This window comes from Arabidopsis lyrata (genome assembly GCF_000004255.2).
Source record: "Arabidopsis lyrata subsp. lyrata unplaced genomic scaffold ARALYscaffold_3, whole genome shotgun sequence".
NCBI lineage: Eukaryota > Viridiplantae > Streptophyta > Magnoliopsida > Brassicales > Brassicaceae > Arabidopsis > Arabidopsis lyrata.
The window spans coordinates 22,710,373-22,849,258 of NW_003302553.1; the positions used below are offsets into that span (position 1 = coordinate 22,710,373).

At 34.1% G+C, this 138,886-nt stretch overlaps 22 protein-coding genes, 3 long non-coding RNA genes, 1 other non-coding gene and 2 pseudogenes across 28 annotated transcripts; 16 read left to right on the forward strand and 12 right to left on the reverse strand.

Moving 5' to 3' along the window:
• Nucleotides 1–934: 934 nt before the first annotated feature.
• Nucleotides 935–1,008, reverse strand: TRNAN-GUU. The gene has a single exon. It is a non-coding gene; the product is annotated as a tRNA-Asn (tRNA).
• A 971-nt stretch (nt 1,009–1,979) lies between these two features.
• On the forward strand, nt 1,980–3,422 carry LOC9322231 (annotated as a pseudogene).
• A 9,534-nt stretch (nt 3,423–12,956) lies between these two features.
• LOC9320193 (protein RADIALIS-like 4) lies at nt 12,957–13,540 on the forward strand. The gene has a single exon (XM_002884081.2). The coding sequence runs from the start codon at nt 13,100–13,102 to the stop codon at nt 13,331–13,333; it is 234 nt and encodes a 77-aa protein (XP_002884127.1). The 5' UTR covers nt 12,957–13,099; the 3' UTR covers nt 13,334–13,540.
• An 822-nt stretch (nt 13,541–14,362) lies between these two features.
• LOC9320194 (ATPase family AAA domain-containing protein 3C) lies at nt 14,363–17,586 on the forward strand. Its single transcript, XM_021031739.1, has 8 exons — nt 14,363–14,842; nt 14,939–15,034; nt 15,156–15,266; nt 15,371–15,680; nt 15,871–15,961; nt 16,055–16,388; nt 16,500–16,648; nt 16,912–17,586. Exons 1-8 carry the CDS (start codon nt 14,567–14,569, stop codon nt 17,444–17,446), a joined length of 1,902 nt encoding a protein of 633 aa, XP_020887398.1. The 5' UTR covers nt 14,363–14,566; the 3' UTR covers nt 17,447–17,586.
• A 224-nt stretch (nt 17,587–17,810) lies between these two features.
• LOC9320195 (embryonic protein DC-8) lies at nt 17,811–19,798 on the forward strand. Its single transcript, XM_021031740.1, has 2 exons — nt 17,811–18,063; nt 18,316–19,798. Exons 1-2 carry the CDS (start codon nt 17,915–17,917, stop codon nt 19,667–19,669), a joined length of 1,503 nt encoding a protein of 500 aa, XP_020887399.1. The 5' UTR covers nt 17,811–17,914; the 3' UTR covers nt 19,670–19,798.
• Nucleotides 19,694–21,222, reverse strand: LOC9320196 (zinc-finger homeodomain protein 6). Its single transcript, XM_002886119.2, has one exon. It carries the CDS (start codon nt 20,573–20,575, stop codon nt 19,790–19,792), a length of 786 nt encoding a protein of 261 aa, XP_002886165.1. The 5' UTR covers nt 20,576–21,222; the 3' UTR covers nt 19,694–19,789.
• A 14,004-nt stretch (nt 21,223–35,226) lies between these two features.
• Nucleotides 35,227–37,925, reverse strand: LOC9322232 (epoxide hydrolase 4). The gene is made up of 5 exons (XM_021030697.1): nt 37,297–37,925; nt 36,794–36,969; nt 35,871–35,960; nt 35,586–35,653; nt 35,227–35,515 (listed from the first exon to the last, which is right to left on the reverse strand). Exons 1-5 carry the CDS (start codon nt 37,775–37,777, stop codon nt 35,389–35,391), a joined length of 942 nt encoding a protein of 313 aa, XP_020886356.1. The 5' UTR covers nt 37,778–37,925; the 3' UTR covers nt 35,227–35,388.
• A 1,339-nt stretch (nt 37,926–39,264) lies between these two features.
• On the forward strand, nt 39,265–40,744 carry LOC9322233 (non-specific lipid-transfer protein 8). The gene is made up of 2 exons (XM_021030673.1): nt 39,265–39,763; nt 40,468–40,744. Exons 1-2 carry the CDS (start codon nt 39,423–39,425, stop codon nt 40,475–40,477), a joined length of 351 nt encoding a protein of 116 aa, XP_020886332.1. The 5' UTR covers nt 39,265–39,422; the 3' UTR covers nt 40,478–40,744.
• Nucleotides 40,745–44,404: 3,660 nt separating this feature from the next.
• On the reverse strand, nt 44,405–45,285 carry LOC9320197 (heat stress transcription factor A-4a). Its single transcript, XM_002886121.2, has 3 exons — nt 45,116–45,285; nt 44,780–45,013; nt 44,405–44,694 (listed from the first exon to the last, which is right to left on the reverse strand). Exons 2-3 carry the CDS (start codon nt 45,005–45,007, stop codon nt 44,539–44,541), a joined length of 384 nt encoding a protein of 127 aa, XP_002886167.1. The 5' UTR covers nt 45,008–45,013; nt 45,116–45,285; the 3' UTR covers nt 44,405–44,538.
• A 2,721-nt stretch (nt 45,286–48,006) lies between these two features.
• On the reverse strand, nt 48,007–49,661 carry LOC9322234 (GATA transcription factor 20). The gene is made up of 2 exons (XM_002886122.2): nt 49,113–49,661; nt 48,007–48,617 (listed from the first exon to the last, which is right to left on the reverse strand). The coding sequence occupies exons 1-2, from the start codon at nt 49,449–49,451 to the stop codon at nt 48,336–48,338; spliced, it is 621 nt and encodes a 206-aa protein (XP_002886168.1). The 5' UTR covers nt 49,452–49,661; the 3' UTR covers nt 48,007–48,335.
• Nucleotides 49,662–54,184: 4,523 nt separating this feature from the next.
• LOC9322235 (ADP-ribosylation factor-like protein 2) lies at nt 54,185–55,582 on the forward strand. The gene is made up of 5 exons (XM_002884085.2): nt 54,185–54,452; nt 54,544–54,654; nt 54,776–54,938; nt 55,031–55,111; nt 55,291–55,582. The coding sequence occupies exons 1-5, from the start codon at nt 54,388–54,390 to the stop codon at nt 55,426–55,428; spliced, it is 558 nt and encodes a 185-aa protein (XP_002884131.1). The 5' UTR covers nt 54,185–54,387; the 3' UTR covers nt 55,429–55,582.
• Nucleotides 55,583–55,594: 12 nt separating this feature from the next.
• LOC9320198 (60S ribosomal protein L6, mitochondrial) lies at nt 55,595–56,622 on the reverse strand. The gene is made up of 2 exons (XM_021033410.1): nt 56,501–56,622; nt 55,595–56,065 (listed from the first exon to the last, which is right to left on the reverse strand). The coding sequence occupies exon 2, from the start codon at nt 56,052–56,054 to the stop codon at nt 55,746–55,748; it is 309 nt and encodes a 102-aa protein (XP_020889069.1). The 5' UTR covers nt 56,055–56,065; nt 56,501–56,622; the 3' UTR covers nt 55,595–55,745.
• Nucleotides 56,623–56,783: 161 nt separating this feature from the next.
• Nucleotides 56,784–58,964, forward strand: LOC9322236 (elongator complex protein 5). Its single transcript, XM_021033800.1, has 9 exons — nt 56,784–57,105; nt 57,197–57,289; nt 57,371–57,519; nt 57,604–57,650; nt 57,734–57,803; nt 57,892–58,118; nt 58,196–58,291; nt 58,401–58,476; nt 58,569–58,964. The coding sequence occupies exons 1-9, from the start codon at nt 56,939–56,941 to the stop codon at nt 58,766–58,768; spliced, it is 1,125 nt and encodes a 374-aa protein (XP_020889459.1). The 5' UTR covers nt 56,784–56,938; the 3' UTR covers nt 58,769–58,964.
• Nucleotides 58,965–60,885: 1,921 nt separating this feature from the next.
• Nucleotides 60,886–61,641, forward strand: LOC9320199 (gibberellin-regulated protein 11). Of its 2 annotated transcripts, none has more exons than XM_021031982.1 (3): nt 60,886–61,060; nt 61,156–61,180; nt 61,275–61,641. In XM_021031982.1, the coding sequence occupies exons 1-3, from the start codon at nt 60,986–60,988 to the stop codon at nt 61,454–61,456; spliced, it is 282 nt and encodes a 93-aa protein (XP_020887641.1). In that variant the 5' UTR covers nt 60,886–60,985; the 3' UTR covers nt 61,457–61,641. The 2 variants fall into 2 exon arrangements, with proteins under 2 accessions (XP_020887641.1, XP_002884133.1); XM_002884087.2 differs by having other exon boundaries at nt 60,900–61,063.
• Nucleotides 61,642–62,613: 972 nt separating this feature from the next.
• LOC9320201 (succinate dehydrogenase [ubiquinone] flavoprotein subunit 2, mitochondrial) lies at nt 62,614–68,925 on the reverse strand. The gene is made up of 15 exons (XM_021031983.1): nt 68,813–68,925; nt 68,430–68,597; nt 68,259–68,346; nt 67,872–68,018; nt 67,617–67,757; nt 67,389–67,474; nt 66,911–67,301; nt 66,649–66,836; nt 66,388–66,562; nt 66,135–66,305; nt 65,982–66,051; nt 65,786–65,906; nt 65,661–65,698; nt 63,787–65,488; nt 62,614–63,696 (listed from the first exon to the last, which is right to left on the reverse strand). Exons 1-14 carry the CDS (start codon nt 68,906–68,908, stop codon nt 65,386–65,388), a joined length of 1,983 nt encoding a protein of 660 aa, XP_020887642.1. The 5' UTR covers nt 68,909–68,925; the 3' UTR covers nt 62,614–63,696; nt 63,787–65,385.
• A 197-nt stretch (nt 68,926–69,122) lies between these two features.
• LOC9322238 (protein LIKE COV 3) lies at nt 69,123–71,062 on the forward strand. Its single transcript, XM_021032740.1, has 6 exons — nt 69,123–69,513; nt 69,717–69,769; nt 69,869–69,978; nt 70,063–70,230; nt 70,306–70,530; nt 70,631–71,062. Exons 1-6 carry the CDS (start codon nt 69,385–69,387, stop codon nt 70,735–70,737), a joined length of 792 nt encoding a protein of 263 aa, XP_020888399.1. The 5' UTR covers nt 69,123–69,384; the 3' UTR covers nt 70,738–71,062.
• LOC9320202 lies at nt 70,946–72,901 on the reverse strand. Its single transcript, XM_021032739.1, has 7 exons — nt 72,639–72,901; nt 72,518–72,550; nt 72,109–72,216; nt 71,918–72,020; nt 71,537–71,831; nt 71,407–71,461; nt 70,946–71,315 (listed from the first exon to the last, which is right to left on the reverse strand). The coding sequence occupies exons 1-7, from the start codon at nt 72,780–72,782 to the stop codon at nt 71,247–71,249; spliced, it is 807 nt and encodes a 268-aa protein (XP_020888398.1). The 5' UTR covers nt 72,783–72,901; the 3' UTR covers nt 70,946–71,246.
• A 187-nt stretch (nt 72,902–73,088) lies between these two features.
• On the reverse strand, nt 73,089–76,228 carry LOC9322239 (proline-rich receptor-like protein kinase PERK4). Its single transcript, XM_002886127.2, has 9 exons — nt 76,091–76,228; nt 75,260–75,912; nt 74,638–75,186; nt 74,455–74,541; nt 74,276–74,346; nt 74,121–74,197; nt 73,879–74,023; nt 73,639–73,800; nt 73,089–73,567 (listed from the first exon to the last, which is right to left on the reverse strand). Exons 2-9 carry the CDS (start codon nt 75,840–75,842, stop codon nt 73,319–73,321), a joined length of 1,923 nt encoding a protein of 640 aa, XP_002886173.1. The 5' UTR covers nt 75,843–75,912; nt 76,091–76,228; the 3' UTR covers nt 73,089–73,318.
• Nucleotides 76,229–79,300: 3,072 nt separating this feature from the next.
• LOC9322241 lies at nt 79,301–79,889 on the forward strand. The gene is made up of 2 exons (XR_002333504.1): nt 79,301–79,389; nt 79,504–79,889. It is a non-coding gene; the product is annotated as an uncharacterized LOC9322241 (long non-coding RNA).
• A 918-nt stretch (nt 79,890–80,807) lies between these two features.
• On the reverse strand, nt 80,808–82,518 carry LOC9320203 (adagio protein 2). The gene is made up of 3 exons (XM_021032526.1): nt 82,200–82,518; nt 81,877–82,118; nt 80,808–81,028 (listed from the first exon to the last, which is right to left on the reverse strand). Exons 2-3 carry the CDS (start codon nt 82,107–82,109, stop codon nt 80,857–80,859), a joined length of 405 nt encoding a protein of 134 aa, XP_020888185.1. The 5' UTR covers nt 82,110–82,118; nt 82,200–82,518; the 3' UTR covers nt 80,808–80,856.
• A 136-nt stretch (nt 82,519–82,654) lies between these two features.
• On the forward strand, nt 82,655–85,076 carry LOC110230400. Its single transcript, XR_002333503.1, has 2 exons — nt 82,655–82,795; nt 82,886–85,076. It is a non-coding gene; the product is annotated as an uncharacterized LOC110230400 (long non-coding RNA).
• A 181-nt stretch (nt 85,077–85,257) lies between these two features.
• On the reverse strand, nt 85,258–87,409 carry LOC9322242 (probable polyol transporter 3). Its single transcript, XM_002886130.2, has 2 exons — nt 87,017–87,409; nt 85,258–86,869 (listed from the first exon to the last, which is right to left on the reverse strand). Exons 1-2 carry the CDS (start codon nt 87,186–87,188, stop codon nt 85,473–85,475), a joined length of 1,569 nt encoding a protein of 522 aa, XP_002886176.2. The 5' UTR covers nt 87,189–87,409; the 3' UTR covers nt 85,258–85,472.
• A 16,719-nt stretch (nt 87,410–104,128) lies between these two features.
• Nucleotides 104,129–105,280, forward strand: LOC9322244. The gene has a single exon (XM_002884091.2). It carries the CDS (start codon nt 104,129–104,131, stop codon nt 105,128–105,130), a length of 1,002 nt encoding a protein of 333 aa, XP_002884137.1. The 3' UTR covers nt 105,131–105,280.
• Nucleotides 105,281–107,050: 1,770 nt separating this feature from the next.
• LOC9320204 lies at nt 107,051–107,889 on the forward strand (annotated as a pseudogene).
• A 3,356-nt stretch (nt 107,890–111,245) lies between these two features.
• Nucleotides 111,246–112,559, forward strand: LOC9320205 (transcription repressor OFP7). The gene has a single exon (XM_021030485.1). It carries the CDS (start codon nt 111,347–111,349, stop codon nt 112,295–112,297), a length of 951 nt encoding a protein of 316 aa, XP_020886144.1. The 5' UTR covers nt 111,246–111,346; the 3' UTR covers nt 112,298–112,559.
• Nucleotides 112,560–113,402: 843 nt separating this feature from the next.
• Nucleotides 113,403–115,833, reverse strand: LOC9320206 (splicing factor 3B subunit 4). The gene is made up of 9 exons (XM_002886132.2): nt 115,631–115,833; nt 115,485–115,533; nt 115,307–115,395; nt 115,162–115,218; nt 114,966–115,028; nt 114,809–114,874; nt 114,575–114,661; nt 114,339–114,432; nt 113,403–114,247 (listed from the first exon to the last, which is right to left on the reverse strand). The coding sequence occupies exons 1-9, from the start codon at nt 115,733–115,735 to the stop codon at nt 113,763–113,765; spliced, it is 1,095 nt and encodes a 364-aa protein (XP_002886178.1). The 5' UTR covers nt 115,736–115,833; the 3' UTR covers nt 113,403–113,762.
• Nucleotides 115,834–120,960: 5,127 nt separating this feature from the next.
• On the forward strand, nt 120,961–121,314 carry LOC9322245 (B3 domain-containing protein At1g10455). Its single transcript, XM_002884094.2, has one exon. The coding sequence runs from the start codon at nt 120,961–120,963 to the stop codon at nt 121,312–121,314; it is 354 nt and encodes a 117-aa protein (XP_002884140.1).
• A 1,455-nt stretch (nt 121,315–122,769) lies between these two features.
• Nucleotides 122,770–125,727, forward strand: LOC110229652. 2 transcript variants are annotated; one of them, XR_002333020.1, is made up of 4 exons: nt 122,770–123,110; nt 123,543–123,651; nt 123,932–123,994; nt 125,409–125,727. It is a non-coding gene; the product is annotated as an uncharacterized LOC110229652 (long non-coding RNA). The 2 variants fall into 2 exon arrangements; XR_002333019.1 differs by having other exon boundaries at nt 122,779–123,062.
• Nucleotides 125,728–138,886: the final 13,159 nt, after the last annotated feature.

The following is a 138,886-nucleotide window of genomic DNA, read 5'->3' on the forward strand; positions in this document are numbered from 1 at the left end:
ATCCATAAATGCCATTATAAAAAAGAGCAAAATCCGTAATAATCCCTGAAATAAATACTCTCTTACCAATTCAAAATGGTACCACACGTTTTTTATACGCCACAACCTTTTTTTTATACGTTCTCTTACGATTTATTACAATGTTTTTTTTATATATGTAGATCTTCTTTTTTTGATGAAAATATGTAGATCTTCTACATAATATTTGCTATGGATTGTAGCAAATTGATTAGTTAAAGCGAATGTGTAGCAAATTTATGATACTTTTTCGAAAATGGTTGTATTGTAGCTATGTGATCGTCACAAATGACAGTGAGATAGATTAAACGTTAGCGTTGGTGGATAAATCGGGTCCATCGTTTAGAGACACTTGACTATGACTAGGAGAAAAAAGAGGCTCAAGAACAAATTGCAGAAAATAGTAGTAAAGATTCGGTATCTAAGGGAGAGAGGGACATAAATTGATAAAAGTAAAGGTTGGGAGCAAAGAAGGTGAGAGGAGAAGGTGTAGGGTCTAAGTGACATAACCCACACCATGTGGGCATGTCCTTATGAACACTAAATTTAGAGGTTCTTTATCCCTTCTTTGTGTGTTATGTTTTCTTATTTTCTTCTTCTTTTTTTGCCCTTTCAAGTTTATGAGAGGAGCTTGTAAAGGAAAAAATAAACATTTGGAATAGTCAAATTAATTGTTTCTATAAACTTTAAACTCACAAAGCAAATCCAATCATACACTATACACTGAATGGATGAAACAAACTTATATTAAAGAACATATAACCGTAAATTTTGTTCATGACATGTACTCTAATAGTTCGTATTTTGTGGTGTATTTGTATCACCATCCATGTCTAAGTCTGCATAATGTATGTTATTAAAAAAAAAATTAAAAACAAGAAAACGAAAAAAAAAGTGAATATGAAAAATTAATTGACGCTAGAGAGAGGGGTCGAACCTCTGACCTTGTGGTTAACAGCCACACGCTCTAACCAACTGAGCTACTCCAGCTAGTTGACAATAACAGTATTTACAAAGTTTTATAGTATCTATTTATAACATAAAGACATAAGATCATGCAAAAGATCTTGTCATCTTGGGTTTTCCATAAAAGAATCAAACGAAAATCCATGAGTAGATAATACAGCAAGACAACAAAGAACAGTATACCACCAACCATTGAATATTTTAGAAATTAATCTATAACATGACATGTTAATAATTAAAAGGGACATCAAAATATACTTAAAATATAAAGAAAAAAACAATGGGTTTGAAGATAAGTGATTGGAAGGTAAGAGACCATTGCTTTTGATCAGAGTGTTTGTTCCTATACCCACTCATATTCTTGTGTCCCTCTCTATTCACTGTAGTAATAACACTATATATATTACAGTTTTTAATTTTACTCACTTCCAAATTTCAAATACATTTTTAATTCTTTAAAATAATTTAACTAGATGGTCACTGCACAATGAGCGAATTTTTTATGTTCTTATGAGTTTTCCATAGTGAAAAAATTCGCTAGTTTCTGTTAATATTGATACATATATATAGCACACAGTCATTACTTTCAATCTAATTAGTTGGACCAAATTGAATCTACTTTATAACATTGGCTGCATTAATGATTTTTTTCCTTGCTAATATACATTAAAATAAAAAAATACAAGTCATGATATAATTTCTTAAGGTTTCTCACATCTAAGATGTATCTGGTCTAACAATATTAAGTTGTTTCTTTTTGATATATAGTTTTCTAATTTGTCTACTAATATCAAACAGAACAATTGTAATAATAATATTGATGCCAGAAACAAAAGCTTATAATATTATTTTCTTTTTTTGTTCGAAATAATATTATTTGCTATGTGTAACAGTTTGATACACAAATAAATTACCTTTTTTTAGCATATAGACTTATAGAGATTGATGACAAAAAAAAAAAAAAGACTTATAGAGATTTCTTTTCTTTTTTTCTTTTTTTGGGCAAATAGAGATTTCTTTCCTAACCATAAAAAAATGAAAGACTACCGGGAAAATTATTACGACACTAAAGGCTAGGAAGCCCACAACGTGACAAAGATAAGTAGATGGAAGGCCCATCCCAGGTTATGATTTTTATAGGTGCAAAGCTTAGTGAAGTCATTGGACATAAGATAGTAACTGAAAGTTAAAACCCTAATTTTTATTTGAAAACAATGACGACGATGTTTGATCTTTCGCAGGATTTGGTAGAGGAGATATTGTCTAGGGTTCCGATAACTTCTCTTGGAGCAGTGAGATCCACTTGCAAAGCATGGAACGTTTTATCTAAAAATCGGATTTTATGTAATGCAAAACCAAGGAATCAGTTTCTAGGGTTCATGATGATGGGTTATACTAGGCTTTGTTCAATTAGGTTTAATCTCCATGGAATACTCAACGAAGACAGGGAAGAATTCGTTGATCCATCAATAAAGGAGATAGGTAATTTACTTAACCAAGGAGATATCATATATGAAGTCTTGTATTGTGATGGCTTATTGTTGTTATGCGTGACCAAGGAGCGCAACACTAGGCTTTTGGTTTGGAACCCATATTTAGGACAAACCAGATGGATCCAACCCAAAACCGCAACGAGAACCACATGCATGTATGCTTTGGGATATGACAACAACCAGAACCACAAGATATTGAAGGTTTTCGATAACCAGGGCTACTACGAAATTTACGATTTTAAGTATAATTCATGGAGGGCTTTTGTTGACATTCCCAACTGGGAAATAGATTTTTGTCGGCGAGGCGCATCGGTAAACGGGAATACTTACTTTTGGACTCAAGAAAGAATGGAAGGGTATGATTCATTTCAAACCCCATATTTCTTAATATGTTTTGATTTTACAGCAGAGAGATTTGGACAGGTTCTTCCTCTGCCATTTCAGCATCATGATGATGATGAAAATACTGGAATTCTATCTTGTGTTAAAGAAGAGAAGCTCTCGGCATTATTTCAATGCAAGCATTCATCTGTGATAGAGATTTGGATTACAACTAAGATTGAGCCCAAAACCACTCACTGGTCTTTATTTTCAGTTTTATGAAAATTTTGGCGGTTTCTTCATTGATGAAGAGAAGAAAGTCGTGGTGGTTTTTGATTTAGATGAACATCAAGCCTACAGAAATATTGCTTACATCATTAGAGAGAATATACGCTCGAAAAAAGTGGATCTTGGAGAAGTTAGAACATTGTATTGCCCAATTGTGTGTTCTAGCTCTTATGTTCCAAGTTTAGTGAAAATCAAGGATTGTGTGTTCTAGCTCTTATGTTCCAAGTTTAGTGAAAATCAAGGAAAAGAAGAAGAGCAAAAGGAAGAGAATAAGTAGAAGCGAACCAACAACAAAAGTTCACACTACTAGTCAAAAAGGAAACAAGATGAGTTACAATTTATTAATAGCTTATTATATGATGATAGCTTATCTTTTTTTTTTTTTTTTTTTGCTAGTCATGTAAATATCATATAAATGAAATAAAAGTTTTACAAAGGTAATACCTAAAGAAGAGCAGCCAAGGCAAAAAAAAATAAAACAAGGCTGCAATAATGGATGGGAAGGAAAGACCAACTATCTAATCCAAAGGAGCATTAAGCTGCGCCAACGCTTCTTTCGCCGTCTTGAAGTGATGATATTGCGCAGCTCCCGGTCGAGCATCTTGAAGATAAGCTGCGGAGCAAGCCGCTGAGAGTTGTGGAGCACATTGTTCCGTTGTCGCCAAACGTTGTAGACCAAAACCTGAGCTCAGGGCCGGCCCATGGCTAAAGCCCATGAAGCAAAGGCTTTAGGCAGCAATAATTATAACTAGTTTTAGGGGAATTAGTTTTTGAAAATGTTATTGTGGTCTAGTGGTTTGTCTGAACAATATTAATGTCCAGGTCATAGTTTCAATTCCCATAAATGTTAAAACTTGTATTTTTTGCTTATTTGACAGATTTTGTTAATTGGCCAAACTTTTTTTGCTTTAGGCATCCAGAGAGTTTGGGCCGGCCCTGCCTGAGCCACTACCTTTCTGAGCAAAGAAGGCGATTATGAAAGAAAGAAAAACAAAGCTTAGTTCTTTTCATTCGTTTTTTTTTCTTTTTCTTTTGCAATGTCACATGACAACATTTTTTAGGCTTTAGTCAAAATTTACAAGAAATGCAAAAAAAAAAAAAAAAAAAAAGATAATAATAATAATTTCTACAAGTCCGTCCATGACATATGAGACTTTGCATGAAAGTTTCACAATTTTTTTTTTTTTGATAGTCCAAGTCGAAATACAATCCTTCTTTCTTCCATAAATTTTCCAAATTCAAATACGCTAAAAACTTATAATCGATATTCGATAAAATCAACTAGTTTTAGTTTAAGATGTTTATCCGGTTTATCAAATTTGTGTTTTAGAAATTTTTACTCAACATGTACATCATCCAATTCATATACTAGCTTTTAATATCATGCAATTGTACATAGTATTAATAAATACATAGAATACATATATGTCAAGATACAAAGAATTACATTTTAAGTTCATACTTATTAATAAAGAATGTATATCTATTAAAAAAATTTTAAAATTTAAGATTATATAGTTTTTTTTTTTTAATTCAAGATGTGATAGATGTATGAGATTTTGGACTTATTTAAATCGAAATATGGTACAACGATAACACTAAAAAAATACTACAATTACAAACCTGAATATCAACATTTACTTCTTTTAAATAAATATAAAAATAGGCACCAAATAAAATACCCTTCTATCCGGACGAATCCTTGTGCTCTGATTCTCTTACGAGACAAATTGAATTAGTTTATATTTTCAAATAAAAAGTATTCAAAAGTTTCGAATAAATGTGATTTTGGACCAGATATGGTAAATAACTAGTGCAAATTCCTTTGCAAGAATAAGTTGAAGAACTTATTGTTGCCACACTCCCACAACTAGTTTCATAGCGCCACCACCAGTGAACATATATATGCACGTGTTTGATTCATAAGGGGTTTTTAAGTCGACAATAGAAAAGCAAAATTGTTCAAATAGTTATCATACAGTTTGTTTTCTCATAATGGTTAAGCCAGTATTCTATGAAATTTCACTAAATTTTTGTATAAAAAAATCCTTCAACTCGTCAATTTTTGCAACTTTATATCACCTCAAAAAAATACAGATTAATCATACGAAGTCAAAAATAATATGTAATATAGGCCTTATACGTATATTATAAACGTTTTTACGGTCACATATATTAGAGTTTGAAAAAATTTAAAGATAGAGTTGTATTCCTTGTCGCGAGGACTTTAATTTGACATATTATTCATCAAAATTTTATAAACTTGACGGTAGCGAAAAAAGGTTACATTGTGTATTATTTATGATTTTGTATGATTAATTTGCATTTTTGGAGGCACATGGTAAATTTGCAAAAATTGGCAAGTTGGAGGTTTTTCTTGCACAACACCCTTAATTTTGTTGTCGATAATTTGATTACCCAAAATCAACATAAAACTGTTGGATTATATGCTATCTAATAATATATTAATAACTTGTTATAAATTTTTTTGTCGTGGAGATACACTATGTGGATTTGAATTTTGGGTGATGATATATTAGAGAGCTATATGTAAATATATTATACTTAGGCTATTATGTTAATTTTCCTAAGTATGTTTAGGGTTTCCTGTGTAACATGTATATATATATACTCTCTTCTTAATGTCAATAGAACACAACATTCTCTTTATTCTCTTATCTCTTTGGCATGGTATCAGAGCTAGGGTTTTAAGAAGAAGATCAAACAAAGGGAAAAGAAGAGAAGATGGTGGATGTCGACGGCAGAGAGCTGACAACGGCGAAGGCTGCGGAAGGCAGCGGGAGCGGGCTCACGGTGGCAGAGAAGCTATGGCTTCGCCACTGTATTTCCATCCTTCGGATGGACCGGGTAATTTGATCACTACTGTTCAATTGAAGGGAGAAAACTATGAAGATTGGGCTAAGCATGTGCAGAATGCCTTGCGAACCAAACGAAAATTGGGGTTTATTGATGGGACTGTGGAGAAACCTACCAAGGATAATGAGATTGAACAATGGGAAGTGGTTAATTCTATGTTAATCGCTTGGATTATGAACACGATTGAGCCGACTCTCAAGACATCGATTTCTATGGTGGATGAAGCTCAAGCGTTGTGGGAAGATTTGAAGCTTCAATTCTCTGGGGGAAATGGACCGAGAATCTGTGAGCTTAGGGCTGATATAGCAAACTGTAGACAAAACGGGGATACGGTAATGGGATACTATGGGAGACTTAAGAAGATGTGGGATAAATTGGCAATTTACAAGCCTATTCGATCATGTAGTTGTGGAGAACTGGCTGCTCAGTTGGAAGAAGACCGTAATGAAGAGAGAACCAATACCTTCTTGAATGGTATAGATTCTGCGAAGTTTGGTACGGTGCGTTCTACTATCACAAGTATGGAACCCCTACCCAAGCTCTCACAAGTCTATCAAAGGATCATTCGAGAAGAGAGATAACTCACGATTACTAGGAATCGTGATGCAACTCCGGAGGCTGTGGGGTTTGCGGTCCAGGCTGCGCAACAGGGTCAAACTTCCAATTTTTATCGCGAGAAGGACGTGACATGTACTCATTGTGGTTAAGTATGGGCATGCAAAGGCTGATTGCTTTCAGATAATTGGTCTTCCTGAATGGTGGGGAGAACGAGGTCGCGACTACAATGATCGCGGTAGAGGTGGACGTGGACGTGGAGGACGTGGTTGCGGGTCCGGTGGTAGGGCCAATGCAGTCACGGGTGTTCAGGCAAATATTATTGGGGGCATACAAGCTAATTTGACAAAGATACCGGCTGATTTGGATAGTCAATCTCTACCCCAAATGAGTGATGATCAATGGAATGCTCTCAAGAGTCTCTTTGCTTCTCAAAAGTTAAATCCTAATGAGAAGTTGAATGGTAAGAAAGAATGGATTGATTTTATTATTGATACAGGAGGATCACACCACATGACTGGTAATTTAGACTATTTGTCTAATGTGATGAATACCAATCCATGTATGATCGGCCTACCGGATGGTGATCATGTGGTGTCCACACAACAGGATGATATATGTCTCGGGGGTGATTTGTGGTTACAAGGAGTTTTGTATTCTAAGGATTTAACATGCTCTTTGATTTCGGTTGCAAAGTTGTTGAAAGTGGTTAAGGGCTCTATTGCATTCATTGATGAGTTGTGTGTTATACAGGACTGTGCTATGAAGACACTGATTGGAGTTGGTGAAGAGTGTGGGGACATGTAGGTGCTTCGAGGGATGATCGGTGCGAAGATACACAAAACTGTGAGCTATTCAGGATCATGGGATTTATGGCATCATCGTCTTGGTCATCCATCCAGTCGTGTTGTTCCTTATATATTGAGTCATTTAGATATTGAGAAACAAGTGAGTTCAACAACAGTTTGTGACATTTGTTTAAGGGCAAAACAAACCCGTGATTGCTTTCATGAAAGTTCTAATAAAGCTACTGGAGTTTTTGATTTAATTCATTGTGATGTTTGGGGTGCTTATCGGGTTTTGTGTACTTCGGGGACTGCATATTTTCTGACAATAGTAGATGATTATTCAAGAGCTGTTTGGGTATACTTGCTGCGTGAGAAAAGTGAAGTAGTTGTGACTCTTAAGAACGTTTTCAAGATGGTAGAACGTCAAATTGAAAAGAAGGTGAAAATAGTACGGAGTGATAATGGAGGAGAATTTATGGGTCTCAGGTCATATTTTCTGGAAGAAGGAATTACACATCAAACCTCGTGTGTCTATACTCCTCAACAAAATGGATGAGTAGAGAGGAAGCATAGACATATCCTAAACGTGGCTAGATCATTAATGTTTCAAGCCACATTACCACGTAAGTTTTGGGGAGAATGAGTTCTTACTGCGTGTCATTTGATCAATCGTACTCCATCTTCAGTTCTTGATGGGAAGACATCGTATGAGTTTCTGTTTAGTGTGGTACCTAATTTTACTACCTTATGAGTCTTCGGTAGCCTATGTTATGCTCGCAATGTTTTACGTGATAAGGATAAGTTTGGGGAACGGATTCGATGTTGTATGTTTATGGGTTATCCATTTGGTCAGAAGGGATGGAACCTATATGATTTAGAGAAGTCTGAATTCTTTGTATCTCGAGATGTGGTGTTTCAAGAAGACGTTTTCCTGTTTCAGTTAGAGGAGCCGCGATCGATCGATCCAGTGCAGGGATCGATCGATCCAGTGTAGGGATCGATCCCTTACATGTAGACGACGAGTTGGGTTTTCCAGGGATTTTCGGATCGATCGATCTAACGCATGGATCGATCGATCCACCGCAGCACAGAGGAGATGGTGACATTCAAGAAATTCCAGAAGCTAACCGATCGATCGATCCAACCCAAGGATCGATCGCCAGGGGAGACAGAGACGGACGGATCGATCGATCCGCCTCCTGGATCGATCGATCCGCCTCCTGGATCGATCGATCCCTTACCTGGTATGTCTTGCAGAGAAAATTCGGGGTCTGAGGGTACTGGAGAGTCATTGGTTACTGCTTTAGACGAAAGGGGGAGTGTTGATAAATCGGGGAATGATAATTTGAAAGGGACAATGCTTAAAGTTTATCAAAGCGAGAGGGAAAAGGAACTTCTGGGTCATCTAAAGGAGTATGTTTTATATACTACATGTTGCTCATCCGATCAACCCACACTCTCACCTACCTCCTCCCAATCAGCGTCCTCTGGTCCAGGTACGGGTTTATATCCCATTGCAAATTATGTGAATTGTAACCGATTTTCTGATTCACAGAGAGTGTTTATGGCTGCTATTACTGTTGTTTCGATTCCTATGTCATATTCGGAAGCAGTTATTGATGAGAAATGGTGCAATACAATGTTTGGAGAGGTGAATGCCTTAGAAGCAAATGATACTTGGGATATTATTAATGTTCTTTCCAGAAAAGAAGCTATTCAAATTTAATAGAAAAATAAGAATATTGGTGTGAATGAATATTTTCTCATTTTGAAGTATTTGCATTGAAAATTTAAACATTGTATTAAAATTATATTTTAATGTTGTTTGAAAAAATAAAATAATCGAATTTAGAAGAATATATATTCCAAAAGCTTGTAACAATTTGAGACGTAATAAAATAATTTACTTGATTTGATATATTAATTTATTTGGCTCTAAATAAAATAATTTGGAGATATAGTAACTATTATAATACGTTTTAAAAATATATATTTTTATATAATTCACATTTAGTTAGTGATATATATTTAAAATAATGAAAACTACCCATTTCTAAAAAATATATTTCAAAATTTATATCATTTAAATTCTAATTAAAATGTAAAAGAATTTAATCTATACTGAAAATATTATCTAGATATTTAGAATCTAAAATCCAAAATTATTTGTTGAATAGGTTATATTTTTAAGGATGGAAGTATTTAGTTTTGATTATATATGACAAATATGATAAATATTTTTTCATATTTGGAAAATAAAATATTAAAATCGTCTTTTTCATGTGTACTACTAATCATAATTAAATGTATTAAAATCTAAATAAATGATAATTTGTTACATTAAATTAGATTACCAGAAATATCTAATAATATATTACCAAAACAATATACAATTTGGAGATGTGCCTTTAGTCAAGCGGTTAAGTCTATTTGACTCCGCCTTCTCCACCGGAGTTTGACTCCAGTTTGTCGCGTTACCCCGCGTAGTAGGGATTGGCTATGGATAGGACCCTGTCGATCCAATGATGTCAAAAAAAAAAAAAAAAAAAAAAAAACAATATACAATTTCGAATCAAATAACTTGATTTATTATGGAATCTTCTATAAACTATTTCCTAAATTATTGGGCAGTTATTATTTTATTGATTTATTTTCGATTATTTAAAAATGTTTTTTTTTCTTTTTTCAAATTTTAAAAAATCAATGGCATTTTATGTAATATTCTACAACTTAAAGGATTTTTTATTACTTAGTGATTTCCAATTAATAGTATAGATATATACTCTCTTCTTAATGTCAATAGAACACAACATTCTCTTCATTCTCTTATTTATGTGGCATGATACAATGACAATACTAATCCGGACCACTAGAGACTAGAGTTGCATGTTTTGATCAATAAGTTGTACAATGAAAATGAATATTTGAAAAAGTTCTTACTTTATATACATTTTAGAGTTTTAGTTATTACTGTATGAAGAGAACTTTTTGTTTTTGAATTTTTTTCTTAAGGAAAATGAAATCATAATAAAATGTTCTAAAAAATCAGTTTTTTTAAAAAAAGACCGGAGCCTATCCAAAGTTTCGCCTAATCTTCCAAAACCAATAAAATTCAGGGTTTCTAGTTATTGAAAACGTTTACGGATGGTCATAGATAATTGAAATCGGAAAAACTCAAACCCTGACAAATAATATTCATTTTGAAAAGAAAAGTAATTCAAGTTTTTTTCCATATAAAATTAAATGTTAATAATTTACGTGGGCATATGAGTACGAGGGAGCATCTTCACAACATCGAATGTTGAACTTTTCAAAGGGATCATGTAAAGATTGGAATCTGATCAAAGAAAATATGAAAACCTTACTTTATCAGAGCGAATATGGTCCATATAGGCTATAGCCAGAGTCAATAGCAACAGCCAATAGCCAGTACGAGTGGCACATGACGAAGGGATCATAGTAGACTGTTGTATACATTACTGCTAAGGCATCCATTTTTTTTTTATGTGGGATTAAATGTCATTCACGAGCTTAGTTGGTTAATCGAGGACATACGTTGGGTTTCATGACTTTGACGTGTTATGTGTCATATTCTTAGAAATTTACATGCACGAAAATGTATATCATTATTTTACCAGGTCAAGTGACCTTCGTTTCTTGTTAGTGGGTCCGCCCTTGCGTTCGAAGGAAAAGGCCATAAATGTCTCTTAAAGTCGAGGATCGCAAAGGTAAGCTTCATAAGACCGCTCGTGAAATAACATACTTAAAAGTATGATCTGCAGTCGTAAGGTTTGCGAATGCATGAAGTAATGAATTATGGTCATCATCGACGAAAATGATTTTGAAAATAAGACGAAAAAGAAAATGACCTCAAAGGTGGCAAGGAGATCAGAGTATCCGAACATTGCGAGTCTTACACTCTTAGTGACTATGCGAGTTTTGACATCGATATGGTTTCTCAAAATAATTAGCGGGTTTCTCTCTTTTTTGTGTGTTTTTATCAAACACATATTTTACAATGCTTAGTTTCCCCAAATGTATTTGTATTTAAAACATATAGATCAAAGAGTTCATAACTCATTTTTTAATGTCATTTATTTAATTATTTTTCGTATAAAAATAAAACACTACATATGCAAGTGGAGCTACCACGCAAAGTTAGAGGTAAACACATTTATTTTAGGTACGAAAGTTCCATAAATGTTTTAAACAAAGAAGCACAACAAGCGTAAGAAAGGCGCAGAAGATCTCTCGAAGATAAGATCCCAAGATTTGGAGAATTAGTCCGATTCTCTAACCATGTTCAAAGGTGAAAATTAAAAAGAAGACAAGAACACCTGAATATTCTTTATAAAATGTGCTGCTTTTCCCATCTCTAGGCCAGTAAATTTCGATTCAAGAACTAAATCCCAAGAGATCGAAGAGATTTACACAAGAAGAATTACTAGTTTAGAAGAGGCTGCACAAAAGAAAAACAAATGGTTTGATTAGTGAGGAATCATCTTTGATTAATTTTTCTTTTTAATAAATGGACATATCATTGTTAAAGAATGTTATTCCGTGGCACCCACGAATGAACATGTTTTAGAGGGCTAAAATCTCTGATTATGCCAAAGTACATCTTTTTTAGTACTATGTGTCGTCTGAGATTTGTCTTATTGTCTAATAACTGGAATCATGTTCTGACGTACACCTACTAGCTAAAGACACCAGACATAAATAGGGTTTAATATTCACAAAATCATCGTCCTTTTCGATAGATGCTCAATATAAACCAGTAAATGTATAGATTACCCAAGTTGCTCAACGATCTTGAAGCCAATAATGGTATGATTCGCTTTTTGTCGCAGTCCGGTGATTAAAGACTTCAACAGAGAGCTAATCAGATCGAAAAGACATCTATCAATGCAAAGAATAACTTAACAAGATATTTTACTCGATCACACAAGATGGAAAATTGCAAGAAATATTACACACAAGCTTAACAATTCACCTACAAGTACTAGCTAAAGCATCAGACATAATAGGCTAGCTTTAAAATTCACGAAATCATCTTCTTTTCTCTATAGATGCTCAATAAAAACCAGTAAATGTAAGATTACCTGAAGTTGCTCAACGATCATGGGACCAAGAATGGCAAAGATTCTCTTCTTGTCACAATCCCGCGATGGAAAATAAAATAAAAGTTAACTTGCTAATCATTTGCAAAGAGGAACTCTATAGAGATTATAAATTTCTCAATCATACAAGATAAAAAAAAATTGCAATAAATATTAAACACAAGCTTAACAATCACATGCTTTATGAATAGTATCGGATACGATAGGGGTTTAATTAATTCGACACTAATGATGATAAGATCCAAAATGCTGAAAGAGGTAAGGGAGGGTCCAATAATTATTGGTAAACTTTACGGACACAAGCAAGAAAAAGGAAGCCTCCTAATTTCCTAATAGCAATGGTCAAGAGAATCTCATTCCACTAAACTATTAAACCTTTATTATGTCCTTTAAGGGACTAGACTCTAAATGATCATCATATCAAAACATCTATCAGAACTTTTGTCCCTTCACTAAAATTTTATGTGGTTGCTAAAAGAATGGTCATTCTAAAAATCTCTCATTTCAAAGTATATATTCTTCCAACTGGCTTATAACCCCACACATTGCTTTTCTCCTCCTACATATAAGGAGCTCCACACTCCCTCAAACTAAACCAATTCAAATCATCTCTATTCGTCATCAATACAAACCAACCTTCTCAATTCCTCACTTTTGATCCACATTTTCACTAATGGCTTCCAGCTCAATCAGCAACTCATCATGGACAGCTAAAGAGGACAAGCAATTCGAAATGGCGTTGGCAAAATATGACAAGGAGACTCCTGACCGTTGGCAAAAAATTGCAAGGGCAGTTGGTGGAAAATCAACTGAAGAAGTAAAGCGACACTATGAATTGCTTATTAGGGATGTGAATGACATTGAGTCAGGACGCTATCCACAACCTAGGTACCGTAACACTAATTGAGGCCATTAATAAAATGCCTTTATATCAAGAAGATGACATTTGAGAGAATCTATAAAGAACTAAGAATTCGATGTATTGCTTAATGCTTATAGTCTATTGCCTTTTTTTGTTTTTTTTTTTTTTTTTTAAATTTCTGTTTGGTTTTCAACTATGTAATAATCTCTCTCAATTTCCATCCTAATCTAATCCAATCAATTTAAGTTCATAGAGTAACAGTCTCGGAACATTCTCTCAGTTTCATGTATTAAGCATACGAAAAATCAGAAATCATCGAGATTTGGTCGTTCAAACTTCTTATAAATCGAAGTTGACAGAGAAACGCAAGGCTTATTTTTGCACTATACCTTGATCAAACAACATCAAAGAGAATTTCATAGCATGAGATCAATAAACATAATCTTCATACTGAAACCGAAGGATTCACGAAACAAAATGATTGATGTTCAGTGAGAGAGGAGAAGATGAATGTTTCGAAATTTGATAACGAACAATTATGACTGCTAATCCTTCGGGTTATGTAAAGAAATTTTAGGCGGGAACTTTTACATGGAATGCAGTTCGAATTTTGATCATGTGAAGCAAACAAACTATTAAACTTTTTTTTTTTTCATGCATTCCAATTTATTTTAAAAAAATTTCAGTTTTTGAAAAATAAATAAAATCCTAGAAAATCAAATAAATTTAGATTTCTATATTTCATAAATAAATAAAGTTAAGGACAAAAATAAAATATATGCTCAAACGAAAAATAGTACTAACAATATCATTGAACATAATTTATATTCCTGAGTTTAAATGAAACACATTTTTTTAAATTAGATTTTGGATCAATGAAATAAAAATTTCAACCTTTTATAAATTATATTTTTTTCAAAAAAAAGAATAAACCTTCAAAGTTTTAACTTTTAATTCTAATCTATCAAAGGACCTAGGTGAAAAGTGGCCTTAAAGATGGGCTCAAAGATGGGCCTATATTTAAAATCTTGGCCCACCTCTGGATTCGAGTAGTCTCCCGAGTCCCGATGTGTCATACATTCACAAAATCACAACTCAGTCATAACCTAGCCACCGTGGGGTTTATGCTCGTGCCTGCCGGAGAAACTTTTCCGACGACTATCCACAACCATTTCCATAAACCTTGAGAGCACCATTTTCTCATTCCGAAATGTTTGAATTGTAAAAGGACTTCTGTTTCTTGCTTGAGTTTGTGAAGCTGCTTTTAGTCGCATTTCAATGGCTGCTTCTAGATTATGTTCGGCGGCGGCGATAGCTGCTGCGTTTACTTCAATGTCGATGTCACAGAACCGCGCTTACGCTGACTCACGGTTCCGCTTTCCTTTCTTCTCTTCTTCACCTCCGGCAGAAGAATCTCCAACCGATCAAAAGTCGTCATCGAATGAGACTAAACCTGACTCCGATGAACCTAAAGGATCTGGTTTCGATCCTGAGTCTTTGGAAAGAGGTGCTAAAGCTCTTCGTGAAATCAATAGCTCTCCTCACTCCAAACAGGTGATACTTGAATCTCTTACGAAGAAATCAACAAGCTCTATAGTCGTTGATTGGTGTGTGTTTGAGACGTTGCTTACATGTTATTGTGTTCACCAGGTGTTTGATCTAATGCGAAAGCAGGAGAAGACTCGATTAGCTGAATTAGCTGCTGAGAAAGAACATAATGAAGCTATTCAAGCACACAAGGACATTGTTAGTAACTTGCTCTTCCTTAGGTTTTCTATTGCAAATTTGAGCATGGAGGTTTTAGCTGATTTTTGCATAATCTTTCAAGTTACAATGATGATTGTATTGTGGGGCTTTGAATGTGCAGGAAAGACAGCGGAAATTGGCTGAGGATCAGAGAAATTTAGTGCAGCAACAGGCACAAGCGAAAGCGCAAATGCTACGATATGAGGATGAGTTGGCAAGGAAGCGACTGCAGGTACTTTTTTAGAAAGAAACTGTGAACCTATGTTTAACATTTTAAGGATTCCTCTTGTGATGGTTTTTTACTGAGAAGAAGTCTTTGACTTGGAAATTTTGCAGACTGATAATGAAGCTCAGAGACGGCATAATGCTGAATTGGTTTCGATGCAAGAGGAGTCTTCTATACGGAAAGAGAAAGCAAGAATTGCCACGGAACAACAGATTCAAGCACAGCAGCGCCAGACTGAGAAAGAGAGAGCTGAACTTGAGAGAGAAACAATTCGCGTTAAAGCCATGGCTGAGGCTGAAGGCCGAGCTCATGAAGCTAAACTTACTGAGGAGCAGAATAGAAGAATGCTTGTAGATAAGATAAATGGTGAAAGGGAGAAATGGCTTGCAGCAATCAACACAACCTTCAGTCATATTGAAGGTATGAAACTAATAAGCATCGTTCCTGAGATATACACATCATGTTATACTTAGATTCTCTCGTTTTTCTAGTTTGTTCTTTATTTTTGGTTCCCAAGATTGTTCTGAAATTAATCAACCAGGAAGATATATGCTTCTGATATTTTGGAAAATGTGACTTCATATTCATTTTCCCTATATGAACTTGGCAGGAGGAGTAAGGACCTTATTAACTGATCGAAGTAAATTGATTATGACTGTTGGAGGAATTACGGCATTAGCTGCTGGGGTTTACACAACTCGGTATGCATTGCTTAACTATGCAATTTATATCTCATTTTTAAAACCTATACAGCTGTGATTAAAGAAGCCTAATCGTTCTTTTTTTGACAACAGAGAGGGTGCTAGGGTTACCTGGGGTTATATTAACAGAATTCTTGGGCAGCCATCACTGATCAGAGAATCGTCCATGGGTAGATTCCCATGGGCAGGCTCAGTGTCTCAGTTTAAGAACAAACTTAGCAAAGCTGCAGGGGCAGCAGCATCTGCAGAAGGTGAAAAGCCCCTTGAAAATGTAATTCTTCATCGTTCTTTGAAGACGAGAATTGAGCGTCTTGCTAGAGCCACAGCAAATACCAAGTCTCATAAAGCACCATTCCGAAACATGATGTTTTATGGGCCTCCTGGTACCGGAAAAACTTTGGTGGCGAGGGAGATTGCTCGGAAATCGGTGAGTTAGTTTTCTTTATGCAACTGAGAACTTGAGCCACTTTCATGAATCTACAATAGATTGACCCATTACATGCCTCACTTACATCTGTTTGATTATATTGTGCTGCAGGGTCTTGATTATGCTATGATGACAGGAGGAGATGTTGCTCCTCTTGGTGCACAGGCTGTTACAAAGATCCATGAAATATTTGATTGGGCTAAGAAATCAAACAAAGGGTTACTGCTTTTCATCGATGAAGCTGATGCTTTCCTATGCGAGTAAGATGCTTTCACCTTTTTCCTCAAGCCTTTTGATATATTACTGATTCTCATCTACTAGAACTCTAAAATATAGAATATAGTTGAACAACTATTCTGATTGCAAATTTTTACCAGCACAATTCCACAATGTAGTATAGTCGGAGTAGGATCAGTGGATTGTTCATGGATTTACTCCCTTACCAAAGCTCATTGTTACTTCTACTGTATCTCCAGAGTTCTTTTCTCTTAATAGTTATCAAATTCTTGATCTTTTATTGCAGACGTAACAGCACTTACATGAGTGAGGCTCAGCGCAGCGCTCTGAACGCGTTGCTCTTTCGAACCGGTGATCAATCACGGGACATAGTTCTTGTCCTGGCTACAAACAGACCCGGAGATCTGGACAGTGCAGTCACTGACAGGATCGACGAAGTAATCGAGTTTCCTCTCCCTGGTGAAGAAGAACGCTTCAAGCTCCTCAAGCTCTATCTCAACAAGTACCTAATGGGTGAAGACAAGAAAGGTGAGAAAGACTCGAACCTTAAATGGAGCAACTTGTTCAAGAAAAAGAAGTCACAGAAGATAACCATTGAAGGAGACCTAACCGACCAAGTGATCAAAGAAGCTGCAAAAAAGACAGAAGGCTTCTCTGGTCGTGAAATCGCTAAGCTTGTCGCCGGCGTTCAAGCTGCGGTATACGGACGACCGGATTGCGTCTTGGATTCCCAGCTTTTTGAAGAGATTGTGGATTATAAAATCGAAGAACATCACCAGAGAATCAGACTTGCGACTGAAGGTGGCCAATCGTTTGCGTAGATTTTTTGTATCACCGAATCACCGTAGTTTCGATTCTATAAAACTGAAATAGTGATATTGTTTAAGAAACCGGTTCAATTACGGTTATCTGGAATTTTGTCCAATTTTAATCTTAGTTTTGACCAGCCCGATTATGTAAACCGCTTCAGACACATCTGACCTCTCTATTCTTTTCAAAGTGTGGTCTCCGAGGGGAACACGGCCAGCCGTATAATAGGACACGTGGCGAGTACTCAGAGAAAGCTTCACAACAAAACCGCATCCTTGGTCGCCACGTAACCTCGTAAAAACACGTGGCGAATAGTAACCGCTTCTCGGAAAGACCTCTGGTCTTTGGATTCGAACGTCTCTCTATAACTATAACTTCCGAGGACATTGGAACTAAGAATCAAAACATTTAAAAAGGGACAAAAATAAATTGGTCATCAAATTCAAACAAGTTCGATTCGTAATCACCGGTTAAAAGAGATGATGGAGAGAAGAAGAACGGCATTGGTATTGCTCGTTGTAGTGGTGGTGATGACGTGGCAGGAGGGTGTTTTGGGGAAATGGGCAGAGTCGACGGCCAAGGAAAAGACCGGTTCATGGGCTGGTTGGGTCTCCGACAAAATCACCACGTAAGTAATATCTGAGACTGGTCGAGTCAGTCGTTTACGTAACCTTCACGTTGAGTCAATTCGGTCTATAATTTCTCACATTTTGGTCATAACTCAGTAAGTTGGTGGTTAGTGAGATTGGTAATGTCTTGTTGCGTTTTTTTTATTGGAATCTTTAGATTCGTTGACTACATTGGATATATATGCACGTATTTGGCCGTAATTAAGTGAGTGATTGAGACTTGAGAGGTAACGCTTTACTTCTTTTTCCAGTGGATTTGGTACCAAGAAAGAGGAAACAGGAATTTATCAAAAAACTAAAGACGAAGCAAGAAAAGCGGCCCGAGCCGCGGAAAACTATGCTTATGACAAGGCAAAATACGTTAAGGACTCTGCTCACGACAATGCAGGTTACGCTAAGGATTTTGCCGAGAACAAGGCACAATACGCAAAAGATTTTGCTTATGACAAGACTGGTGATGCAAAAAACATGGCCTGCGAAAATGCGGGCTATGCGAAGGATTTCGCTTATGATAAGGCTGGTGATGCAAAGGACATGGCCTACGAAAATGCGGGCTATGCTAAGGATTTCGCCTATGATAAGGCAGGCAATGCAAAGGACATGGCCTATGATAAGGGAGGCTACGCGAAGGATTTTGCCTTTGAGAAGGCTGGCAATGCAAAGGACATGGCCTACGAGAAGGCGGAACATGTAAAGGATTTCACATATGATAAGGTAGGAGCTGCTTACGGAAGTGCGAAGAGTATGATGGACTCTGGTTATGATAAGGCTGGTGATGCAAAGGACATGGCCTATGAGAAGGCGCCCTATGCAAAGGACATGGCATATGAGAAGGCCAGCATAGCAAAAGACATGGCCTACGAAAAAGCGGGGGATGCTTATGGAAGTGCGCAGAAATTGATGGACTCCGGCTATGATAAGGTCGGTGATGCTAAGGACATTGCCTATGAAAAGGCGGGCAATGTAAAGGACATGGCCTACGAGAAAACAGGCAATGCCAAGGACGGCGCCTATGAGAAGGCGGGCATTGCCAAGGGCATGGCCTATGATAAGGCAGGCAATGCCAAGGACATGGCATATGATAAGGTGGGATCTGCTTATGGCATTGCGCAGAAGGCAAAGGATTCTAGTTATGAGAAAGCTGGTGAGGCCAAAGACTTCGCCTACAAGAAGGCTGGCAATGCGAAAGACTTAGCTTACGAAAAAGCGCAAGATGCAAAAGACTTTGCATATGACAAGGCGGGTTACGGATACGACAAGACCGGTGATGTGATTAGGATGGCTACAGACAAGAGTGGTGAAGCTTATGAAGGAGCTAAAGAGAAGTCAAAGAGTGCCAAAGACATGGCCGCAGATAAAGCCGAACGTGCAATGGAGTATGGTAAAGACAAAGCAACAAGAGCAATGGATGATTCTATTAACTACATGAAAGACAAATCACACAATGCCAAAGATGAAGCAGCTAGGGGATTCGAAGAAGCCATGGAAAAAGTCGGCGAAAAGTACGGTACAGCCAAAGAATCCACAAAACACGCTTATGAAACCGCAAAGAAAAAGGCTTCTCAAGTTGCGGGAGAAATAAGAGACCGTTATGCTGAGCTCTAAAATCAATTTGTTATACAACAATGCTGAATCTAACAGAGTCTCCTTTTCAAAATGTAAACAACGTCTTTAAGCTAAGAAATGTTGAACAAAGAGAAGTAAAAATAGTATATATAGAGTCTCTTACAAATCCTTCTTCTTTGATGCTTGTTTATTGTTGTGCATCCAAACTTTAAACACTTGTCTTTTCACATTAATCTCACGACAAAACCGATTCACTTCATCGTCTTCTTGTTTAGTCATTCTCCAACCAATCTTCTCAGCAAACTCCATCATCTTCTCTTTCTGTTCTTCATTAAACTTTGTCCTAAACCGTTTCTTGGGTTGATACTGATGAAACTGATCCACTCCATTACCACTAAAAGATTGGTGAAACTTGTTTAGATCCTCCGTCGATGACTCCGCCGCACCACCACCACCACCGAAGCTCATCATTATCGGAGACACGTGGCGGCTAACGAGCGGCCTCTGTGAATGGCCAAAGCTATTGAAATTGACAACAAACAAACCATCGATCTCTTTTCTATGGAAGCTCCGATGACAATCACAAGCTGCACAACGAAGAGACTCCGCCGTACCCTCTTCACCGGATGGCATAAACTCGCCGCAACCGTCTACCACGTGGCCACCGGAGCTCGCCGCGTGGTTCTTTTGGCATTCTCTATACCTCGCCTTCCCCGGAGAAGTAGTTTGAGGCCTAACGTATGATCTTGGAGCAGGAGCTATAGAAATTGGGTTGGTATCAAGATCCGGATCCGGATCCGGTTCCGAGCCGTTTCTTTTGGTGGTGGGTTTCTCTTTGTCGGCGGTTTGGGGGTAAGTGTACGGAGGAAGACGATGATGATCTAGAGCTGATGATTGTCTTCTTGTCATCTCCATTTTCTCATCTTTCTTCTCTCTAACTTCCATCTCTTCTGATCTTGAAGCTTCTGAAGAAACAAAAACCCTAATCTTTTTTTTTATAACTTCTCTCTTAAACAAAGATTATAAAGTTTCTCACTAATCTCTCTACAAAACCCTAAGCTATTTTGATTAAAGAAATCATCATAGCTTTAGCTTCTCATAAACCTATGGAGAAGAAAATGAAGATGATAAGTATCTCTACCTAAGTTCAAACCTTTAAAAAATTTTGACTTTGACTTTGTATTAGTGATAGCCCACCAAAACCTACTAGACTAATCTCAAGACTACCCGACAAAAAAAAATCTCAAGACTACAAGCAATAAATTAAAGGAAAAACTGATTTAGACCCATTTAAGAAGAGATTAAACTCAGCAAGAAAAGAAAATAAAGTTTAGGTCTTTACTAATGGAAAGAGAGAAAAAGAGGAGAGAGAAGACACTATTGGTCCTTCTAGATAGAGAAAGAGAGAATTGTGTTTCCTATTGACCATCAATTTCCAAGAGAGAAAAAAATCTAATGAAGGAGCCAAGTGGGTTTGGTCTGTGCCAATAACAATAATAACACAGTCCACTAAGAAACAAGAGATAGAGAGAGAAAGTAAGATGTGGACTTGTAGCAGACAGTGCCACGTTGTTTCTCTATCATACAGTGTCCGCACATTGGTCGCAATACTCATAAATTCTCTTTTTTTATTTGATTTTTTTTTAATGTTAATATAGTTGATGAGATTAGTGTGGCTTAGCGTAAAATAAGCAAAGGCTCAACAGTATTATAGGCCCTAGGGCAAAAAAAAATTTAGGTCCTTAGAATTTTTTTTTTTTGTTTTTTGTGTTATATAAAAAAATTGTATGATATTTTTATTAAAAAGTTAATTATTAAAACTAAAAACAATAATAAAAAAATTTATGGGCCCTTCTAAATTTTATTTTTATGTTGTAATTTAAAATTTTAATACTTTTATAAAAAAAAAAAAAAATAGACCCCTTAATTATTGGAACATGGAATTGGACCTCTGGCCGTCGCACCGCTCGCCCCCTATTTGAGCCGGCACTGTAAGCAATGTAGGTAGGTTTAGTATGATGAATGATCAGTGCTTAAACATATAGCGCATTAACATGTTGTTTATAATTAAAATAAGAGATTGCATGCCTTATGTGCATTTATATAACCAAAATTCGAGTTGGTCAAAATATTTGTAATATATGCTTTGATTCCATTTCTAAGTTTGATTTTTTTTTTTGATTAAACTACTAGAGAGCAATAAAAAAAAGTAATTAGATAATCCTATATTATATTTTCATGTAAAGTTTTTATATAAATATTTCAATAATGCTTTGACAAAGCTTTTCACTAAATGAAAAGCTTTGTCAAATTAATGAAAAGCTTTGTCAAAGCATTATTGAATAACTCAATTTTGGTTAATAGAAATGAACTCTTTTAAAAACACTTAAATGCATGTTTAAAGTTACGGAAAATATACAATCATATATATGAAAGTTGGCCAACTCTCTCCATATGAGTGCCACATCATCACACAAGCAAATGACATGTGTCATTTTACATTATTTAAATAAAAAAATTTGCAAAATTAAATGAAAAAAATAAAAGTTCTTTATTGTATTAAATCCTCTTAAATGCTACTCTTAACTTATTTCTTCAAAATATGAAAATTATAAAATTATGTTAATATTATAAAATTATAAAGTTCTTCATTTTACTCTTCTTATTTTACTAAATTTTTTTCTTTTTATCAATGGTGACTAATAACTAAAAATAAATATGTGTTGTAGTTTAGTTGTTTGCTCTCTAACATCTTATTAGTTTAATAATTTTACCTTAAATCTTTTCTCATTATTACGTTTTATGGTTCATATACGATAAATATGTGTTGTATGCAATCTTATTAGTTTAATAATTTTACCTTAAATCTTTGAGATGTTAGACATACTAAGGAATTCAAGACACGACTAAAAGTGATGATAAATGACTCTTTAATTTTTTGCTTTCTTTTTTTTCTTTTAATATGAAAACTCTTCAGATCTTGTTCAAATTATGTCAATCCAGTATTTAATCATGAACCTATTATGATGTGGTCGGGGTACTAGATCAGGAGAGTTAATAGAGCAATGATTTTTTTTTTTATAATTAAGTTAGACAAGTTTCAAACCACACAAGTAACATAATTATATATTACTGTATCAAAATATTCTATATTATTATTGTATGTAGTCATGATAATGAAAAATATTATGATCTTAGATATATAAATAATCAAATTTATACATGAAAATGCATAAATTGATATTTCAGGTCAAAAATAAATGTAACCACAAAAATTGTAACTACATAAGATGAATCTAATTTTATTAACTATACGATAACAAACAAATAAAAAACATAAATTAGCAATAAAAACATTCGACATAATTTTTTTTTAACAATCTTCAAAACAAATCAACGCGTAGCGTGGATGATTATCTAATAAATATAAAACGGAGCAAACGACATTGTTTTGGGCGGATTTGTGTTTCAGAATGCAACCCCTAGGGTTCTGAAAACTTTACAATAGTGAGAGACATTTAGAAAAGACTTGGAGGAGGAGGTGACGAATCTCTGTAAAAGTGAGACTAAATGAATATAAAAACAAAAACAAAAAAAAAAAAAGAAAGTTGACGAATGATGTTCTACATGATGTTCTACTAGGCGCTAATCGGGCGTTCGGTATGAGCTTAGCGATTAATCGGAAAATCAGATTAAAATCGGGGACTAGTTTTAGAGTTATTTTAATATTTTAAAAATATATTAATCTAATATTGTTTTCAAAATTTCAGTAAACACATAAAAATATATTTTAAGGCAAATTTTTATGATTTTTTATTAAAAAATGAGTCAATTAGCTGCATGCTAATTATTTGAGAAATAATTAGGTGTGACATACATAAGTTTTTTTCTTTGCAAAACAAGAGAGAGAAAACTTTGGTTTGGTAAAATTCGGACGAAATTGCCCCTCAAATTAAAAGCGGAAATTTTCTGTAGAAGATATATGCGTCATGGAACTTACAGTGGGCCACCACTTATTAAATGCTTCCATCGATAATATATTCTACTACATAATTAAATGTCGTGATATCTTGTTTTTTATCGGATACATGGATATATATCAATACATCGTAATATTCTATTAATATTGTTTACATATGATATATCACTATAGAACATTGTAGTGGTTGTGATAGGTGAGTGAAGTAAATTTAACATTGTAGTGGTTGTGTTGAATTGTATGTTAGTGGCGGAGGAGGTGATAGTGATGTGAATGAAGAATATATTGCGGTTGAAGAGAAGGTGGTTATAGTGAACGGGATAGAAATTATATTGGCGATGACATAGGTGAGACTATGACGATAAATGAATTGAGAGACAAAGATGCTTAACCATCACTAGATTTGTTCTTAGCGTCGTCGGTTGACGGTGTCTCAAATCATCTCTAACAGAAGCTCAATAATAACGAACGACACCCAAACATACGACGTCTCTATACCAAAATTTTTTTAAGGTTTATGGAGTACATTTTAATCAGAAAAATGCAACGAGTTTATTGAATTCAAAATATCATAATTTTAGATGCAATCAGTTTTACAATTAAGAAGAATCATTTGTTTGGGGTTTTTATAAAGTAAAGAAAAAAGAAAAAGAAGAAAATAAATAATAAAAGGAAAGAGAAAAGAAGAAGGAATAAAGAAAGAATGAAGTGTTTGATTTTAGGGGTATTTTAGTCTTTTTGTCATGTTTTCAAATGATCATTTACAGGTTTGTCACTTCTCCTTTGACTTAAATACTTCTCAGTCTTAAGATATGTAGTGTAATTACTCTTAAAAATTATGATTTTTATTAAAATTTGAACATAAATTATTGTAAAATATCACAAACTTCCAATTCAAATATTTGAATAACAAAAAAAAAAAGTTGTTTTATACTTGCAATAAAAAAATAATCGGAATATGTAAGAATATGCGGAAATTGGATTAGGCGGGAATTAATCGGATAAAACGGAGAGTAATCGGGTGACTGATTTCTTAAAGGATTAGTCATTAATCGATGCGGAGAAAGTGGATCTAGCGATTAAGCGGAGAGTAATCGGGGTAGGCAGAAATTTTTAGAACAGGAATACTTTTGGTTATGGCTGATTTCTCCAACATGGAGCCAAAAGATCACTAGACCATAATAGAAGAACAAAAAAGATTGTATTGCTGGATAATGATTATGATTCGTTGATGACATAAAGGATTATTATAATTTGTTTAGTTGAACAACTATATTTAAATTGAATGGTCAATCTAGATACATGTAACTATTGAATTGCTCATGTGCGACATGTCTCATCCCATCTGTTGTTCCTCGCGGCCACACGTTCGGGGAAATCTAACTCGAGTTTTTTTTACAATAATCAATAGTTGTTATAATAATTACTTTATTATATGGTGTATATAAATATAAATAATGGAGAAAGAATTATACCCGCAGAAGGATCGGGATACTGAAAATAAAGAGATGAGAGGAGGAGAGAGAATTCTTATAACTTCTTATTGTTGAAGTATGAAAATGTGATTTACAACGAACGAATTCATTCGTTTATATAGGCAGGAAAAAGTAAGTTACTATGCATGCATAGTGACGGTGGGCTCCACACAAAATATTATTTTACGATCGTTTACGCATGTGTATTTGATGTTGCAGCTTTCCTTGACTTTTACAACACTCCCCCTTGGAGACCAGTGTCACTATGTCTCTTGCGTAATATTTTATGTTGCCTCGTTAAAAACCTTTCTAGGAAAACCCGGTGGGAAAAACCATAATAGGTAAAAAGAGTGCAACCGCGCAAGCTCCCCCTCGAATGATCAGGATCATAACTTACAGTCTTGTTGACGACGCATTCCAATGTTATGAACATGTTTCCTGAATATAGAGGTGGGTAATGATTTCGTGAAGAGATCCGCAGAATTCTCGGATGATCGGACATATTTTACTTCAATGTCTTTATTCTTCACGAGTTCTTGGGTGTATGAAAAGAACTTTGGAGGGATATGTTTGGTTCTATCGCTTTTGATATATCCTTCCTTTGTCTGAGCAACACATGCAGCATTGTCTTCATACAAGATAGTTGGCTCTGTATTCAGACTAATTCCACTACTGGTTTGAATATGTCGACTTATTGATCTTAGCCACACGCATTCTCTACTCGCTTCATGGAGTGCGATGATTTCAGCATGATTTGAAGAAGTAGCTACAAGTGTCTGCTTCTGAGAACGCCATGATATAGCAGTACCTCCAATCGTGAATACGTATCCTGTTTGGGATCGAGCTTTGTGTGGATCTGATAAATATCCTGCATCTGCAAAACCAATCATTTGACCATTTATATTTTTAGGATAAAATAACCCTAAATCAATAGTCCCTTGAAGATAACGAAAGACATGTTTAATTCCGTTCCAATGTCTTCGTGTAGGGGATGAACTAAATCTAGCCAAAAGATTGACTGAAAATGATATATCAGGTCGAGTGCAATTTGCAAGATACATAAGGGCTCCAATTGCACTTAGATACGGTACTTCAGGACCGAGTATCTCTTCATTCTCCTCATGCGGTCGAAATGGATCACTCTCAACGTTAAGTGATCTAACGACCATAGGAGTACTCAGAGGAGTTGCCTTATCCATGTTGAATCGTTTTAGCACTCTTTTAGTATACGTGGATTGGTGCACAAATATACCCTTTTGGAAATGTTCAATTTGTAGGCCAAGACAAAACTTTGTTTGTCCGAGATCTTTCATCTCGAATTCCCCTTTTAAATAGTTTGTTGCTTTCTGTATTTCATCTTGAATCCCAATTATATTTAGATCATCAACATATACCGCGATTATCACAAATCCGGATTTTGTTTTCTGGATGAAAACACATGGGCATATAGGATCGTTTACGTATCCTTCTTTCGTTAAATGTTCACTGAGACGATTATACCACATTCGCCCAGATTGCTTTAACCCATATAATGATCTTTGCAACTTTATTGTACATAACTCTTTGGGTTTAGATTTCAATGCTTCTGGCATCTTAAACCCGTCGGGAACTCTCATATAGATATCTGTATCTAATGATCCATACAAATATGCTGTAACAACATCCATGAGACGCATTTCTAAATTTTTATCAGCCGCTAGACTCATCAAGAATCTAAACGTTATTGCATCCATAACGGGGGAATATGTTTCCTCATAATCAATCCCGGGTCTTTGAGAAAATCCTTGAGCTACGAGACGAGCCTTGTATCTCGTAATTTCATTTTTCTCATTTCGTTTTCTAACGAAAACCCACTTGTATCCAACCGGTCTCACATCTTCAGGTGTGAGTATAATAGGTCCGAATACATTTCGCTTATTAAGTGAATCAAGTTCGACTTGGATGGCATCCTTCCATTTTATCCAGTCGTGTCTCTTTTGACATTCATATACAGACTGTGGTTCTGGATCTTCGTTTTCCTCATTTATTTCTTTTGCTACGAGGTATGAGAAAACGTCATCGACTTCATCCATTTTATTTCGATCCCAGATCTTTCCATTATGGATATAGTTGATAAAAATCTCATGATTTCCTTCAGGCTCATGATGCTCATCATTGTCATTAGACTCATGATTCGTTTCTTCCAAAATGCTTTCTGCTATTTTGGGAATATCGAGCTTTTCAGCTTCCTTTCGCTTTCTAGGATTTTTATCCTTAGAACCAACTGGTCTACCACGCTTCAGGCGTGTTCTAGACTCACGTGTATCGTCTGCTTTTCCATGTTCTTGTGGAATTTCAATCCGAGCAGGAACATTTGCAGCTGGAATATGTGATTTGGTTATCGTTTTAGTATCTGCAAAAGCATCAGGTAATTGATTTGCTATACTTTGTAAATGCATAATTCGTCGAACTTCCAGTTCCGACTGTTTCGTAGGAGGATCAAGATGTAACAAAGATGGTACACTCCACTTTATATTCTTTCCTACTTGTTTGTTTTCTCCCCCTAGAACTGGGAACTCTTTTTCATCAAAATGACAGTCAGCAAAGCGTGCCGTAAAGAGGTCACCAGTTCGAGGTTCTAAATACCTTATAATAGATGGAGAATCATAACCCACATATATCCCTAACCTTCGTTGGGGTCCCATCTTTGTACGTTGTGGCGGTGCTACAGGCACATATACCGCACAACCGAAAATCTTTAGATGAGAAATATTTGGTTCACGACCAAATACTAGTTGTAACGGGGAATATTTATGATATGCACTTGGTCTCATTCGGATAAGTGCTTCAGCATGCAAAATAGCGTGTCCCCATACAGAGGTTGGGAGTTTTGATCTCATGATCAATGGTCTTGCAATTAATTGCAGGCGTTTAATTAAAGATTCAGCCAAACCATTTTGTGTGTGAACATGAGCTACATGATGTTCTACTTCAATTCCCGTTACCATACAATAATCATTAAAAGCTTGGGATGTGAATTTACCAGCGTTGTCTAGTCTAACTCTTTTAATAGGGCAATCAGAAAACTGAGCCCTCAGTTTGATTATTTGAGTTAGAAATCTCGCAAATGCAATATTTCGAGATGATAATAGACAAACATGTGACCATCTGCTGGATGCGTCAATTAATACCATGAAATAGTGGAATGGTCCACATGGTGGATGTATTGGTCCACAAATATCTCCTTGAATTCGTTCAAGGAATTTTGGTGATTCTTTATCAATTTTGGTTGGCGATGGCCTTATGATAAGTTTTCCAAGAGAACATGCGGCACATGTCTTTTTATTCCCATGATATATCTCCTGGATTTTCAATGGGTGTCCATGTGAGCTCTCTATGATTTTTCGCATCATCGAGGTGCCTGGATGACCGAGGCGATCATGCCATAATGTGAAATCTTCTGGATTTCTTTTAATCACTAGATGCGATTCGATTGCACTTATATGAGTATAATGCAATCCTGAAGGAAGTTTTGGAAATTTTTCCAATATAAGCCTTTTTCCCGATTTATCAGAAGTTATGTACATATACTTCTTTTCATTCTCAGTTGCAGACTGAGTATCATATCCTTGAAGGTATATGTCTTTGAAACTCAACAAATTCCTTTTAGATTTTGGAGAATACAAGGCATTTTTTATGGAAAACTTGGTTCCATTAGGCAACATAAAGTTGGCCATACCAGTTCCTTCAATCACGTCTACATGACCTGATATTGTATTGACAATCATGTTTGTCGGTTTTAAGTTAGAGAAATATCTTTTGTCCTTTAGAATAGTGTGTGTTGTGCCACTATCTGGTATGCAAATTTCTTGAGCCATTTCCTTGGAGATTGTTTCATCCATTTCTGTGATTAAGATAAACAACAATAAAAAGAAAGTAAATTTTATTCATAAAAGGAAAACACACAATAATTATACATTAAATTGTTGTTAAAACAACATTATTTTTCAAAATAACAAAAGCATAATATTATATATATGACATAACTAGAGACTATTTCAGCAGTCTCAATACAAGCTCTTTAGTTAACCGCAAAAGCGGTCTAATCCAAATCATTTGCAAAGGAGGGAGAATCGAGATACGATGTATCCTCGAAGTTTTCTGCTAAATTGACTTCTTTCCCTTTTCCTTTCGTGGAATTCATGTACAACTTACAAAGATGTGGAGGAGTTCGACACGTACGGGCCCAATGTCCCTTAGATCCACATCTATAACACACATTCTCACTCTTCTGGGTGGAATTTTCTTGGTGTTCCTTCCCTTTTGAATCATTTTGAGGACGAACCCATTTGAACGACCCCCTTCCACGTGAGTTGTAATTTCTTCCACGCCCACGATTAAAACGACCACCACGACCCCGATATGATTGATTCCCTTTTTCGGGATAGTTTACATCCTTTTTCTCCGGATTTTTTACATCCGTTGCATTCACTTCAGGGAATGCTTTGGTTTCTGCAGGCCGAGCATTGTGGTTTTTGATGAGAAGTTCATTATTCTTCTCTGCTATCATAAGCGCCACAATCAGCTCGGAAAACATTTTGTACTTGCAGTTCCTGTATTGTTCTGCAAGAACATAGTGCTCCTTATGGAATGTAAGGTAGGTTTTATTGAGCATTTCGTCTTCGCTCACTTTCTTACCACAGTATTCCAACTGAGCCACGATTCTTAACATGGTAGAATTATACTGTGCTACCTTGTTAAAATCTAGGAACCTCAAATTTGCCCATTCGTCAAGGGCATGTGGGAGAGTTATTGCTTTCTGGTTGTCAAACCTATTTTTTAAAGCTTTCCACAACTCCACGGGGTCTTTTACATTTGCATAATCATGCATCAGATTTTCATCTAGATGCTTTCTTAGAAAAATTATCGCCTTTGCCTTTTCATTGGCAGGTGATTCATTTTTCTCTTTTATCGTCTCCAATAGATTCTGCGAATCTAAATGAAGTTCCACATCAGTGGTCCATGCTATGTAATTTGCTCCAGTGATTTGAAGAGCTTGGATCTTAAGCTTTTCAATGTTTGCCATTTGTTTTCTAAAAATAAAAACATGGAATATTATTAGAAATCTTTATTTAATTTATTTTAAAATATATTTAAAATGAACCATTTACATTAATAATGCAAGCGATTACAAAAAGAAAAAACGTACAAACAAGTAAACTAATGGTCAAACGAAATTCTTGCGGAGTAAAATCTACAACGCAAAGATTATAGATACACATAATAATGATTCCAAAAACAAATATTAAAAATAATCGAAACATTCTTCAAAACTTCAAAACTTCAAAATTCTTCTTCTTTTTTCGGAGAGATTTTTTAGAGAGATGAAAAAGTTTTGTTTTGATGAAATGAATGAGAAAATGAATGAATTTATAGATTGAAAAATACTATTCCTAGCCGTTGGAAAAAGTTAAATTTTTTGAAAAAATTTTGAAATTTTTCTTTGAGACCGTTGGCGGAAAAAGATTTAAACAAAAAAATTAATCTGAAAAATTAGAGATCAATAAGATAAAAATTATCGATTCAGATAAAAATATTTATACAGGTGAATAAACCATAATATAAACAAATAATTCACAGTGATATTATGGTGACGAATTATCCATATAGAAACAGTAAATATATATGTGGCGGCTCAGCCGACCGGTAGCAGAAATAAATATTTAAAGCATTGCATAAAATTAAGGCGGCTCAGCCGACCGGTAGCAGAAATAAATATTTAAAGCAGTGAATAAAATTTCAGGTGGCTCAGCCAACCATTAACAGAAAATAATTAATTATGGTGCATGAAGTAACATATATATACATATATAGTTTCTTTTATTTATTTATATAATTTTCTTTTCTCCTTTTTTTTTTCTCATATTTTTTCTTTATAATAATTACTTTATTATATGGTGTATATAAATATAAATAATGGAGAAAGAATTATACCCGCAGAAGGATCGGGATACTGAAAATAAAGAGATGAGAGGAGGAGAGAGAGTTCTTATAACTTCTTATTGTTGAAGTATGAAAATGTGATTTACAACGAACGAATTCGTTCGTTTATATAGGCAGGAAAAAGTAAGTTACTATGCATGCATAGTGACCGTGGGCTCCACACAAAATATTATTTTACGATCGTTTACGCATATGTATTTGATGTTGCAGCTTTCCTTGACTTTTACAACAATAGTCTCTTTTTTTGTTCTTTTTTTTTTTTTTTGTTCTTTTCTTTCTTTTTTTCTTTTGTGCAAAACAATAATCAGTAGTCAATACTAGCTAATATTTCGTGACGAAAAAGAATTACTAATATTTTGAGATTCTTAATTTCTAACAATGCCTTTTTAGAAAATAATATTCAGAAGTTTAGGAGACAAGAAGAAAATAATATTCAAAAATTTAGAATAACTATCATCTTAAAAGCTAGTATATCATTCTATTATGGGAGACTCACAAAAATGTCCCTTTGTCAATAACCCTTTTCAAAAATGTCCCTTTTGGCTGTCCATTTTTTTAAATATCCTTTTTTATGTATAAAATAACTAAATTACCGTTCTTTTAATAAAAAATATCACAAATATATAAGGAAAACATGAGAATGTGCACACATCAAAATTACAAATTTGATTTTGTAAAAACTTGTAAAACCTTTAAAATACCTTGTAAAATTTTCTCGCCAAAATTTTTCCCGCCAAAAAATTTTTTTTGCGGGGAAAAGTGATTCCGCAATTTTTTTGGCGTTAAAGGTTTTTTATAATAGCGTTAAATTCTTATAATAGCGTTAAAGGTTTTTTACAGGTATTTATAAGATTTTACAATGTATTTTAAAAGGTTTTACAATGTATTTATAAGGTATTTATAAGATATTATAAGATTTTACAAGCTATTTTATAAGGTTTTACAAGTTATAAGGTTTTACAAATTTTTTTATAAGGTTTTACAAGTTATAAATACCTTATAAAACCTTATAAGTACATTGTAAAACCTTACAAAACACTAGTAAATACTCTGTAAAAACCTTTAAAATACCTTGTAAATTTTTTCCGCCAAAAATTTTCCCGCCAAAAAAATTGCGAAATCACTTTTCCCGCAAAAAAAATTTTTTGGCGGGAAAATTTTTTACGGGAAAATTTTACAAGGTATTTTAAAAGTTTTTACAAGTGTTTTGGCGGCAAAATTGCGGTATCAATTTCCCGGCCAAAAAATATTTTGTATTTTGTGGACCTAATTTTGTTTCAAATAAGGGTAAAATGGTCATTAAAAATTAAAAGAGGGCAAACTTAAAAATGGATTCTCAAATGGGGCATTTTTGATAAGGGGTATTGAAAAATGGGCATTTTTAACAATTTCTCTTCTATTATTGCACCTTTTTATATAATATTAACATATATCCTTTTAATAACTATTCCTAACATTCTCTGAAAAATAAATAAAACTAAGACTTTTTTAATGTGACATTTATTTAATTTTGAGATTCTTAATTTCTAACAATGCCATTTTAGAAAATAATATTCAGAAGTTTAGGAGACAAGAAGAAAATAATATTCAAAAATTTAGAATAACTATCATCTTAAAAGCTAGTATATCATTCTATTATTGTACTTTTTATATAATATTAATATATATCCTTTTAATAACTATACATAACATTCTATGAAAAATAAATAAAACTAAGAATTTTTTTTTAATGTGACATTTATTTATGATGTACAGAGGATTTAAATCAAGAGACATAATCTTAATAAATTGAAAACAGAGCATTATAAAGGAAACAAAGCCTATGAAACTTTATCCTTCAGTATTAACAATTATATTACTAATATGTATTGAATATAATTATATATATATGTAATGACAATATATTTAAAATTAGTAGAAATATTAATTTTATTGGGATTTTATACAAAAAAAAACTTCTAACTAGCAAGTTTTTGCAACTTTACCCTTTACTTCCCAGAAATATAAATTAATCTTACGAAGTCATAAATAATACTCAAGATAACCCTTTTACATATATTGTAAATATTTTTACGGTCACATACATTAGAATTTTAAAATTCTAAAGGTAGAGTTAAACTTTTCGTCGCGGGGGTTTCAATTTAAGATATTATTCATCAAAAATTTTACAAACTTGATGGTAGCAAAAAGGGTTACATTACGTATTATTTTTTATTTCGTTTAATTTGTATTTTTTGGATGTGGAGGGTAAAATTGCAAAAATTGACGAGTTAGAGGTTTTTTTTGCACAAAACTTTTTCTATGCATATAATATAGGGTGAATTGGTGTTATGGACAGTTTTCTAAAAGATATTAGAAAACAAGACCATTCACTATTTACAATTTAGAAAATAGACCATATTTACTGTTACACTAATAGAGCTTTTTGTGTAATACAGAAAGTGAAGATGATGAAATTGACTTTATAGAAAGATAAGTGAAATAATTATTTTATGCTTTCTTTACTAACATTTTATGATTCGGTCCGAGTAATTTATGCTTTAAAAAAAGTCAAATAGTGAAGAGGAACACAAAATTTGAAGAAAATAATAGGAATGTGTTCTCTCTTTCTCTTTATTTTTTAAAGATTAAAAAATATTTTGTTCAAATTGTTTCATACAAAAATAAATACAATTTCATTTGTCTAATTATAGCTCATCTTAAAATATAGCAATAAATTGCAACAATAAATGCTATATCAAAAAGGTTTTATTGATTTTGAAAAGGGCAATGCGCCAATTTTTGTAATTTTATCATTTATCCCTAAAAAGTACATATTAATCAATATACAATATAATCTTTATATGTAGACTGTAAACGTTTTTACAATCACATACATTCGATTTTTAAAATTGTAAAGGTAAAGTTGATCTTTTCATAGTGAGGATTTGGATTTGACAATAATTCATCAAAATTTTATAAATTTGACGGTAACAAAACAGAAATATTCGTAAAATGCATAAATAAAATAAATACATGACTAGGGGTAATGCATCTGGAATCTGGATACTCTGACAGCAGAATATTTTCTATATGAATTTAAATTGCTAATGTGTTAAAATATTTCTCCAACCTTTACTTTCTTAAACATGTCGGCAATGACAACTAGTTATGGATCAATTTCCGAGTAATTAGAGTATTAAAATAATTGTATACTATTGTATTGTTATATCATAATCTGCTTAAAAATATAAATATGAGATACAGTAAAAATTTGTATGGGTAAATTTCGGGAAATGAATTAGGCATGCACGTGGCAGTTCCCCAGCCTTCTGTCTTGCACTCTTCGACCGAGTCTTACTTGCTTTTACAATGGTTGATTACACACTAATTATTTGTAGTAGTAGGACGAAAGCAGGTAAATCAGTAAAGTAATCATGTTTATTCAAAAAGCGAGTGAACTCTCTAAATAATCTTTCCTATTTTTGCCCAGACTCAGCTACTAATAAAAGCGTTCACTTCTTAAATATCATATACACTAGTATGTAGTATGTAAGTGAAAACAGGGCAAGTGCTCAGATTTAATGATCTATCCAGATGAGGAAAACGACCAAAATCAATTTCAATTCGATGCGGATTTTTTCAACCTAAACTCTGACCTCGTGCATTTATCAACCTGAATCCATATAATTTCAAATAACAAACATGAACAATGTAACCGTTAGCCAATTTCAATATATACGTTATTTTATAATGTAACAATCATAAATTATGTAGCCTTTAGCGAGTTGAATAAAAGAAATGATTAGGATACAAAGGAACAGATAATTATGACTTAATAATTCTAATCTACATTAACAAATACAAAAAAAATTATGTTGAAATTGGTTAACGGTTATATAGTTTAGGTTTGTTATTTAAAATTGATGTGGGTTCATGATGTTAAATAGAGGACCAGTATTTGGGTCGAAAAAGATAGGATGAAAATAGTTGGCAAAAATTAGAAAAGAAACAAAAAAAATCATTTTCGTGAATTCCTTCAATATGTCTTCTGACCCATTGACACTTTGCTAACTGGGCCGTATAGAGATTAGGCCCTACAACTAGAAGATCCCCATTCTCTGATTTATAGAAATACTACGGACATAAAATTGAAAATTATCTAGAAAACTAGTATAACATTTCAATGAACCATACAGGCATACATTATTTTAGGAAATATATCAGGTTACATTATTTTTGACAGAAGAATTACAACCAAAGAAATAAGATAAATAAATTCATTGGGCATTGATGTGAGAATCATTTATGTATTATTTAATTTATGTTCAATTAAACCGAATTTAGTTTTCGGAGTAAACTGAAGCAAGAAACTTTTTGAGACGTCTGTTATAGACACAAGGTCTCTCCAAATGTGCCAAGTGACCTGCTTTTTTTATACTCTCCATTGTTGCATTTTCGCCTAGTTGCCTTTAAAACAAAATATAAACGAGACTAAATATATGTGATTGACAAAAAATATTGCGGTACTGAAACTTACTCTTTCATGCTCTTGGCAAATTCAAGGTTAAAAATTTGATCACTTTCGCCCCACAGAAGATGGATTTTCTGCCAAACAAAATAATAATTAATAATATCAATTGATGCATTAAGTAGTAAATTTTTAAGTGTATTTTAGATTTTAAGTTGTAATAAATATATATAGCATTTCTTATACGATATGGAGAAATATTATTTTGTCAATAATGATTTAATTACTAGTATAAACGAACAGTTCCATATGTTTTCTTGTGAATGACTTTTTTTTTTCATCTTATATAAAGACCTGTTGAAAACGAGGGATGGTCACATCTTTGTTGCTGATGACCAAAGCTTCCAACAATTCTGCTCTTTCCTTCCTATTGGTAATCATCACCTTCACATTTTGCAAAAAAAGGTATATTACTATAGCATATGACAATTATTTATTTTCTTAACAAATAAGAATCCAAATTGATTCCTAACTAATGATTAGGGGTTCATAAATATAAGTTTTTGCACAAAAAAATTAAAGGTAGGTATAAAGTTAAATATAAAACCTAACATATCAATACTAATTATTACTCCATTCGTTGTAATCTAGTTATGACAAGCTCTTTATCGAGCTCGGAGATCAATTTCGTGTCCATATTTGACCAAATGGATACTAATATACAGTTGCTAAATATATTTTAAGAAAAATTATAATATAGAGACATGGTCGTGTCTATAGTTTTGGTGGTTTAAAGCAAAAAAAAAAAAAAAAAAAAAAAACGAGATGGTTTATATATTTTCATAATAAAATGTGTTATAACTTATAACTAAAACTAAAAATATTTTTTTTACTAAACTAGAGATATTTAACACTATGTTCTTAATCTATGAAAATAACATTTTGTACAATTAACTATAAATATATAATTTTATACAATTTTTGTATTCTATTTTCTTAGTTAACATTTTTTATCTATAAAAATACTAAAATTCAAAAACATTATATTGTAAATTATTAGAGATAAATAAAAATAGTTTTGATATATTAAACAAAATTTCAAACTTAAGAAAAATAACACTAAAAATAAAAATATTTTACTAATATTCTATATAATTATTTAAAATTTGGGGCCAAAATTTGATTACTTTAGAAGAGGCCTAAGGCAAATGCCTTTTTTTTTACTCATTGTGACGGCCCTGTATAGAGAGCCAGTTGCAGAGTTTGAGTAGGTGTACCTCAATGAAATCCTTGAAGAGCCGATTCGGGAACCACATGGGTTTATGAACAGCAAGGGTAAAGAGAGTCTTGAGTCCTTTAACCGAAGTTGGTAACAAAAGATCCGCCGATGACTTAAACCCTAACTGGTTCAAATTAGACTCACTGATTGTATCAGTCATCGCGAGTATCGAACCTGATAATGAAAGAAGTTCTTATTGTATATATGTAAGTTTTAAGAATGAGATTACAATGTAAAAATATAAGAAAATAGACTTTTAGAATAATTTACGGTATCTTGTAATTACTATGATTGGTATACGAAAAAAAGAGAGTGTTAAATACGATCTTGAACTCTCGATCGGTATGGAAGTAATTTCCTAGACCATGGTTTTGAGAAAACCGACCCACCAAAACTCGCAATACATTTTAGCCTATTATATGTTGGGTCAAACGGAGGCGGGTTAACCCGTTTTAACCACCCTATAGAAAAGATTGAGACATCCAAAAATATAGTAATTACCTGAAACCACCATGGCTTGAACCATCTCAGGGTACTCCTCAGCTATCTTGAAAGCCACCATGCCACCGTAACTAAACCCTACAAGGACAAACTTATCCACGCCGAGGATACGAAGAGACTTGACTAAACAGTGGGCTTGGAACGCTGGTGACCTGTCCGGGTTGTCGGAGTAAGACCCACCAAAGAAGAGGAGGTCCGGTATATAGACTGAGTACTTCTTGGCTAAGGATCCGACCTGGAACTGCCACGTCACAATCCCTTCAGCTGCGAAGCCGTGGATGAACAAGAGGACTGGTTTGGTAGGTTTTTGGGGTTCCACGGCAGAGTTTTTGTCAGATTTTTTGGACTTTTTTAGGGTTTCTTTTGGGATCCAGAATTTCATCTTCGTCCCTGGTTCAATCTCTACGGTGTACGGAATGACACCAGCCCATTTCATGAGACGGTACAACAATGGTTTTTGTGAATCCACAAAGTTCACCATTGTATATTTACTCTTTTTCTTGTTTGGAGGGAGAGAGATGTTTGAAGATGGAATATAATAGCAAATGGAAGGTGAAGATTTTAAAGCTTTTTGAGTTGGGATTAATTATAATGTATCTGGTGCTGGGTTCTTATTTTATATTCAACCAATCATTTCTTGTTTTACACATTTTTTTTTATAACATGATCCTAAAGACATTTTAAAGAGTCTTTATGTTTTACATATTTTATATTTATCTTGTTCGACGTTTTGATCCATAACTTGCAATATAGGATACTAATTTGCAGCTATTTATAAAATTACTCTATAAGGAATTATATATGATTCAATATTAATTAATTAGAACATTTTTTTTTTTGGTGTGATTAATTAGAACAAATAAAGTTCTGTCTTTCGCCAGTAAAAAAAATTCTCAGTTTTCTGTTCGTTTAATAATTATACTGTCATTCTATATTACACTTATATTTTTAAAAAAGTTTTTACCGTACCTTTTCCTAATGTTACCAACCAACACTAATAAACTATTATCAAGGACAAAGAAAACTTAGAGATGATTGATTTCCTAATTACTTGCCTTGCATATAATCTCTGAATCTAGTCAGAGTGGAAATCGCACTTCCTGATCGGTATATTGTAAAAAACTTTCTTGTTCTCATTTGGGGTTATTTACTAAATAATCAAATTTTAATTTGGTTAAAGTTTACAACATATGTAGTGCCAAAATCGTAAATAATAAATATGTTTTTCACTTGTTATTTAAAATATATAGCATGGTACTATATAAGATAATCTGAAATTTGTTAAATAAACTTGTATGTTAGTTATTTACAAAAATAGTAGAATTTAGCTATGTATATAGTTCATATCCTCTTCTTCTCTTCATTTTGGTTAAAAACTTTTTTTTGAAAAAGCTTGCATAACAAAAAAAAAAAGTAAATTATAACTACTATATGACTCTTTTGTAAAAATGTATTTACATCATTGTAAGTTTTAATGTTCGAATAAAAAAATCAGAAAGACATCATCTACAGTATTTCATCTTTGTAAATAAATATTATTTGTAAAATTAAATCTTTCATCGGACTATATAGGTCATTTTCACACCACTCCAAAGAAAGCCCACGTCCATACCTTCTATGATTTATATATTCTCAATTGGTTTTTTTCTGAAAATATTTTATTTTGATTTTATTGAGCTACGCAATTAGACAATTACGCACATTTACGTACTACTCCTCTGTGATTAATTAGTGAACCCCTTATTGGACTAACCTAGCTCCAACACTTAAGTAAACACGTCATCTTTGAGTGTTGTAGATGTAGTCACCAATTGTACCTAAACGATTATAAGTTTAATATGCACAAACCCAAAATGACAAGATATCTCTATAACCTAACTACCTAGACCAAAAAATATTTATTTTACAAAAATGTCATACCAAAATGTTGAATTTTACATTTTTATTAGAAGTTACTTTCACTCCATCACAACCCTAAACCAACATCTAATAAATCTCTAATTTTTAATAAAATGATTTCCTAATTCACCAAATATATAAACGCTTCGTCTTCACTCTACATATGTAGCAAACACAAAGAATACACTAATTAAGACTTTTATTTAATTATTTCTCCATTTACAACGATGAATGTATTGAAAAGTCTAGCGATCATTTCCGTTCTCGGAATATTCTTTATACCTCGTTATTCTGAATCCGCGATATCTTGCAGTGTTGTGATACAGGATTTGCAGCCATGTGTGAGCTATTTGACCAGCGGAAGTGGAAACCCTCCGAAGACTTGCTGCGACGGAGTTAAGAGTTTAGCGGCTGCAACCACCACATCTGCCGATAAGAAGGCAGCTTGTCAATGCATCAAGTCAGTGGCAAACAGTGTTACCGTGAAGCCTGAATTGGCTCAAGCCCTTGCTAGCAATTGTGGTGCGAGCTTGCCCGTTGATGCATCTCCTACTGTCGACTGCACTACGTACGTTTTGAATGATATATGCATCTCCTACTGATTTTTGTAGTTGTCTAGTATCTTGAGTTTTAGTTCACCTTTCTATAGAAATGAACAAGCTTTAAAGTTCAAAATACTTTAAAATATTAATCTTTAGTAAAGAACATACGGTGAACATAATTACACGAATATAATCATATTTTGAAACTTTTATCTATTTTCTGTTTATCTCTTTTTTAAAAAACACTAACTCTAGGTAGTAAGAATAGACGAAACAATAATTTCAATCTGAAATTACAAAATTGAATAAATAATTTTGTTAAATGATATTTTACTTTGTTTTCTATATTAATTGACCATAACTTTATTGTTTAGAAACAATATGTTTTTACTCAATTTTGGAATAATTTGTGTCAATTATAGGAAAGACCATACCACTTTCCTACAAAATTTCCTACGAACAAGTTTCATAAGAAATTTCTGACGAATTTCCTACCAAATTCTATTTCCTACGGACGATTCCCTTCAAACATTTTTGGTAGGAAATTGGTAGACAACGTCTATTTCCTACCAATCTCCTACGATTTTAGCCGTAGGAAAACGCTGCATTTCTTGTAGTATAATTATGCAATTATAATATTTAACATTTTTTAATTTTGTCTGTTTAATTTAAATTCTAAACTTTAAAAGCTGAAATAAATAATAAATTGTTGATTTTTTTTCTTCTGCAGGGTTGGTTGAGAAATTCACAACATCGATCAATGGTCCATATCGTCCTAATTAAGTATGCAATTTATATCAATAAAGGCGCGTCCAGCAGTAAGATATTTAGGCGAATGTTGTAAGGTCATTTAATTTCGTTATGTATGATGTACATGTACATGTGTACTGTGGGGTGCATTTGAGTGCATTTGTGCATGCAATGCAATCATTTACCCCGGTGGTTTGGATATTACAGTGTTGTGAACTGATGAGTCATGAAAAAACAGCTTTTCATGTTGTTGAATATTTTAAAAGGGCTCTATATGTTAAAAGAGAAAAATGTCAAAAAAATACAAACTTTCAAATTTGGGGAAAAAAGTATGAATTTTCGAAATACCATAAAATAGTAAAGTTTAGTTTGACTATTTGATAAGATGGTCAAGTTTCGTTGACTAGGTCATTTCGGATATGTCATTAATTTTTCGTTAAACAGACGTTCACACGGTTAACAATCCGCTATACGAGTAATTGAACTGTTGTCCTGTAACACTTAGAAAAGACTACTCTTAACCATTGAGGTATGAGAACGTTTTAGTATTATAACAGAACGTAAATATGTATAAAAATATTAAATAACAATATACAACTAATTAAGAATATATGCAATTAATTCAAAATAACAAAACTAAAAAAAATCAATAACCAAACGTATACAAATATTAAATATAATTACAATAAATATATATTTCAACGTTTTTTTCTTTTTTTTGTCAACGGAATTATATTAATCTAACTTGTGATTACAACAACCAAACAAAGTTGGAGACTCATTGCCAAAGAGAAGCCTTGTCCAATGCTTGAAATTGAGATACAATTGAATAACAAAGCTTGAAAACGAAACGATAGAAGGTTAGATCCGTGGAAAATAACCAGAAACTCCATTGCGGGGGCTTCGAGAATGATCGGTTTGAAGTCGATCGTCAACACTCGGTCTTGTAAGAAATCCGAGGATGAAGCTCATTCAATTGCCAATAGAGGCGAGTGAACAAATTGAGCTCTAAATGCCATCAAGGCTGAGCTTTTAAACACACTCTCCATATCGGAGAGGATAGATGAAATAGGTCTCTTCTCGAAAGAGAAGGATGATGGACATGATTTCTCCAAGAAGGAAGATATATTTCAAATATTTTTTTTATATATAAAGATTTCTTCTATATTTGGAAAATAATTCTTTCCTAAGAGATGGTAAATCTTGAATCTCCAGTTCTTTACTACAACTAAGGAGACAATACAAGGAGATTTCAGCCAATCTTCTCTATTAGTTGCTACAACAAATTGGAGTACAAAGATGCTACTATTTAGGACTCCCAGTTGCCATATATGTTTAGTATCGTTAGAAGGCAGATTTTTAGTATGTTTTTGAAGTACGATTAACAACAAACTGTGACCTAGAAACATTAATTAGAAACAGCGACTTGATGCTGTTCAATGTCCATGAACTTTAGAGAAAGGATTTCCATTTGGGGAGGTTGGTTGGCTGGAAAGGCTTGCCATTTCTTTAGACCACCACTAAATTGGTGTCTGGACGCTCTGATGAAACATTATACATCCATCAATCGTTTTTAAATATTGCACAAGACGTAGAAGTAAAATATACTCATCCTTTTCTCGTTAACAATTGACTTTCCATATGAGTTTCCTTTTTCAATCTCTTCAATGAGTACTTTAGTTGATGATATCTCTAGTTCTGGCGGTGGTTTCTTAGTACGAGCTTTCTTCTTCACGTTCCTAATCATTGTAGGAATGAAATTTTATAAGACTACCTTATAACCTCAAAATACTAGTAAACCACAAGAGAGTAAAAACAAAAAAAAAACTGAAGAGACAAGTATAGCAAAAGCTTGTCTCATGAGCCAAACCCCAAAAAGTTGATCATACCATATACTACCTTGTATTTGCAGATTGTTATACTTATTTCTACCATGTTTTCAACAGAAATTTGGAATTAAATTATAAAGGTATGACTCACTTGTCGGTAGCTTGCTTCTTGTTCTCTGAACATTCAAATGATTTGTGTTGACATCAATAGTTTCCTCTCTCTTATTCATTCTCCTATTTTTCCTTGATTCAGTTTTTGTATCATCATCATCATCATTTCCGATGAGAGGGTAACACATCACTGGATGGTTTGATCTCCATTTCGTGTGTGTGCAAGACATGACATGTTCATTGAACTTTAAAACATGATATGTGTGTGCGAGACTGTGCATAATCAGTACCGTGCTTAGGCTAATTAAAGCTTAGGACAAGTAAGAATATTGTGGTTTTTCTTAATTCAAAAAATCTAAAGGACAATAGAAACAAAATAAATCTAAACGACAATTTTATATCTTTCTTCAAAAAAAATTATTCATCAAACTCACATAATCGAATTGTAACCAATTTTCTCTCTATAAAACCAAATAATTCAACCTTTCTTGTGACATATATAGTTGCTCGAAGGTAAAATTTTATCAGTTTCAACTTTGAAAAGCTTCTTTTTGCAGTGTAACAGAAACTGAAACTGTTAACAATGTCCGATAAGCGATCCAAGAGTTTGGATAACAACAACCTTCCATTGTTTTCAAAAAATCCAACACTTTGATAGGTCTCTTGTAGTGTTTTGGTAAAACCACTTTCAGACTTCCCATTGAGCTCACCCTTTCCTAATAATGTAGGACTTATTTCCTTCAAATTTGTAATCCTTGAAGGCAGAGGACACTCTAAAACAAGAACCTGGGGGAGTCTTGTGATCATTATTAGTAGGGTGGAAGTAGCCAGTAAGGTGGATGCTTAGAGGTCCAATCACTGAGAAAATAATTTCATCAACTTCTTCAAAATCTAGATTCAGTTGGAAAGTTTAAACTTTTCCGGCAGATAAGATGCACAAGTAGAGAGGTGGTTTGTCTCCAACATCGCACAAAAGAGTTTGTCTAGTTGTTTCATTAGCAAGCCCACCCAATGTCGCCTAAACCAAGAAACAAATGTCAACGATATGCCCAAGTTACACAAACAAATAGTCCAAATTCCCTATTTTATATGTAAATAAAGCTCTCAAACACGTTTAAACACACTCAAATCGAGAGTAGACATACGAAATTAACTAATTAGAGAGAAGATGACAGTGAACATACAAATTCTGAAAATCAACAAAATTTAAGGACCTGAGAAATGTGAAGTCTTCTTCTTATGCATGTTGTTCCAGTAGCTTTGAGGGTGAAAGGCTTTCTAGGCTTTACTTCAACTCTTGCAAATATAGAAATCTTTCATCAACATCTTCATATAAAAGTTACTCTCTTTTTTTCTTCTCAAGTGATGATTTTTCACTTTGTTTTTTTGGGTTTAAGAAAAAGAAAGAATCGGAGAACTCACCCCAAAAAGCCATTGAATGTCAGAAAAAAACCTCCAAAGTCGACCCCTTTCTTCTGGGTTTCTCCGTTTTGTGGCGAGGTTTTTGTTGGAGGAGGGTTTTAGGAAGAAATAAAAGAAGAGGGTTATAGAGTGAAGAAGTTTTTGCATACATAGAACAAAAAGTAGATGACGCTTAGAGCATGTAGAGTGGGGAGAACCTCTCTTAGTCTCTCAATAACCAATTATGTTGAGACATGTATCAAATGCGTCGTTACAAATGTTTTCAAAGTCTCTCAAAGGAGAGACTTACTTTATTCTTTTTTTTGTTATTTTATAGGTGAAAAACTCAATGAGAGACTCCATGTTTACTCTTAGAGCAATAACCTAAACTATAGCAATTCTAAACCGAATGACAAAAATTTTGAAGCTGTTTCTAGATTTCGTAAACAAGTTAGAATTCTTTTAAAAGAGTCCTGGAACACAAACAAAAGATACACACAAGGTTTGAGAGTTTTCCCCAAACTTCTACAAGTGTATATCTCGATCATGGAAATAGAGGATCCTTGGTCAGAAAACATAACATAGTTTCAATTACAAAGCCAAACAAATTCTGGATACAAGAAAGAAAGCAGCTGGAACAACAACAAACGCATGAAAAGAGAAGATGACTGCAAGCATGATGAGATTCTGTTAAAAGTCTTTAGATTTTTCTATCTCCGCTGAGCTTTAAATACCGTGAGATCTTTGTTAATCCTCTTCATCATAGCTTTCAGGTGCATCTCCTTCATAAGCATAGGTTGACCTCTCACAAAATTCTCATTGCCGAATTCCAGTAGCCCATCTGACCTCTTCATTTCGCTAAAGCCCTACCAAACTAACATCAAGAACAAAATATATAAGCAAGCGTTTAAAATAAAATGCTATATTTTGCAAATCTGAGAAAAAACTTACGTAATACTTAAGCATGGAGATAAACTTTTCAAATGTGCTGGAAAAGGGAAATCTCGAATGAATCTTTCTGCGAATGAACTTTTTCTGATTTCGAATGACGAAGCTCTTGCTTTTTTTGCTCCATGAAATGATTGAATCCGAAGAAGGATCATCCACCAGCTTATATAAACGTTCGTAGAATACAGGTAATGGGTAATCAGAAAGCTCACTCCTACCTAAAACCTGCATATCTTTCTAAAATCCCAAAATTCTCAAACCATGAACAGAACGTGAAAGGAATCTACTAGTTCTAACGTTAATTTTACAACTCGGATAGAAATTTTCATTGTTACCTACTTGTACGTCATCATTTAGCCTAAAAGCGGTAGGAATAGGGAGGAAGTAGCCAGTGATGTGAATGCTAAGAGGTCCAATAACAGAGAAGATAACTTCATCGGCTTCTTCAAAGTCGAGATTCAGTTGGCAAGAATCAACCTTTCCAGGAGACAAGATGCATAAGTAGAGAGGTCGTCTGTTCCCAACGTTACACACAAGAATGTGTCTAGCTGTTTCATTACCAATCCCCCCTAATGTCGCCTAAACCAAGAAAAACAAGTCAAATATCAACCAAGTTACGTTACACAAAAGGTTGTAGTATATCAACAAAATTTAGGGTAGAGAATAAAGACATGGGAAAGGTGAAGTCTTCTTATTCTTGTTGCTTCGGTAGCCTTAAGAGTGAAAGGCTTTCCTGGCTCCACTTCAACTCCTGTGTATTAAACATACAAATCTCTTATCAACGTCTAACTCCTGTATAAAAAATTAGGTCTTTTGTTTCTTCTCCATCGATGATTGAAAGAAAATTAGGTTTTGGTTTTGTTTTTTTTTTTTAAATTAAAGAAAAAGAAACGGCGAGCTCACCCCAGAAAGCCATGGAATGAAATCTAAGTCGGACAAGCGAGACAAGACTCCAAAGCCGACCGTTTTGGGTTTCTCCGTTACGTAGCGAGATTTTGCGGGCGAGGGTTTTAGGGTATATGATTAATGAAGTTTAGAGCAAATTACCTAAACCGCATATAGAGCCATTCTAAACCATATCACAATAAAAAAAAATATGTATATATATGTTTCTTGATTTTGTAAACAAAAGACTTGCAAGAGATTTTGGGTAAATATTTGCTGAGGTGGGAAGTATATTTTTTTGGGAAAATTGGATAAAAAAGATATCTACTATAATTTTTGTCCATATATATACCTTATTTTGGTAGATTGATCATATAGGTTTTTTAAAATTCAAAACCCAAATTTACCCTTATTTTCTCTCAAATTTCATTTAAAAATTAAGACTTCCTAATTTATTTACAAAATTGAAATATAAATCTAAAATTACTAAACCTCTAATTCATAAAGAGTCTTCCAAGACCTAATAAAAAACATGTTATTTTTTTTTCTTTTCATAGAACGAGAGAACAAAAAAAAACCTACACTTTCTCTGAATTGAGGCAGTCGGTGATAGCTCCACCGTCTGTGTGTTCGGTGGCATGTGGAGTCCTCCTGTTTTCATCTCGACGAAGATTGAAGTGTATTTCAGCCTTGTATTGGTTCGTGGAGTAGGGAAGAAGAAGGAAAAACGAGTATCGTAAACACAGAATCGATGGGGCATAGGTTTTAGATGATTTAGTTTTAAAAAATTCTAAAAAATTTAGACAAGGAATTCTAAATTATGTAGATCGTAATATAAAAAATTAAATTCTATTTAAAACGTAATCTAAACTAATATTTAGTTTCATTGTCTTATTATTCACTTTCTATATTTAGAGAATTCTAAAAATTTCAGAAAATAAAATCTACATTTTCGTAGAATTTACATTCTAAAAAAAAATTATAATTTCTATCGATGGAAAAATATGCACTAATTAGTAGAACATATATTCAATAAAAAAAAAAATAGAACATAGAGCAAAACGTAGAATGCATGTTCCAAATATTTTAGAAATTTGATATTCGGATTTCTGAAATTTTCAGAACGGAAAACAAGTATAAAATTCGCAGAACATAAAGAAAAATGTAGAATATACATTCTGACTTTATCTATACAAAAATCAAGTTTTTTCAACAAAATCAATTTTTTTTTTACTTCAAGTCATATATATTATTGAATATCTACATGTTTTTATGGTTATCTTTTTAATAAACTGTTTAAAATAGGGTGTAGGTGTAGTTTAGTCCAAAGTAACAATTTCACCAAAAATATATATATGGACAAAAATTATGGTAAACTTCCTTTATATCCAATTTCTCTTTTTTTTTTTTTTTTTGTTATTTGTCAAGAACATGTGTATGTTCTGAAGTAGTTATTTTATACTCACCAACGACATAATTACCATTACTACAAGCTCTTTCAACAATTATGATAGATTGTTCATCAACAACATCAAAGATTATAGATAGAAAAAATTTCATTTGGAGTTTGAAATTCAGTCTTCCCAATCGAAACGAGATTTTTAGCAAGTAATATGTCCACTGCATGACCCCTCACTAATTGATTGTTTCACTTAGCTGGGTTGGACATTCGGGTACGCGGGTCGGGTTCGGATAAAACCTGATCGGATACAGGTATTTTGGGTAGAGGAGTTTAGAACCCAATACGGTAAATAAAACAATCGGTTCGGTTTTGGTTTGGATTCTTTCAGATTCAGATATACATTTTCAGAACCGCTAAATACCGGCTATATAAATATTCGGATAAATTCTCGGGTTGTCGGGTAAATACCCGAGTTTTCGGATAAATATCTAGATTTTCGGGTAAAATTTCGAGTTTTCGAATAAAACGTCCAGGTATTTTTGGGTTGGGATCGGGTTCGGATTTTCGGGTAGATGAGTTTAGGATCCAATAAGATATATCTAAATTTTTGTGTTCGGATTCGGGTCAAAATTTTCGGGTGGATTCCAATTCGGGTACTCAGTTCTGATTTTTTTGCCCAGCCCTTCCTTCCACTCATCTCTGACTCCCTTTTAAGTGATCTCAAACTTGTCTTTTAATGCTTTTTCATTTTGTAGGAACCAAGAAAAGCTCGAAAATCCGCCAAATTTACGTAACAATACCCTTTTGGCTAATTAAATTTTATATTCGTATGACATGAAATAAAATGCGAGGATGGTATATGTATTTGCTACAAAAAGAAGCAAAACTAGATCACTTAATTAACGTTGCATCGGAAAATGTTAAAGATTTAAAAAGACGATAAAAAATAAAGTTGAAATATATGTATCATATACGGTCAAAGCAAGTGGAAACATCATCAAAAGGGTTATACACTACGTATATATCATTAACACCAATATAGCTGTCAAAAAAGTCCTGAAAAGAAACACAAGTAGCTATAGTTGAAATAAAAATAAAAAAGAAACTAAAAATAATAATGAATTTGACCAAGACTGATTTTACTTTGTGTGATAGAATCTATGATAATTAACTTTTCATCATCATCATCATGATCCATAATTAAACGTTTCTTCTTCATCTCGTCAAAATGGTGGAGAAGGCGATCGAAGTCGGACTTGCTTACGTGACACGTCAATTCCAAGACATAAACGAAGCAGCCGTGACCTCATCCACGTAGGGATATTCCATCTCCGGTGCCGGTGAGAAATACGCAACTCTTTGTGTGTTCTGATGAGCCCACGACGGCGACGACGAAGCATAGTGATGATGACTGTAATAGTTTCCACCTCCGTTGTACGGATTCTCTACCGGAATTTCTGCCGCCGATGAACCTCCACCGGATATCGTTAAGTTTCTGGCCGTTGCACGCCTCTCCTCCTTCTTGAATCGGATTCCACAAGCATTACATAACGACTGCACCAAGTTAACATTGTATAAGTTATACATCCAAATTATCTTTGAAAATGTAGATATTATAGTCATGCTAGATAGATTCGAACATTCGATTATATGGAGATTGTATAATAAACATTAGTTAACATCTTTATAGACTTTACACAACCTCATTCAAAAATATTTCAATAAGAAATAACTTATTTTATTTTAGTTAAGGATAAAGTATTTTATGAAAAAAATATAAAACAACCAAGAAAGTATATATGATGTGACAAAATTTGATTAGAAAATATTTGTACTTTTTCCTAGAATAGTTCCGCATGATATAACAGTTTGAGGTTTTGAATTGCCAAAATGACACTTTTTTTTTTACTTTCATTAGAATCTAGATACTTTTTTAACAATTCATACACTTTTTTTTAATGCATTAATCTATGGACATAAGGTCATCTCGGACAGAGTTATCACATTATTTGATCATACATATAAATGACGAATCTATTAATTAATTACCTTAGGTCCTTTTGGTCCGTTTCTCCATAGAGGAGTTGAAGTGGTGTCGCAGCTAGCACAACGGCGAGGTAGGCTATGATCATTACCACCCTTCTTGTACGACGTAGTCTTGGCGTTTCCTCCGTGAAAGTAGAAGTCGCCGGAGGTGTTGTTAGAATTAGCAGAAGAAAATTTACGGTGGTCGTCGAGACGAGTGGAGGGTGTTCCAAGTGAGAGAGTGCAATCAACAGAAGGTGATGAAGAGAAAGTATTATAAGGATCGTAATTGTGGTGGTTTTGGTCGTCATTTTCCGAGGAAAAAAACATGGAGAAATTAGGGTTTGTTTGGTATCCCATCATGAAATTGAAGACTAAATATATAGAGAGAAAAAAGAGAGAGCAATATGTGTGTTGTTTTGGTGCCTTTGTGAGTTAAGTTACAAGTTACAAATTAAGACATGGGTACGTATATATAGAGAGTTGGAAACTTAAGTAACGACAAAAGTGAATTTGGTCTGTGGTAGCTATATGTGATCGAATCTATTAATGTAGTGCATATTACATTATTTGTTACTTTATCTAAAGAAATTAAGAAAGCAACAATTCGACAATGAATATTCTCCAGAGCTTTATAAATCATTGAATATTATTTTTATCGGAGTTTCTTGGTATGGAAGACAAAGTATTCTAGATTCTATTTTCGACGCCGATTTTATGTTACAGTAAGCAATAAGACTTCGTTGGCGAATTATGTCCTCGCAACAATTCCACACTGACCTCAACCAAGAGTATATAGTTTGCTATTTATTTCAGTTGTTACATCCAAATTTAAATTCATCATATTTTTACTAATCCTCGCCTTAGAAAACTATAGTTTTTCTCCGAGTCGTCGTTTCAATTTTATTGCATATCTTGAAAACAAGTTTTCCAAGTTATACATGAAATGAGTAGTTTCCTTTTCATGTTTGTTTCAAATAAAAGTGCATAAAAGCACACTATGAAAGGTAGTTTAACATTCTTAAGAAAAATATAGTAGATTTGGCATTTTATTATATGTGTTGATGAACTTAAAAGTTCTAATGAAATAATATTTTTTAGTGCCAATAAATAAGTAATAATGATAAGTGTTGGATATCTGCAGTTTTAGTGTCGGAATGGGGTTGGTCAAAAGAGGCCCACGTGAGTGACAATGTCACGGTCTTCTAAGGATCTTGTCTCTCTCCGACTCTCCCATTACCAAGCCGGCAAGCCCCTTTAACTCATATAAGTATTATTATTCAAAACATCCTCCGACTCAAATATAAAGAGCTAAATAATTTTAGTACTGGGAATTTGAGTAGAGAACAATAATGTGGAACTACCATGCTTACATACTTTCAATAATCAAATTTAGAGAAGTCTTTAGTTATTGTCGTTTTAGAACAAGGTTAGAGCATCTCCATCCGTTGACACGATGAAAGTTTCTCAAAAAAAAAAAAAATCTATTTAATTAAATTTTTTTATTTTTATTTTATTATTAATAATTAAACCAATAAATTTATGACACGTATGTAGACACGTTTCTCAGAATTTCTCTGTTGAGAAACTGTGTCTCTCTCTTTATTTGTTTTCTTTTTTATTAATAAATTTTTGTCAGAAACCCTGCTCCATCCCACCGATGGAAGTGCTAGCTCTCAGTCCCTACTACTATTGGACCATGGAATTTAAAAACAGTAGATCTAATATTGAAGCTTCTTGAACATTTAAAATATAATGAAATTTTATATGTTATAAACTTAAGATAGTAGAATTAATTATTATTATTATTATTATGCTTTAAAAGATGGTAGAATTAAGATGAAATAGTACTGTTTAAGCTAAGAAGGAAAATTAAAAAAAAAAGGGTAAAGGTAAAGGGAATTGCGAAGTGAGATTCTTGGCAATGATCAAAAGCAACATCTTGTGTTCTTTCTTTGGCTTGGGGAGCGAGAGATTCAATTGATCAGTCAAAGAAGCAAACTCCAACTCCAAAATATTTTTAAAAGCAAAAAAAGTACAAAAGCGAATAATCTCAACTGGATATATTACACCAAACACTCAATTGCTACTTCTTTTTCTTTTTTCTTCTTTTCCCAATTTTGGGTTATATACTTAGTTCGTTCCTCTCCTAAAGTAGATGATGTTTTGCCAAGACAAGAATAATAGTAAATATCAAGTCTTAGAAAATCTTAACTCGAAAGCAAGTTGGCTTAACATATAAGGTGATCTCTTAACTAGTTTTTCTAACGAAGTATGCATTTTTGGTTGAAGGACCCAGGGCCGGCCCGCAGGACAGGCCACCCAAGCGGTGGCTTGGGGCACCACACATTTTTTTTTTTTTTTTGGTAAAAAGGCCCATAAAATGAAAATATTTAGTCAAAACTAAAGCTTTTTTCGAAAAAAATAAATAAAATAGGGCCCAAACAATTAAATTTGAATGTAATAATATTCAAAATATCATTATTTTTGTATAATTTACTAAAAATAGGTCAAAAAAAAAAAAATTAGCCCTAAAACTTATAAATATATTGGGCATTATTTTATTTTTCGTGTAGGGCCTCACAAATGCTCGGACCGGCACTGGAAGGACCGTACCAATGATTAAAGGACTCATTCTAAAGTTAGAGACCAAATTTCGAGTTATGCCACGATAATATAAATTATAGCTGGTCACAGTAAATGCCGTAAATGGAATGTTATACAAAAACCAGTCACGAAGATTTATCTGAGTACTTGATACGTACTAACTAGTAAGGGAAATTTTGAAAACAATTTAAGATTGTGATTCAGTTTGATCGAAGAATACTTTAGTCCATTTCTTATTTTCTTATGAAATGGAATTATACTTTAGTCAGAAAATAGTATGATCAAATAAAGATTCAAAGAATATTGAAGATTCAACAAACCTAAAGAGAGAAATTAGAGTCAGGCTTTAAGCAAACATAGAGAATCAAATCGGGGTTGCGATTGGTGATCTCTTTGTTTAACTGAGAAGACTGCCGCTTTTAATTAAAGAACACATGCACTTTGTTTCATGGAACAAGAAACTGAAAAAATGATTACCCCAAGACACTAAGTGTTCGGCTTTGGCATTTAATCTACATATATTAATTAGTGTTTCTTTACATACGAGACAATATTGGTTGAAGCATATGACTATATATTCAAATATAAATATACAATTTAAATTAAATAAATCCATGTACTAAGCACAAACACAGAAGTTATCAACTAACTGCAAATGTTTTCCGAAGAAAAAGAAAAGTTATCAACCACGGTGAACCTGACTTGTGATTAAAATACGTGATATCATACACACCAATCATATTGGTCTGGAAAATTTCAAACGTTAATTTTGTATTTGCGTTTACCAGTGAAAAAATGATAATCAGATTTTAAAATATGTAATATATTTTCACTTTCTTACAAAATATTTTTGCAAAATAAAAATAAATTTCAAAGGTTCATTTGTATTTGACATTTGCGCTTATAATTAGTAAACAGAATTTGTTTCGCATAATAAAATTGGAAGTTTATCCAAAAAAATACATGTTAAATGCAAAATAAACACAAACAAACAATGTAGAAAAAAAGTTTTAATAATAAAAATTCTTACTATATTTTAAGGCGAGAAATTAATTTGATACGTAGATATTAAAGATGCATGCATGCAAAACGATTAGATAGGTGATCCAATTACCGATTTTGTATGTTTTTTAAAAAATATATATAACTACCGATCGATGGTTATTTGATTTAACCACGTTAACTTTAGCATTTTGGATCCGTACGGACTGTATTATGATACGGTCCGTCTCCAACACTCAAAGAAGAGGAAGAATAAAACAAAGAGAATGACAGCAAACCAACAAAAAAGAAAAAGAACAAAACATCCCTCAAAAGGATCAAGATCCGATTAGTGTTTCTTTTTCTTTGTTTCTTAATAACGTTTTCATTCTCGAGTTTGACCGTTTGACTTTCTAGATAACGTATGGTCCACTTATCCTCTTCAGGTGTATGTTCTACTTCTCGTTTTTTAAACCTATATACTTATATAGTATATATGTTTGTTGTCAAAAAAAAAAAAAAACCTATATATGTTTAGAGGCGATTTAACCTTAATTACAAGAGAAACCAACCTCTAATCCGGAAAGTGTGATTCAACCCTAATTTGTAATCTGCAACGATGAGTGTTACATGTTAACAGTTGTTTGATGTATAAAAGTATTTCTACGAGATTCAAAGCCAGAGAACGATTTTCACCGTCTACAAAATTACTCAAAGTGCTTGGGAAGAGACCTTATAAAATATTCTGGTTGATTCCTCGTATGAGAGGATGTACAAGTTTAGATCCAGAAATTCCTAAATCCTAACTATTCAAAAAAAAAAATTACTCAAAGCTAGAGAACGAAATTCACCATCTACGAAATTTGTATATAACACTATGTGACCAAGTGATTCTAAACAAAATAATTTGGAAGATTGAGAAAATTTGTCTCGTGGTTATGGATAGCTTGGGAAGGGTCTCCTTTATTGCATAGAGTTTGAAAGGTGTTTTAAGGATTAATTAATAATATAAATAATAGTATTTTAACATGTATCGTGTCTTTAGCTTAGGAAAATGTCTGCTCTCAGACCCGTGTCTACACTGTTTCAAGCTTTTTTTTCTTAATTTGTTTTATTTTTTTATTTTTAGGACACCACTAATATTGTCCAATGTGGATGCTCTTATGGTCTTTGGCTTAAAGAAATTAAGAATTTCAACCAAATCAGTCATCTGTAATTATGAATATGTAGTTTGTTTAGACCAAAGATCAAATTGTAATTAATGGAAATTTAAAGTTAAAAAAAAAAAAAAAAAAAAGATCAAATTGTACAATCACTGTGATTTGTTTTTTTACTATTAATATTGTAGATACCTTAAATAAAAGAAATTTCAAGACTACTGAGATTAGTCTAATATCTACCCCAATTATTAAAGAAAAAGCCTCTAATCCATGAGAACAAGGCCCATACTTATGGTACATGGGCTTTAACTGTTTATTATACAAAGCCCATCATATAGTTCATTGCAATTTCTGTCAAAATGTTTGGTCCATTATCGCCGTCGAATTGTCTTCTCCGTTCGAAATCGCATCCTCTAAAGCCGCCATCTCCGTCGTCGTCGGTTACAAAAACCACCGCGTAATCAGTAAAACCATTTCCTAAATCAGATATTCAATCTCGATTCGATTTTCAATACTTTGAAGTCTCGCTTAGAAGCTCTGTTGTGTGGAAAATGGGACTGTTAAGCATAATCCGGAAGATCAAGAAGAAAGAGAAGGAGATGCGAATTCTTATGGTGTATGTCAGACTCCAAAACTTGTAAATCTTCTCCGATCTAATCATACATTATGATGATGTGCTGATTTTGGTGGTTTTTCGTTTGTTGTAGTGGACTTGATAATTCTGGGAAGACGACGATTGTTCTGAAGATAAACGGAGAAGACACAAGTGTGATTAGTCCAACTCTTGGATTCAACATCAAAACCATTGTTTACCAAAAGTAAAGCTCTTTTTCTCTGCTCTTCATACTCTTGTAGTCTCGTGTTCTTCAAAATTGGTTGAGGAATTTCATCGAACAGGTTATAGGCAATGATGAGCTTGTGGTGAATAATGGTGTGTAGGTATACGCTAAATATATGGGATGTTGGTGGGCAAAAGACTATAAGATCGTATTGGAGGAATTACTTTGAGCAGACTGATGGTTTGGTATGGGTGGTTGATAGTTCTGATCTTAGGAGGTTAGATGATTGTAAGATGGAACTTGACAATCTCTTGAAGGAAGAGGTATTATTCATAAATGTCTTTATTTCTATATGAAGCTTGGTTGCTGTGTGATGGAGAAGATGATTCATATTCAATGTTGGTTTTAATGGCAGAGGCTAGCTGGGTCATCTTTGCTGCTACTAGCAAATAAGCAGGATATTCAAGGTGCACTTACTCCTGATGAAATTGGCAAAGTAAGGGTTTTTGAAACTTTTATGACGATTTGGAAGTCGGGTTTATCGGGTTGAATCTTTATCTCTCAGTCGGAAAAGGGTTTTCTTGCTCAACTTTAGTGAAGATTAGTGGGTTAAGTAAGATATGTTTGAGTTGTACATTGTGTGTTAAACTGAGTTTCATCTTCTTGCTTATGAAGGTGCTAAACTTAGAGTCCATGGATAAAAGCCGCCACTGGAAAATCGTGGGTTGCAGCGCATACACGGGTCAAGGTTTGTTGGAAGGATTCGATTGGTTGGTTCAAGACATTGCCTCCAGAATTTACATGCTTGACTAATCGATTACTGCATTGTGCAATGGCTTGTTATATTCTCGACTGTTTGCAGCGTAAAGATGCTGCTCGAGTGACTTTGTATTGGCTATAAGCTTTTCTCTCAGTTCTATTGTAACGATGATTAGACAATATATATCTTAAGTTTTTAAGACAAACTCTTCTCATTTTGTTTAATTGAAAGAGACTTAACAACAAAATGATGTTTCATACATCCAAATATATCTTATTGATAAGCAAATCCAATCAAAATCTATCACAAAAGGATCAAAGTTGTCTGCAAAGTAAGAAGGAAGAAGCATACAAAAAGAGAGAGAGCGAGATCATTTCGACTTCTTTCCTTGTTTCTTCTTGACGACTTCGTCAATGTACATTATGCCTTTGCCCTTATAAGGTTCAGGAGGTTTGCAACTCCTTACTGTTGCAGCAAACTGATGCACCCTCTGCTTGTCGATTCCGGTGCAGCAAACCACATTGTTCTTGAAACAAAAGACTCGAACCGCTGGAGGAACTGCAAGCTCGACTTCGTGACTGTAACCCAATTTGAGGTATAAGAAACGTCCTGCTTCCTCAGCTCTAGCTTTGTATCCAACTCCAACAATCTTCAAGAATCGAAAAAACTTGGCTTCCATTTCTATTTCTCCTAAAGCCATTTAAAATACAAAAAGATGCTTAATCGAAATCTGAAGGCAGCAGATTTTGTCTCTCTACCTACTCAAATCACACAAGGAAATATCTGAAAATTGACCAACCATGGTTCGAAAAAAGTATTCTTTTTGCCATTTGTTTCATTGCAAACTATCTCAGAGACGTGAAAACAAGCGATGAGCTAACACAGGAAATACGTCGAACACTTTCCGTGCAATATTTCAAGAACAATAAAAAACGAAAATAAAAACTGCAATTAACTCCAATTTCAAGAACACAGCGACTTCTGGACTATGAACATCGCCAAAATGAGAAAGAAAAACACAAACAAACAAAAATGTTCGATACCATTTCTAAGTGATTCATCGAAATAGCGAAAAGAGAATAAGAAGATAGTGAATGAGAGAAGACATAGAAGAAAAATAGATACCTTTCTTAATTACCGGCGACGAATGTGACGGTTCTGGTTTTTCGCCGGCGGATCCAGATCAGTCCCCAACTCCGGCCTAAAACCTTCTCTCCTTCTCTTTAATTTCGATTCTTCGAGAAAGCATACAAAATGGTTGACGTTTTTACCATTGAAGAAACGACACGATGTTTTTTTCTCTTGATGGTTTCTTCGAGAAAAGCCCATTGGGCTACTTCATAAAGCCCAAACAACCTTTCCAAATGGTTGACGTTTATTTGAGAATGGTTGACGTTTTTAGCCATGGAAAAACGACACGCTGTTGTTTAATCCTTGAGTGTTTCTTTGAACAAAGCCCATTGGGCTACTTCGTAAAGCCCAATAAAACCTTTTTAACTTTTCTATGTTTTTGTTTGTTTCCTCGCCGCTCTTTTGACCGGAGAGCTCTAGAATCACTCGACAATGGCGGAATCGATTTTCAGAAAGTTAAGAGATGGTGGCGAAGAAGGCGAACTCGCACCAGCTCTCACTATAGAAGAAACTGTAGCTTCACCTTTTGGAATCGATGTCTCCGGCTACCTTCTCACAAATCTATCGTCTTCAATTTTAGCTGGAAAATCCAAGTCGCAGTAAACTCTTAAACCCTAATTCTACTATATTCGATCTCAAATCACTTCATCACCTGTAAAGTATTCGTTTTTTTCCCACTTTGTGATTCAGAGGTCTCGTGTTGATCACATTCTCGCGGAGCCCTTCGTTCTATTTACAATTGTTGAAGCAAAGAGGAATCGTTGTCTCTTCATCTTCTAAATGGTGATTTTTGATTATTAGATCTTGTGGAGTAGTTTGAGTGATCTTCTTTGTATTTGATACCAATTGGTATTTGATTTGAAGGATTCGTATTTTGGATTGTTACACTGATCCATTGGGATGGATTCATGAACCTTCAAGTGGTTTTAGTGAAGGTTCAAGTTTGATTAAGTTACACAAGTGTGTGAGTGACTTGAGAAAGCTTTTTTCTACAGTCATTGAAGCAGGAAGAGGTAGTTCTTTTGCATTGCATCCTTATTCAGTTTGATCTTTATCTAAAGGATTATATGAGATTAAAAGTGATTACTTTGCTGCAGAGTTGGTTGGAGCCGGAAAGACACATTTCTGTGTTGCCATAGATTCGGTAAGCAAATGTTTTGTTTTTGAGTTTTGTAGACATCAACTATTCGAAAAGAGAAGTGATTATATATCTAAACTCTTAATCAGGTGAATGAGCTGCTAAGACATTCATCCATGCCATTAGTTTCTGGTCTTTTAACAGATCTTCGAAGCCACGGTAGTTTGCAACATGAACCTGAGCTCTAGTTTATTAGTTTTATTTCTTCGTAAGGCTTAACAACAGAGGTTTGAACTTTTTGGTGCAGCGCAAATTACCAGTGTCTTTTGGTCATTGAACACTGACCTTCACCAAGAGAAGGTCACAAATGCGCTTGAATATATATCCACGATGAAAGCCAACTTAGAACCTTTGTGTCCATCTTCAGATGGGCAAAGGAATGCTTTAGAAAACCTCTTTTTGGTTCATCAGGATTTCGGTAAGGGACGGTTTCATGTCCGGTTTAAGCTTAGAAAGGGACGTGTAAGAGTAATGGTGAGTTCCCTCTTGCTCTGTTCTGTATCCCTTATCATTCTCATTTAGTTAACACTCTTGTAACTCTTTACCTACAGTCTGAAGAATATCATGTTGATCAATCAGGAATAGTCTTTTCACCCATTTCCTCCACGGATACTGTTATTGTAACCACTAAAAGCCTTTTGCCTAAGGCAAGTTATCTAGTTCTGCTTCTTTATTTCTTGGTCTGTCTCTCTTGCTATAATGTGATCTCTTGTTTTTAAGTTGTATGGCCTAAGGTGATTGTTTCTTTTGGTTCAGGTTCATTTCAATCTAACGTTGTCTGAGAAAGAACGGGTCGAGAAAGAAAAAGTTGTGCTTCCTTTTGAGCACCAAGGTGAGTGTACATAGAGTAAAACCATAGAATTTTAAGCTCGTTAATGTCTGAGATTGTGGATCAAACATTTTTGATACGGTTCTGTTCTTCAGATGATGGAAAATCGAACGAGATCTATGATGGGCGGAGATCTCTTGTGGATGGCAAGATTGAAACAACACCATTGTCTTCAATGGAGTTGCAGACCGATGTGGTTTCATCGGGTAAGGGTGGTGAGATTATATATTTCAGAGATTCAGACGATGAGCATCCTGATTCTGATGAAGATCCTGATGATGATTTGGACATTTAAGGTTCTTAATTTACACTTGTAAGACCGTAAGACCAGATAATAGCTCCAGTTTGTGTTTTGGCAATTGTTGGGATCTTAGTTAGATTTATCTAAATTTGTACACTAAATAGAAGATTTTGTTGGTTATTAGATGTGTATTACAGTTACAGTTGTTACAGTAATGATCTCATCTTCTATTATTTTTGAATTGTTTATTGTGTTTGTTGCTGTATAATGATCATCAACACATATTAGGGCCTGACTGGTTTAAACGCAGTGGTTGCGGTTGCGGTTGCGGGAGTTTGCGGAAGCGGGCGGTTGCGGCTTTAAGCGTTATTAAGCGTTTTGAACGACTGGTTTAGCGTTTGAAAATTAGTGCGTTTGCGGGAGTTTTATGACTGGTAAATCAGCGGGTGCGATAGCAGTTAAATAAAAAAATGACCAAAATAAATAAAAAATATTTCAAAAAAAAAGAAATAAAAACACCAATATATTATGATGATAATATTAGAAAAATTGAACATGCTTAATAATTAAAACCATAAATAAAGTACTAAATAATTATTCAAAAATAAAGAAATTTTGTAACAAGATAGTACTTTATGCATCTGGTTTAACATCAAAAATTGCATCAAGTAATGGGAAAAACTGTAAATAACGTTGAATTCAATCAAAAAGCAAGTGAGTTTCTATTCGAGAAAACAAATCGAAACATATATTCAATCAAAAAGCTAAGCAATACGTAATGAAAATAAAAAAAACGATGCCATGAAAAATATTCAAAAAGTTACACATGAGGTGATGAATGAATAAAAGGATATATGATACTTACATTTGGTTATTAATTTTCATCAGTTTGGATGGAAAACATTGAGAGAATAGAGTTTCAGAATATTATTAGGATTTCTGATGAGAACGTGATACAAAGTGATACAAAGATTAAAGATATATATAGAATTAATATATATTATAATAATTATAAGTAAATGTTTAATTTTTTTTTTTTAATCCAACCGCTACCGCCCGCAACCGCAAACGCTTGTGGGAAGGAGCTTTTGAAATTCAGCGATTTCGAGCGGTTCGAAGCATGACGGAGCGGTTTCTATGATTGGTACCAACCGCTAACAACCGCAACCGACCGCTAGCAACCGCTAGGAGGGTGCTAGCGGGATAACCAATCAAGCCCTTAGAAACTATGAAGAAAGAGCTTCCTCAGTTTTATTTTTGGATACAACATATATATTAGCTTTATCTTGGGCATACCTAAGGGCTTCTCCAACACCAAAACACCATTTTGGTGTTAATCTTGCTCCAATGGAACTGTTCATAAAACACCAAAAAAATATTTTATTTTATTTGTACTTTGTTTTAAGTAAGATAATTTAATTGTTATTTACCAACTAGAAAACAAATATACCATCAAAATTTTTGTATGTTTTCACTTTTAATAATATGAATAATTATAGTTAATATAAGATATTAATTTGTACAAGATATTTAAATAAATATCAAATTAATTAAGATTAAAGATACATACTAAAGTTCAATTAAACACTGAAAACATAATGTATTTATCAAAAATATTAAAAAATAAAGAATCTTAAATTTAATAATATAATAATAGATATTACTTTTTTTTTTTTAGTGTAAAATTTAGTGTTGTGGTTAGAGATGAAAAAAAATGGGACATATCAAATTTGGTGCTGTGGTTGGTTGGAGACTTGGAGTTGCTCTTTCAATGGGTAACTGAATAAGAAGGATAAGACCAACAAAAAAAAACTAAAATGGACAGATCAAATTAGTAAAAAGATCAAATCTAAAAACCGAAACAAATCTGAAGTTGGTTTAGACTTTAGATACATCTGAATTGACCAACAAAAGAAAGTAAGACTGAAATTTATTTGAAAATGATCTTGTTAAGTCATATTATTTAATTTAGGAAATGAATGTTAAATCCTTAAAAAAAATTTGATTTCACAAATGGATAAAGAAATATTGGTTTACATACAACCTAACGTGTTGACCAAACAAAAAAATTGATAAGAAACAATGATACCATTTTGACCATAGTTCTTATAGTTTTTATTCTTTTTTTGTCACTTATTAGTGACTAATATTAAATTAAAACTATTTATAAATAGAAGCCCCATATTCTACGCCTTTATTTACAACAACAACCAAAAACATTCATTTGTCATTTTGTCTCCTCTTTTATTTTCTCTGATCAAAGGATTAGTTATGGCTGTATTCAGAGTCCTGCTTGCTTCTCTTCTCATATCTCTTCTTGTCCTCGACTTCGTCCATGCCGATATGGTGGTACAATTTAACAGCCAATATATTTCTTATTTGATTATATTTTCACTATTTTTGTCCTTGTTCTAATAATATTTTTCAAAATATTCATGCAGACGTCGGATAACGCCCCTAAAATCGGTAATTACATGATATCTATCATATATACACGTTGTATATATTTTATACATACGTGTATTTATTAAAATTTTGAAATTGTATGATGTATTTGTAGATTGCAAGAGTAGGTGCCAAGAACGGTGCAGTCTCTCGAGTAGGCCGAATCTTTGTCACAGAGCGTGCGAGACTTGCTGCGCTAGGTGCAACTGCGTGCCACCGGGCACATACGGAAACTACGACAAGTGCCCGTGCTATGCTAACCTCACCACCCACGGTGGTCGCCGAAAGTGTCCTTAAAAACAATGTCGATGTTTGATTTGCAGTTTCGTTAATACTACTTTGTACGAGTAATTTTTATTAATTTATATGGAAATAAAAGGCAAGCAAGAGAATGTTATACGTTATGTGCAACTCTTCGATCTTTGTTAGTGTTTATCCAAGTTGTACTTGTTGATTTAAGAATCGGTTTGGTTTTGGTCTGATCGAAGAGAACAAAAAAAAAGAGTTGTTTTTCTTTGACTCATGGAAGAGTTAGGCAATGGCATTAAATGGTGACGACAGAATTGTAGTGGACTAATGAAGTATAGCGTAGAACTGATAGAAATTTATGGTGGATTCTTTTATGAGTGACATAGCCATTTGTAACGTGATGATTGCTCAATAGAATATGTAAAGTTACCAACAAGACCATTAAAATTAAGAAAGATAGTACATGAAATTACGTTTAAAAAGTTAATAATCTGGACTCTTACTGTCAAAAGAAATCGACTTCATGTATCAGAAACTCCCATCATCTCTATCTCTTAAAATCCCCCGTTACTCACTTGCATCATCAACAGTTCAACACTTCTAGCAACAGCAACAACACGTTAAGCCAATAGTACATCTTCTACAGGTCAGTGTGGGACAATCCTATGGATCACAAAGTGCAATAAACCATCGTTGTTGCAAGTAGGGGGATATTGAAACAAATGAAGAAGAAAATGTTTCTGCTCTTTGAAAATTAATCCAAAACAAAAAACGAAAAACGACCTTAATAGGAGAACTGTCGGTGGAAAGGCAAGTGAATAGAAGAAATTAAATACTATCCACATTTCAAAAGAGGAATTACCTTGGATTATCCAAGAAAATACATAAACAAGAATGTCAAGAACTGGGTGGATTCGAACCACCAACCTCTCGTCCACCAGAAGTATACGAGCGCTCTACCATTTTGAGCTTACAGATCTATAATAATAACCATTCTTCCAAACCGGCCCACAGGCCCAACATTGACTCTAAACACTTTTACTACACTTAACCAATCTTCCAATGACAGCAAACCTTAGAAGAATTTCCAATTTTTGATCAAGGTTATCCAATTGAACTTCATTAAAGATGTTAACGAATTATTTATGGAGGTTACCAAGCGTATTACTAAATGACGTTATCAATAGACCACGCGATCTCATAACTAAAAATAAAATACCCAACTTGATTGCAACAATTATTAAATAGATAAATAGTTTATGTAATGAATTATCCCTCCACATGACAAATAATAAAATACCCAAAAATTCAAATGTAATAAACTTGGGAATAACCGCAATTATTGGCTTAGTACACAAGCATATACTATTCTTTGATCGAGATACCTTTCAGAAAAAGGCAACGTCAGCTTGTTGAAATTACTTGATGCCCACTACTCCAATCCCATAATCTACCGGAGCTTCATACTTTCTACAGGGACCGGTGGTTACAGATATTCAATCTAGAGCAATACAAATGTCCTTTTCGCACATTCTAAAAAGCTAAATCATACATGAACTAATAAAATACACTACAAATACAAAATCCACTTATACTATATAATTCAATTTATAATACTGATCGTTAAATGTATTAAATATCCGCAATTACAACAAAAAAGAAATTTTCTGAGTTGATAAAACGATAACATTGTGAAGCCGGATTACCATAATTAAAAGAGTGCAAACCATATTTATAATTCAGAACCGGAATTACTCTTGAGAATGCTGATTATTGAGATTTCAATTTAGTAAGTATATGAGTACCTGCCTGATTTGACTCTCGATTTGTCGGGCAAGAAGATTTGTTATCGCCCACGGCTCCAGATTAGTCACTAGCTCTGCTTATGATCGATTTTTAAGTATATATGAGCAATAACTGTAAAGGGAGATAGGGAAGGGAGAGAGGGAGCAGAAGCAAGACACACATAGGAGAAGAGATCCCGGGAAAAACAAATAACCCGTGCGATCTCCTCTCCAAAACCCACAAAATCTTTTTTTTTTATTGAGGATCAGTTTTTTGACCTGCCATGCAAGCGCACCTGACATGGCAAAGGTCGGATGACAAAAGATGCAATCAGGAAGCCATTAGCTATCCAACAAAACATCTTCTACACCCTAATCTCACTTCAATCCAACATACACAGATCCGTCTGCAACAGATTGGCCTCCTTGTATCCAGAATCGGACGCCGCACCGATCAATTCAAAGAATCTCGCATCTGAAGAAGCCGCAAAGGACGATCCAAGGCTAGATCAAGAACAATATTCGCGATTATGTAACCAAAATTCTAGAAACGAACATAAGAGAATCTCTCGGTACAAGGAGGTAAGTTTTTACCTATAGAAAAAGCCAGATCTGACGATGTAAGGCAGAGATCCGTCGTCAACCATGGAATCACCGATCAGATCTACGAAACCGTTGAGAATACGGTACGGTTTTGTAGATTGGGAGGATCTCTACGGGAATTAGAAGCGAGAAGGATCAGACTCGTAGCCATAGAAGCTAGATCTAAAGAAAACGTTGACGAAAGAGGGAGGAAGAAGAAGACGCGTAAGAATATGGAGGCGGTGATGAGATAACCCTAAGATCGATTCATCTCTTATATATAGGGTTTGGAGAATGGACGGTCGAGATTAAACGGTTAGATAAGATCATCAACGGTTCAGATTCGAACGCGTGGGACATTGCGTGCCTTTCGGGTCATTATTCATTTAAAGCTAGGCGGTCTGCTTTATGAAAAAAATAGAAAGAAATTAAATATGGTGATATGTCAAAATAATCCACTTAATTTTCTGCGACTTTTTGGGCTTCATGGGCTACAGATATTAATTGGGCTGTATAATATTGTGGCCTTTTTGACTGAGAATCAGATTACGGTGGAGTGTTTGCTCCAGTATATCCCATTGCTTACCATCCTCTCATTAGATGTAAAAATGCTTTAGGTTCAAAACTCACATGTCATGATACGATTCTTATGTACTTGTATGAAATTTACTTTCAGTAGTTAGTACCTTATACTCAGGGCCGGCCCTAAAATCTTGGGGGCCTAAAAAAGTTTTAAGGATTTTATAGTACTTTCTAAAATTTGAAGCCTTTTTACAAAGATAAAATATATTTGGGGACCTATTTTATAAATAATAAATATCTAAAATTTTGGGAGCCCAAAACAACAGCTTCACCTCGCTGTGCTCAGGTACGGCCCTGCTTATTTTTCAGTACCCAAAAGCGGGATGACGGAGTAAAAAATGTAATTATGTTAAAATGAAAGTCCCGTCGGATCGGAGGGTATTGTTTGAGGTTCTCTTCCCAAAGAAAAAATCTTGGAACTCATTTTAAGTTTTTAACTATGAAACATGTACTTCGAGTTTATGATTAATCTAATGACATAGAGAAGGCAATAAGAAAGGTGCATGTGAGCAAGGTAAATGAGAGGGACATATAGACAAATGAGGGTATGAGGATATTTGCACATTAAAATTTGTTTGCTGAAAAAGACTCCTTCCAAAATTACATATGCCTCAAAGCAAGCTAAAAAAGTGAGTGCTATATTCTCAAATTCCTCAAAAACGTTTTGGTCCCATCAACAATATTACAGAAAACAACGTAAAAGACAACCAAAATTTCATTATTTTCCAAAAGTTTATGAATAGTGTAACACATTGTATAAATACAGTATAAAGTCTGTGATAGGTCAAGTAATAGTACGTATAGCCTCTGGAAACAAATGAGAACAATAACAACATAATCCCACACTCTTTTGATTTTTCAGAAATAAACATTTCTTCTTCTTTTTTTCTTAAAGAAATATTTCACTTCTCTCTAATCCTATAACAGTTAATTATTAATGGGAGGAGGGAAGATAAATTTAAATACATTTGATTATTATAGAGAAAAGTGAATTCGAGCTCACCACAAGCTCTTGGGAAAAAAGAAATCTCAATAAACACGAGGTTTAGGAGGAAAAGTGTCAACCTCATCATCCAATGTATTCATATGCACTGGTCTATACTCCAATTTCACATTCCCTTCTTCCCAATACCTTTCAACATATATATATATATATATATATAAAACACACAACCATTAGTTACATTTCTCGATTGCTAAAGCAGTTACTAACAATTTTACTTTTAACTATGAAATATGAATATACTTTTGAGTGTATGATTAAATCTATTATGGCCTAAAGACTCCAAAAGAGAAACTTTTACCCCAATGTGTGCTTCATCCAATTTGCATCGTCTCGTTTCTGCAAAAACAACCATACCAAAGTCTCTTTTCGTTATCCACATTTCCACTAAGACAACTTTTGTTATGTAACGAACATAGAACTAACCGTGAAATCCTCACGAGCATGTGCTCCTCGACTTTCCTTCCTAGCCTCAGCAGAATGCATTGTTATGCACGCATTAACCAAAAGATTCTCTAACTCCATAGTTTCTATCAAATCAGAGTTCCTAAAATGAAATGTTTCCAGTTACAGAACTTAAGTAATTAGCCTAAAGACAGTTTATAACGTTTTCAAGTCTCACCATATCATACTCCGATCCGTTACTTTGACATCACCAAAACTGTCCCACGTCTTATCGATCAAATCACAACCTATAATCATAACCTTTTACATTAAATTCACTTAAACACTGCTTGAGATCTTATCATAAGGTATGAGTTTCACTGTTGTTTACCTTCCTCTAGTGTTTCTTGTGTACGAAAGACAGCAGCATTGTTTTGCATTACTCTTTGCATGTTTAAGCGGATTTTAGAAGTCGGTAGCGACCCATTTGAGTTTCTTATTCGGTCCAACCATTTGATACTCTTCGCACCCGCATCCTTCTCTAGAGGTTTCAGTTTCTCGCCTAATCAAACACGGTAAAGCAGAGATCTTTCAGAGATCCTTGCATCAAGAAGCATAGTTAGGCATATAGATATGTTGCTTACCTGGTTTTTGAATCTCTGCAACTCTGTTTGCACAAGCTCTTCCAAAAACAACAATGTCAAGAAGTGAATTTGCACCAAGTCTATTAGCACCATGAACAGATGCACAAGCTGCTTCTCCTGCAGCCATTAGTCCCGGAACTATAGCATTTGGATCATCACCTCTAACAGTAACCACCTGAGACTCACATCAATGCACCAAAACACTTTAAAAAACTGAACATATCCATTTGTTCTAACACTAATTAAAATCGTTTGGTTTACCTCTCCATGGTAGTTTGTGGGAATACCACCCATATTATAATGCACAGTAGGCAATACAGGAATTGGCTCTCTTGTAACATCGACACCCGCGAAAATAGCCGCAGTTTCAGATATACCAGGAAGCCTCTCTTTAAGCACTTCTGGTGGTAGATGGTTTAAGTGAAGGTATATGTGATCCTTCATAGGTCCTGTTAAAGAACAAAGTTGCATATGCTCAAGCTAATTTCTTATAAATGAGTCTCAAAGGAGTGGTAAATTTTACCTGCACCACGGCCTTCTCGGATTTCCATAGTCATCGATCTTGAAACGACATCTCTTGAAGCAAGATCTCTAGCCGTGGGAGCATACCGGTCCATGAATTTCTCACCTTCACTGTTTCTGAGAATTCCTCCTTCACCTCTAGCTCCTACATTTACAAACTTGAAAAAGTTAAGAACCAATATCTTTTGGCTAAATCTCAATGGTTTGAGCAATGCAGCAAGAAACACATCTATACCTTCAGTGATGAGACATCCGGCTCCATATATACCAGTAGGATGAAACTGAACAAACTCCAAATCCTGCAGCGGTAGCCCGGCTCGTGCAACCATAGCATTTCCATCTCCTGTGCACGTATGTGCTGAAGTTGCAGAAAAATAAGCTCTCCCATAGCCCTGAATTCATTTATAGATAATGATTCATTACTGTGTAGTTTCACAAATCCAGAAAAAGATACGTTTCAAGCAACAAATTCTCTTTACCCCGGTAGCCAATATCGTAGAACCAGCATGGAAACGATGTAAAGTACCATCTTCCATGTTCAGTGCAATGACTCCTTGACAGGTTCCTGCTCATCATATATACCAAAAGCATTTAGAAGTTGTATAATAGATATCAATTTGCAAAGACATAGAACTATTGATAATGCAACATGATGGATCATAGAAAATCTTAATCCACCATCTTATTACTAAGTAAATACTACTTACCATCACTGTTCATTATCAAATCCAAGGCAAAGTATTCCACAAAGAATTGAGTGTTGTGTTTCATTGCTTGGCCATACAGAGTATGTAACAGAGCATGTCCAGTGCGGTCAGCAGCACATGCGCAACGGTATGCTTGACCACCTGAATAAAACACAGAGATAAAGAAATAATTATGAGAAGGTTACAAGCAAACAATCTTCCACATAAAATAAGTACAATTTCAAACTTGAGATTTCCATAAATCAAGATTAAAACCTTTTCCAAAATCAAGACTCTGGCCACCAAAAGCTCGTTGATATATTTTTCCCTCTTCTGTTCGAGAAAATGGCAATCCGTAATTCTCAAGCTCAATCACAGCTTTTGGTGCTTCCCTGCACATATACTGAATTGCATCTTGATCACCTATACAAAAAAAAAAAAAAAAAAAAAAAAAAAACACAAATTACACTTAAAAGAAAATAGAAACATAGACAATTAAGTAACTAGTAGAGTATCAAAGAAGTAAATTTTTACTTGTGTCTACATAAGTGAAGGAAAACCATATACATGTTAGATTTCACAGTAACATGTTACATCTTAAGAGTTAAGCCCAAAAACTGTCTAATGCTTTGAGTTATTAAGTACAAAATCATCAGCATATACCTAACCAATCACTTCCCTTGACAGTATCATACATATGCCATCTCCAGTCATCTTCACTCATATTACCCAACGCAGCATTTATACCTCCCTTCAACAAAAAAATTCATAACTTAATCAACAACAAATCAAAAGCTTATACTACCTTAATTACCCGCATATGTCGGTACGTACCTGAGCTGCAACAGTATGGGAACGAGTTGGAAAAAGCTTGGTGATACAAGCTGTGTTAAAACCATGTTCTGATAATCCTATTGCTGCTCTTAGCCCAGCACCACCAGCTCCTACAACAACCGCATCATACGTATGATCTACGATTGTATACGATGATCTATCCCCTGTCTTTTTCCACAAAGAACACAACAAATCAAAACCAAACCCATTCACAACGCAAGTACGCAAAATCATACCAAAAATTGTGTTCTAATCGAACATTTACCAACTAAATCCGAGCAAAGCAAGAAATTAGTCAACTAATGAAATGAAATGATGAGAAACGCGAAAAACTAAACGAAATCGAGGATTCAAACAATGTGGTAGATAGCAATTTCTCGTACCGAAGGAGCTGAGAAGAATCTGGAGAGTCGAGTAGTGATGAAAGCGCCATTAGATTCCGATCTCCTCCACGATGCAACTCGAAGGCACCGCCACATCTCTCTCCTCTGTCACGATTCACCCAAAAAATGGAAGAAGAGTTGTTTTATGTAGTTGGCTAAAATAATTTGAAAATGTCGTTGAAGTCTCTCAACGTGCCAATTTGGATATAAAGAATTTGAAACTATTGATTGAAATTCCAAAATTACCCCTAGACCTGGTAACGAGAATTGTGTTCTCAACGTGCCACCAGTAATAATAACGAAACGCCACATCGGATGATATGAAACGGGCTTTAGGAGGCCCATTAATAAGTAAATGGGCTTTAGAAAGCCCATAATGTTGCAGCCGCGGTATATTTCGGTATGCATTAGCAGCAGAAATGCATGATGCTCTTAACTTAAGGTAGTTCGTTGCTCACTCACGCCGGAGAAGAAGACACATCGGAGATCGACGAATCGATTCAGAGAGAACGAGAAATAGCAATTTTCTTCTGTGAGAGAATCTGGAGAGATCGGTATTGAGATTTAGGTAAATGGAAACGAGGGAGAGAGATCTAGAACGATTGATCCCGATGCATAAATCCGGAGCTTCTCCTCGCGACGTCGTTTTGTCTGTTCCGCCTTCTCCTCTCGCTTCTCCGATTCACGTCGCCGGAAAAGAGGTCTCTCTCTCTCTCTTTCATTTCTTAATCTCTACGGCGATGAATCGCGATAGAAACAACGATTACAGAGGATTTCCCTTATACGCTAATTTTACACATTTGAATCAAACAATTTGATCAACATTGTGAAATGTTCTGCAAGTTTGACCTAAGGTTTGAAGTTACTTGTGTGTTAAGTTATTCTCTGTTTTATGTACAAACAGGCGATTTACAAAGTCATTAGAAGCTGGGCCTCCAAAAAGTTCATGACCGGATGGTAAATCTCTGAGTTTCTAGAATTTTAGTCGATGAGAATGAATTTCTAGTTCAGGATGGGTTTAGTACTCTCATTTCTGCTTTGAAACTGTTGTTCCAGTGTCATTCTGCTTCCAATCGCCGTCACATTCTACTTCACATGGTGGTTTATACATTTCGTTGACGGATTCTTCTCCCCGATCTATACTCATCTCGGAATCAATATGTTCGGTTAGTCTCATTTATTAATCTCTCTAGCTACATTGACATTAAACACGCTTGTGTTTCTTCATGTCTAATGAAGAATATTTGCAGGTCTTGGATTTGTGACATCCATCACATTCATATTTATGGTTGGTGTATTCATGTCTTCATGGCTTGGAGCTTCAGTTCTCAGTATTGGAGAATGGTTTATCAAGAAGATGCCTCTCGTAAGTTATATCTACTCAGCTTCTAAGCAAATTAGCGGAGCAATCTCACCAGGTAAAATAAATCTTCTAGTTTTACTAACCAACAAAAGTACTAAAAAGAGTAATTATGTTAATCTCCTGTTATCAGATCAAAGCTCAGGAGCATTCAAGGAGGTAGCGATTATCAGACATCCTCATATGGGAGAATACGCTTTTGGTTTCATTACATCGACTGTGATTCTTCGAGGCCGTGCTGGTGGAGAAGAACTCTGTTGTGTCTATGTTCCCACTAACCATCTTTATCTTGGAGACATTTTCCTCATTAGCTCAAAGGACATCATAAGACCTAATCTCTCAGTCCGGGAAGGCATAGGTAACTTTTTACTTGGTCTAGCAACTCTTAAAACGTTCCTGGTGCTTTAACTAATCGATCTCATTGCTACGTTTAATCTTTTATTTATTTTTTGGCACAGAAATTGTCATCTCGGGTGGTATGTCGATTCCACAGATACTAACAACGCTGGACTCAGAGACTATTCACAGGTCGGTAGTTGGAACCTTTGCAATTCCACCTGTGTGAAGTCGATGAAATCTGAATTGGAGCTCTCTGGTTAGGTGACTTCAACGTTTGCTAATACAAGAATGTTGGAAAGTTTTGGAATCATATTGATATATGAGTAAGAGATTTAGAGTTTGGATATGTGCTGTCTAAGCCTAGTTTTAGCTTGGACACACAGAATATAAAAGAAGTTATACTTGATTTTTTTTTTTTTTTTGTACAAAATAAATTGCTTCAATAGTGTTGTGTACAAAATAAATTGCTTTAAGTTATTGTCTTTTACATCAGTGTTTAAATTAAAATGTTTTATGACCAGCTCAGAGATGGGCACTAGCATAATCTTTCACATATCTTGTTTTTGTTATCAAATGTTGGAAAAGGATGAGAGACACATTGGTGTGCAATCTTGTAGCTGGTGGATTCTCATGAATCAAACCCATCATCTAAAAACCGGTGGATCTCTCGAAATCGTTTCAGAAGCAACCTTATCAACTAATACTAAAATGGTGCATCAATGCCTATGTGTAACGTCAAGCGAGTGCAGAACAGAGAGACTTGTATGCATCAACGCAGAGTTTAAATTTCTCTTGCGCTGCCGCCTGCAATTTCCACCACATTACCGAAAACAGTTTATCAATACAAAAACTTCAAAAAAACCTGAAACAATCCAATATTTGTTTAAAAGCATACCTGAGAAGGCCCCTGGTGCTTATCCGGATGCCACTTCAACGCAGCAGATCGGAAGCTGCAAAATAAGAAAACTTCAATGAACACTCTTTTTTAGATTATAGGGAGCATTGGAAGCAAATGAAAGACTTACGCATTCTTAACATCATCAATCTTGATGGGACCATCAAGAGGCAAGCCCAGAACAGTCCTCTCAGATCGAGTCCCAACATTCAAAGGTTCATCAAAAGACTCATTATTCCAACTTTTGCTCCTTTGAGATTGAGTTGTCCAGCTCCAGCCTTCTCTCCATTCAAATCCCGATGCCGAGTCTTTCGAATATGAGGCCTTCTGTGATTGAGTTGTCCAGCGTTCTCTCCATTTGTTCTCGAATGTATTATTAGCATCAGTACCAAAGTCATCATCGGCATTTCCTTCTCTGTGCCATCCTAGTATACCAAACAAACAAAAGGATACAGCAAAAACAGAGGCAAGAGTTGTGTAATACTAAGAAGAAGAAAAGAAAGCCACTCACGTTTTGTTTTCTTATCCCGAGGCTTCTTTCCCCTGCCAGGCGGAGGCTTTTTCTTCATATGCCTATCCCGGATAAGCGGATTTGGCCCGAAATGCCATTCATTCTACGTATAAGAAAATACAGTACATATAAACACTAAAGCAAACACATCCTAACAAAACCATGTAACAACAATGGCATGAAGAATTCACCTGAAGCGGATCATTAATTCCCCTGTGGAAAAGGAGTTTATCCACAGTCTTCTTAGCACTAGTACGACCCTTCTCCTTAACAGTACATGTGAATCTTATGGAAGAGTTCTGGGATCAACATTCACAGCTTCAGAGGAGAACTAACTCTCTTATAACTATAACTACGAATATATATATATATATATATACACATAAACAAAGGACCACACACACACACTAAAAATCAAATTCATGACAAGACAAACAAAATGAACTCATCAATACGGATTGCATTTCTACCAACAATCAATCGTAGATTTTATACAAACCCATGTAACAATTCATATTCTTGATTCCAATCCGATCAATGCATCAACAATTGGATTCTTACTCAAATTTTCATCTTTTATGTTGCTCATCAAAATTTTACCTTTGAAGATCGTTCGCCTTCAGAAGCTCTTTCCTGTAACCAAAATTAATGTAAGATCATTAAACATCTAATTACAGATTCAATGAATGATGAAGCTAATCTTTGCAGAGAAAGATCTTACAGAACCAAAGTTATTCCTCGATTTCTCCGACAAAACACTCGTCGAATGAAATGGAGCGAAACGAATTGCTTCTGTTGCGTTTGGTGATGACAATTCTACAATCGAAGAACTTTTCAGCGACAAGAGACTTCTCAATCTTAACATAGTTGGATTCAACAGAAAAAATGTAAACTTTCAATAAGAAATTCAAAAGGTTTAAAATTTCATTGACGCGAAAAGAGAGATTTGAGGAAGAAATGGGAGAGATGACGGAGGAGAGGAAAGGTAGGCGTCACACGCGAGGGTTTTTTAACCGGACCGGTTTAATTGTGACCCGGTATAGTCTGGTTTGAGTTCGGTTTAATTTGGTGGATTACGAAAACAGGGGAAAACAGAGCATGTAAAGGACTAAGAACAACATAAAGCCAAAGTTGAAAAAGCTTGTCACTTTGATTATGAATGTAGTAGATAAAATCCAAAATCAAACAATAGTAGTTTCATGTTTGATAAATTGAATCAAATCTCAATCTGTTTCAGAGAATCATACACATACGTAACGATCTAAACGTAACACAATTTAGTCGAAAAAGTATAAAAAAATCCAATCAATGAAGCAATGACAATGCTTTTGCTTTAAAGCTTACATTGGCTCTACTCTCAGAACCCCAAAATCTCTTCTTTATAGAATCATTGATTCGATCTCATTGAGGAGGAGCAGGGCTTTTAGGTCCCATCTCTCGAGAATCATTACTAGATGTTCCTTCACAGTCACTGATTGGGAATTCTTGGCTCGATAAAGCTATCTGTCTGAATTTCTTCATGTCTGCATTGTAAGATGTCTGACTATAATCCGAACTTGTTCCCGATGTCCCGTAAACGTTACTGTGTCCTGGCTTCACACCTTCGTTTAAAGCATCTAAGGACACTTCTCCTTCTAATGCTCTTACTATCTGAAAACGCAAAACATTTTTTTGTTAATTCTCTGAAAAGTATAGATTTTGCGGTTATAATTTCGATTCACCTGGCTCATCTTTGGACGTTTACGCCCGGAATGGCGAATGCTAGCAGCGGCACAAGTCACCATTCGAGCCATTTCTTGCGGGTTGTAGTTGCCTTCAAGCCTTGCATCTGCGAGCTCATTAAAGTTTCCATCTTCTAGTGCGCGAGCCATAAGAGGCCGAGCCTGTATTCGTGATCAATAGTGATCATTAGTACGCAAAAAAAGGCGAAAACATATACAAAACATATGTTACATGCATACCCAATCTACTAAGGTGTCATCCATGGTGCTGCTATTATCAACCGGTCGTTTTCCAGTGATCAGTTCCAATAACATGACACCGTAAGAGAAAACATCGGATTTCTCGGTTAATTTACCGCTCGATGCATATTCTGGAGCAAGATATCTACACATGTTTGTGCAGAGAAGCAAATTGGATTAGTCTACAAAGGTTATGTTTCTTGAGTGGCGCGAAAAATCTTATCATACGGTAAAACGTTTACCCGAAAGTTCCCATCACACGAGTAGATACATGAGTGTAGTTATCAGAAGTTAACTTTGCCAGTCCAAAATCAGCCACCTGAATAAACAAATGCAAAATGTCATCAATGTCTTCTTAACAAAAAAACGTAGCGGAATGCAGCTACTAGTTTATCACCATTGCATCAAAGTTGAAGTCCAAGAGAATGTTTGCAGACTTGATGTCGCGGTGAATGATCCGAGGATGGCCTGCACCATTTTCTCAGCCAAAAAGAAATCACTAGTCAGAGACAGAGCTTTCTCTGTTTATGCAACATAATTGGTTAAGAAAATGAGACTGTGAATGTTAAAACTTACAGTCTTCGTGAAGGTAAGCGAGTCCTTTAGCAGCACCTAAGGCGATACGCAATCTAGTGGAGAAATCCATTACCGGAAGATTTTTCCCTGCAACAACAACAACAACAAATTAAGGTTACAACTTTCTTGAATCTATAGATTAGAGAAAATAAACTTTGTGTTAAAAGTTTTAAGTGGTCTAACCATGAAGATGATATTCCAAAGTATTGTTAGGAACAAACTCATAAACCAACATCCTCTGTCCATCAGCTATGCAGTATCCAACCAAAGAAACAAGATATCGATGATGAACACGGCTAATGATATCGACCTCAGCTTGAAACTCCCTCTCTCCTTGTCCGCTACCCGCTTTTAAGCTCTTAACTGCTACTTCTTTCCCACTAGGCAAAACTCCTTTATGGACATACCCGAATCCTCCCTGTCCCAAGAGGTTAGCATCCGTAAACCCTCCCGTTGCAGCCGCAAGCTCTTGGTAAGTAAAAGTACTCTTATTGAATCCGAGGGCTAGAGCAGGCGAAGGAGGAGGTAAAACCGGGCGTGATGGGCCTGAGTACAAGGCAGAATCTTCTCCGCTTGTAGGCATCCGCGGGGGAGGAGGTGGTGATGGTCCACCGCCTCCCCAACCACCAGTAGATTGTTGGTTTTGGCCTTGTGCATTTAGGTGCCAATTTGGATAATTCTGTGAAGCATTGTTGTTGTTGTTGTTGTTTCCATAGTATTGATATTGATTTCCTGAGATTTTATGAAAAATTCTAAGCTTTTTATATGTTGAAACTTGAAACATAAAGTGTGTATATGTTTATACCTTTCATGGATTCAGGGTAGAAGGAATCTTTTCTCTTCTTTTTGCGTCTAAGACAAACAATAATAAGAACGATCATCAAAAGTCCAGCTCCGACTAATACACCAACTATGATCGCCGTATTCGTATTACTTCCTCCTCCTCCTCCTCCTCCACCTCCACTGCTTCCGCTGGCACCTCCGCTAGAAGGAGGATTGTCCGAGCGAGAGCCTCCAGTGTCTCCTGGTGGCGATGATCTGCTACCACCATTATCTCCATTACTCCTAGAAGGAGGAGAAGGAGGAGAGCCGCGCGACGGTGGAGAATCATTTCCACCACTGTTTCCTCCATTTCCTCTTTCTCCTCCACCGCCTTGTGACGGTGGTGAAGGCGAAGTATTAGAGGAATTAGGAGGAGAAGGAGCTTGTTGAGCTGGTGGAGATGTGGATCCAGGAGGTGGAGACGATGATGAGTCTCCTTGAGGAGGAGTAGGAGAAGGAGGAGACGGAGCCGGCGGAGAAGAGGTGGTTGAATTGGTATTAGACGGTGGAGATGGAGAAGAGCTGGAGTTTGTTGGAGGAGGAGCAGAATCAGGAGAAGAAGCCATCGGAGATCAAAATTTTCCGGTAACGAAAATAAAAACTCTCCGTCTTCTCTCCCTTAACCACTCAATTATTCTGAGAAGGACAATAACAAAACGTAGAAAAAACAGAGCATAATCAAAATGGTGTTAATTTTGGAACAAGTTCTTGTCTTATTATGTTCGTTAGATCGTTAACAAATTAACAAACAGGTAATGCTAAATTTAAGAGATTAATACAAAATTAGTTAAGAGATTAGCATGAAAGTGTGTACCTTAGAGGAAGAGATTAAGGGGAGAGAGTTTTTGAACATTTGGTCTGAAAATGATTATAGGAATAAGGTGAAAAAGGAAGATTGAGATTTGCTCTGTCTTCATTCCGAGAAACATGCCTCTTCTTTCTCTCTTTCTGTCTTAATAACAGTTTTGTGTTAGTTACTATTTGTAATAATCTTCGGTCTAATTTTACTCTTTTTGGCTCCGTGATCTTAGGAGCTAAGTATTGTTGATTCATCTTACCTTTGTTAGGAAAATCTCTAATTAATCTAGTCCGTCATATCATATCATACCATTGCTCCTCAAATTTTCCATGTGGATTTGACAATTTAATTTTTTTTTCTTCACATTTTTGGATTGACAGGGCCCGATCCATAGCCAATCTCTACTACGCGGGGTAACGCGATTTAGTGGAGTCGAACTCCCGGTGGGGAAGACGGAGCCAAATGGACTTAACCAATAATATATTGACGGTTTTGTATAATTAAAAGAAAAATAACTTATTTTGATAATTTATTTAAATTTATAACACTATAAAGTGAAAAATAAAGAACTAAAGGGTTGTGAAATGACTAAATTAGATTTGAGCAGTAGATGCACAAATGTGGAAAAAAAAGAACAGAAGCGCAGTCAAAGAATAAAAAACAAGGTTTCTCTTTCCTACATGGAGCAACAAACAATTAAACTTCAACTTTAATTTTTCCCGTAATCAATTGGAGCAACAGACAATTGAACCAAAGTGAAGATTCATAAAAAAAAAACACATATGTTAAGATCTTTGATCGAGTCAGGATCATAAACCAACGAGCCAATTAACCAGAACGTTGTGAAGACCCACCCAGATCAAGCCATCTTCATTATCATCAACCCAAAGTCACATTTCCTCGTACTTTATTAAATATACACCGATATTATGGACAATTTATAAATATTGGTGGAGCAGGAATATTGTTGCACCAATTCACCTGGTTACCACGGGAGCCTCACTAGAACCTCCAAGTTCAAGTTTACCGATCAAACGACATATTTCTTCGATCCATATTGAAGATTCACCGACCAACAACCTATTTTATGAAGACATGGCGAGGAACATTTATGTGTGATTGAGTTAGAGTCGTTGATGGTCGAGAAGCACTCTTACCATCACTTACCCGGAGCTTTTTAAGGAAAGTTGAATTTTCTTTCCTTTGTGCGTATTCATCTTCAGCCTCTATACCATCTTTACCAGTACCAACATCACCATGCTCATCCTCTTCACCAGCATTACCAGCAGCATCATCCTCTTCCTCATATGTATCCTGCATATTCAAAACACAATCGCTGAGTTTAAGTTGTTGAACTACTTATATCAAAACACACAATTCAAACAAATATATAATCGGGAGAGGTTGAACTAGTTGTATCAAGACACATAAATTCAAACCTATATATTCTCCGATTCAATTATACCAAGAACCAGCATCAAAAGTATATATACTCATATTCAAAGACAACCTAATTCACTAGTTGAACTAGTTGTACCTTGAATACCATTAATCCATTCTCAAACTAATGTATACCTGAGCAGTAACGGTCTCTTCCTCTTCCTCTGATGCATCCACGAGTTCCTTCTCTGCAGCCTCTACTGCTTCAGTACTCGGTTCTATCGGACTCTCTTTTCCAAGTTGAATATCGGAATCATCAACTGCTACTTGTCCTTCAGCATCATCCCTTTTCAACTCGACGGTTTCGTTTCCAGGTTGACTCTCGGAAGCATCAACTGCTGCTTCCTCTGTCGGATCAGTTTGCATCCCGACGGTTTCACTTCCAGGTTCAGCATCTTTTGGTTCTCTTGGATCTTCGGTTTCTTCTGTAGGGTCGACCACTGTACTTGAATCTACTGGTTCTATCGGATGCGCCGCCGTAGATTCATATTCACCTAAGGCGTCTTTAACACGAGCCATACCAAAATTCCCTTAGAATTTCAACGGCGGTGCAAAATGTCGACTGCGACAGAGATAAACGAGAAGAAATCGAAGAAATTTGAGAAAAAATCGAAGAAATCGGAGAGAAATTGGAGAAGAATATGTGAAATCGGAAAAGTTAGGGTTTTTCTCTTTTTTCGGAGAAGAAGAGTCGGGAATGAGAGAAAAGAAAAACGAAACAGTTACCGTTTCGTTTATTTGTTTTGTCTTATCTCTCTGTTGGGCTTGGTCGGATGGGCTTTCGATCGCAATAATCAGTTTCAAAAATTGGGCTTGGATCAAATATATAGAAACGGGTCTAACGTTGGATATTGACTTGGTTTTTTGGTCTTTTCATAATACTCGATTTAAATCTCTTTATATTTAATTCGTATAATAATAAAAATAAAATAGAAGAGTGGCATTCCAACCTATTTTTCACCAGAAAGTGGCTTTCCAGCCATTGTTTCGAACAAGATCTTCGTGGAACCACACAAATGAGACAGAGGCTTGTTTGCCACCGAACCGGAAATATTAATCTGGCCTGCCATTTTGGAGTCTGTATGCCACTCTAGTATGTGTTATTTCCATTTTGTCCTTATGAATATTTTTATTTAATTAACTATTAAAAATTAAAATCAAAAAGAAATAGAAAAAGCAAAAAAAAATTTGCTCGCATCCTCTCCTCCCAACAAACCAGAGCTCACCTCGCCGATCTCGCCGCCCACCGTCTCCGGCGTCTCATCCTTGCAATTGGTTTGTTCTCATCTCTCCTCTGCCATTGATGAAACTAAGAGATTATTTCTTAGTTTCTCAATCTAACAAAGACTCTAACTTTTGCATTTCTTTTGGTCGTTCTTAGAATTTTTTTATTTTATTATTCTTTGGATTTCTCTTCCGGGTTTCAATAATTGTCACTTCCCAAGTGTAAGTACGCGTGTATACTAGTCAGTTACACAAGTATCCCTATGTGTTTCTTTGTCTTTAATTGCATTTCTGAAAATTGAATTTATTGTTCTCTCAGATTCTGAGTTTTTGATCTACAGACAAAGGCTTCAAAAGTTTGGTTTTTTCTCCGAGTTTTTTTGTCCTTAAAAAAAAACTTTGGTTGCTCTCTAATATGTGAGTTCTATACATTCCAGTTAAAGCTCTGATTTTGTATTCATGTATCAATGTTTCTCCTAAAGCTCTGGTTTCAGATTAAAAGATGAATCTTAGGTTTAATTGAACAATATATACCTCTGTGATTTGTATTTGCAGATACGTTGAAAAGAAGAAACTAAGAAATGGGTAAAAGTTGGTTTTCAGTTGTGAAGAAAGCCTTAAGTCCAGAACCAAAACAAAAGAAAGATCAGGTTTTTTGATAGATTCTACACATTTTTTGGTTATTTATATCCATAAAGACAAATGCTTGTTTATGTCTTTGGTGTAATTAAAAAGCTGATACTGAAAATGGTATTGTTTTGAAGGATTTGAAGTTGAAGTGTTCAAGGCTCGAAGCTCATTTGGAGAAGGTGAAGCGAAAGTGTTCAGACCTCGAAGCTCAATTGTTGGAAGAAAAGGCAAAGGTTTTGGCTGCCATAGCTCCACTCTCGTCGTTTGATGACAGTGTTTTTGATGACTTTTTTGAGTTCTTATGCAAGTAGATCTAGGTTCTGCTAGTGCTAGAGTTGTTTGACATGCTCTCTTGCTTTCTCTTCTAAAATTAAGAAAATAATTTAAGTAGACTTCATGTTCGCACATTTATATAGAAGTTTTTTCTGTGGTTAAGGATTCTCAAGGTGTCTTTAGTTTATTGTTTTATTGTGCAACACTAACAGTGATTAATAGAACCAAATTCATTGCCCCTGTGGAAGATAAATGATATTAATTAAAAGAATATTTGATGACTAAAAATCATTTGTATTTATCGTACAACCATGTTCGACCGGGTACAACTAGATTCGACTGGTACAACTAGGACCGACTAGTACAACTAAGACCATAAATATACTGGGTACAGCTAAAACTATAACTATAACCATATATGTATCAGTATATGTACTTGTCGTATTCATACAACTATGTTCAACTGGGTATAATTAGGTTTTGACAAGGTACAACTAAGACCATAAATGTATCCGTATGTGTATTCAACAAATAAGAAAAACGATAAATTAGAGTTAACAAGGATTCCAAAAACATGTTGAACTAAAAAAGAAACAATTTTAAATAAATAAAACTTGAATTTATCAATTTCCTAGTGCATACTATTGTTTTCATATGAAACACTCCTTATAGTACAAGGAACACTTTGTAGGTGATCACTTCTATTGATGCAAAATAGGTGAAAATTATGATTTCGTATGAATTGTATTATGAAAACTTCTTAGATGATAATTAATAGGGTAACAACATATGTCCAACTTAAAATTACTAATTTTTATTAAAGTCCAACTGAAAATACGCAAAAATCGCCAAAGTCCAACTATGAACATGTGAGTACAACTGGACAACTAGTACAACTATGTTTAAAACAAAACAATTTACCACACGTGTGATGATTTAAAAATAATATCGCGCCGCCAAAATGAAGCTTACGTGGATTAAAAATAATATCCCGCCGCCAAAATGATGCTTACGTGGATAATTTTTTTTTTTTTACTTCTTTGAAATTTATTAAAAATTGTTTTTTAAAATGTTATTTTTAATTGTCTCAGTTGTACCAAAGTGATCTATTTGTACTTTCTTATAAGTAATCCATACACATAGTTGTACCTAAATAGACTAGTTGTACCTACAAAACCAATTGAACATAAATCTAATCTAAATATTTTTTTGGTTTACAAAAATACGAAGTCATATGTTCTTAATCCACAATACAAAAAAAATACAAAACATAAGTCATGTGCAATCTTAATCCACAAGTACGTGCAGACTTGACTTGTGCGCTTTCTTTCCAGTTCTTGATCAAGCTCTTCTTTCCACTTATCCTCTATCTTTGACAGAGCAACACTACAAAACCAAAATATACCAGTTGTACCTATACGTAGTTGTACCTAAATATACCAGTTGTACCTAAATAAACGATTGCATACAATATGATTCATAACCAAAAGATTCACGTTAAAAAATTTCATACTTTCTAAACAAATCAGAACCTATGAATCATTGACCTAGGGTATTTTTCTTTGATATCCTTAATCAAGTTTAAAGCATTTACAAGACCTAAACAAAAGCAACAAACAAAGTTTAGAGCAAACAAACAAACAAAAAGTGTAAAAGATGCTAACACATATGGTATAAAGTGATATTACCAGCATTAGCAGCATGTATGGATGATACATGATTATCATGCTAGATATAAGAACCATGTTTCGATCCATTCCCCCTTAAGGACACAAGACTTTTACAAGGATAAGAATAAGTTCAACAGACATATAATATGACAGAACGCATTTCCAATAACATTTTGTGTGATGAAGCAAAGATATTAACAGTTTAACAATGCATGAGAGAAGAAAACACATCAGAAATACTAATTCAACAATGCATGAGAGAAGAAAACATATCACAAAGACGAAAGTTCCAAGTCTTATCACAAAGACTAACATCTAACTCTCACATTATAGCCTTGTTCCTCTATAACCAATTTCAAATCCTATGATTTCGACATTTCCCAACTAAGAATACCTAACAATATGCCAATATAATCAACAAGAACCATAAGCTTTCTGTCAAAATAGCTCTCAACAAGCTCTCTTAGTTACATCGTACCAATACCACAAAACGGACAAAGACTCGCTACAGTAACAAAATCATCACCACAAATTTAAGGTAAAAGTCAAGAAGAGAAAACTCACCAATTTCGACCAATAACTTCCTCAGCTCGATAACCAGTAACAATCTCAAAAACAGTGTTAACATAAATGATAGGGTTATCAGGTTCAAGAGCATCGCTGACCACAAAACCACACGGCGCCGTTCCAGGAAGACTACCTACCGGAAACGGAATCGCTCTGTTACCTCCGCCGAACCATCCATCCTCCGCCACTTCATCTCCCCCGCTGAGATCGGAATCACTATCCCACTCCATTTGATTTTGCTTACACACCCAAAAAAAAAAGCTTAAGACTTTAAACTAACCCACAAATCTTCTTCTTCAGCAATAGCAGAAGAGACCCACAAGAATAAAGTTTGATTTTGAATCGAGGAATCTGATATATGTAGGTAATCGAAGTCTCCACAGAGAAAAAGCTCAAAACTTTAGACAAACCCAAGAATCGTCTTCTTGAGTAACAGGAGAAGAGAGAGACCCAGAAGAACAAATTTTGAAATGGAATCGAGCGAAGGAAAGAAGAATCTGATATTTGTAGGTAATGGAAGTCTCCACCGCCCAACTTCTAGAGGAGAAGAAGAAGAGAGATGATTTGGTCGGTCGATGACTCGGATCTTCTCAGTGCCTCTCTAGAGGAGAAGAGTAATTGTTAACCTTTTGAAAGGGTTTTTGGGTATTTCTTCTGATTTTGATTTAAAAAGAAATAGTAAAAGAAAATAAAAATATAAAGGTGGCATTCCAGCATTTTATTTCCCCAAAAGTGGCTTTCCAGCCATTGTTTCCACACAAATTCACATTTCACAGTCTGGTTTGGTTGTTAATTGTGATCGAGTTTTTAAGGTAGAATTTCAATATAAGTTTGAGAAAGTTGTTATTGGTCTTCTCCGCAGACTCTTGTTCTTGGATACAAACAAGCTTGTTCAGCATTTGCAACTCTTGAAGAGGTACTTATTGGCTTGGTTTTCGGTATCATTTTTTGTCGATGTTGGTTGACCATGTGAATCTCATTCAATCTTGTCCACGAGTGGAGCCAGTAGGAGAGATTGGTGGTTCAAATCAGACGGAGGAGGGTACAAGATCGCAAGATTTTTACAATCAGGTACATGTTTCGTACTCGGAACCTTGCCATAGCAACATTAGGCCTGGTGTTTAGGGGCAACTCAATTAGAAATATAGAAATGCCTGTGTCATTGGGATTTACAGTTGGATTGCGAGAGTTGAGCGTTTCTTTAGAATGGGTGGTTATAATGATGAAGATTAGAGGACCAAGCCAACGTTTCGTTTGGGAAAAAGATTCAATGCAAGAATCAGACTTAGCTAAGAAGGAGAAGGAATTGATCCAGACAGGTTCCGGTCAGCGAAAAGCATTGATTTTTCAAGATAAAAATCAGGAATACATCGGTAGTTTCAGAGAATAGTCGATTCATTTCACATAATGAGGCCAGCGATGCGACTGAAGTGATTTGAGAAGCAGACTCTCATATTGGAGAGTTGTGAAACAGAATCAATTGATACCTTGGAAATGACTGATACGATTAAACCATCAGAGGAAACGTATGCAGTTCCAAGTCAAGAGAATCAAATACAAGTTGTTGATGTCTTAGAAGTAGCTGATTATGATGAGCAGTCAACATGTGTAAAGGCCAATTTTTTTGCATCTCACCGGCTCGATAAAATGCTTATTAGTGAGCATGTTTTGCGACAGAAGAGACAACAACAAAATGTTCCAAATCCTGGAAATTCATGTTCAAAGACACGCTAGAGACAAGATTTTTGATTGAGGAACAATTATCATATTGGGAAGAGACAATCAAACATGATCCTACAAGCGACCAAATTTTGGAAGGGTATATTGCAAAGCTGTGGATATCAACTTGTGGTAAATTTCAGTTTTGTAGCCATCATGTGCGAAGCCTGTTTTCATTCAAATTGTGCAAGCTTTATTATTTCTCTGTGTGGCACTGTTGGAGAACTAAGACACTACCAACACTTGGACTCTGGCAACAAACGGATGCAGTAACGAATTTGTGGTGGTTGCTCCGAAATGGAAGAGAGTTGCAGGTTTTCATTGTCACGGATATGATGAAGATTTTTGAGAAGGCATACAGTGTGGATGCTTATGCTATGTCCTATGTTTCACTGAAAAGTGACAAGTTGTATGGGGAGGAGAATTCAATTGTAGATGATATCACAAGTTAAATTGAGTGTAAATTCAAGTATAAACAAAGAAATGTGGGAAGGGATCAGCAGAGCCTCAAATTTTTGCTGAGACAATGGGAAGTAGCTGTGGATTTTCGGTGGTGGTTGGCATGGTTATTTGGTTGGCATTGGTTAGAGTTTCCTCCTGACCCAGGAATCTATACGATGTTTAACATGGAGATTATACATTCAGGTCATATCACTGTATACTTGATCAAGTTGTGTGTACTTAAGCTGGATAGACTGCACACAAAACAGAGGCGAAAATCCTTGAAGTCCGTACAAGGAAGTGTCAGCCACTCTTTTATACTGGTTGTTGCACTGCACTGGAGTTTGCAGCTCTATTTGGAGACAACACGAGACCATGGACAACGTTTGGGTTCCTGTCAATGGAGTTGGTACAACAGCTCAACTCTCTCAGCTTGAGGAAAAGCTGTCTTCGAAAGGGGGAGTATTGATAAGTATGTGGGAGCAAAGACTGTCACGTGAGAAGAAAGCTGGTTTAGAAGAAGAGCCGGTTTAGTTTGGTTTAGACCTTTTGTATATCAACTGTAGTATCTGTTTACGGGAGATTATGCATTTGTTGATGTTTGTTCAGTGACGTGTGTCGCTAGATTGAGAGAGTGATGATTCAACAGTATGTGTTGGAGCTCTTCTCGTTAACAATTGTATCGATACTTGAGTGTTAATAAAGATTACGTGATTCATTCTTAACAAAACATGTAGGATGCTGCTGAAGAGTTTGTGCCACACCTGAAAATTCAAGAGTTAGCTAGTGCAGCTCTTGAAGAGGTACCTATTGAATCTTCTATCTGATGTGCGCTTTGGCAAAGTATCAGGTTAGTAAATTCTCTTAATGTTAACTTCTTTGCTAGTCTAAATCTCTGTGGTGGCTATTATCTTTTCTTCAAACCACTGTTGAATCTGTTGCACGAAACTCCATTAAGAGATGATCTAGGCTAATAGCTATCGTGTACATTCTGACACTTACCATATTAAAAAAACCAGTTATGATTTCTTACGTAATTTCATTACCATTTGTGAGGTATAAGACTTTTCCTCCATTGTTCGTTTCTATTACAGTTACACTCTAACCTTATAGCTTAAAGAAAAATATTAGAACTAATTAATCAGCAAAAATATTAATCAAGTATTCAACCCCGTGCGAGATAAAAACTAAAAAGCTTGATAAGCAAAGGATATAAAATACACTCAATCTCAAAAATGTCTTCCATTCCAAATAGGTTATATATATACGGTGATGATTCCACAAACCACTGTGACTTTTTTTCCATCGAAATGAATCACAACTCCAAGATGGTTCGATCGATGTTCACTACATATGATTATTAAAACCTTATAATAGATATGCCAAATCATGTTGGATTTAAAAATTATTCTACATAGCCATGATAGTCTAACCTAATTATTGACTCTCTTAGTTTGAATCTCTAGTTCGTCGCGATCACCACGAGGACCCCCACCACCAAAAAGCTTCTCCATCTCCTCCAATGGCAATCCTTTCGTCTCCGGCAACATAAAGAAGAAGAACCACCATGCGGCCACGGCTATTCCGGCAAATACGAAGAACACGCCCCCTGTCGTGATCGCCTTCGTCATGGATAGAAAACTCATTGAGACCGTCGCATTCATGATCCTATTAACCGCAACGCCTATGCTCGCTCCCTGAGCCCTAAGTCTCAACGGGAATATCTCGGAGCTATACACCCATGTGATAGGCCCAAGCCCAATGGAGAAAAACGCTACAAATGCATATGTAGAGACGATGCTTAAACTCAATGCCCACGCTAACCGCCCAAATCGCTGAACCATCGTGAGACTAACAGCTAAACTGGTCAGTGCGAAGACCATCCCACCCGTGCTGGTCATTAGAAGCTTTCTCCGACCTACCTTGTCTAGCAAGAAAGTAGCTATTATTATGAAAAAGGCCTTAGTTAAACCTACACCGACCGTGGCTAGTAAGAGCTTGTCTTTCGAAACAACTCCCGCTTTCTTGAAAATTCTCGGGCTGTACAACACGACGGCTTCAATCCCCGTCGCATGCTCGAAAAAATGTATCCCAACGGCCGCTATCAAGATCAAACGCACCGCAGGTCGCGGTTTTATCACCAACTCCCTCCAAACACTTTTACCTTGATTCTTCTTAACGGCGCCACTCACTGCTTTTATCTCTATCTCATCTATTTCCGCAGCGGCTAAGATGTCTCTGAACCGTTCTTCAGCTTCTTCTTCTGTGTTGGATACCAAAACCATTATTTTCTTGGCTTCTTCTAACCTACCTTGCATCACAAGCCACCTCGGCGACTCGGGCATTCTTGTAATACCAAAAGCCAATATCAAAGACGGGAACGCTGCGATTCCAAGCATCAATCTCCATCCAAGCTTCAACGTCAATTTCCCAAAACAGTAATTCGAGACATAACCAAGTAAAATCCCAAGACTAATACAAAGCTCAGGTAGAGAAGTGAGAAAGCCTCTGTGTGAAGCAGAGGATATCTCGGCAGAGTAAACAGGAGCTATCATGAGAGCAAACCCTACACCAACTCCGGCGATACATCTTCCGACCATCAAAACGGCGTAGTTTGGGCCGTAACCCATAAGAACTGAGCCCACTAAGAATATCACGGCGGAGAGAGCAATGGTGTAACGTCGGCCGATGACGTCAGAAGTTTTTCCCGCCGTTAGTGATCCGACGAGTGCACAAAGATTCAAGATTCCGGCCAAAACTTCGATCTGAGTGTCGTCTAAATTTAGATCCTCTCTTATAAATATCTGAGCTCCGCTCATAACTCCCGTATCTAAGGACAACGCACAATAACAAAATAAAAGAAAAAAGATTCGTTAATATAAAATAATTAATATAATTCCATTGAATATATATATATATATATATATATATATATATATATATATATTTATATGATATGTAGAAAATTAATGTTTACCATATCCAAAGATGATAGAAATGATGGAAGCAACAATGGCACACCCGCAAGCGAACTTGTTCATATGAGTGGGGTTTTGATCCGACCCGGGAAAATTATGAGCATCAGCATGAACCATGGTGAATCTTTTTTTTTTTTTGGTTGAAAGCTTATTATATGGATTATGTGCCATTCATAGTATATATATACACATAAATATATCTGTCCACCACTTGCATTTATAGTGGAAAATGACGATCAAAAACTTCCATTGTTCAACAGTGTTCGTGGGTGCCCACGTATTCTGGTACGAGAATTAGATTTCTGAAAAATATGATACTTGATTTATGCATAATCTTATATATATACCTGAGAAGTAGATCGAGCAAAAAATTGAACATTATTCAGACAACAACCAAAAAGATAATCGTTATCAGGGAAGTGTTTTAACGAAGACCGTTTCTCAAACAAGACACTGGTTTTAAGAATTAGTTTACTGTAAGAAATATTTAAATATATACATATATTTAGACCCATATTAAAAACATAAGTATCGTTAGTTAAAAAAAATATCACAAATAAGTTTAATAAATATTTTTTTACACGGTCTTCAAATAATTTGTGACGACCTTCGTTGAGTCTTCTGGTTTTTTTAAAGGATAGCTATAACTGATAAAAATAACTTTAGATTAGTAATATATATGTTTACGCATATTTTTTGAAAAAGGGTTTATATGTTTACGCATATGTGATCTTTTTTTTTTGTCGTCTGAATAATTATATTGATCGATTTGGAAACATACAAGCATAACAAAAGCACAATCCCTGCAGGAAAGACTAAATCCTATCTCAAAAACACCTTAACACACTAAGGCCTTTACAAAAAATTGCTCTCACATGAGACACACCTATAATAACCCAAAAAGCAAGAAAAGAGGATTAAACTCTCTCATCACAAAAGACACCACCCAACCAACTCGGATAACCCGAAGCTACATAAGAATGAACACGACCATCTGTGGTGACGCTTTTGGCAATGAGACTAGCTCCTCTATTTGCTGAAGCACTTTCAATAATCAATCTCCAATTCGGAATCAGTCTCAAAGTATCCAGAATGAGTTCCCTTTGAAATTTGAAGGAGGGCCATGCTTTTGGTCTCAAAACAGCCCCCAGCAATACCACATCCTCCATTGCAATGAAAACCTTGTCTATCTTGTGGCTACACATGCTATCGATTGCCCAAAGCACTCCAATCAGATTAGCATCCTGTTTTGACAAAATGTTAGAGAAAGCCCTCCTACTATGAAACATTGTTAGGCCTTTTTCATCTCTTAAAACCCATGCGCAACCCGCCATTCTATTTCTCTTGGACCAGGACACACCAACATTACACTTCAACCATCCACTAATAGGAGGATACCAAGGCAGCCTAGAAATAGTCTGAGAAGACTCAGAAGAGCTCACTGGTCTAGATGCTTGATTAGCTCTTTCCTCGTCTTCAATCACTTGAGCCAAAAACCACTCCTCGACATCTTCCTTGATCTTCTTCACAGTATCTAAAGCAGAAAATCTTTTACCCTCAAAAAAGAAAATGTTTCTGTTTTTCCAAATTCTCCAAATGATCCAGGGAAAGCTTTTTCTGAGCTGAGGAGGCCACTTTAAATTATTTCTGTTAATGAGAAGATGATGCATCATGGAAAAAACAGAGGCAGATTCCAAACTAAAAGGTGGAGCTGGAAACTCAGATAAGGCCCATACTTGCCTAGAGAGGGAACATGAGAACAGTGCGTGACCAATAGACTCACCTTGTAGTCCACACGATTGACATCTATCGTCAATTTTCATTCCCCTGTGAGAAAGAAGGTCAGCAACAGGTAAGACACCACTCAAGACCTTCCAAAGAAAAACCTTGATTTTGGGGTCAGTTTGAAGCTTCCAAACTTGTTCTTTTAAGGGATTGAGAGACGGTTGTACAGAGGCTTCTTGGAGAAAGGAAGCTTTGTAAATCTCCATAGCAAGCCAAAAACCTGATTTAACCGAGTAGTCCCCAGATTTGTTGAACTTCCAAGACCAAAAGTCATCAACAGAAACAACAGGCTTAATCATTCTGATTCTATTGACATCCTCGGGGAAAAAGTGGAAGTTAAGTTTCTCTAAATCCCAATTCCTTCTTCTTTCATCAATCAGCTCCTTGACTCTCAAATCTGGGTTGATGAAGGTATTTTTAATCCATGGAGCTCTCAAGCCTTCAACATCATCATCTAACCAACGATCAACCCACACACAAATGGAAGCACCATTCCCAATATTTTTGATTAGACCTTTCTTTAGTAAATCTCTACCATAGATGATACTTCTCCAACCAAAGGAAGGCCTTCCACCTAAACAAGCATCCATAAAATCAGAGTTTGGGAAGTACCTACTCTTGATAAATCTGGAGAAAATGCAGTCCGGGAATTGGATGAGTCTCCAAGCCTGCTTGGCGAGCAGCGATTGGTTGAAAAGCTGAATATCACGGAACCCTAACCCACCAAGATGTTTAGGTAAACAAAGCTTGTCCCAACTAAGCCAATGAATTTTTCTTTTGTCCTCAAAATCACTCCACCAAAAAGCTGCCATGGCACTAGAGAGGTTGTCACAAGTAGTCTTTGGGAGTTTGAAACATGACATAGCGAAGACCGGCATCGCAAGAGCAACCGATTTGAGGAGAATTTCTTTACCACCAAGGGACAATGATCTAGAGAACCATCCCGACAGCTTAGCTTTAAGTCTATCTTTGATGTAACCCAACATCTCCACCTTAGAGCCACTAAAGCACTCGGGAAGACCAAGGTAAGTGCCTGCCCCTCCCTCATTAAGAATTCCAAGACAGACTTTTACTTCTGCTTTCCTTAGATCTGTCACCTTGCTCCCAAAGGTAATAGATGATTTGTCAAGATTGATGGTTTGACCCGTTGTTTCACCATAAACCTTGAGAATCTTTTGTAACACCAAACTTTGGTCCCTATCAGCTTTACATAGAAACAAACTGTCATCCGCGAAGAGAAGATGATTAATGGTAGGACCATCATCATTGAATCTAATCCCGCTAATAAGACCGTCTCTTTGAGCTGAATTTAGGAGAAATGAAAGGCCTTCAGTACATAATACAAATAAGAAAGATGATAGAGGATCACCTTGTCTTAAACCTCTCTGAGGAATAATCATACCAAAGGGCTGATCATTAATTAGGACCGAATATGTAACCGTAGAGACACATATCATCACCCAAGAAATCCATTTAGGATGAAACCCTAAAGCTTCCAGCAGAGACCTTAGGTAACTCCACTCCACCCGATCATAAGCCTTTGACATATCAGATTTATTCGCCATATACTCAGAAGAAATCGCAGGAATGGTATTGAGACCATGAACAATCTCGTGAGCCACTAAGATGTTATCAGAAATCAGACGCTCAGAGACAAAGGCAGACTGAGAATCTGAGACCAGAGAAGGCAGGATCGGTTTACGCATATGTGATCATTTCGTATGTAAAACCGAAAACACACTTAAATTGGTTATTAACGACTTTAAAGTATTATTTAATAGCGAATATCTCTATATAGTAACGACTCACTATTAATATAATTATGGTACTTTTCTGGAATTCTTAAAGCCTTTATGCAGTTGATTCTGAAGGTTGTTGTCTAGTTGAGAATCTCGAGATGATCCCAAATGTAGTTTTATAAGATTTTTTTATTACAGCTTAAAAAACAATCTATACTATTAATTGAGAATCACTCCAAATTAAATAACCTTATAAAAGGTAAAATATTACATATAATGCCATTGGGATTTTTAAATTTAAAAAAGGAGAAAAAAATAGCAACCATATATTGATAACAATTATATTAATTCCAAGATTTTGCAAATATTGCAACCATAAATTTCGGATATATTAATAAGGGAGACTCACAAAAATACCCCTTTTTCAATACCCCTTTTCAAAAATGCCCCCTTTGGCTGTCTATTTTTAAAAATACCTCTTTTTATGTACAAAATGACTAAATTACCCTTCTTTTAATAAAAGATATTACAAATATATAAGGAAATATAACAAAATTAGGTTCACAAAATATAAAATATTTTTGGCGGGAAATGTGATCCCACAATTTTTCCCGCCAAAAACACTTGTAAAAACTTGTAAAACCTTTAAAATACCTTGTAAAATTTTCCCGTAAAATTTTTTCCCGCCAAAAAATTTTTTTTGCGGGAAAAGTGATTCCGCAATTTTTTTGGCGTTAAATTTTTGGCGGAAAAATTTTTGGCGGAAAAAATTTACAAGGTATTTTAAAGGTTTTTTACAAGGTATTTATAAGGTTTTACAATGTATTTTAAAAGGTTTTACAATGTATTTATAAGGTATTTATAAGATATTATAAGATTTTACAAGCTATTTTATAAGATTTTACAAGTTATAAGATTTTACAAGTTTTTTATAAGGTTTTACAAGTTGTAAATACTTTATAAAACGTTATAAGTACCTTGTAAACCTTTTAAAATACATTGTAAAACTTTACAAAACACTTGTAAATACTCTGTAAAACCTTTAAAATACCTTGTAAATTTTTCCCGCCAAAAATTTTCCCGCCAAAAAAGTTTCGCCGAAAAAATTGCGGAATAACTTTTCCCGCAAAAAAAATTTTTGGCGGGAAAATTTTTTGGCGGGAAAAATTTTTACGAAAAAATTTTACAAGGTATTTTAAAGGTTTTTACAAGTGTTTTGGCGGGAAAATTGGGGGATCACTTTTCCCGCCAAAAAATATTTTGTATTTTGTGGACCTAATTTTGTTTCAAATAAAGGTAAAATGGTCATTAAAAATTAAAAGAGGGCAAACTTAAAAATGAACTCTCAAAGGGGGCATTTTTGAAAAGGGGTATTGAAAAAGGGGCATTTTTAACAATTTCTCTATTAATAAACTCATATCCAATCATTAATTTATTATCATTAAAGAAACAACCATTTATAGAAATTAATTATCTTCATAATATGGTTAAAAAAATCAAAAATTGTTTTTATATGAATCCAATAATAATTCTTATATAAAATCCTATATTATTAGAATTCTTATAAAATAAACTATGCAAATCATACCATAAAATTACCTAATAAATATCACTAAAAGTTTTCAATCTTTCCAAATCTCGATTTTTCCAAATCTTACAACAAATAAATAACAAAAACTATACATATGACCTTAAAATATATAAAATCCGAAAGTCTAATCTATTGCCTAAAAATCAGGATTTAGGGAAAAAATAAGTTATTAATAGTTTGAAAAAATCTTGGAAGTTCAAACTTAATCCGCAAGATAATTAATTCAAACTGATTTAATTAGTTTGAATTAATTGGAATTAATTTAGAAAAAATATATTATTGGATTTGTTATTTTCAAAAATTTTTGAGAGCATTTTTTAAAATTAAATAATGATTTGTAATTTAACGAAAGTCATATTCTATATTCTATTAATATGATTTTAATACTAAAATTGATTTCTTAATATATCTTTAAACCAATATATTGATGATAGAAAAAAAAAGAGATATAAATATGTTGTCATTAATTTCAAGGATTCAAAATATTTAAACAAGAGATTTGACTTAAAATTTGAAATAAGAATAAATAATCAATTAAGATATTAAATCATTTTCTAAAATTCAAAATAGGCAAACCTAATTTTTCTCATTAACTTCATCTCTTTTAATTGTACTCTCATTTCCGTTATGTTTCTACAACTTATAAATCAACTACATAGGTTTGTCGAGCCATGGCTTAGCTTCTACTGAGTTGGGTCAAAATACAGTCATACTCAGTTTATGAATATGATCCAACAATATCAGAGGAAAATATAAGCAAATAGATTTTTTATAAGCTCTTGATTGCACTTTTGTAATGGGTGAGTTATATAGAAAAAAAAATCAAATATTTTAATTGAGTTAGTATACTAATTGATGCTAATGAACTTTGTTCTTTCCTACAGGCTGCTCATATTTTATACGTTTGACATACGCAAACAAAATACTAAAAAAGTGATAAAATAGTTCATATGTCTAAGTTTGAACTTATTAATAGATAAACCAAACAGAAAATATCATGTTACTACAGTTTAAAAAGAGATAATTAAAACAAATAGAATAATAGTTGGATTATTATTTGATGTTTTTATTATTTTCTATGTTTGAGTCTTTACAACCATGAAGTTTTTTTTTTTTTTTTTTTTTGACAGCCCATGAAGCTTTACAACCATGAAGCTTTTTTCAACTAGAGAAAACAAAATATTTTTTATAGACTGCGTGTGAATAAGGTTTTTATGTAGTGTTCTACAAGTATGAATTATAAAATTTCTTTCGTGAGTTTGTCAAATTATGAGTATTATACCAAATAAATAAGTGTTCAAATATAACCCGTACCAGCGTTTTAAACAATTATAGAATGTTTGACAAAAAAAAATTAGATAGATTCTATTTATTTTGTAAAAATTAAATCCCGAAAGGAAAAATAAAGAAAATACGGGTATTCCATCTAAATCTCTTACCTATTCTCTTCTCTGTTGAACTAAACTAAACATTCTCATATTGGTAAGTATTTTAAAAGAAACAGTTATGTGACGAGAAATTTTAAGATAGGCAACGAGACGGGACGGAAAGACACTATTTTCTCTCATTGTCTTATCTATATTAAATTAAATTTTATTAGAAAATATTTTTTAAAATATGAAATCCCGCACGTACGTGCGGGTCAGGATCTAATATGTAATAAGTAGTAATTTTTAGAATATATATTTCTATTAGGTTCATCAGTTATTCGATAAAAGTGTAAGTTAAAATTTTGGTCTTGCATGTTAGGTATAAAGTTGTTCTCGTGACCATGATGCATATAAATCGTATGTCATAAACCCGTATATTTTAGCAAAGAGTTTCCGTCGTGAAGTCATATATGTGATATTCATTCATTATATACAAGAAGAAGTTGTATCCACCATTTTTAAATAGTAGGTCATCAATTTTAATACGATAAGATCAAAAATATATCTAAGAAATAGAATGATATAAAAATTGTAAACTAAAAGTCGCTATCTCCTTCACTTTCGGCATTTTCCTAATCTATGATAATGGCGAAACCTTTAAAGATTCTTTTCCACATTTATATAATTTGGTGAACTAAATATATACGGTGCATTTTTGTTACTCATTTGGGTTCTTTTTCTATTGAGGTCTAAAATAAAATTGGGAAAAAACCCGAAAAAACCGTCATCTATTTTTTTTTGGCCGTTTAATACGCGTGTTATTAAAGTTTGAATAAAAATACCTCATTTAGTTTCGGTTGCCTTTTAAAACCTTTATTTTTAAAAAATTGGTTTTCGACAAAAAAAAAAAAAAAAAAAAAAGGTAAAATCGTACCTCCGAGTTAACGACCGTTAACTTTGCTAACGGAAGCACTAACTGCGGTTAAAACTTAACCCATGATATTTAAGAGTATATATACAATCTCTTTTGACAACTTTACGAATAGATTGATCTAGTCAGGTGGTTTAGAGCGGGAAGGTTGTCTAATTGAACCCGGGTTTGAGTCCCCCTTTTGTTTTTAGACGTTTTTTTTTAATTTTTCCTTTAATTTTTCCTTTAATTTTTGTTTTCTTCAACTTTTTTGCTCGCTGAGATGCGAAGGTTGTGCAGCCTAGATCTACTGATTTCTCAATTGTGAAGATTAGAAGATCCTAATCCGAGATTTTCTCAATTCAATCTCCGACGCGAAGCAACTTCTCCCTCCGTCAGTGAATGGTGGCGCACAGCTTCTCTTTACGCAGATCAAACCGAATCCATGTGTTGATCGATTGTTGTAGAAGAAGATGAAGAAGGCTCTGCAGATTTTGATGGGTGGGATATTTTGTTGTAGAAGAAGATAAGGAAGACACAGAAGAAGGAGAAAAAAAAATTAAAGAAAGAGAAGAGGAAGATACAGAAGAAGGAGAAAAATAAAATAAAAAACGTCAAAAGAGGAAGGAGGATTCAAACCCATGTTTAATTGGACAGTGTACAAGCATTTAACCACCTGACTAAGTCAATCTAATCCTAAAGTTATGAAAAGAGAATGTATATAGATACTCTGAAATACCATGGGTTAAGTTCTAACCGCAGTTAGTGCTTCCGTTAGCAAAGTTAACGGTCGTTAACTCGGAGGTACGATTTTACCAATTTTTTAAAAATGAAGGTTTTAAAAGGCAACCGAAACTAAATGAGGTATTTTTATTCCAACTTTAATAACACGCGTATTAAACGGCCAAAAAAAAAAATAGATGACGGTTTTTTCCCTTAAACTTGTTAATTTTTTTTTTTAAATAAGAGATAAACTTGTTTTGACCCGAAAAAAATAAAATACTAGTATCAAACAAAAAGCTGTTGTTCTCAACTGACGAATACTAGTATCTGACTATATATCATTACATAATTGAAGTTGATTTATGTTGAAAAAATTTGATATGATTGTGATTAACAGATTTTGATCAACAGATGAGAACATCATAACATAATTTATGGCTCTTTTTGTATGTGCTTGAGAAATAAAAGAACAAATTGAGTTCCGAGTATAGCATGATGGAAAATGCTGAAATTACCAATCCTATTATTTGTTCATTCTCTTCATATGCTTTGAATCAATTTGGCCTAGGATTTTAGGTAGTCCAATAGTTTAGGGATGTTGAAGTTGAGTTTTTTTTTTGTAACTCTTTGTTTGTAACTCTCGATTACAAGATGCTATTACGCTTCGAGTACGAAAATTAACATTATGTTGGTGAATTACGTTTGTTTGTGTTTTTTTGCATTTATGTTTAGTCTATTTTTTTTACATTCGCTATAATAAATTGGTATCATAACTTCTCATTTTAGATATGCTTTTGTAATATGGTAAACAGACATAAGAAGCAAAAAATTTACTGGGAGGAACACGTCATGGAAGGTCGGTCACAATGAAATCTCTCATGTATTTTAGAGAGACAATAACTTATTGCAAAATTATATTTTTCATATTTTCTACAGAATCTACAAATCAAGTAATATATATTATAAATAAAAGTAAAATAAATATACAAAAATAAAATAAAAGATGCCTAAATAATACTTAGTAATTTTTTTTATAGAACTCTAAATCTGTTAAAAGTAAGAGTTTACACATTTGATATAAGAAATAGTATAGAAATACATAAAAGAAAATTAATTTGGATAGTCATCTAGTATCTATATAATAGGCAAAAAACGCTAACCCTGGGGATCTGTATACATCAATTATACAAATGCACAAACCCATGAAAAAAGTAAACTTTTGATTTGATTCTTTGAAAGTTAGATTTGGTGAGCTGCAAAAGAAACATACGTGGCGAAAAAATAGCTTTGATTTGATTTCTTGAAGAACATACTATAATGAATAACTTAACTCAAACAAGAAGCATTTTTTTTTTTTTTGCATTTTTTGTTGGGCAGGAAATTATATACATTCAACGCACACGGACTAACGATCTTTAATCCAAAAAACTTTGGTTTAAAGGCAGAGAATCGATAGACTAGGACTGATCAGTTTAAAATCCTCGAACCAACATCCATGCTGAGTTTTGTTTAGTCCGAACCTTGACATACATTCTAGTCCAAAGCTGATTGGCATACACATCGTGTGATAAAATCAACAAGACAGATCAATCATTTTAGTCAATCATAAAAGGAGAAATCTTCTCGAAGAAGAGAAAGAAAAATTCAAAGTGAAATTGTGTGTATTAGTTGGGATACATTAGGCCGACACAACCAGAAAGATAAGTTTGGGGACTTTCCGATACAATTAATAACTTGGGTAGGTTAGATCATCATGTGGGTAGGTCTTATTTATCTTTACTTTACTCGAAAGTTTCACCCAAAAAACACATATTTTTTTTTTTGCACCATGTGATTAAAATAGCTTTTATTTTGTCAAAATTATCGTAATTTTTAATTACACCATTAGAACATGTTTCAAATCTTTATTTTTTAGATTACTAAAATTGATGAACCCGACGGATAACAAAAATGCATGTGTTCTTTTTCTACGATTTTAGTAAAATGCATATGTTAATCATTTTAGTGATTAACAAAAATATTAGGAACAAATAATACTAGGAGTGATTATCAAGTTCTTGATTAGATGGAAATTTTTTTTGTAAGTTTTTTTTGGTTTTTCGAAAGCAGAAACTTAGAAGTTTTTAGATTTTCTACTAGAAGGATAAACGTAAGACAAAAGACACACATCCAATTAGATGTGTTCACGCGTCTTTCTAATATTAATTTACTTCATTTGTTGTTTATAACTACATATATATTCAATAGCTTTAAATATTTAAAAGAGCATAACATTCAATTCATCTACGAGAAAATATAGTAATGAAATTATCTTGTTTTTGTACTAAAAATAATATATTAAAACCAATATTAAGTTAAAGAATTCATAAATTCTCTACATATGTTAAAATTCGATATTGACCAGCTATGATATCTAGTGTATAAAGAATATCTTCTTAGAAAAATTTAGCATATATAATTTATCATAACTTATGTAAAAATTGAATTCATATTGAGTATACATGTAATTGAGCATTACTATCACTAACTGTAATCTTCTAAAACTATTGTTATGTCAATTGTCGCGGTTGATAAATTGTAGTGTTTGGTTGAAGTTAGAAATTTAATTTTATAGATCTTGTCAACTATCTATTATTTGTTTTATTTTTATTTTTAATGTTGGTCATTTATAAAATTTTCATTTGTAAGAAACTGCAAATTGTTTTTGATTTTGAGATTATTCTGCAGTCCGGTTTAGGATTTAGTTATTTCGTTACAAAAATATTGTATTGTTTTTATGGCTCGTATGTAATGATTCAAGGGGACAAAGTATTGTAAGTGGGAGGAAAGTGATGGACGCAATTCAAAATGAAACGGAGGCCATTAAAATTGGCCAAACTATTTGTTGGTACGATTTTTTGTGGCATGGTGATAAAATTCTTGAAAATATTGGGACTCGTTTTTGTTCCTTTTTTTGTGTGTGCGTGTAAGAAGTAAGAACACACCTATGAATAACATATTTATATGTGTGCACATTATGTGGCAGTAATTTGTTGGTAAGATAATATTCTCACAAAAAATAGCTAAGTAAGATTTCAAAAAGTATTTTCTTCGTAGTTGATGTAGAAGTTTTGGTTCAATCTGTATAAGCGTTTTCAAATATTTTGAAGGAATTTAGTTCAAACCGAAATGTTATTTTGGATGATTTCAAGGTAAAGAGGAAAACAAATTGGTTGCCCAAAAATATCCATAACAACAACCGGTGGAATAAGACTTGTGTATGTGTCTCGATTTAGAAAAAATTGTGAAGATATTTTGTGAATACGATATAAAAATTATTATTTGGAGACAAATCGTAAAAGATTTATTTTTCTTTTTGAAGATGGATGAGATATGAAAATATTTGTTTAATAATATAGAGTTAACAATGAATATTTTCAAATAATATATAAAAGACTTTGTTAGTCCTTGCAAAAAAAAAAAAAAAAAATCGGGCCACCAAATTTGTGGGAAAAGGGTGGAGCTTAATCACAAGTTGAGATTTATAAGTGATAATTGTTGCTGATCTTAGAGATATATGTAAGAATTGGATATGTTGGGAGAGAACTAAGAAGGGTTATTAGGATCGTGGAAATCAAAAATTGACTAATAATTGTAACGGTGTTGGTAAAAAGTATTTTCAAAAAGGATTAAAGACATATATACATGTACAATTAGTTTTGGGCATTCAGGTTTTTGGATTGGATAATTTGGATTTTGGGTTATTTTACGTCGAGAGTATAGGATCTGTTTATGAGAATCGAATAATTAGGATGGGATCAATTCGGTTCCTCTTCGAGTTTGGTCGGTTCTCAAAATTTATTTGAAACCTGAATTAATTGAACTTAAATATTTTTTGGCTCGGAATTTGGACCCAAATTACCCAAAAAACCTGAAACAATCATGTGTATTGTTTCCGATTTTATGAGTATCCGTTTAGATTTTAGATTTTTCAGGTTTTGGGTTTATTCGGATATTCATTCGGATTTTGGATCCTACCAGAACCGAACCAAAATCCAAAAATAAATAATTTAAATCCGTTCGGATAATATTGACTATCCAAAACCAAACTGAACCGGGTTTCTTTAGCTGTGTTCGGATCGAGTTTTGGAATTTTTACCCATGCCTACACACAATGGTTGACGTGGCTACACAAACTTATATACTACAAAAAATACAGCGTTTTCCTACAGCCAAAATTGTAGGAGATTGGTAGGAAATAGACGTTTCCTACTGATTTTCTACGAAAAACGTTTGTGGGGAATCGTCCGTAGGAAATAGAATTCGGAAAGAATGTCGTTAGAAATTTCCTACGAAACTTGTTTGTAGGAAATCACGAAGGAAATTTCGTAGAAAAGTGGTAGGGCCTTTTTCACCATTATCCTCCCAAATTTTTGTAGAAAATTAGGTCATTCAAATTTTCTACAAAATATTTCTCACCAATTACCTACCAAACTTATCTTACCAATTTCTTACTATACGCCGCCTACAAAATTCTTACCATTATCCTTTAAAATTTTAGAAATTTTTTTAATAAAATTAATTATATTTATTTGTTACAAATTTTGGTTTTTTGAAAAAATTAAAAATTCAAAAGAAACGTGAGACCTTCATTTGAACTCCACACCAAGCCATATTCACTGTACAAGCCATTGTAAGGTAAAGATTCAAATCCTAATCGATCTACTCTTGAGTCTCTTCGTCATTGTCATCTACGCTCGTGTTCGTCGTCTTCGTCGTCTCATTCTGAACTGTCGGATAACCCGGTGATTGAATTTGTGCAAATTGTTGGAGGAGGAGCTTGTTGCATACTTGCATTCCATAAGATATTTGAATTGACGATCCTTCTCAAGGTCACGGTCCTTGAGTGTTTGAATCTCTTCAAGTAACTTCGAGGTGTGGCGTGGAGCTGTGGAAGATGACAAATATCCGTTATCAAACAATCTACCGAACCCATAGCGCTTTCCGTTAACTATGAAACTTGCTGAAAATAAAAAGCAAAGCATAATTAGTGGCTTTGTCTAGTATAAGAACACAAGAACACCATAAACAGAATGGAAACTATAACATAATTTAACTTACTTCTAGCATGACAGTGTTAATCTCCTCTTCCGTGTAAGCATTTGACTGAACCGAGTCATCTCCTTCAGCTTGGAGTTGCGAATTGGTCAGCTCCAACTTACTCTTAACTCCATCGAGGATCTGTTTTGTCTTCAAATCGGTAATTGTACGCGTCTTCTTATTTAAATGAGTTTCTTCCATGAAGTGAATCATATTAGGGTCCTTCCCAAGTACCTTAGTCTAATATCAAGTGCCAGAAAAGCAAGAATTCTAGACGTCAGAAACTAGCAAAGTGATTAAAAACATGTTGAAAAAAAAAACATACTTGAATCTATATACTCGGAATGAGATAGACTATAGTATAAAAACAAGACAGTTTGGAAGTACAGAAGATATATAAATAAACAAGACTCTAGTATACTCAACAGATTGCAAGTACAGATATAGATACTAACATGTTGAAACATAAGAGACATGCTCAAAAGCTGAAACGAAACTGTCAATTTGATCTACAACTTGCAACTGAAACTAAAGAAGTCTCTTACAACTGAAAGTTACTAGTCACAATTGGGACTGTTTCTGGTCTGAATTTTACTTTATAAGTATTAACACATGAATCATAAGAATTACTTTTAAGGCTAGACGTTTTTCAAAAATGATTTACTTATAAGAATTTAGATGAGTATGCAATTTATCAGATGAGTATGCAAGTGTGATTAGTCATGCAAATCAGATGAATATCAAGTTAAAAAACCATTAGAAAACTTTTCAATCAAAGGACATGCTTTGCAAAAACGAATACAGAATCTTACCATCTAATCTTTACCAAGTACAATAGACGTCACAAAAACAGAGTCTTCTTCTCAATTCTTTGCCCAATGTCATCAAGTCTATGATAATGATAAGAAGAAGAAGAAGAAGAAGAAGAAGAAGAAGAAGAAGAAGAAGAAGAAGAAGAAGAAGAAGAAGAAAACAACAACTAAATATATTAGCCAATCCTCTAACTACACAAACTTAAGACGTGGCTAGTGGCTACACAAACTTATATAACTCATCTCTAAGCTACATCTATTATCTAAAGGACCTCTTCTGGTGGTTATTAGTGTAGTTTAGAGATGAATTATAGAAGCTTATGTAGTCTTTAAAAGAGGTCAAAATTTTTATCTAGTTAGATAAAAAGTTATATCATATAATAGAAAATGTGAAGTTATATCGTTAATTTTTTTCAGTTTCAATTAATTTTCCAAGTTAGTTATTTCTAAACTATCATAACTCATAAGTGATACAGATACTCGCACGTACATTGATTTTTACTGCCAATAATATACTAGATTTGATTTAGCACTAAATATACATAAAACTACTTATACATTTTGGATGGGTGAAATAAAGGTGGTATCTAGAAAACCAGTAAATGATGAATTCATTTGTTACATAATCATTCGTGCTTATAGAAAACTCACATCTTTTCACACAAAGAGAGCTAGTAGATGGCTAAAACATTAAGTTCACCGTTTTTCATTGATCATTACGTAGATCTTATCTTTAGTACATAAGATATTTTTCTTTATATGAGAGTTTACTATGTCCTAAATACGGTATCACTTAATCTATAGAAACCAGACTTTAGATTATGACTAAACAACTATATCCTAAATTGTATCTCTAGCTCTCTCCTTATAACTTTAGATTATGATTTATACTAGCTTAGACTCTTCACACAACGGCTCTCTTGTTAAACTTAAAGTTTATGTCCATCCTTATTCCTATATAATTATCTTTTTGTGAGATCAATCTCCAACTATTATCGCGACACAATCATCCATTTGTGAGCTAAGGTTCTATGTATTGTTAAGACTTAGGACATATTGATAAACTTTATGTCTTTGTTAACTTTCTAAGACTTTTGGTTACACAAACCCTAAGACAAGTTCATACCTTCGAACTTATCTGCCTCTCTTGTTCTTTCTCACAATCATAGATAAATTTTAGCCTTTATATACAACTTCTACATTTCAAACTCTTTGTACCATGCATATATATATATATATATATATATATATAGAGGAAGAAGAAAACAAATAGCCTTGAAAAATTAAACCTATATTTACAAAAAAAAATCTTTAGAAATCCCTTCTTTATCCTTTGCGACTTTATGTAACTATGTTGCATGGAATCGAAAAAAATACGTAAAAACAAAAATGTGGAAACGATTTTTAGAAAATATTTTACGCAACATGCACGTTTTGTGTATATATATATATATATTATATATATGATAACTAAAAATATATATTGAAATACCAAACACTAAATTATGTTTAAAAAATATATTTAAAACAACACAAATAAAAAAATTTCTCGAGTTATCGCTTTCTATGTTACATTTAATTATTTTGAAAAAACCATGAGTGATTTATATTACTCAACTAATTAGTTTTTTTTTTGTAAGAAATACCATACATTTTCAGATGTTCTTGTATTTACAAATGATATATTTATTATAAACCTTCTAAACAATTAAGCAAGATTCCGTCGTGTATCAAAAACAAGGCGAGTTAGAGCATGTGCAGTGGGAGTCTCTCACCCAAATCTCTCATGCAAAAAAAGAATAATAAAATAATTATTATTATTATTTTATAATGAGAGTCTCTGAAAAATGTAGAGAAAATCTCTCAAAATCTCTCAAGTGAGAGACTTTCACCATGTTTTTTAGAGACTCTCATAATTATATAATACTTTTTATTATTTTATTATTTTATTTTGTTTGAGAGCCTTTTGTAAGAGATCCCCATTGCACATGCTCTTAGATGTGTAGTGTTTTGTGAATTGAGATTCTTAGAAATTGTGTTTCCGCGGCGTTATCTTGTGTTTTCAAGAGATCCAGATTCCGAAACGATTCTGAAAAGTGAAACGTTCCCAAAACGGAAAAACATTTAAGATAGAGTTTCCACGCAATGTAGCTTTATACAACCCACATGACAAGCAACTCACATGCTTTAGCTTAAACATAAAAAAAACTTGAAACCATTAAATTCCTTTAAAGTGACATAATAAAAAAAACTTCATAATTTTTTAGAAAACAATAATAATATATCATCTAATCAAATGAGTTTTATGGGTATATATCATCATCGAAATTCAAATCTAATTATTGGATGTCTTCAAAACATATATGTATATATATATATGTATATATATATATATATATAAAGTAATGTTTTATTGGCAATTTTGTCTCTCAAATATTGAAGTAATTGAGAATCTTGTTTTCTATAGTTTATACACACAGACACACACAATGTATGAGTTAAGTGCCCTAGTAAATGGAAAAAATATGACTCATCCATCTCATTAATTTCTTTCTTATATATACTAGAATTATAGATAAGATTTTAATGAGAATCACTCCACCACACAACCTATAGATAATTTTGCAATAATAATAATCAACGATTTATTTTACTGGAAATATTTATGTTCTAAATAATAAAACACTATTATATGACAATATCATCAAACAAAATTAAGAGAGATGACAAAACTTCAACAAATGTCCACTTAGATAGATAAAATTAAATGTTAACAAAAGAAAATTACATTTGAGTATTGTCTATATCTTCAACTACCGAATCCATGTATATGACAGAAAATCAACTTTTTTTTACTCCATCCATACATTGCCAAATAAATAGAGAAGTTTTGGAGGAAATTAAAGAAATAAATTATTAGAGATTTTTTACTTATAAATATTAAATATAATATAACAACAGTTAACATATTGTAGATTTCTTTCCTTTTGTATTTTAAAATACATTTCCGTTTTTGAGCTTTATACATTTATTTTCTAGTGCGAATTTTATATAAAAAGGTTGATAATAAGCAAAGGACATAAGATACTCTCAATCTCAAAAATGTCTTCCATTCCAAATAGGTTATATATATATGGTGATGATTCTACAAACCACCATGACTTTTTTCCCATCGAAATGAATCACAACTCCAAGATGGTTCGATCGATGTTCACTGCATATGATTGTTCGAACCATAGTGATTTGTTTTCGTCTTCTCCTTCTATTTCTTGTTACCAAAATTCACATGTCTCTTCATCTTCCTTTGGATTTAACAATTCACATATGCCCAACCATATGATGAGGAGAAACATTGATTATGTTTCTGGTACCGATTATTTTCCTATTAAAGATAATCCTCATCTTACTAGAGTTTCTTTCACTCAAACCATCACTAATAGGTATAGTTCTATTGCTCCTGCCAATACACTTGATGCTGTTCAATATGATATTGAACGTGTCAAACGTGCCATGGATTCTAAACCCAATATTTGGAATCCTACTTTACATTCTCCAAATTTTCTTGATAAACAATGCCAGATTCTGACTCCTGAGCCTCTTAATGTCATTTTCCCGCGCCAAAATTCTGTAGATCGTCAACATTTAAACTTTTTCTCCTTGTCATCCAAGCATAACCATGATCAAAATATTTGTCATGAGGGTCGATCTTTGGAAAAAGTCTCTAAACCAACCACTTTTTCCAAAAAAACTAATGATTATATACATTGTGAAAAAAACGAGAAAATTGACGATGATCAATATGATGGTCGGACACATAGTCTACCGTATGAGAAATACGGTCCATATACATGTCCCAAATGCAACGGTGTATTTAATACTTCTCAACAATTTGCTGCACATATGTCATCTCACTACAAGGGCGAGACGAACAAAGAAAGAGATCAAAGACTTCGTGCAAGGAATAAAAGAAAATATCGTAAACTGAATCCTGAAGTGTATGGGGAATCTCAAAAGATCAAACCAGAAGATGGAGTTAATAGAGGTAGAAGAAGTGATGGCGAAATTATTCAAAATCTTGGGATCGTAAAAGAAGAGATTGTTTAGGATTTTATTTCCTTATTATTCCTTTTTCAACATAAAACATTAGCATATTGTCTTCTTTTTCTAGTATTTCATCATATTTATTGTTTCTTGAATTGGATATTCTGATGGTGTCTTTTATTTTCTCTTTCAATTTTAAAATTGTTTTATTTATATAATAATTTTTTAAATTTCTAGTAAAAACAATTATGCATGTTAAGGCAATATTCTCTCTCATACATTAAGTTTTCCGTTTTTCATAGAGCATTACGTAGATCTTATCCTTAGAACATAAAATATACTCCTCTGTTTCACAAAGAGTGTCATTCTAGCATTTTTCACACAAATTAAGAAAAATAAACAAATTTCATTTCTACCCTTTATTAATACACTAAGTAATACTCTCTCTTTAATTGATAAGCTAAAATAGTGAGGTTAAAAAAGAGAATTAGTTTTTAAAACTGTATTGAAAACACAAAACGACACTCTTTGTGAAACGAAATTAAAATCTTAAAACGACACTCTTTGTGAAACGGAGGGAGTATATTTTTTATATCAGAGTCCACTATGTCCTAAATACAGTCTCACTTTATTCTATAAAACACCGACTTTAGATTATGATTTATATTTGTTCACTATATCCTAAATTGTAAATCTAGCTTTCTTCTTATAACTTTAGATGATGACTTATATCAGCTTAGACTCTCACCCAACAACTCTCTAGTTAAACTTAAAGTTAATATCTATCCTTATTCCTATATAATTTTATCTTTTGTGAGATCAATGTATAACTATTACTGCGACACAATCATCCATTTGTGAGCTAAGGTTCTATATATTGTTATTAGGACATATTGATAAACTCTATGGCTTTGTTAACTTTCGAAGACTTTTGGTTACACAAACCCTATGAAAAGTTCATACCTTCGAACTTATCCGCCTTTCTTGTTATTTCTCACATCTTAGATAACTTTCAGCTTTTATATACAACTTCTACATTTCAAACTCTTTGTACCATATATTATATAGAGGAAGAAGAAAACCAAAATCCTTCATAAATTAAAAACATAACAAATAAAACCTTTAGAATTTTCTTCTTTATCCTTTGCGATTTATGTACATATGTTGCATGGAAACGGAAATTAATACGTAGAAATAAAACATGAAAAAAAAATAAACACAATTTATGAAACGGGTACATTTTGGGAACATATATATGTGATAACTAAAAATATATATTAAAATACCAGACATTAAAATCATATTTAAAAAAGATGTTAAAACAACGTAAATCAAATCTTTTTTTGAGTTATAGCTTTCTATGTTACTTTTAATTGTTAAAAAAAACATGAGTGATTTATATTCCTCAAACAAATAAGGTTTTTCTTAGTAAGAAAATACAATGCATGTTCTTGAATTTACAAATCACATATTTTTTTTATTAAGTTTCTAAACAAGAATGCAAGAGTTTGTCGTGTTTCTAAAACGGAGCTAGTCGGATGTCTCCAAATTGTTTCCAAATTGAGATTCTTAAGAATTCTGTTTCTGCGGCGTTATCTTGTGTTCTCAAGAGATTCAGATTCCGAAAAGTTTCAAACGGAAAGAAATGTTTGAGAATGGAGTTTCCATACAACGTAAATTTATATAACCCACATGCTTTAGCTTAAACATAAGAACTTGAAACCATCTGATTCCTTTAAAGTGAGATAATAATAACAACTTGATGATTTTTTAGAAAAACAAAAATAAAATTCATCTAATCTAGTGAGTTTTATGAGTATATGCCATCATCAAAATTTAAATTATTGCATGCTGTCAAAATAATATAATATATGAAAAAAACAAAAAGAAGTAATGTTTTATTGGCAATTTTGTATTTTAAAATACTTTTCCGTTTTTGAGGTTTATACTTTTACTTTTTGTGTACAAGTAAATGCCATAAGATACACTCAATCTTAAAATATGTCTTCCATTCCAAATATGTTATATATATACGGTGATGATTCTACAAACCACTGTGACTTTTTTCCCATCAAAATGAATCACAACTACAAGATGGTTCGATCGATGTTTACTACATATGATTGTTCGAACCATAGGGATTTGTTTTCGTCTTCTCCTTTTTCTGCTTACCAAAATTCACATGTCTCTTCATCTTTCTTTGGATTTAACAATTCACATATGCCCAACCATATGATGAGAAGAAACATTGATTATGTTTCTGGTACCGATTATTTTCCTATTAAAGATAATCCTCATCTTACTAGAGTTTCTTTCACTCAAACCATCACTAATAGGTATAGTTCTATTGCTCCTGCCAATACAGTTGATGCTGTTCAATATGATATTGAACATGTCAAACGTGCCATGGATTCTAAACCCAATATTTGGAATCCTATTTTACATCCTCCAAATTTTCTTGATAAACAATGCCAGATTCTGACTCCTGAACCTCTTAATGTCATTTTCCCGCACCAAAATTCTGTAGATCGTCAACATTTAAACTTTTTTTCCTTGTCATCCAAGCATAACCATGATCAAAATATTTGTCATGAGAGTCAATCTTTGAAAAAAGTCCCCAAACCAACCATTTTTTTCGAAAAACTAATGATTTTATAGATTTTGAAAAACACGAGAAAGGTGAGGATGATCAATATGATGGTCGGACACATAGTCTACCGTATGAAAAATGCGTTCCGTATACATGTCCCAAGTGCTACGGTGAATTCAATATTTCTCAACAATTTGCTGCACATATGTCATCTCACTACAAGAATGAGACAAACAAAGTAATATTATTTGATATATGATTGTAAATGTGGGTATATTTGTCATTTATTATTTTTGACTGAATCATCTCCATCCAAATGCTCCAATCATGTTAATCCAGATGAGTTTGACAAATTCGCCTAAAACTACAAACTCATTCAGATGATCCATCCAACTGATTCATCTAAATGCTTTGTTAAATTGTCAAAAACGTTATCATTCTTCATTTCCATCCAGATGATCCATCTGAATGGAAAAACGAACGTGGCCTATATATTTTTAAGTTATTTGCTCTCGCTCTCTTTATCATTATTTGTGGAAAATATATCATGTTAGATTGTGTCTCCCCTCTAAATATATCGCAAAATTTCAATGCAAATTACTTCACAATAGAAACTTAATATTTCTTTTAAATAATACTAAAGAATAAAATATTGGAAATAAATATGTTCTACATGATTAACACCATTGTGTCATTTGATTGATTATAAATATCTTAACATATAAAATTATATTTGAGTTTATGGTTTCAATGGCAATTCGTTAATGTCAGTTTAGGATTGGTTAAATCTTCGAACTATTGATAAGATTCTTCATAAGTGATTGTAGAGTTCATGGGCCATTTTTAGTTTTTCAAAGAAAGCCCAAGTCAATTATCAAAACCCAACATAAAAAATCCTGTGTTTTATGTAATGGTTTTTTACTATCCAAGAAAAGAAAAGAAAATACGTTTTTTATTTTATGAAAAAGCAAACATTAATCTGGTTTTGTAATGGAATCGATTGAATTGACATTTTTATCTGTAGACTCTTTCTCTAGTAAAGGAGCATCTACATTATAATTTTATGATTAAAAGATCCACAGACCACAGGTAAAATGTAATCATTTTGTATTTTTCGAAAAAAGGAAGAAAATATATAAAGTTGAAAAATAAAAAAATATGGAAAAGAAATGGAGAAAGATGACTTTGGGGGCATGAATCAGATTATATTGTCTCCTTGGATCCTTTGGTCGTTCGCTTCTTCAAAGATGGACTTTTTGTCTTATCATACAACTTTTCTCCCTTTTTAAATATGAAAATATATACCTTTATCCTTAGGATGAATCTAATTTCGCGGTAACTTTTAAAATTTGCTTTATACAAATTATTTTCGGCTTAATAGAATACAGTAGTTAAGTTATAGGAAGGATGATGGTAAAACCTAGAGTATATCTTTTCTCAATACATGTGATTGGGATGGTAGAAAACTTTTTTTTGTCAACTGGAATTATATTAAGGATAGAGAGATTTACAACAGGCTTGAGAAAAGCCATTCCAAAAAATTGGCCAAAGGACAAGAAGCACCAATCTAAAGGCCAACCCTGAGAAAAACATACAACAGGGCAACAAACAAAGGAATATAACTCCCACAAGAACAAGGAGCCATAAAACAGCAAGGCCTTCAGCCCACAGAGGTTAGAACTCTCTCATCTCTAAAGACACCAAGAAGCCAAGAAGGAAAACTTGAGGCCACATACGATTGAAGCCTACACTCCTTAGTAACACTTTGAGAAATGAGATTAGCACCTCTATTTGAAGCCACCGATTCCAAACACACTCTCCAATCTGCAATTACCTTTAAAACCTCCATTATCTCTGAAGCCTGATATTTGAAGGAAGACCAAGCTTGTGGTCTGTTCATCACACCTACCAACACCGCAGATTCCACTCCAAAAATAACTCTGTTAATTCTATGGCTAACCATACTTTCAACAGCCCAAACAATGCTCAAGAAATGAGCCTCCACCAATGAGTTGATATTAGTGAAAGCTCGTCGACTATGCAACAAAACATTGCCTAAATCATTCCTTAAAACCCACGCGACTCCTGCCAAACTATTTCTTCTAGACCAAGACAGCCCAACGTTACACTTGAATCACTCCAGAGGTGGAGGAATCCAACGGGCTGCAGGGGACAGAGCTTGCAAAGTTGATCCCGCGAGAGCCTCTTGATCCAATAAAGACTTCCTTTCCCTTCCACCACTTGAGCCGCAAACCAATCCTCAACATCTTCCCTCACTTTTATCATTGTTTCTACTGCAGAAAATCTTTTACCTTCAATAAAGAAAAGATTTCTATTTTTCCAAATCCTCCAAATGATCCAAGGGAAACTTCTTCTCAACTCAATTGGCCACTTTAGGTTATCTCTGTTTATCAAAAAGTGATATATATTTGAGTAAACAGAACCCCTTTCAAACCCCAACTCCGGAGAAGGAAAATCCGACAAAGCCCACACTTGTCTTGGGATGGTAGAAAACTAATTACTACTTTTCAAAAACTTGATCAGAAAACTAAATTATCGCTTATTCTTTCTTTTAAGGTAAGTTGACTAATCTGGACTTTTCTAAAGTGTTTTAAGATTTGGGACTACTCATATGCTTGTTGGTTGCGAGATCCAAATGCAAGCTGACTCGAGCTAAGTAGAACTTTTGTATCGGCCAAAGTCGGGTTACATCAATCTTTGATGGTTAGGGCTTGTATAAGTTTCTTAGGATTAGCTTACATTACGAGATGTGATCAAAATTGTGTATTTTGTCCAAAATATATATCTTTTGGATTTTCGAAAATTATGTATTTTCAAAAAAAAAAGGAAATTGATCTAAAGATATACTCAGAAAGCAAGAAAGTATCTATGAATAAAGACAAAAAAGGTTCCAAAAAAGAAACGTATTTTGTGGTAAAAATAGAAAACAATTTAGACAGAATTTTGTTGTTTTGTATTTTAATTTAGCCGTTTTCTCGACCTTTCAATTTCACAGGTGTTTGACTTGTACTCACACATGGTTATGTCTTCTTTACTTTTCCTACAAACTATCTCATTTCTATCAATTAAGATCGATTATTTAATAAACTCTCAAGTCAAAATGGTTATATCACAATTCAATCTCTTGTTTATGATTAGTAGCACACTAACACTCCACATGTATCATAGGGATTTCGCTTGTACTATATGTGTTTTTTGGTTAAATACCATGTATGTGCTTAAATACAATTCCATCCTATATAGTAGAATGATTGGGCAACTTTTCCTTCACCATTGCCAATTCATTTGGGTTGCTTTTGAAAACGCAAAGTTTTCACATACGATCAATCATACACATAATGTCCAATCTAATATGTAATGACAATTAAGGTTCATTTGACCATTTTAACTAGGATTATACTAATTACAGTATAATTTAACTAGTTAAGGTTTAATATGGGCAAAAAAAAGTAAGGATTCGTATAAATAACTTTTAGTGCAGTTTGTCTACAAAACAAGATAATTAGTAAATCTAGTGTCGGTATAAAGCATATAAAGCAGGGAAATATTTTACAATTTTAGTATTTATATACGAAAGTGTTTGCATTTATATAGAAGCAGAAGAGTCACAACAGTTCTCATTTGATAAATGCTCCACACAAAACAAAAAAAAACAAGAAAAGAAAAAAATGACAAAACGTTTCAAATTAAAGATTTCAAGAATCCTATCATTCAAATCTTGCCGTTCAAAAGATCCTTCCTCTCTTCCTATTAATCCTGTTCCTTCAAGTCTCCGTCGTACTCCTCCACCGGTTAACTCCTCCGCCGTCGTCACCACCGTGCCAAAACGTCGTCGTTCTTCTTTCAGACTACACGTTTTAACCGTGTTTGGCTGCGGACGCTCACCCACGCCGTTGGATGTTGATCTGAGGAATTCGCCGGCGTTATCTCCGCCGCTAACGCCGACGTTTCAGTGGGAAAGTGAAGGGAAGTGGCACGTGATTGCTCAAGTCACTGAAGAAGAATACGAGACGCCTCGTCGGAAAATATACGACGGTGGATCGGAGAAAGATAATCGCCGGTGTTTAAAGAAGAAGGAGAGATCAACCTCTCGGCGGGGAGGGAGCGTTTCCTCCGCCGAAGAAGAGACGGATAGAGAGAGTCTCTTACCATCTTCTACAGATCTCTCGCCGGAATATTCCTCCTCAGAGCTGCCACGTGTTACAAGACGACGGAGAAAACTTCTCAAGAAAGCAGTGATTGAGGAAGAAAGTGAATCATCATCACCGCCACCGTCTCCGGCTAGACTGTCTTCGTTTGTTCAAAGATTGATGCCGTGTACGACGGCGGCGGCGGTTATGGTGGAAGGAGTGGCGGTGGTGAAGAGATCGGAGGATCCATACGAAGATTTCAAAGGATCAATGATGGAGATGATAGTAGAGAAGAAGATGTTTGAAGTAGCTGAGCTTGAACAGCTTCTTAGTTGCTTCCTATCGCTAAACGCGAAACGCCACCACCGCGCGATTGTAAGAGCGTTTTCAGAGATATGGGTTGCTTTGTTCGCCGGTGGTAATGGTGGTGGTGGTCGGAGGTCGTCTTCCTTCTCGAGTGTTCGACTCTCGGATTACGATGAGTGTTAAAAATAATAATGTTTTTTTTTTTTTGATATCTTTGGATCGACAAGGTCCGATCCATAGTCAATCCCTACTACGCGGGATAACGCGATTTAGTGGAGTCGAACTCCGGTGGTGAAGGCGGAGTCAAGTTAAAAATAATAATGTTAGAATCCTATGTTTGATAATGTCTAACTAAATTCTATTTTTAAATTTTCAGTTTTAATGGACGATGTAAATAAATGTTAATGTAAATTATGCGGCGGTGCAATTATTAAAACTTTAATCATTTATATGCGTAGGCTAATTAAAATATGTATTTGTACGATTTAGATTCTAATGCATAGATTGCATATATTCATACTCACACGTAATAATTGCTTATCAAAAATTTCACTTTTTTGGTTACTAAACTTATACTCCCTCTGTTTCTAGATCTTTGATGTTCTAAAGTTTTAGTTTATTACACAAAGATTGATTTTTTAGGTTTTTGTTTTATTTTATTGATTAAAATTAATATATCGTAAAGTTCAAAACGTAATGATTAACTGTTTTTAAATTCTATTGGTTCAAAGTTATTAATATAAGTTTAATATAAAAAAATAATTGACAAATAATTGAACAATAATTGTTTTTTAATATATGTGAAATTTAATTTTTTAGTAACCGAAGGAGTCTATGCAAAATAGTTTGAACCAACCTATAAAGTATAGAACTGTGGGTTTCACATTTTACACCAATACAAGAAGGCTTAGATAGGAACAGATGTTCACTTTTTGGATTTTTAAATGCTTAGTAGATGACACTTGGACGGTCGATGTGGACCATTTCGAGTCAGCAAACGAAGTGACAAATGATTGAAATCAATAAGAGACAAAAGTTTAATTAAAATTGAATATTTATCCTTTACACTTACACCACAAAACATATAGAAAGATGATGTGTCTCTCTCTCTATCTTCAGTGTTTTTAGGGTTTTTAAGACTAAAGCTGAATGATCATCACAGAGTCTGATTCTCAAGATGAAATGGTCAGAGAGACTATTGGAGTTTGGAGAATGGGTCCATAACTTGAAAAACAAGCCACCTCTGTTCCATCACTGATCACTCCTCTGTCTTTTTTCTTGTTTAGAGTAAAAAGCAACCTCAAAGGTCAGAAGTTAAATTATTGAGATTTTACAGCACAGTTTTGGTAAATATTAAAGCACACGGCATCAGAAATACTGCAACACAAACAAGAAATAACATCACTAAAAACCAGACAGACATTGGCACTAATTTCTACGCTCTCTCTCTCTCTCTCTAAACCGAAGATAAGAGATTCTCTGCAGACAAGACAATAGGGAATATTAATTGTGTTTTTTCTCTCTCTCTCTCTCTCTCTCTCCCTAAGGTTTTATTGAATCTAAAAGGCAAAATCCTTGTGCTTACTTGTCATGAAAGAAAGGGTTTACAAATAGTTGATTTGGTTCAAGACTGAAGAGATGATTACTATCAACCTTGGTGTGGTGGTGGTGGAGGCATAGACATGTGATGGTGTTGGTATGGTGGTGGTTGTTGTTGTGGTGGTGGTCCACCTTGCTGCTGCATGTGTTGCGGTGGCCATCCTCCATGTTGGTGCATTCCCATGGCTTGAGGTGGTGGCGGCGGCCTCGGACCACCGAAACCTTGTTGGTGATTTAGGAACTGAGGAGGTGGTGGCGGAGGCATACCTTGAGGCGGACGGAATTGCATGGGCGGTGAGACAAAGCCCTGTTGTTGTGGCTGAGATGGCCAGGATGGTGGCTGAGTTTGATATACTTGTGGAGGTGGTGGTGGTGGTTGACGGGGGGCAGGGATCGGGGCAGGTTGCATGCTGCCGTTAGCAAACGGACGTGGTAGACCATTAACTTGAGGAGCATTGGATGGAGGGCCACTTGCGAATAGCGTATGGGGTCTGCTTTTCTGGGCAGATGGATTTGTGGCTGCCAAAAGCCTCTCTGTAATTCACAACAGTAATGTGTTATTGATCCAATGATGGAGAGAAACTGAATCCATAAGTTAAGAAAAGAGGAGTATGTAGAGCCTAACCTGCTGGAGTACCATGGCGCTCTCCTTTGGTGTCTTTCTTGTATGCGTAAGAGACTGTTATTTGACGATTACTGAGATATTGTCCAGTCATTGCCTGCAATAGTCAGACAAAAGATCAGAGGAATATACTACCACTGGATTAGGTAATCGGAGAAGTTATGTGTGTGAATTATATTGGGCTCCTTCTCGAAAGCAAGTTCATAGAACTGAGAGTTATAAAAGAAGCAGATAATTACCTCGATAGCCGCATCAGATGCCTCAAAGGAGTCATAGCTAATGAAACCAAAACCTCGTGAGTTTCCAGTATCGGGATCTCTCATTATCTGAAATGAAAAGTTTCTAACATTAGAGTCTAAAATCATAAGGCCATTCATTTTCCAGTGGAATATTGATGAACGGAATTTAGTGACAGGGGACAGATAAAGAGATCAAACATCATGGACTGAAATCTAATGAAATAAAAATACTACCTTAGGATTAGAAGCAATCACACCAAATGCACTGAAAGTATCATACAAGAGCTTCTCATCCACATCCTATAAAACAAAACAAAACCTGGTCAGCTACAAGATTAAATTAGCTTTGTAGAGAGTATCAAAATCAGCGTATACCACAAAAGATACTTACAGGGTCAAGGTTCCCTATGAAAAGGTTAGCACCAACATCCAAGCTTTTCTTATCTTGAGATGCCTAATACAATTTCAATCAGCAAACAAAATGTTAACAAATCATACGAGATAAATTAAACTAGTCTCTGCATCAAAACTGACACAATCCATCCGCTCGATACTAAACAATGAAAGTCACAGAAACAATTTGATACCTTATTAACACGAATAGGCTTCCCATGTACCTTAATCATGTTGAGAACCTTAATCGCCTGCACGAAAACATTGAAATTCTTAAACATTGTACCCAAAAAGTAGCCTAAAAAACTCCACACAGTAAGAGAAAAGAGTAACACTTACATAATCAGCATCTTCCTCACTACGATATTCAATGAATCCATAGTTCTGATGAAGATTTGTCACTCTATCTTTCGGTACATAGACATTAACTGATACAATCCAAAAACCAGAATAAGTTCCACTAAACAAAAGCCATTAGCGAGTGAAGAAACTTAAGGAGATATTGATATGAACTTACCAACAGGTCCAGCTTGAACGAACAATTCCCAAAGCAATTCTTCAGAAAGCTGAGATTCAAAGAAGAAATCGAATCAATTTCACTAAAATCACAGAGGAAGATGAGAAAATCGAGAATCATTTCGCGAAACCTAAAAGTTTAAGAACCTGAGCATCGAGATTTCCGACGTAAACAGTGGCGTCTTGGTTCCTCTCAGCGGAGTGTTGGCCGAGAAGATTAGCTCCAACTCCAGGAGCGATTCGAGTCGTCATCTTCTTCTTCTCTTTGTTTCGTTACTCCGTCGCCGATTGAGAAATCTGAGGTTTTCAATTTCGTCACTTCTGGCGATTTTTCTAGAAGTTAGAACGGAAGATGAAGAAAGAGGGTTTTATTTGGCAGAGTGGTGCCGTCACTAATGGGCTGATAAGCCCATTAAGCTTCTCTTTTAGATCCATTAAGATATTTAGCCTATTTATTTTAATTAGTACTCCCTCCGTTTCGTTTTAGTTGTCGTTTAAGGTTTTCTCACACAAATTAAGAAAACCATTAAATGTTATGTTTTACCCTTTATTAAGACATTTTATAAAAAATTTCATTGGTCAAAACATTAAAACAATAGGGATAAAACTGGAATTTTTACAAAACATTTTGCATTGAAAACCTAAAACGACAACTATTATGAAACAAAATTTAAATCCTAAAACGACAACTAAACTAAAACAGAGGGAGTATAACTTTTCAAATCCTACAAAATTTTATGTGAAGAAAAATATAACGATCGAAGAGGCAACAACATGATCTATGTTAGGAAAAAAAATCGAGCAGGAAATGCAAATTTATGGTTCAAATCTGGGATCGTTATACAAAATAAAAGTGATGGAAAAAAAAATGCATGTGTCTGATATTGTTAAACTCGGGAAAAAGTTGTTACGGCTAACGGCTATTAGAAGCTACAAAGAAGCTATTAGCCTCATGAGAAGCCCATTAATTCATGACTTCTTACATCACACATATATATATATATATATATATATATATATGAGAGTTCTTACTACAAAACCTAATCTCATGGTTTAATGGACTTTTCATGAAACTAATTTTTGGGCTATTTTGTGGCCTTTAATAACGGCCACGCCTACTACACAATAGCAAACAATCAAATGAGTATTTCATAAACTTTAAAAATGTACTAATTAAACAATCAAATGCTTTGCGGTTCTCTGTTTGGTTTGTGTTTCTTTTTTCATAAGTTTTCGGTCTTTATCCGCTAATTAGAATATTTCGTAAAAAGATCACTCAAAACAAGAAAATATTATTTGAAACAAATTTATTGATATTCATGTATGTAAATATGATAACCTAAAAAAAATTATGTATATATTCTACGAGTAAAGTTTCCAATCCTAATAAGGGAAACTAATTCGGACTCCAGCAAAAATGTTGTAGAAAATGTATGTTAATATTTGTATATGTTTTCTGATAAGGGAATATTTGTATGTGTTTCATTTAGGAATATAAAGTCATGGTTTACAACATGAAACCTTTTTTTGATAAAACATTCATCGACCACATCAATTCAACATGAAACTTATTTTGAACACATATTGCCAATTGTTTGTTATTTTATATACATTCTTATGTTTTGCTTATTTTTGTCAGTTTTTTATCAACTATAATTAAGTACCCTATACACAAAACATCTTCTTTTTTTTTGTGTGTCAAAAAGTGATAAAACATCTTATAATATATCTATAAGACTATAGATGACAAAAGAAAATTATATCTATAAGACTATAGGTTTATAAGCTTAATGAAATCTGCAGCGTGATAGCTGCAAATAACGGCAAGATGTTCGCATTCATCGTAGATACTACAAACACATCAAATGTTTAGAGAAAATGAAATGAATCATCTGTCAAGGCTGAACCAGAGACTGAGAGACTATAGATATGATTTAGTTTAGAATTCCCGAAGATATCCCCCAATTTCATTTCTCTACAAACGAGTGGTCGTTTTAGTTATTAAGAATCACTGCTTTGGGGTTAGCTAAACGTGTCATTAATATACTCGGAGAGATGGAGAGTGTATTACATGTTTTGTAGTTGGGTTAAAAGTTGAAAGTTGTTCAACATTTTAATTTGAAAGAGGCTAGTCTCGCAAAAATGGATATATGGAGGATGTGTTTGCAAACTTCCCAATAAAAAGCTACAACACTCATATATATATATTAAAACATAAATAAGAAATATATCAAAAATGAACGGAAGAGGAGAAATATTTAATTGATTTCCTCAATATCAAACCTAATATTTGTTGTAATTGTAAGTAACAGTTGAGATTTCACAAAAAAAAAATACAAATATTTTTTTTTTCAAATTTACATGACTGAAGTACTGAACAACTAATATTAATCCATGTTCAAAATCGGACAATTATATGGGGAATTATTGTTTCAGGGCTTTTATCTAGTAGGTTTTTTTGGTTTGTCTATTACATATTTACATGTAGTAACAGTAAATATAGAAAAGGACGGTTTGGTATAGTGCCTGAGGGATTGTAAATGTCATTATTTGACGTCTCATGGTCGAAACCCAACTGTGTAAATTGGTAATTTTTGTTAAAGTTAAATTAACTTTAATAAAGGGCAGAATACTTTGAACAAAAAAGAAAAAAAAATGGCAAGATGTTGTTCGCTTTCAGCTTGAAGTTCATTGAGAACTCAGCCAGCATTACCATGAATGATAATGCAATCTGCAGCGTGATAGCTGCAAATAATGGCAAGATGTTGTTTGCTTTCATCTGTAGATACTGTAAATAGAGGAAGATTGTGTTGAGATTTCACATAAGAAACAAAAAAAAAGAAAAGAAATAATAAAAATACAGATGACTGAAAAACCAATAGAGAATCACCAATAAATAATTAAATACGTCAGAAGCTCACTATTAAAAGAAGGAAAGACAAAAATAACGATAAACGAAGAATAAATTACGGATTTTGTCCTTTTTCATAAGGGCATTTGTGGATTTTGCCCTTTTTTGAATAGTTTACGGATTTTGCCCTTTTTCATGCTCCAAAAATATGATTTAACATGCGTTTCACTCGTTATGTTTGGGTTTAGTCAGTTCCATTTGTTCTTAGGGTTTAGTATTTGGTATAAAGTACGTATTTTTGGAAAAAAAAATCCTAAATACGTACATTTTTAAGTGTTAAAAAAGGGCAAAATCCGTAAACTATTCAAAAAAGGGCATTTTCATAAGTTTTTCCCAAAAAATGACATTTTAAACAATAATCCCATAAACGAAAGAATATTGCTTTTTCTTATTCTTTCGTTTATTGTTTGTCTATTAAATAAAGCTCACTATTAAATAAAGATGTTTCAAAATCTCGAATAAGAAACAGACGAATTTTATAAAATTATTGACAGGAAACACTATTATCCATCTGGCTTTACCGATTTTGGTTCATTCGTTCGGTTAAGTAATTTGTATTTTCGGTTTTTCTGTGCGGTTTAGCAAACTATATGTGCAAGCCTTTTGTACATTAAGCTCTTTCTATAAGCTCTGTGTAAAGCCATCAAACTTTCGATTCACTGGCGTGGGATGTAGGCTTTTTTCATACTAAAAATATATTAAAGTCTTACAAATTACTTTTTTCTTACTAAAAAATAATTTGGGTTCTTAAATTTACCCAAAAAAATTTTGGTCCTACACATTTTCCCAATCCAAGTTTAAACTCTAACACATAAATAAATAACGTAATAATGAAAATATGTTTAAAATAACATCAAGGTCTAGAGAATTTTCTTGTAGGTTTCACGATTTCACTACATAGACGGAATTCGATGATCCGCAAGATACACGTCTAATTCTCCAAAGTTATCTCCAACAAACTTTGAAACATACTTCAATTTTAACTAATCATCGTTTTTGCTCTGAACATCAAAATAACAATGATTATAAAACTCAAACCTAAAATAACTATTTAAAATTTTGATTCATCTTTCTCTTGATTACATATCCCTCTACATTCTAATAATCATGTTCAACATGTATCTATATATCTTTATAAAAATGATTGCCATGCATATTAACGACTGTTTAACTTTAACCTTTATAATTAGCTTTGTTTATTTGTAATTTTCTAGTGAAGTGGACCACGTGAATTATATTCTTATTCTTAGCCTCATACTTTATGCAAACTCAGCACTATAGAGAGTAATTAAAATACGTACGTGAAAGTTTCACGCGGTTGAAATTTGTTAGGTGACCGTGTGAGAAACCTCTACACTTTAAAATATATATAATAAGGGAGAACGACATGTGTCCCCCCACGAAGTTTCATATAGTACTATAACAACACAGATTTCGGGTCTCGTCTCCAGTCCACACAAAACGAAAGTTAAACTCCAGTTTCTCCCTAAATTGAAAGTTCGAGACCTCAGTTTCCATAAATTCAAATTTCGTGGTTTATCATTGGTTTACTGTGCCGGAAACACTATTAACCGCTTAACATAGAGATTAAACCGGATTTATCCAGAAACCAACCCGATTATTAGACCCATTAAACCCGATAATCCCCAAATTGAACCTTAGAACCCTAAAATCAAAAAATCCCCAAATTGATGGATTCGAATATCTCTCTTGTTGAAGCCTCAAATCGAAGAGTTCGTTTGATTTGATCTGTAATTGGAGGAAAGTTTTTTTGGTGATGGTGTTTGAGATCTAATGGTTGGGATTTGTTGCGGTGTTGTTAGGGAGAGTGATCAGCGGCACTGATTGATCCAACTACTTGAGCTTTCATTGGTAAATGTGAACTGATTTTAATTGAGACTGAGACTGTTTGTGAAATTTGATTTCAGTTTAACATCAATTCCAAATCTGAAAGTTGTTTCTCATGTGAATTGATGTTAATTAAGAAAAAAATTGATTTTGGGTTTGATTTGAATTTGCAAAATTCACATTTAACATCAATTCGAAATCTGGGTTTGATTAACATCAATTCACATGGAGAAGATTTTACAAATTCATTCATTTGTTTATTGTTCTTTATTTTTTTAGAAAAAATCTGGCATTGGAAAGGGAAAAAGGAAGAAGACGAAAGGAGGTGTATTTCTTTTTAATTTTTTTTTTTAGTTATTGTTGAAACATTCCGAGTCCATTAGAAGGTTTAGATCATATTATTAAACAATAACATTCCGTTTGGTTTGGTTACAAATCGGTTTATTATTCTGGGTTTTGGTTTGGCATCGGGTTTGGCATAGTAAACCAATGATAAACCACGGAATTTGAATTTATGGAGACTGAGGTCTCGAACTTTCAATTTAGGGGGAAACTGCAGTTTAACTTCGAATCGTGTGGACCTGCAACGAGACCCGAAATCTGGGTTGGTATGGTACTATATGCAACTTCCTGGGGGGACCCATTGTCTTTCTCCCATATAATAATAATTGAATGTTTCACTTATTGGAGTTTCTCAAAAAAAAATTAAAAAAGTTGAATGGCTCAGCAATATCTCAAACTAGAATTGGGTTTAGGTCAACCTGATCCATGGAACGTAAGGAAGACATTGACGGATTTCGATGTCAGCAATATGGCTCGGGTTATCATACCGAAAATCGAGCTGGAAGCGGAAATGGGGGATGATCTTATCATAGGCATGGACGTGAGCGTGGAGGATGTAAACCGTGAGCATCCTTACTCGGTAACGATAAAAAGAGGAGGAAACGATAGCTACTACTTGGGAAACGGTTGGACCGTCATCAAAAATGCAAAAGGTCTCAACAAGGATGATGTGATTGGGCTTAGCTGGGATAAATGGAATCGAAAATTGGATTTCAAACTACTTCGTTGATACTCTATAGCTAGGTTTGTTGATCTTGTTCTTCTTTTTCTATAGTTGTTTGTTTTTTTGTTTTTTTTGGGGATAAATTCTTCAGTTTTTATGTTTTGTGAGCTTTATGAATATTAATAGTAGTAGAAGTGGTTATGTTTCTCTAGTTATTGTTTATCTCAATCCTTTGTTTTATTTATAATTTTATCTAAACTTTGTGTTTGTTGTTTAGATTTGATTAAAAGTATTTGCTCGTGAGAAACACACTTGTATTTAGTTGACACAGAATTGGCATTCCCTAGTAACTGAACCCTTTAACTGTTTAACTTGATCGAAAGTCGGTGTGACTAAAAAAGCAGACCAAAGGCTAAGAATCAACAATTGAGGAATCTTCATACAACCCGCATCTCCATAAACATTTAATTTCCTTTGTTATAGTATGTAATTACACATTACAAACATCAAATAGAATTCTTATATCTTTCCTTGATAGATCTTTCGAGAATTATTTAAGTAATCACAAATTTTGAGTCAACATGAAACTTAAAGTTTATTGATTTCAACACATATTGCCAATTATTTGTTATTTTATATACATTCTTATGTTTTGCTTATGTTTTGCTCATTTTTGTCACTTTTTGTTCAACCATAACTAAGTACCACCCTATACATAAAACATCTTCTTCTTTTTTTGTCAAAAAATGATAAAACATCTTATAATATATATATAAGACTATAACAATCTATATAACGTCAGCACTATATAAAGTAACTAAAATATATGAAAGTATGAAACTTGTGGTTTTCTATAGAAATAGACCGCGTGAACTATATTCTTATTCTCAAAAAAAAAAAAAACTATATTCTCTTATTCTTTTTTTAAATATTTTTTAAGTGAAAGTTACACGAAAAAAACTGTATTGAAAACCAAGCAAGTTAAAGTTGAACTAGGTGATATCCGCGCCATGCGCGGAAAAGATGTTACGTCAAGGCAAACTCTAATGAGAAAAGAATTGAAAAAACAAAAATTTGATAATTTCATAGTGTAAAATAAACAAAAACTTAGTGTTCAAAGAAAAAAAAAAAAACGAAAACATTAATATTTTTTAATATCCTTTGTCTTTGACAGCAAAAATAAAATTTGGATACATGTACGTGTAGTAGCACCCCTCAAGATACCTAATCAATCAAACTAATATAATCATAGATGACGTATAAATAAAAACCTTGAGAATACTTCAATTTTGCGAATCGTATCACACATACGATAATGTGATCAACACATCATGGCGTAAACATAATTGTGATAATAATTGGTTGTGGTGTAATTGTTGGTTTGTTGTTAATAATTATGTTTCTCATAGTGAAGTATAGGAAGAAGTGTGATGTCCCTCCCTCCCTCCCTCCCTCTCCCTCCTTCCCTCCCTCTCCCTCCTTCCCTCCCTCTATCACATTCACTACAACAAATACGTCAAGAGACGTCACTAATTTTAAGTCATTTGCTAAACCGACTCCAAAATTCTAAATTGGAAGGAACTTTGCGTCGCTTTGATAACCGATTTTAATTTTTAAAATTAGATATTAATAAGCGCATATTTTTTAGCTAGGATAAAGTTTTGATCCGACGCCGATTTCTGACGATTTCGTTTTCTGAAACTCAAATTCCCAGAACTCATACGAGCCTCTCGGAAATTTGCTTCTCCATATCGATCATCTCTGTTGAGATTCAGATCCAAAATTTGAAAATTCCAAATCGATTCGATCCTGAGGTTTGCTTTCTCAGTCTCTGACACTATCTTCTACAATCGGTCGAGATGGTTAGTACGGTAGATTTTCTTGTGAAATGGCGGTTTGCTTTACAATGATTTTAGGCTTAGTTAGCATATTATTGATTCGTAGAAACCTTATGGTTATGATTTTCGAGAAAAAAAACTCAAATTTGGCTAGATGTTCGATTAGATCTCTGTAATCTCTGATCTCTCTACCTATTTTCGAGTATTGAAGACGTTTTTCGTCAAATTTTCGATCAGGAATAATAGTTGTGTATCAATTTGGTAAAGAGATTTGCAGAAATGTAAGAAGAAAGACGCTACCGATATGATTCTAGTGTTAAGTTTACATAGGTCAGATTTTTGATTCATAAAGAACATTATCATGGGCAAATTGATCAGGAGTGGAGAATCAGGGTGTGTCTTTAAGTGAAGTTCATTGATGATACAGTAAGGCTAGCTAATAATAGTGTGTTACAGGTCTATAAATGAAGTTCATGGATGATACAGTGACTAGCTAATGATCAAATAGAAGCAGAGGATGGAATGACAAAACTAGCAGAGGTTCAAAACGAAGCAGATGAAAGAAGTAAGAGTTTTGAATGAACTAATCTGTTGATATGAAATCTATATGCAGGAAGAAATATAAAGATGAGTTCCTAACCATTCTCTTGGAACTATCAAACTAGGAGAACTAAATATCTGCAAAGGTTAATGTTTTGGTGAATAGTTTTCATGCTAGTAGTTTTCTTCCCCTCTTTCTCTTGTATTTCTATACTATTATTATGTGGTTGAATATCCTATTTTCTTAGAACAAGTCTTGCATTTCTTTTTGTTTCTTCTCAATTTATTATGTTGGTAATATGCAGAGAGCACAAAACAAAAAAAGTGGAGGCAAAGTCTAGAAAGGATTGAGCTACATTGTCAATGCTGTAAGTTTTGCCTTCTAGTCTCTTAACCGTGTAATCATTATTAGATAGTTTCAGTTATAGCAATCATTAGGATAGTCTCTCTACCGTGTTTTGTTTAGGACTACTTTTGTATTTGTTTAGAAAAAATTTCACAAAACTTAACATTTTTCATGTGAAATATATGAATTAAACATATTTTCTATCTATAAATAACAATATTTGAGAAGTGTTTTTGCTGATGTGTCGGACTCTCGGCTCTTGTTGATATTTAATTTTATTTTCGTAATTAAAAGTTAATTATTGCGGTAATTTACGTAAAAATCGTAATGGCAAACAATAATCATATAAAATTACTATGCTAACCTTGTATCGTTAAGGAAACATAAAAAATAAATATCTAATAATTGTTTAATTTAAAAAAAAAAGAAATCAAACGTACCGGAATTGAAGAAAGTTTTAGGGTTTAGTCCTCGTGTTCTTCCTCGTTTGAATCTAACATCAAAACAAGATAACAAGAAAACAAAAAATATACAAGACAATATATTATGTTCGTTGGTAGAGAACCCACCATGTTCGGATTGATGTTGGTTCATTGTGAACTTTATCATGTGGAGGTGATTCCTCTAATATAATTGTCGTTCTTGGAATTAAACCCTAACCCAGAGCAAAAAGAAAGAAAAAAAAAAAGAGGATAGATACATATAGGTTGCATATAGATTGTGATTTAGGTTTACGAATATCACCTTTCTCTTTGTTGTAAAATATTGCATGACATCAATTAGAAATCGATGGTGAACGGCTTGAACGAGGCTGAGTACGATCGTCATATTCGACTCCCCTTTTGGTTTTGTCGTAAATTGGTTTACCGATTGGCGATTAACCAAGACGTTCGTGAAACATTAGTATTATTGACTTTTTAAAAATTTCCAACTAGCCAATAATAATGATGGAAAACAATAAGATAAATATCACGTTTCTATTTCGATTGTGTTAGATATGGTAAATCTTAAGAATGTGTCAATTTTGATATTTTCATACTATGATCAATATTATGATAATATCGAATATCATTGTCGATCTTGGATTGTTAAGTTTATTTCCATTTAGTTGATCGTATAATCAGGAAAAATTCTATTAATTTAATATACATGATTTTGTGAAAATAGTAGTTTTGTTAGTACGGATTATCGTGTGTATATATTCTAACGGAAAATATGTTAATATTCCTTTCGTCATTATCATCTCAAAATAATAAACGTAAAAAAATAAAATAAAAAGGGTCTCTTCGTTTAGTATAAATAGCATGCATGGTGTTCAGTTGCAGATCAAACTAACCCCTGTTCTCATAATTTTTTTTTTTTTTTATGCTTCGTATGATTGTATGCGTATGTTTATTACATTCTGATGATCTAAACTCTTCCATGTTTGTTTGTAGGTATCGAGGTTTCCTCGATGGAGCTTGTGTCTTGACAATGTATGCGGGAAGTCTGACTAATACATCTATGGATTAAGCGGTATATTTTGGATTCATATCGTTTGCGGTATGTATCTACTATAATATTCATATTTGGACTAATATTGTTACCTCTATGTTTTAATCTGTTTTCCATTGGGGTTGAGAAGTCATTGACGTGTTTCTAGGGATCAAGAGTCGATGTTTATGTAGACAAAGCTTGTGTTCGTTTTATTCGCGAAGGTCCCTTGGAAATTTTTACTTTTTTGTTGTTGTATTCACCGTCGGAGATATTCCAAGCCCTAAAGCGTGCAACTATTAATATAAATATCCTCCATCGTTTTCACGAAAAAATAAGAAAACCTAAAAAAAATGGATCGATTGTAACATTTTTTAAAATTAATAATATTCGTAAACACGAAAAAATAAGAAAACCTAAAAAAAAATGGATCGATTGTAATTTACGTACCACTTTAGAAGATGTTCATCGTACCTCATCATCATGTTCTTCATCGCATGTAAACTTTTTAATATACATACCGGACTTGAAAACCTAAAATATAGCATATAACCAGAGAGAATCGACAATTTAGTGATAGAACATCACCTTTTGATCGAATCTGACATGATGGAAAGACGACTCTTAATTAATATCTTGTCCATGCCAAATCTTCAAACCATCATATTGAATTATTGATGCTATCCTGCATCATACAGTTCAAGCTAATAAAAGAGGGTGTTCTTTAAAATTACCTTGGATTATCTGATTGGATCATGCACGAATAATGAATATAGACTCGATGAAAGTGTATTAATCTCCATTGATCGTAATGAAAAACGTGGGATTTCGTAGAAGGAGACGGAGAATGGTCGTGTCACGTGTGTCTTCTTTTTTTTTTTTCTTTTTTTTTCGCTTTGTTTTCCGTTTTTTTTTTCCCAACCAATCGTTTGTGATAATTATGAGTTAAAAATTAAATTTTCCTCTTTTGATAAATAGATATTGGCAAAAAATATCAAAACAATCCTACGTATATTCTTGAAATTTGATTCATATCTCTAATATATCAAAATAATATATATATATATATATATAAGACAGTCTTTGACGAGTGGACAATTTTGTAGAATGAGTAGTAAACTGATAGTCGCACATCAGCCCTATCTAGATATGCATGTAGTTCATGATTTGCCACTTCTATCTGATGGAATATGGTTTGAAAATCTACCTGTCTGAATGCATTCGCAGCCTTCTTAACCAATCCAAATGTTTCTTTACCTTTAAAACGGACCAATAAATTTTGTATAGATGGTATGTACAAATTCCTCTACTCGCCTTCGGATAAACCACATTGATTGCTTTCGCAATTGATTTGTGCCTATCTGAAATAATGGCTAGGCCCTCATCATCTGGTATGACACAGCTCAGTTGCTTGAAAAATTCATCATTTTCTGTATCAACCACAGCAAAAGCAATCGGAAAAATCTGAAAATTACCATCTTGAGCTGTTGCTGTAAGAAGTGTCCCTTTGTATTTTCCCTGTAGAAAAGTACCATCAACAACCACCACTTTCCTCATGAATGGAAATCCAAGCATGCTTGCACCAAAGGCTAGAAACATGTACTTAAATCTTTTTTCTTCATCAACTTCAAGTCTCGTCAATGTCCCCGGATTAGCCCTTCTTAACATGTACAAGTAAGTAGGTAGTTGCTCATAACCACTCTCTGGACTTCCTCTTACCAATTCTCGCGCATACCTCAGCGTCCTATAAGCCTTCCAATAATCCATCTATTAAGAAAAACGTTTGTTAAAATTTAAAAACGCCAAGTAATGTTTTAAAATGCCAAAAATTATTAAAATTTGTATTGTACCTTGATCTGAAAACGTTTGTTCAATGATTCAGCAACATGCATTGGCAATACTTTGGGGCCAATTCCACCAACAAAATCATTGTATAATACTCCAAGAATATCATGAGTTGCTTGACGGGCACGTGCAGAACGCTCTGTTACTGAACATGAGTGTTCAGAAATAAAAACACGAATATGAAACTTTAGGTAGTCTCTTTGTGTCGTAGCTCGTACCCTCCACGTACACCCTTTTATCCAGCACTTGACAATCAATAGAAAAGGTGTCGATTTGTCTACGTAGAAATCGAATCTCTGTACTACGGTTAGTATCTTCAGTCGTGTTTCCAAGTGTTCTTTTGATTCGTAACACTGTCCAACAGCCAAATCCACAGAAGGCAATTGAAACTTTGCGTAATAATCATCATCTTTTTGTTCTTCAGTATATATACCTGAACTCTTTTTCTTCAACGACAATATTTGTTTTTCTTCTACAACTGGTGGAATCCCATACAAGCTATAATTCTCATCATCAGAATCTGTTCCGTCAGAGTCGTCACAGTAATCAAATCTCGTTTCTTCATCATCATCGTCGTCATCGCCAATAGCTTCATGAATCAAATCTGTAACTTCCTTAACCAACTCGTTTGCGATTCTTGTTCGTTTTCTCTGCAAGGTACTGTCAACGATGCCATTGTTGTTGGGTTGATTAGCTTCAATTGTAACTTTCTTCTTCACTTCATCACAAAGTCGAATTGTATCGCTCTTCAATTGCCCCAAAAAAGAGTGAAACTGTCTTGAATTAGTAATAAAAACGGGTGGTGTATCATCCGGTAAATTCTGAGACAACATCTTCGAAATCTTGTAACTCAACACAACATCACAGCCTCTATTCTCGATTCCGTAATCCTCCATTACCATTCGAATGCATTGAGAGTAACTGGTTTCCCTATTAGCTTCCAGAACTCGACATCCTCTATTTGTATCAATGATGAACGACCATTTGTTATTCTCGAAATTTTATTAGACTATTTACAAAATTTGCCATTAGTATTATACATACATATATTCCATGGGGTGATTTCGAGACTCCATTGCAAAGGTGCATAGACAACATTCATCAGATTGAATTTATCCCCACGAAACCAGTTTTTAACGAGTGGTCTATTTTTTAAGTGACTAACCCACATATTAAAAACATGCTTAAGCACATCACCTTTGAACCAAACTAAGGCAGTGTGGAGAAAAAATCATGACACACAACATCAACCAAAATCCGGTTTTTTATTGTATTTTTATGCAACTATCATTATTTTAATAATATATCTATTGTTTTTTTTTTCCTCAAACACCATTTATATTAAGATATCGGAAAGAGATTCTCCGCTAGGGAGAGCTAACCAGGTTCCGATGTGCTTACATGGGAGAAAAGACTATTTCAAGCCCGAACTTTTTTAGCTGAATATCAGCCCGAGTATTGAACTTTCGAGGAATAAATCTAATACTAAACGAAGGTAATAAACAACTAAGGGACCGGAAAGTGGTTAATCCCGCTGCGAAGGTTGGCCAATCATCTTGAGCATCAAGGATAGAAATCAAGTCTGAACAATCGGAAGCAAAAGTACAATTGGAATCGCCAATCGAGCTCATGCACTCCATTACCCAAAGCAAGGAGTCAAATTCTGCGTGGAGCGGTGACAAACTTCTATGGGCATTTCTTAGCCCTAGATGACAGATTTTGTCTTGACCAACTAGAACCAATCCTGACCCGCTCAGAGTGTCATCCATATGCCAAGAAGCATCAAACTGGCATTCCGAGGTCAAAAGAGGCGAGGGTTGAGCTGGTACCGGGAGGAGAGGAGAATCTTCAGAAGATCTTTCTTTCACGTTTGCTTGTTTCCAAACTTTCGCCTCTTGAATTGCCAAGGCTAAAGTTTCATGGGGAGGTTCTTTATAGTTTTCAAAAAGAAATTTATTCTGACTTTTCCATATATACCATAATATCCATGGAAAAAGTTCAAGAACTTCCTCTTCTATTCCGAATTCTTTCCCACGCCAGAGAAGAAAATCAAAATTATAGAAGAGGGAGTTTCTAGGAAAAATGTGCCCTGAAGAGGGGATAGGTGACAAAGCCCAAATCTGTCGCGAGGGCGGGCAGACAAAGAGAAGATGATTAATAGATTCTTCTGGCCCTCCGCAACAAGGACATCCTTTATCTGTGCCAATATGTCGGTAAGAGAGTCTTTGGCACGTGGCTAGACATCCCAAGATACATTGCCACGCAAAATACATAAGCTTCTGCGTAGTTTTAAGCTTCCATACTTGTGCCTGAAGTGCCGAAACACCTGGTCCCTGGAAAGGGGGGTCACAAGTAGGACGAGATAAATCTCGCGCGGCCCAGTATCCTGACTTAACAGTATAATTACCGGACTTGGTATGGACCTAGCTAAAACAATCACTCAAATAGGTACGACTTGTGCGAATCCCTAAAATGAGTGGAATATCATCGGGATCGATCAACGCTTGAAGGCGATCAACTTTCCACATCTTTGTGGGTTGGTCGATTAGGTCGTTGCCATAGAGATGAAGATCTTTTATGGCAAGAATACTCTTCGCGGGTCTAGCCAGAATTGTGGGAATCTAGGGATCTTCCCAAACTTTGGTAAGCATACTGGAACTGATGGTTCTCCGAAGTCCAGAGACCAGGAGGAGTTTGGCAGCCATAATGCTTCTCCAGCCGTATGAAGGCTAATTAGAAGTTCGTATATCTAAGTGGTCACTAAAGCAAAAATAACGACCCCTTAGAACCTTACTTAAGAGGGAGCTTGGGAATCTGATAAGGCGCCACAATTGCTTAGCTAATAAAGCTAGATTAAATTCTTCAAGTGTTCTAAATCCAAGACCTCCATCGGAATATGGGGTGCAGAGTTTATCCCATGCTATCCAATGGATACCATTACTATTTTTATTGGTTTTCCATCAGAAATTAGCAATGGCACTACTTAGTTTAGAGCGAATAGCCTTCGGGAGTAAAAACATGACATAACATATGTCGGAAGTGCATGTGCAAAATACTTTATAAGAACTTCTTTACCACCTCTAGACAAGAATTTTGTTGACCAAGTATTAAGCCTCTTTTGTAGTCTATCTCTCACAAAAGAAAAGACCTGAACCTTAGAGCCATGTATTTTTTCAGGGAGACCCAAGTTCGTTCCCATGCCCCCGTCTTTATGGATTCCTAATGTTGTCTTAACGGTATTTTAGGTTACATTGTCCACATCCTGCCCAATATTACCGAAGATTTAGCAGTATTTAACTGTTGTCCCGAAGCCTCGCCATAAATGAGGAGAATATTAATGATTTCTTGACCTTGAGACGCGTCTGCCTTACAGAAGAATAAACTGTCGTCTGCGAACAACAGGTGGGAGGTGGAAGGACTTGCTCGGGAAATTTGCAAACCTTGAATGCGGCCATTCCATTCTACATCTTTAAGTTTTACAACCAGGGCTTCCGTACATAGAATAAACATGAATGGGGAAATAGGATCACCTTAGCAGATTCCTCTGGACGGTCTAATAAAGCCCCTCGGTGAACCATTTAGGAGAACTTTATACGAGACAGTTTATATTCTTTAAACTAATATTTTTCATAGATATATAAAGCATAGATAAAACCAAATTCCACACATGGGAAGAGCTCACAGAGGAGCAGAACGTAATCCAGAGACTCTGTTGCAAAAGTGCAAACCCCCGAGAAGTCAGTCTTTGACGAGTGTGCAATTATTTAAGTTACTCTAGAGAGGAAGAACGTCAGGTCTAAGAAAGTAGCTCAACCCAAGAGAAAAACAACCTTTATCGAGGACAAAGCCTAGAGAAAGCTAACTTCCACACCTGGAAAGAGCTTACAGAGGAGCAGGAGGTGATCCCGAGACTCCGTTGCAAAAATGCAAAGACAACACTCATCAGATTGAATTTATTCCCAAGAAACCTGTCTTTGACGAATGGACAATTATTTAAGTGTCTCAGGAGAGGAAGAGCGTCAGGTCCAAGACAGCATCTCAGCCCAAGAGCAAAACAACTTTTGTCGAGAATAAAGCCTAGAGAAAACCAAATTTCACACCTCGGAAGAGCTCACAGAGGAACATGAGGTGATTTTGAGATTCTGTTGCAAAAGTGCATAGACAACATTCATCGGATTGAATTTATCCCCAAGAAACCTGTTTTTAACGAGTGGTCTATTTTTTAAGTGACTAACCCACATATTAAAAACATGCTTAAACACATCACCTTTGAACCAAACTAAGGCAGTGTGGAGAAAAAATCATGACACACAACATCAACCAAAATCGAGTTTTTTATTGTATATTTTATGCAACTATTATTATTTTAATAATATATCTATTGTTTAAATATATCATTTTTCTCATTTATGTTTCTATTATATATATTAAGATTAAACACTATTAATTGTTCATTACTAATAATGGTATTAAAACCCCTACAACCCCGCGCCGGGCGCGGGGACCACCCCTAGTATAACCTTATATTCATAATATATTTATTTTCTGTTTGTCTGTAATCATCATATTCCTATGTTAATATGGTTTCATTAAGAATATTACCACTTTAAAAACACTGCATTTTCAGAAAGTATACTAATCCATTAATAATTTAACTATTTTACAACATACTGTGTGATATAGCTAGATGGAGTTACACAATATCAAAATATTACACGGAAGACGGCAGCTTAACAATCTAAACCTGTGCGGTCAAGATTCAATATTTTTAGATTACAACTTAGGTAAAACCGTCATAACTACCTTCTAAACTTTTATTAGAAATTTTCTACATAAGAAGATTCGACGCATCGTTTAGACTTTATCTCCAAGTTTGATACATCTAATACAACAAAAACTACATATTTAAAATCTTTATCGTCTTTACCCCTTCATCCTAAAAGATCGAAATCCAAATAGAAACTATTATTTTCTCATTAAGGATATTTTCCAGTTTTTATACGTCAACTTTTGAGCAAAACATTGCCTAAAATTTTAACCTGAGATTTCAAATAATGTTTAGAAGATATAATTGGATGTGTATTCGATAATCTTACCAATAAAATATTAGTATAATTGAAATTAAGAACCTTCTTACTAAATATTATCTCCATTAGTAAATAATAAATACCATCTCCATTGGGTATCTCACATCAATATAATATTAGTTTAATTATCTTAATTAATTAGTTATATTTATTTATAAATAATTTTCTAATAATATTGAATTACTTTAAATAAGAGTTTCTAAATGTCTCTAGTTTAAAAAATCCAATGGAAATGATCTTATATGACAATTACCTTTTAAAATTTAAACTTTTCTAATTAATCTAACACAAACGATGTAACGTTAAATTAAGTAGTGAGAAGAATATTATCAAAATTTATTAATTTAAATATTATACCTTAACAATAGTTGATTACATCCATAGTTTTTATTTTTTTAAATCATAATGTTGGTACGTAGACATGTCAATTAGGGCCAAAGCCCGCGGGCTAGCCTGGTCCAGCCCTGAAAAACGGCGGGTTCGGGCTTCAAAATATATGTCCAGAAATTATCGGGCCTTTCGGGCTAAGCCCGTTCGGGCTAAAGGGTTTTTTTTGGGCTTAGCCCGGCCGGGCTCGGGCTAGCCCGAAAAGCCCTTTAAAAAATATTTTGACCTTTTTTTGTTAATATTTTTGTTTAATTGTAAGATTTGTTGTAAAAAACTTTTTTTAGAGTTGAAAACCCTAAACTTAGTTTTTTTGTTGTGTATTACTATAAATCGAAAAAGCAAATATTAGCTCTACTACCTAATTTGAATTATTTTGATTTTATATCTATACTAGTATAATCGCAGCACTTTTTGTGACGGGTGGGTAAAAAAGCTTTCGGGTATATCCGATATCCGACCTATTTTAAAAATTCATTCACAAAAAATTTGTTGGGTCGGGTTATATTTAACCCAACTCATACACCGAATATTCCATATTTAATAATTTAGATTTTTAGAAGATTTGATTAAGATTTATAATTATGATTCTCCTATCATCTTTGTTTGATTTGTTTTTAATTGTTTTGAATCATCATATAATACATAAAGTAAAAAAAAAAAATCAATTTTTTTTCTGCATATACTGTGATTTGAAATTTTAAAAACGGACATATATTATCCAATTGACGAAAATGTGTGTTCAACGTTCTACATCGATTAAAATATTTAGACAATGATTCAGAATCATATCATAAATAAGAACATTAATAAAATAAATGAGTTTTTTGGCGGGATGGGTTTGGCGGGACGGGTTTTTGAATCAACAATAATAAAAAGATTAAAATATCATTAATCCGCCGCTTCAATACGGATTTAATCCTTTTTTTAATACAAATCACAGGACGGGTTAAGAAATTACGGAACGGGTTATATTTCGGAAATGATTTATATGGCGGACGAATTTGAATCAATATTTATATACCGCTTTAATACGGGTTAAATTCTCAGTTTATTAATAATTATCTCGTGGACTCGTGGTATACCGTTACTTAATAACAATTGTAAACTATAATATAAATAAATATGTTATAAGGAGATACAATTTACAAAATATTTTTATACTAACTCTAAAATTAAATCATCCCGCGGTGTACCGCGGGTTAAAATCTAGTTTTATCTAGTATAAGTTTAAACAATTTATTTTGATTATTTATTTGATTTTAATTTTTAAAAAAAAAACTAAATTAGCGTTAGTGGTTATTTAAATTTTGATTGACTTGTTTCATATATAGATTATTTTTTAAGAGATATTAGAAATTATAAGTTTGTTTTTGTTGTCGGAAGAAAAGCCCAAAAAAGCCCGGAAAAGCCCTATAGCCCTGTTTGGGCCGGACCGTGCTTTGAAATATAGGCTCAGGATTTTTACGGGCCGGGCTCAAATATGTACGGGTTTTGCGGGCTTCGGTCCGGGCCGGGCTAGCCCGATTGACATGCCTATTGGTACGTAAAGATAAGTCATAAGCCTAAAGTAATTGAATTTTGACTTTTGATATTATAAATTTATAATAATCCGGTAACAATTGTGACATAAAAAGTCTCTAAAATATCTTGTTGGAGAAAAACACCTAAGTGACTTAAATGGAGAGGGTAGCCTCCCGTTTGACCGATTTCTCGGAGTCGGAAGAGAAATTAATTTTTCCTAAAGGTACATCTCTGGCAAAACACTCATCTTTAATGGCCTAGTCAAATTTCAAACTGATTATATTATTTTATGTACATTAAACTTGAATCACAATTAAATTTTAATAAAAACAGGGAAAGGCAGGCCTGGACAAAATATCCAGAACCGAATACCCGAACCGAAAAACCCGAACAATATCCGAACAGAACCCGAACCCGATTTTTAAAAATACCCTAATGGGTCCTAACCTCCTACCCGAAAAAAACCCGAACCGAACCCGAACCGAATCCAATACCCGAATGTACCCGAATGTACCCGAATACAAATATACACCTAAAAATATTAGTTATTTTTATATTTATAATACCCGAAATACTTAAAATTATAATCATAAATCCGAATATATTAGGTATTTTAGATATTTTTGGTTATATTTGGGTAAAGAGTAACCAATGTATTTTCGAGAAATCGGGTATTTCGGTTAGATTTGGGTATATATGAGTTAAAAACCCGAACCCGACCCGAACCCGAAAATATTCCGGGTATTTTTGGTTATTTTCGGGTATTTTGCTTTTTATTAAAATATCCAAACCCGAACCGAACCCGAACAGAATTTTTAGAATACCCGAATGGGTCTTGACCCCCTACCCGAATAGACCCGATACCCGAAAAAAAAGAACCGAACCCGAACGGGTACCCGAATGCCCAGGCCTAACAGTAATAATATTTCATATATTTTCTCAAAGATTTATATTATGTATGATATTTAATATTTTTTTTGAGAAATTGTTAAAAATGCGTCTTTTTCAATACCCCTTTTCAAAAAACCTTTTTGAGAGTTTATTTTTAAGTTTGCCCTCTTTTAATTTTTAATGACCATTTACCCTTATTTGAAACAAAATTAGGTCCATAAAATACAAAATATTTTTTGGCGGAAAAAGTGATCCCGCAAATTTTTGGCGGGAAACGTGATCCCGCAATTTTCCTGCCAAAAATTTTTTTTTCCGGAAAAGTGATTCCGCAATTTTTTGAGCGAAATTTTTTTGGCGGGAAAATTTTTGGCGGAAAAAATTTACAAGGTATTTTAAAAGTTTTACAGAGTATTTACAAGTGTTTTGTAAGGTTTTACAATGTATTTTAAAAGGTTTTACAAGATACTTATAAGGTTTTATAAGGTATTTATAACTTGTAAAACCTTATAAAAAACTTGTAAAACTTTATAACTTGTAAAACCTTATAAAATAGCTTGTAAAATCTTATAATATCTTATAAATACCTTATCAATACGTTGTAAAACCTTTTAAAATACATTGTAAAACTTTATAAATACCCTATAAAACCTTTAAATACCTTGTAAATTTTTCCAGCCAAAAAAAATTGCGGAATCACTTTTCCCGCAAAAAAATAATTTCGCAGGAAAATTTTACAAGGTATTTTAAAGGTTTTACAAGTTTTTACAAAAATTAAATTTGTAATTTTGATGTGTGCACATTCTCGTGTTTTCCTTATATATTTGTGATATCTTTCATTAAAATAATGGTAATTTAGTCATTTTAGAGACTCATAAGTTATAACGTCATTATCTTTTAATATCCCTTGTTATCGTAATTTTAGAGACTCATAAGTTATAACTAAATAAATAAATATAGCTTTTTTTTCCCCTATAAATAAATATAGCTACGAAATTGAATTGCTATCAAGATTGGAATCAAATCAATGGAGTTTCATCATCCCTAGTGATGTTAATTTGGGCATGGAACCCCCATTTAATAAATGAGTATGTACAAAAAAAATTAGCCCATTTAAACCCATTTAGGGAAAAATGTTAAATGGGGTTAAATGGGTTACCCCAATTAAATCCATTTATTAAATGGGGTTTCCCACAAATAAATGGGTACCCATTTAAACCCATTTATATTTTATTTAATATTAGTTATTTTATTTAATATTAGTTATTTTTATTAATAATGTTAATATTTTAATAACTAAAATAAAAGAGCAAAATATTAAATATATTTAACATTAATATTCTACTTAAATTCAATTTTTGTTTTAAATATTTAAAAGAAAACGTAAAATCACGTTTCCTATAACATGGTTATGCGATTATGGCGGAAAAACACGAGTTTACGGTTTTGCAGGAAAATGCGGGTTTACGGTTTTGGCGGGAAAACGCGGGGTTGCGATTTTGGCGGGAAAATGCGGGTTTACGCCAAAACCGTAAACCCGCATTTTCCCGCCAAAATCGTAAAATTGCGTTTTATCACCAAAAATATCATACTATAAAATGACGTTTTCCCGCCAAAACCGCAAAATTTCATTTTTAAAAAAAACTATATTATTCTTCAACAAAATAATAAAAACAGTTATATCATTATTTATCAATTATATTTAATGAAATAATTTGTAAATTTTAAATAACCAATTAAAATCATTATTGATTATTTTATATTGTTTAGAACAAAACAATGTTATATGGGTTTAAATGGGTTTAAATGGGTAAAGGAAATCTAAATGGGTTTAAATGGGTAAAGGAAATCTAAATGGGTTTAAATGGGGAGGTTAAATGGGGTGTAAACTTAAATGGGGTTAAATGGGGTGGATCTAAATGGGATGGGTTTTAAATGGGCTGGGTCTAAATGGGCTGGGTTAGCCCATATTAACATCCCTAATCATCCCCATGATATTCCTATGCAAAGACATGATCACAACTTCATATCTCTCATTTCTACATTTTTAATGTTATTTTTGTAAAAGTTCCATATATGTAAAATCTCTTCTTTCTTTCCACCTACATCATACAGCTTCAAGAAAATTTGTAAGCTGATTTAACGACTTGGTATCAAGCAACACCTCAGTCAAACTCATCAGTTTTATAGTCTTTGCTATTGAAACGGCTCTCAAGTAAGCCACGTCAAAGACAACCAGACATTGTAACAACTTACTATATATTTGAGTCAACAAAAATAAAGTGAAGGAACCACATATTAGTTTTAACGTATAAACTATCTTGGAAAATATAGAAAGACTCAAACTTTTTTTATTCATGCTGATTTAAGCATACCAATATAAACTATCAGTAGCAAGAGAGATACAGTCCGGTGGTTCTTCTCCACCAACCGTAGCATTTTCTTGTAACGGTGGTGAGGCTTCCTCGTTTGTATTGGGACCTTCGACTGGAGAACTCTCCTCCAGTGGCGGTTGTGGTGGTTCCACAGGTTCTGTCACTTCAGAAGAACTGTCATTAGTCTCTGGTGGTGACTGAGACGATTCGTCTCGAGCTCCTGTCGTCGTCTCCTCCGTCTTTTCCTCCACCACCGTCTCAAGAGCTAACGCCGGTTTCAAAGGAGAAGGCTTTTCATCGGCGTAGTAAACCCTATGCCCAATCTCACCTTGCACAAGATTAAACAAACTCTTCTCCAAAGGATAATATATCAAAGCCTCTTCTCCTTTACCAACAAACTGATCGGACCCACGTCACTACAAGAAAATAAAGTATTGATAGCAAAATAGTATAGCGTTCAATGTCTTTTTGCTATGATTGGCATATCCTTCAGTTTAAGATAGCGTTTGTATTTTACAAACGCTATGTTTAGTTGGTCATATCTTAATTTTAAAAATGCTTTTAGAATTATAAAAAACATAGCTCTGATACGTTTTGAAACGTTATGCAATGTTGAGACGGATAAAATAATTTATTTGCCCTTAAATATACTTAGTGAATAAAAGAAGCGGCTACCAATTTTTATTCTCCCTCGGTCCCTCCCACTCTCGTTTACTCTCCCTCTCCATTGTTTCATTTCTCAAACTTTTTTTTCACTCTGATACTCATCGAAATACCTTGCTCTTTCTTCACCAATTCGCCAAATTCAGAACTAGGGTTCTTCTTCTACGAAATCCTTAACCCAGATTCAAAACGAGATGAATCATCTTCTTCTTCCCCCTTTTACTCTCCGTTACGAACCCTAGCCACCGTCGAAGCAAGCGAGACATGGACGCACTCAAGATATAGTAGAGTAGAATGCGCTATATCTGCGCCCATGATAATAGGTCGATGGCTTCCGATAGCGGTTTTTTGTGGTGCTATATTTTGTTTACATATTATAACGTGTTTTATTATGCAATGTAATATTATATAATAGAGAGAAGGTATTGGGATCTCATGTGACTAAAGAAGCAGACCAAAGGCTAAGAATCAACAATTGAGGAATCTTCATACAATCCGCGTCTCCATAAACATTTAATTTTCTTTGTTATATGTAATTACACATTACAAACATCAAATGGAATTCTTATATCTTTCCTTGATAGATCCTTCGAGAATTTTTTAAGTAAGGGTTTTTAGTAATAAAACCCCTCAACTAAAGATAAATAGTAAGAAAACCCCTCCATTATATATTTA

Bases quoted from the DNA above. Each gene is read 5' to 3' on its own strand.
- LOC9320193 (XM_002884081.2), top strand. From the start codon at position 13,100: ATGGCTTCCAGCTCAATCAGCAACTCATCATGGACAGCTAAAGAGGAC.
- LOC9320194 (XM_021031739.1), top strand. From the start codon at position 14,567: ATGGCTGCTTCTAGATTATGTTCGGCGGCGGCGATAGCTGCTGCGTTT. The intron at 15,035-15,155 runs GTTAGTAACTTG...TTGAATGTGCAG, and splicing joins TTCAAGCACACAAGGACATT to GAAAGACAGCGGAAATTGGC. The intron at 16,389-16,499 runs GTGAGTTAGTTT...ATTGTGCTGCAG, and splicing joins GGGAGATTGCTCGGAAATCG to GGTCTTGATTATGCTATGAT.
- LOC9320195 (XM_021031740.1), top strand. From the start codon at position 17,915: ATGATGGAGAGAAGAAGAACGGCATTGGTATTGCTCGTTGTAGTGGTG. The intron at 18,064-18,315 runs GTAAGTAATATC...TTCTTTTTCCAG, and splicing joins GTCTCCGACAAAATCACCAC to TGGATTTGGTACCAAGAAAG.
- LOC9320196 (XM_002886119.2), bottom strand. From the start codon at position 20,575: ATGGAAGTTAGAGAGAAGAAAGATGAGAAAATGGAGATGACAAGAAGA.
- LOC9322232 (XM_021030697.1), bottom strand. From the start codon at position 37,777: ATGGTGAACTTTGTGGATTCACAAAAACCATTGTTGTACCGTCTCATG. The intron at 36,970-37,296 runs GTAATTACTATA...TTTCATTATCAG, and splicing joins TCAAGCCATGGTGGTTTCAG to GTTCGATACTCGCGATGACT. The intron at 35,654-35,870 runs GTCTTTATATAA...TTTGTTTGGCAG, and splicing joins CCATCCCTCGTTTTCAACAG to AAAATCCATCTTCTGTGGGG.
- LOC9322233 (XM_021030673.1), top strand. From the start codon at position 39,423: ATGAATGTATTGAAAAGTCTAGCGATCATTTCCGTTCTCGGAATATTC.
- LOC9320197 (XM_002886121.2), bottom strand. From the start codon at position 45,007: ATGCAGGTTTTAGGTAGGAGTGAGCTTTCTGATTACCCATTACCTGTA. The intron at 44,695-44,779 runs GTAAGTTTTTTC...TTAGTTTGGTAG, and splicing joins TCTCCATGCTTAAGTATTAC to GGCTTTAGCGAAATGAAGAG.
- LOC9322234 (XM_002886122.2), bottom strand. From the start codon at position 49,451: ATGATGGGATACCAAACAAACCCTAATTTCTCCATGTTTTTTTCCTCG. The intron at 48,618-49,112 runs GTAATTAATTAA...AACTTGGTGCAG, and splicing joins ACGGACCAAAAGGACCTAAG to TCGTTATGTAATGCTTGTGG.
- LOC9322235 (XM_002884085.2), top strand. From the start codon at position 54,388: ATGGGACTGTTAAGCATAATCCGGAAGATCAAGAAGAAAGAGAAGGAG. The intron at 54,655-54,775 runs GTAAAGCTCTTT...AATGGTGTGTAG, and splicing joins AAAACCATTGTTTACCAAAA to GTATACGCTAAATATATGGG. The intron at 54,939-55,030 runs GTATTATTCATA...TTTTAATGGCAG, and splicing joins ACAATCTCTTGAAGGAAGAG to AGGCTAGCTGGGTCATCTTT.
- LOC9320198 (XM_021033410.1), bottom strand. From the start codon at position 56,054: ATGGAAGCCAAGTTTTTTCGATTCTTGAAGATTGTTGGAGTTGGATAC.
- LOC9322236 (XM_021033800.1), top strand. From the start codon at position 56,939: ATGGCGGAATCGATTTTCAGAAAGTTAAGAGATGGTGGCGAAGAAGGC. The intron at 57,651-57,733 runs GTAAGCAAATGT...ACTCTTAATCAG, and splicing joins TCTGTGTTGCCATAGATTCG to GTGAATGAGCTGCTAAGACA. The intron at 58,119-58,195 runs GTGAGTTCCCTC...CTTTACCTACAG, and splicing joins AGGGACGTGTAAGAGTAATG to TCTGAAGAATATCATGTTGA.
- LOC9320199 (XM_002884087.2), top strand. From the start codon at position 60,986: ATGGCTGTATTCAGAGTCCTGCTTGCTTCTCTTCTCATATCTCTTCTT. The intron at 61,064-61,155 runs GTACAATTTAAC...ATATTCATGCAG, and splicing joins TCGTCCATGCCGATATGGTG to ACGTCGGATAACGCCCCTAA. The intron at 61,181-61,274 runs GTAATTACATGA...ATGTATTTGTAG, and splicing joins GGATAACGCCCCTAAAATCG to ATTGCAAGAGTAGGTGCCAA.
- LOC9320201 (XM_021031983.1), bottom strand. From the start codon at position 68,908: ATGTGGCGGTGCCTTCGAGTTGCATCGTGGAGGAGATCGGAATCTAAT. The intron at 66,837-66,910 runs GTAAAATTTACC...GTTCTTTAACAG, and splicing joins CCGAGAAGGCCGTGGTGCAG to GACCTATGAAGGATCACATA. The intron at 65,907-65,981 runs GTGAGACTTGAA...ATTTCATTTTAG, and splicing joins ACGGATCGGAGTATGATATG to GAACTCTGATTTGATAGAAA.
- LOC9322238 (XM_021032740.1), top strand. From the start codon at position 69,385: ATGGAAACGAGGGAGAGAGATCTAGAACGATTGATCCCGATGCATAAA. The intron at 69,514-69,716 runs GTCTCTCTCTCT...ATGTACAAACAG, and splicing joins TTCACGTCGCCGGAAAAGAG to GCGATTTACAAAGTCATTAG. The intron at 69,979-70,062 runs GTTAGTCTCATT...GAATATTTGCAG, and splicing joins TCTCGGAATCAATATGTTCG to GTCTTGGATTTGTGACATCC.
- LOC9320202 (XM_021032739.1), bottom strand. From the start codon at position 72,782: ATGTTAAGATTGAGAAGTCTCTTGTCGCTGAAAAGTTCTTCGATTGTA. The intron at 71,832-71,917 runs GTGAGTGGCTTT...TTGGTATACTAG, and splicing joins TCGGGATAAGAAAACAAAAC to GATGGCACAGAGAAGGAAAT. The intron at 71,316-71,406 runs GTATGCTTTTAA...TGGAAATTGCAG, and splicing joins AGCACCAGGGGCCTTCTCAG to GCGGCAGCGCAAGAGAAATT.
- LOC9322239 (XM_002886127.2), bottom strand. From the start codon at position 75,842: ATGGCTTCTTCTCCTGATTCTGCTCCTCCTCCAACAAACTCCAGCTCT. The intron at 74,542-74,637 runs GTTAGACCACTT...TTGTTGTTGCAG, and splicing joins TTTGGAATATCATCTTCATG to GGAAAAATCTTCCGGTAATG. The intron at 74,198-74,275 runs GTGATAAACTAG...TTGTTTATTCAG, and splicing joins ACTTCAACTTTGATGCAATG to GTGGCTGATTTTGGACTGGC.
- LOC9320203 (XM_021032526.1), bottom strand. From the start codon at position 82,109: ATGGAGTGGGATAGTGATTCCGATCTCAGCGGGGGAGATGAAGTGGCG. The intron at 81,029-81,876 runs GTGAGTTTTCTC...TTGGTTTTGTAG, and splicing joins GAAGTTATTGGTCGAAATTG to TGTTGCTCTGTCAAAGATAG.
- LOC9322242 (XM_002886130.2), bottom strand. From the start codon at position 87,188: ATGGCACATAATCCATATAATAAGCTTTCAACCAAAAAAAAAAAAAGA. The intron at 86,870-87,016 runs GTAAACATTAAT...CGTTGTCCTTAG, and splicing joins TTCTATCATCTTTGGATATG to ATACGGGAGTTATGAGCGGA.
- LOC9322244 (XM_002884091.2), top strand. From the start codon at position 104,129: ATGTCTTCCATTCCAAATAGGTTATATATATATGGTGATGATTCTACA.
- LOC9320205 (XM_021030485.1), top strand. From the start codon at position 111,347: ATGACAAAACGTTTCAAATTAAAGATTTCAAGAATCCTATCATTCAAA.
- LOC9320206 (XM_002886132.2), bottom strand. From the start codon at position 115,735: ATGACGACTCGAATCGCTCCTGGAGTTGGAGCTAATCTTCTCGGCCAA. The intron at 114,875-114,965 runs GTAAGTATCTTT...TTTGTTTTATAG, and splicing joins TCATAGGGAACCTTGACCCT to GATGTGGATGAGAAGCTCTT. The intron at 114,433-114,574 runs GTAATTATCTGC...TGACTATTGCAG, and splicing joins CATCTGATGCGGCTATCGAG to GCAATGACTGGACAATATCT.
- LOC9322245 (XM_002884094.2), top strand. From the start codon at position 120,961: ATGGCTCAGCAATATCTCAAACTAGAATTGGGTTTAGGTCAACCTGAT.